Here is a 118775-nt window from a genome sequence, read left to right as displayed (position 1 = left end):
ATATGTGAAAAGGGAGGAAGATTAAATGTACAGGCAGAAGCAAGAGGGGGGACAAATAATCAGAGGAGGTAGTGTTAGCCTTTAACTGAAGGAAGAATACCTCACGTTCTGGTGCTAAAGGAGGTGAGATTAGATGTGGTGATAAACTCTGAGATTTGTCATGGATTTCAGTTTGATTAGAAAATGAATCTTTTGAACACTTGGTTTAAAAAACTGTCTCTTCACTTAGAATTTTCCTGAATATAAAAGAGTTAGAGCCAGAAGAAAGCAGAGAAATGAAATTTTATCATTAAATACCTGTTAATTCTCTATTTGGAAATAATAACATCAAATTAGTTTTTCTGTTTCATCCATCTTGCAGAAAGACTTGCTTTGTGTGGGTGTCAGCTGGCTGAAAACATTTTACTTTTTTTTTTTCTTACAAAGTTTTCAGGGCTTTAAAATCCTGTGTATACACAAGACAGGGGCATGCTTTATATCATCAAATATTTGATTTCCTGTGAGGTTAACATTTTTCATATTTTTATTTCCCTCTTTTATGGATTGTCAGTTTTGTCATCTGAAAGAAGGCTTTTTTTTATGAAACACCTTTAAGCTAGAGAGAAAAAAATGTCCGTATCAGGAGAATTCAAGATTCTCTGATCTAAGGTGAATGAGTGGTGGAAGCAAGAAAAAAAAAAAAAAAAAGCCAAGAGAGAAAAAGAAGCATGGAAATACAAATGCTCATATATGAAAGGAACTTTCGCTGCTCATGGTGCATTAATTCAAATAAATTAATCTGATGTGCAGCTTCCTTGTGGTGTACTTAGCCAGTATCTGTTTGATCACTTCTAGAGATAGGAATCTCAGGCTGGAGGTGTGACTCAAACAGTAGAGTGCCTGCCTAGCTAAGTGCCTGCCTATCAAGTGGGAAGCCCTGAGTTCCAACCCCAGTGTCACCAAAACAATTAATAATTATAGTAATAGATAGGAAACTTGCTGCCTTTTAAAACTGCCCATTCTATTTTAAGTCTTCCAAAATGTCTGTGTGAAGAGTTAAAAACAATGAATACACATGCTTAAGAGAGAGTTTCCTGTGTGCCATGCTTATTCCTAAGCACCTCACGTGTATTAAATCATTTAACGCGTAACGAAACCTCTTAAGAAGTTATCATTATCTCTGTTCTACAGATGAGGCAAATGATGCTTAGAGAGGCTAGATAAATTTATCAGTAGCACCCAGCTGGTCAAAACAGAGAAGGACATAGGACCCCACAATTCCAGTTCTGGATCCCATGCCATTGACCACATGAATGTTCTTCTTTCCACTGGATGTGTGTTCCAAATCTTTCCTCAACTTTCGATTAATCAGTGAGATTATTATTATCTCCCAGTTCCTGACTTGTCCTTCCTTTGACTTCTAAGGACACATCTGCTGCTGAGGATGTTGTCATGCAGAATCAGGAGTGGTAAAGGAAAGAATAAAAAGGAGATAGGCTGGGGAAGACATTTCTGTAAAACGTGACATGGAACCAACAAAGTGGGAAGATAGTGTTGGAGGGAAAAGGGAAATTTTAAGAAGTGCTACTGGAGACTGTACACTTTATGACCTTCAAGAAATGGAAGGGAGGAATAAGAACAATTGAATATTATTCTTATGTTACTTTTTATGTACTTGATTACCACACCAATCTAATGTTAGATCACATAGATCATGGATTTTGTGGGCTACATATAATTGTGTATGACCCTAAATGTTTTTATCCCATAATGTTTCCTAGAATTATCTGGTTCCTATACAGCCTTGAAAGTATTTGAAGATAGTCTTATTCCCCTGAAACTTTCTCTCTCTCTCTCTCTCTTTGGTTAAGTATTTCTAGTGCTATTAGCTATTTCTTTCTCTTCTGTTTAAAAAACAGCTTATCACATCTATTAAGTCACAAGGTTTTTCAGAGCACCTTATCAGAAGAAAATTTTGACATGTGAAAACTTTGACTACTTAGCAATAGCAAGTGCTAGACACAAAATAAATTGAGCATGTTAAAATGTACAATTGACTAAGTTGTGACATATGCGTGTATTCACAAAACCATTACCACAGTCAAGGTGATGAGCATCTGTCACCCAAGACTTTCCTTGTGACCCATGGGGCCTTGGCAGTGCTTTGTGATTTTTTTCCCTTCCTTCTCCCTTTTTATCCAGACCTCAGGGACCACTGACCTGCTATCTTTCATTATATATTCATTTTAATTTTCTATAATTTCATATAAATAGACTCACATAATAGATAGTATTTTTTTAATGCAGGCAAGGTCTGGTTTCTTTCATGCACAGTAATTATTTTGAGATCTATCCATACTGTTGAGTGCATTAGTGGTTTATTCTTTCATATTGTTTAATAATAATCCATATTATGGATATACCTCAATATTTATTTATAAATATACTGATAGATATGTACCTTTTACCTGCTTCTAGGTAAATCAAATAAGATTTGATCAAATAAGATTTGATTCTTTTTGGAAAAATAACTAGGATTATTGTAATTAGCTTATATGATGGGTGAAAGTTTAACTTAATATAAACCAAAACTGCCAAAGTATTTTGCAAAGTGGTCATAATATTTTAATCCCACCACAGTACATGAGAGTTCTACTTCCTCTCTATCTCATCAACACTTAGTAGGATCAGTCTTTTTCATTTTAGTCATTATAGTAGATGCTTAGTAATATTTCACTGTGGTTTCAACTTACATTTTTAGTGACTTTAAATGTGTTTGTGTGCTGTTTGCATGTCTTTTTTTTGGTGAAAATCTGTCTCAATCCTTTGCTCTTCTTTTAACTTTGCATTCCTTGCTTTGAGGGTTCTAATTCTCTAAGCAGCTCCGTTATTAGACATGATTTGAAAATATTTTCTCTCAGTTTGTAGCTTATCCTTTCATTCTCTTAACAGTCTTTCAACTTCCAATTTTTCTTTGTCAGTTTATGGAAGTGCAATTGATTTTTTATTTTATTTCTTGCAACCCTGATGATATGATCAAAATACTTGCATCCCCACTCAACCCCCCAACCCCAACTCATGTTTTGAAAACCCAAGGTGATGATATTAAGAGGTAAAGCCCTTGGATGGTGATTAGGTCATGAACAGAGTTAGTGTTCTTATGAAAGAAATCTGAGGAAGCTTGGCTGCCTCTTCCAACACATGAGGACGTGGTGAGAAGATACCATCCATGAAGAAGAAAGCAGGCTCTCCTATACACCAATCTATGGATTCCTTGATTTTGGACTTTGCAGGTTTCAGATGTGTGACAAATAAATTTTGTTGTTGATCAGCTATTCAGTTCTTAGTATTTTCTTATAGCTGCCTGAATAGACCAAGACACTTCATAAATCAATGATTAGTTTTTGCAAATTTTTTTTGTAAATATCATGGGGATTATTGTACAATCATGTTGCTTAAAAACAGAATTTTACCTCTTTCTTTCTAATCTGGATTTCTTTACTCTCATTTCTCTAGCTAAAACCTTTATTTCTGTTAGATAGATATAAGTTCAGTTACCATTGTATTTTAAGGGAAAAATGTCTAACCTTTCATCATTAAGTGTAACATTAGCTGTACATTTTCACCCATGCCTTTTATCAGGTTGAGAAAATTTCCCTCTATCTATGCTCATTTGCTGAGTTTTTTAGAAACATATGTTTAATTTGTCAAATGCCTTTTCTGCTCCTCTTGAGATGATCACGCTTTTCATTTTCCATGTGTTCATAAGATAAATTAAGTTGATTTTTAAATGTTGTATCAAATTTTCTTACAAACATTGCTTTTAAATGTGTATTAGTACTTTATATATTCTCATACTTTGTAAACTTTTTTGAATTTTTTCATTTTTGTTCATGATAGATATTAGTATGGAGTTCTCTTATCTCCTGTCTTTGACTGATTATAGTACTAGGGTAATGTTAACTTTATAGACAGATAGGGAGAATCCCTTCTCTTCAATTTTCTGTAACAGTCTGTGTAGACTTGTTATTATTCCCTGAAATTTTGGAAATTTTATTCAGCAAAGCCAGGTGGGAATGTGCTTTTCTTTATTAAGGTTTATAGTTACAAATTAATTTTCTTTACAAATAATTTTTCTTCAATAAATATAGCTTTCCTCAGATTTCCTATTTCTTCAGTGAGCTTTGATCATCTATTTTGCCTTTCAAGAAATTTGTGTATTTCATCTAAGTTGTCAAATTTATTATTATAAAGTTTATGCTGTTTTCTTATGTTCTTTTCATTATCTGTAGAATCTGGAGTATTGTCACCTATCATTTTTTGTATTGGCAATTCATGTTTTTCTGATATGTCTGGCTGAACATTAATCACAATTGTAGATTTTTTTCTTCAAACTACCATAGCTTTCTCTGTTTATTTTATGTTTTCTAAATTTCACTGAACTCTGATTCAATCCTTATTATTAAGGATTAATATTCCTACTTTGGGTTTAACTTGTTCTTTTCTCAGTTAAGGGGTGAACAAACTTTTTATACCAGTGACAAAATGGCAATATTGTAGACATCATGAGCCATACAATTTGTATTCTACTACTGAACTCTACCATCGTAGTGTGTTCTCTGCCATGGAATATAAGGGAATGAATGTGATTGTGTTCAAATCCAAATTTATAGAAACAAGTCTGGATTTGGCCCAAGGACCAGAGTTTGCCCAACCATGTTCTGATTTTTTTAATCATTGAAGCTGAATTCATTTATTTGAAATATTTTTCTAATATAGGTACTTAATGCTGTAAGTTTCCCTATTTAAGATTCTTTTTGTGGTACCTACAAATTTTGATATATTATCTTTTCATTTTCATTCAGCTTAAAATGCTTTCCTCGTTTTCATTTGTATTTTTCTTTGATCTTGGGTTATGAAAAAAATGTGTTATTTAGTTTCCAGAGATCTTGCTGCTGTTGACTTCTAATTTTGCTCATCTATGGTCAAAAACACACTTTATATGACTTAAATTTTTAAAAATTTACAGAGATTGGTTCTGTGGCTCACAATATGATCTGTTTTGAAAAATGTTCTAGGTCCACTTGAAAACGAATGTGTGTTTTCCTGTCATTGGGTTGATTATTCTATGGATGTCAATAGGTTAATTTTGTCTATGTGTTCTATCAAATATTGAGAGAGGTGAATTTAAATCTTCAAATGTATTTGTGGATTTCTCTGTTCTTTCTTACACTTCTGTTAGGTTTTGTTTTCCATATTCCAAAGCTCTATATTAGATGCTAAATGTTTAGCATTCTACGTTCTCTGAATGAACCTACCCCTATATCACTATGAACGGAATGCTTTTGTTTGTGAAAATAATGATTTATTTGATGTTGTCTTTGGTAATGATATAGTCACTTTGCTTTTCTGTTTGATTAGTGTTAGCATATTACACATTTTCCATCCTTATACTTATAAACTCTTTGTGCCTTTATATTTAAAGAGTTTTCTTATAAGAAACATATAATTAGATATTATCATTATTATTAGTATAATGTGAAAAGATTTGTCTTTAGTTGGGGTGTTTATGTCATTTACATTTAATATAATTATTAATATTCTTGGACTTACGACTATCTTGTTTTATATTTTCTATTTTGCCATTTTGTTCTTTGTTTCTGTTTTTCATTTTGTCCTTTTCACTTAGTATTTTGTATAATTCCATTTTTATCTACTTTGTTGCATTATTAATTAAAATTGTTTTGCCATTTAAGTGTTTGCTTGATGGCTTATAGTACATAATTTCCCTTATTGCAGGGCACCTTTAACTGATTTTATATCACTTACAAATAATATGCTTCCATTTCTCTCTTGATCTTTGTGTGATCATTGTCAGATATTTTACTTTTACAAAATATACTTTTTAACAAACAATCAATTGTATATATAAAAAAAACTAAATTAAAAGTCTTGTGTATTTGTTCATGTAGTAACTGTTTCTGGTGTTCTTAATTCCTTGGCATAGATCTGTGTTTCCATTTAGTCTCATTTTCTTTCTGCCTAGAAGACTCCCATTAACACATATTTTTTGTAATATGGGTTAGCTGGTATTGAATTCTTTCAATTTTTATATGTCTAAAAAACTCTTATTTCGTTATTTTTGTATTTTTCTTTTGTAATTAGCATGCTGGATTACCAGTTTTCCTCCCAGTACAGTAAAGATGTTGCTCTGTATTTTTGCTTATATTGTTTCTAGTGAGGAATGCCTCACCTTTACCTTTGTTGCTCTATTTATAGCATGAGTTTTCTCTCCATCTGCTTTTAAGATTTCCCTTTTGGAGCTGGTTTTGAGCAATATGATCTTGAAGTGCTTCAGTGTAATTTTCCTCATTCTTCTGCTAGGGGTTTGTTGAACTTCTTGGATCTGTGCGTTTTTTTTTTTTATCAAGTTTGAAATATTTTTGGCTTTCATTTCCTCACATTCTTTTTAGTCCCCTGCTTTGGGGACTTTAATTACAAACAAATAAGTTGGGTCAACTGAAATTGCCTCAAAGTGCACTGATGTGTTTTTTTTTTTTTTTTAATTCATTTTTCTTTCTATGCTCCATTTTGGAAACTTTACATTGCTATTTATACAACTTTGTCAGTCTTCTGTTCCGCAATATCTAGTCTGTTATTTTGTCAGACATTGCATTGTAATATATAAGACATCAGAGTTTTTATCTCCCAAAGTTTGATTGTGCCTTCATTTAATTTTAGAAATTTACTGAATGAAGTTATAATGAGTGTTGCTATGTTTATGTTTGTTACTTCTAACATATCTGTCAGTTTCTATTATTTTTTCCCTCATTTTGTGTCAGGGTTTTCTTCTTTGACTCTTTCTAATCTTTGCTAATCTTTATTAATCTTGTGACATTATGGGTTTTACTTGCTAGGTGCTGGGTATTTTTTGTATTCTTAAAAGACTCTTGAGCTTTCTTTTTTTCTGGGATATAGCTAAATAACTTGAAAAAACTGCATCCTTCTGATACTTAAGACATTAGTTATAGCAAGGGTGGCATTTACTCTGAGACTAATTATTTCTTCTACTGAACTTACCTATGAATTAAAGATTTTTTTCTGGCTCAAGCTTGTCTATCAGCTATCTGTATCTGTCTGTATTGCTAAGTACTATATGTTTTAGTGCTTTCAGGTGGGTTTCTCCTCAGCATTAAGTAATTTCCTCACATGTTTACTCTGCTGTGTACCTCAGCTCCTCTACAGGTCTCTAATGTGTTCTCTGTTTACTTCTCTCTTCTCCAGTGCTATGAGCTATGAACTCTAGCTTCCTGGGTCTTCTTGGACTCTCAGCTTGTTAACATCAACTTGGAGAGCCTACCAAGTCCCACCTGACTTCTTTCTTCTGGCAACTCTACCTAATACCTCTCTTAAGACAGTAACTGTAGTAATCACAGACTTTGCCTTGTTTATTTCTTGTCTTTCAGAAATTACTCCTTTGTTTCTCGATGTCCAATGCCTTAAAAATTATATTCAATATTTCATTCAGGTTTTTGTTTGTTTTTAGGCAGTGATGATAAATTTGTTCTTTCTTACTCTGTGTTGGCCAGAATAGAAGTTTATCAGTTTTTCTTATTGTTTAGTTCTCTGCTCTAGAAATTCTATAGTTTGTTTTTCAAAGTCAATATTTCAGTTAAATTCTAAAAACTACAGAGGAAAGTAGAACGTTTCCTGTATAATTTATTCTTGATATTCCTTTGTGTGCAACATAAGAATATATAGCTATTCCTTTCATTATCTTCATGCAGACAAGTACAGTGCCCAACTATTCTTTACTGGTGTAACTATAAGCTATCTCTCCTTCTGACCATTGTCTGCAGACAATGTCTTTATGAGAGCAAAAAGCATTTTGACAGGATGAAAGGGAAGAAAAAATAGTGAAATCATAATTGTGTAGTTGTTCATATTTTTCTTTCTAGTTGCAGGATTTAATGTTTTTTAACAACTAAATTTCACTTGGTTGTATTTCAACCAGGAGTTGCTAATTTACAGTAGGAGAACAAATTTTAGGAAGTTTTCAGAATCAAGGTATCATATTCTTAGGAATTGGGCTCAAGAAAGATTTATCTAGTTGATGATACAGAAGGAACATATGGTGGTTTTAACCAGAAAATGAGATAAAAAATTACCAAATGGAATGTACTGATCTACAGGACTTGGAACAAGGACCTAGAGAGGCCCACAGCTAAAAGTAAAATGATGAAAAAGAATTGTTAGAGTCATTGATATTCTGAACCTGTGCCAGAATGATTAATTTAATGTGAAGACTATATTTGCAGTTTCCTACATTTTATCTATGATGATTATCTCAGTTATTCAACTGAACTAAAATTTATTTATGTATTTGAGAGTACTGCTCGTGGTGGTTAGCAAGAGATAAGATTAGGGGAATATTACACTTGTGAAGAGGAAGTGAAGAAGGCACAGAACCCAAGTATGTGGTCCAAATGCAGTTCTTTCATCAACCTGTTCAGTATTCATGGAAAGATGGACTATGAATAAGTAGTATAAAGCAGAAACTTGTGTTAGATGAAGGTCTTTAGTCAGGGTACTTGGTCCTTTGGAGATAAGCAACTTACTTCTTTGGGGGAGAGATACCAGATTTTATTATAGCTACATTAGAGAAAGCCATGTTTAGACAGTAAAATGGAGGAAGACTGTAGATCCCAGCAGAGGCAAGAAGTACTATTCTAATGACAAAATTGGGAATCTTTCTTCTCCTAGATGTGTCTCATTCTTTTTTGTTGCATTTCACCACTTCTATGCTTTTTTGTTTCTTCATTTACTTGTCTAATATTTCAATATTTTATGATTTTTTTCTTTGATTTTTAATTTCATGAATATTTTATTACCTGTGCTGTCCACCTCCTTCTAATCACATTCTACTTGCCACCTTTGCAAACTATATTTTTATGGGGGCAATGAAGATTTTGTCCAGGGAGAAGGAGAAGAAAGAATTTTCTTCCCGTATTTTCTGCGACAAATGATGTTGCCCTGCATGGAATGAAGACACATTTCTCTAGTATTATTAGGCTTAGTCTTGATGGGACCTTGAAAAGAACAGTAAACAGGAGGAGGAAGAAAAAGACCATGCTCGTTGCCTCCTTTCTTACGCATGTAGCAGAAATATAAGACCACAGAGGATAACTTAGTGACCTTATGTTTTGTGGCATGGTCTTCCCAACTCTTGGGAGTATTCCTTCTCACATGGGCACAGAAAACTCCTCTCACACTTCTCTGGGTGCTAAAAAAGAAAAAAAGGTCACAGGTGGAAAACATGATATTCCTATCCAAATACAAAATCTAGTGGCTTTAAACTAAATTCATCAATCACCTGTTGAGTACCTACTGTGCACAAAGTACAGGAATGATTGAGTTTAAAGCTGCATAAGCAATTATCTTTAATTTTTAGGAACTATAATCCCAGGAAGCACAATATATACTGGAAAGAGCAAAGAATAAATAAAAAATAAAAATAAGGGTTGTGAGAGGGACAGTGGGAATTTATGAGAAATTATTTTTTTGTTATGAGGTTAAAGGAAGCTTGGTGGAGCCTTGAATTTCATCTGGTTTCTAAATGATGACAAAGAGTGAATGTTGTATAAAGGCATAGGGTTAAGAAAGTACAAAGGACATTTGTAAAGGGTGTGGCAGAAGGATAACAAGAATATGAAACATGCTGGGATTCAGCAGGTTGGACTTTATTCTACAGGGAAAAGGCAATCATTGATGGGTTCCAAATGGAGGGTGAGAACATGGGGAATTATGCACATGGATAATTGCATTAGTTGTGTAATGGGGAGTGGGACTCCCCATTGGGAGAGGATAGTGGGAAGTAGACCAATCAGGAAAGAAGAGTAGGAATATGAACCAGATCTTGGTGACAGTTACAGTTGAACACAGGTTATGAGTGAAACCACAGAGCTAGATGACTTCACTTAGAATGCTGGGCTTGCCATGGATCTGCCAGGACCTTGAGGGAAGTTACTTAACTTTTCTATGCCTTCAGTTTCCCTGTCTGTAAGTCAAGGGTCAGAGAGTAGTTATTTCATAGAAAGATTAAGGATTAATCTTAATGTGATTAATCTGAATTAAAAGGTATAAAGCACTTAGAACTACATCTAACAAATAGGAAGCACTCAATAAATGTTGTGTTTTATTAGTGAGACAGTGTTAAGAGGAGACAATAAAGAGTGGATTTGAAAGTTATCTTACTACATAATTATGTCATTATTTATTATGGAGTTATTTTCAGCTATTTGCCTATTAAACATAATTTTGTCATTTAGTAAGCAAAGCAACAAATCAAGTTGTTATCATAGTATTTATTACGTTTCATTTATTTCTTGTGAGTGATTTCTTCTTGAATATGTCTCAGACTTTGACATAATATGTTAGATTGCCCCTGACATATATTAATTTTAAAAAGGAGCTTGAAAATGTGGTAGGGCTGTTTGATTAGAGTTACCTACCATCTATCTATGTATCTATCATTTATCTATCTATATCTATCTATCTATCTATCTATCATCTATCTATCTATCATCTATCTAATAGATGTACAGATTTTTTTTAACCTTCCTATGTAGCACCTGACCAATGAGAAATGAAAGCTCTTTTGTAGATTCAATGATGTAACCTTCATAATATTGGGAGGTAAGAAAAGCTGTATAATTTGAAATTTATACTGGTAGTCCCAATGATCTCTGCTCACTTTTCTTTCTCTCTCGGTTCTACTTTACTGCTTAGGTTGTTGCTACAGTATTGAGGGGACTCACCCTCCAGAGATCAGAGATGTGCCCAGAAGCAGTGAGAGGGACTGGCGGCTTCCTCCAGTTGACCTACCTAGCCCTTTTAAGTTCCCTCCCATGGGACCTTGGGCAAAAAGGCATAAGTCAGAATGAGGCAGAACAAGAAAAAAAAAAAAATCAAGAAATGCTTTGTTTGTTAGAAACAAGGAAAAGAAGAAAATAGAGAGAGATAAGCAACTTTCCTTTACAGCTTCCTGTGCAGTCTGAGCTTGAAGTAGGCTTATCTGTAGTCTAGACCACATTGAAAATGTGAAGGTCATGATAACAAAGGCATCTGCATCAATATCTAACTGTAAAATGTTTATCTTGATTAACTGTGGGCTTTACAATTATGTAGGACCTAAGAAAGAAGCCATGGTAAGTGTTGGTGAAATGGCCAAGGCCATCTGTGGACAGCCAAAGCCCCTCTATGGGAAGATTTGAATGGGAGGTGGGGTGTGACCTTGTGATTCAGGGTACCTTTTGACTTTTCTCTTTTATGGGCCCTTCCTTGGTAATGGACATGAGGCTATCTTCCTTTCTCACCTCTGACAGAGGTTGAGGTAAAAAAGACCAGAGACCCTGAACACACTCTTGATTCAGGTTAATTAACAGCAGAGGCTAAAGCATTTATGGCATTTAAGACATCCCTTTGATGCTGTTCCTCAACTCTACTGAGGATGGGTTATCGGACATCAGGGAGAGATTAACTCACATTCAGCCGTTAAAAATAAATATAGATGAATAGTTACTGGCAGAGAAATTTGTTCATGAAATGCTCTTAAGTGTGAAAGGCTTGTAATCAACATTGTGCACAACATGATCTCTGTTTATGGGCCAAAACAAACTCACCACACACATCACACGAGTGCTGAGAAGATGGTTTAACCAAGTCTAATCATGGCTGCCTCTGGTGCGAGACAGTGTGAAATGTTTATGATCTGAGTGTGTGCCCCTCTAAATTCTCATGCTTGGATTATAGGGGTAGAGCCCTCATGGATGGGTTAATTTTGTCTCAGAGGAATGTGTGATCTCCCTCATGCAGGACTGGATTAGTTACTATAAGTGAGTTGTTATAAAGCAAGGCTGCCTCTCTTCCCCCTGTGCCCACCTGCCCTTCTGCTTTCTACCATGCATGGAAGCAGCCTTCATCAGAAGCTGGTCATATGTGGGTACCATGTTCTTAAACTTCTTTGCATCTAGAACCATGAGCCAAATAAACCTCTTTTCCTTGCAGTTTACTCAGTCTCAGGTATTCTGCAATAGCATCAGAAAATGGGCTAAGACATGAGGTTTGCTGTGTGTGTATGTGTTTATCTTTTTTTGTTCAATGAAAACCATTCTGAATTTTCATAATAAGAAAAGCATTAACCCATGACAGTACTAAGCAATGTAGCCCAACTCTCTAGAGAGCTGTGTGAATGAATGCAGTTCCTATTTCTCTTTGCCTTCTATTGTCCTCTCTCTCTCTCTCTCTCTTTCTGTCTTTCTCAGAAAGCCTAAAGTAGCAGCCTTCATCCCTAACAAAGATCCTAGAGTGTGGGAGACTGAACCAATGCAGAAAAGAAGAAGCTGAGGAGAGCTCTTCACTCTTGCTCCTTCCAGCCCAAATCATCCCTCTTCCATCTTCCTACCAACATCCCTTTAGCAGAAAGAGATAAGTGAGTTGAACTGCTAACACTGGGAGAAATACTTTCTTTCCCACAATGCTGCCTATTATTTCAGGCGAACTGTTGAATAGAGGTAAGGAAGAACTCGTTCTTAGTACATATGCTCCTCTATCCTGAACACTTTCAATACAGTTTCAGTGCTGGGCCAGCTTTAGGATCTCTCTCCTTGGCTTTCTATGACTAGTGACCTGTGAGAGCTTTCTCTTTGCAAAGCTGACTTTTAAACCGACACCCAAAGTAGCAGTTACACTTACACAAGAGAAGATGAGGAAACCTCAGGCTGGTTCCCTTGCTCATCAACTGCCATTATCTGGGCAACTTCTGAAGAAGGAGAAAAAACAACAGGCCGCATTATAATTTGGACAACAGTGACAAGGTGCTGGTCAAAGCAAGAAAATCCTAACTGTAGTGGAATGAAGTGTGGGAAACTCTAGAATTTCACTGATTATCCATTGATAAAATAACAGAAGTCTATTTTTTCCCTTCTCAGGGCCCCCTTTATTCACAACCTGAATGTGAAAAGTAAGAAACCCAACTTACTCAAACTTTACACTGCTCTAATTGTGTGTGGGATGCTGTCATTTGAGAGTGCTGCTTCAAATCTCTTTTCTGAAGGACTCCATACAGAGCAAGTGCCCTGTCACCTTCTCTATCCTTTGAGGAGGTGGTGAAGGAACAACAGTTGATTCTTTCATTGCCACTGTTTGTTTTTTAGGAGGTATGTAGCCTTTGTTTTTTGGTCTCATCTTCCTCAACTTCTGCAGCAGCAGGGCTCCTCTCCTTGCCATTGTCTTCAGAAAGCACATTTTCATGACAAAGCCTGCTCTGAAGTGAAAGCCTCTTTTTCTTCCTACCTGTCTTATTTGCACCCAACTCACCTTAACTCCATCCTTCCCAGCCCTGTTCCATAATATCAATAGCAAGACACAGAACCTGATTTGGAAATTGAAACCACAGCAAAAGCTGACTTTTTTTGTGCAGGATAAGAGCAGTTTAATTGTCCTTGAAAATATCAACTTGTTGGAAACAGGAGTGATTACTATTTCTTGCATTAAACACAGGAATAAGAATCATTCTTTGATGCAATTTTAGATTTTCCTAATGGCAAATGGAAATGCTGAGACCACTATCTACAGCTAGTTAAATGCATGACAGGCTAAGAGAAAGATTTATATTTGAGGAGTGAGCATAGTTTAACTTGTCTTGCATCTATAGATTGTCTCCTACATATTCAGCTAGCAGAACTAATAGGTAACTCAATTGGATAGGAAAAGGCTCTTCTGTTCCATGTTTCTACTCTTCTAGGGTTGGGGGGATCTTGAAAGCCATTACTTCTGGAGACCTCATGAACCTAATTCTATTTCCTATAATTTTTCAAAATTAGTAGGCTTCATTTGGGAGTTGTCTGGGCTTTTGATCTGTGTTGTTTTGACCTAGGGAAGATCTTTTCTTAAAGTTATCAAAAGCTCAAGAGAGCTTCTTACTGAGTGCCACCTTACCCCCACCCATCCTCCATGAGGAACTCAAGCTTACTAGGTATCAGAGTGGATGTCTATTGAGCTTTGGATGACTGTAGGCTTCTGAGTTCCTCATTGTAAAAAGTGGTTATAAAGCCAGAGGAAAAAGTCATAAATTCATAGTTGTTTGGTTCCTGTTTATTTCTCATATCTGAAGGTCTGCTCTACCCCCTTCTATGCTAGACTTGAGTCATTCTGAAATAATAGGAATTCTTGGACAGGCTTATTCTCTTCTTTCCCCAGATTCTTTCCACATTATTCCTTTATTTATTTATTTATTTTATTTATTTTATTCTATGTGCATACAATGTTTGGGTCATTTCTCCCCCCTTCCCCCCACCCCTTCCCTCTCTCCTTTTACCCCCTCGCTACCAGGCACAAACTGTTTTGCCCTTATCTCTAATTTTGTTGTAGAGAGAGTATAAGCAATAATAGGAAGGACCAAGGGTTTTTGCTGGTTGAGATAAGGATAGCTCTACAGGGAGTTGACTCATTAATTTCTTGTGCATGTGTGTTACCTTCTAAGTTAATTCTTTTCAAACTAACCTTTTCTCTAGTTCCTGGTCCCCTTCTCCTATTGACCTCTGTCGCTTTAAAGTTTCTGCATTAGTTCCTTTGCATTGAGGACATCAAATGCTATCTTGTTTTTTTTGAATTTCTTGCCTATCCTCTATACCTCCCTTGTGTGCTCTCACCTCATCATGTGATCAAAGTCCAATCCCCTTGTTGTGTTTGCCCTTGGTCTAAATTCCACATATGAGGGAGAACATATGATTTTTGGTCTTCTGGGGCTGGCTAACCTCGCTCAGGCTTATGTTCTCCAGTTCCATCCATTTCCTGCAAATGATAAGATTTCATTCTTCATGGCTGAATAGTATTCCATTGTGTATAAATACCACATTTTCTTAATTCATTTATCAATAGTGGGGCATCTTGGCTGTTTCCATAACTTGGCTATTGTGAATAATGCTGCAATAAACATGGGTGTGCAAGTGCCTTTGGAGTAACCTGTGTTGCATTCCTTTGGGTATATCCCCAAGAGTGGTATTGCTGGATCATTTGGCAGATCTATGTTTAGGTTTTTAAGAAGCCTCCAAATTTTTTTCCAGAGTGGTTGTACTAGTTTACATTCCCACCAACAGTGTAAGAGGGTTCCTTTTCCCCTGCATCCTCACCGACACCTGTTGTTTAGTGGTGTTGCTAATGATGGCTATTCTAACAGGGGTGAAGTGGAATCTTAGTGTGGTTTTAATTTGCATTTCCTTTATGGCCAGAGATGGTGAGCATTTTTTCATATGCTTTTTGGCCACTTGAATTTCTTCTTTTGAGAAAGTTCTGTTTAGTTCACTTGCCCATTTCTTTATTAGTTCATTGATTTTGGGAGAGTTTAGTTTTTTGAGTTCCCTATATATTTTGGTTATCAGTCCTTTGTTTGATGTGTAGCTGGCAAATATTTTCTCCTACTCTGTGGGTGGTCTCTTCACTTTAGAGACCATTTCTTTTGATGAACAGAAGCTTTTTAGTTTTATGAAGTCCCATTTATCTATGCTGTCTCTTAGTTGCTGAGCTGCTGGGGTTCCATTGAGAAAGTTGTTGCCTTTACCTTACCTATTAATTCTGAAGTATTTCCTACTCTTTCCTGTACCAACTTTAGAGTTTGGGGTCTGATATTAAGGTCCTTGATCCATTTTGAGTTAATACTGGTATAGAGTGATAAACATGGATCTGGTTTCAGTTTTTTGCAGACTGCTAACCAGTTTTCCCAGCAGTTTTTGTTGAAGAGGCTGCTATTTCTCCATCATATATTTTTAGCTCCTTTGTCAAAGACAAATTGGTTATAGTTGGTGGCTTCATAGCCAGGTCCTCTATTCTATTCCACTGGTCTTCATGTCTGTTTTTGTGCCAGTACCATGCTGTTTTTATTGTTATTGCTTTGTAGTATATTTGAAGTCAGGTATTGTGATACCTCCTGCATTGTTCTTTTGACTGAGTATTGCCTTGGCTATTTGTGGTCTCTTGTGTTTCCAAACAAATTTAACGGTAGATTTTTCAATCTCTTTGATGATTGTCATTAGGATTTTGATGGGAATTGCATTAAACATGTAGATTGCTTTTAGGAGTATAGCCATTTTTACTATGTTGATTCTACCAATCCATGAGCATGGGAGATCTCTCCACTTTCTATAGTCTTCCTCAATCTCTTTCTTCAGAAGTTTATAGTTTTCCTTGTAGAGGTCTTTCACATCTTTTGTTAGGTTTACAACTAGGTATTTGATTTTTTTTGAGGCTATTGTAAATGGAATTGTTTTCATACATTCTTTTTCAGTTTGCTCATTGTTAGTGTATAGAAATGCTAATGATTTTTCTATGTTGATTTTATATCCTGCTACTTGCTATAGCTATTGATGATGTCTAGAAGCTTCTGAGTAGAGTTTTTTGGGTCTTCAAGGTATAAGATCATGTCATCTGCAAATAGGGATATTTTGACAGTTTCTTTACCTATTTGTATTCCTTTTATTCCTTCTTCTTGCCTAATTGCTCAGGCTAGGAATTCCAGTACTATGTTGAATAGGAGTGGGGATAGTAGACATCCTTGTCTAGTTCCTGATTTTAGAGGGAATGGTTTCAGTTTTTCTCCGTTAAGTATAATGCTGGCTGTAGGTTTGTCATATATAGCTTTTATAATGTTGAGGTACTTTCCTTCTATTCCTAGTTTTCTTAGAGCTTTTATCATGAAATGGTGTTGGATCTTATCAAAGGCTTTTTCTGCATCTATTGAGATGATCAAGTGGTTTTTGTCTTTGCTTCTGTTAATGTGGTTTATTACATTTATTGATTTTTGTATGTTGAACCACCCCTGCATTCCTGGGATGAAGCCTACTTGGTTGTGGTGAATGATCTTTTTGATGTGTTGTTGAATTCGGTTTACCATTGTTTTGTTGAGGATTTTTGCGTCAATGTTCATTAAGGAGATTGGCCTATAGTTCTCCTTTTTGGAGGTGTCTTTGCCTGATTTTGGGATAAGTTTAATACTGGCTTCATAAAATGTGTTAGGCAGTTTTCCTTCCCTTTCTCTTTCATGGAACAGTTTAAGGAGGGTTGGTATCAAAATTCTTCTTTAAAGGTCTGATAGAATTCAGCAGAGAACCCATCAGGTCGTGGACTTTTCTTTTTGGGAGACTCTTGATTGCTGCTTCAATTTCATTTTGTGTTATAGATTTATTCAGGTGATTGATGTCCTCTTGGTTCAGTTTTGGATGATCATAAGTATCTGGAAATCTGTCCATTTCTTCAAGATTTTCAAATTTATTTGAATATAGGTTGTCAAAGTACTCTCTGATGATTTCCTGGACTTCCATGGTGTTTGTTGTTATCTCCCCTTTTGCATTCCTGATTTTGTTGATTTGAGTTTTTTCTCTCCTCATTTTAGTCAGGTTTGCCAGGGGTCTGTCGATCTTGTTTGTTTTTTCAAAGAGCCAACTTTTTGTTTCATTAATTCTTTGTATGGTTTTATTTGTTTCTATTTCATTGATTTCAGCTCTTATTTTTATTATTTCTCTCCTGTTTGTTTTGGGATTTGCTTGTTCTTGTTTTTCTAGGAGTTTGTGATGTAACATTAGGTCATTGATTTGAGATCTTTCTGTCTTTTTAATATATGCACTCATGGCTATAAACTTTCTTCTCAGGACTGCCTTTGCTATGTCCCATAGGTTGTGTTTGGAGTGCTCTTCCTTTCTTTGCTCCTGGTTAACTTCCATTTGTTTAACTCCTGAATTCTCAAAAATTCTGTTAGATGATCCTCCTATATAAGTTTACGATTGGCAAGATAAAACAACCATAAAAGGAAAGAAAAGTTTCAGAAAATCTTCCATTTAAAAAAAATCTCTGATCCCCTTTTCTGTTCTAAAACATGGAATTTAGAAGCCCAAATGACCTCTTGTCTTTGATTCTTAAAAAAATTGACCCATTGTTCTCTGAAACCAGAATAATAATCCAGGCCAAAAATTAATAAGTCTATACCACAGTAGGACTTATTTAAGTATTCCATAAACAAATAAGCCAATTAAGGAAACATAAGAAGTTTTCTTAGTGGAAAGGCCAACCTAAGACATTTATTTCTAAAGGTATTTGGGGATATACAGAGGTAATATAAAACCTTGATTTATAATAGTTTACCACTTAATTGGGATAAGGGACTTATATTAATTTTTTATTTCTATGTAATAAATTAACACAAATAATAGTGATTTTAAACAACACCTATCAGGTCACAGTTATGTAATTTACAAGTCTGACCATGGCTCAACTTTATTACTTGTGTGGGGTCTCACACTAAGGTATGGTTGAAGCTGAGTTCTCTTTTTTTTTTGTGGTACTGGGGTTTGGACTCAGGGCCTACACCTTGAGCACTCCACCAGCCCTTTTCCTGATGGGTGATTTTTAGATAAGGTGTTTGGAAGTATTTGCCTGAGTTGGCTTTGATCTCTGCCTCCTCAGTCACTAGGATTATAGGCATGAGCCACCGGTGCCCGGCAGAAGCTGAGTTCTTATCTGGAATTTGAATCCTCTTCCAAGCTAACTCAGTTTTCATGCAGTTGTAGTGCTGAAGTTGCTTTTTTCTTGCTGGCTGCAAGGGCTGCTCTCAGCTCCAAGATGCTACTCTCTGGTCCTCGCCGTGAGTGCCCTCCATCTTCAGAGCCAGTGTCAGAAAATCCTGGTTGCCTCAGATCCCTTTCATACTTCAAAACTGTTTCAACAAGAAGAACCCAGTTCCTTTTTAGGTCTCAGGGTGATTAGGCAAGGTTAGGTTAACTAAGACCTGACTTAAACATGGAAGTTCTTTTCCATAGTATTCACAGGTATTCCCACAGTCCAGGGAGGGGACTATACAAGAGGTGGGGGGTTGCTTCTGTCATCTTAGAATTTTGCCTTTTACAACACTTCATGGGTAAGACATCATAAGATAAATCCAACCTGAAGGGTATAAAGTGTTACGGGAATACAAAATAGGAATAGAACCTTTCTCTATGACAGTATGTGCTTAGCATCGAGCTCAATGAATAATTGATAGTATGTGGGGAATCTGTATGTACTAAGAGCACAACAATACATTGGACAGCATTAATCAGAATAAGCTTTTTATGTCAGAATTTTTTGAGGTGCAAATTAGATAGTTTTTCAAGTTTCTGAGCAAGGGAATGTGAAGTCTAGTAGACAACATTCTGGTCTGGGTAGAGTAGGTAAAGGGGTTCACACATCTAGGCATTGTGAGCCATTGTGAGGGGAAAACTGGAAGAATTTTGAGGGAAAGCCCAGTCAGGAATCCCAGCATATAGCTTGGTATCAAAGGCAGGGCATCTGGGATTAAGCATAGTTGCCTTTAGTGACACAATGCTTTTCTTATTTACTGAGGTGCCTGCAAAATATGCATTCACCTAGGTTATTAAATTCCCAGTCAATAGATCTCTTTGGAAGAATTTATGCATTTCCCTTAGTAATGCTCTGATAACCTGGCAACAAATGAGATAGATCTACCCAGACTAAGCTTCCATACCTGGGCAGTATTTTCTAGGTTCTAGCAGGAGATTAAATTGTAATCTTGTAAGTGCTTCTGTGGAGTCACCAAAGAAAAACAACGACCAAGTGCTTCCTGGTTATGTAACTCCTTCGTTTGAAGCAATTTGAGAGCTTTCTGGAGAGTTCTGTTTAGAGATGTTCTCCATTCCTGTTTCACAAATGAAAGTAAAGGTGTTCTAAAGGAAACTGACTTGCCCAAGGTCTTAGTAAATCAGTTGAAGCACAGGAAAGTTAATGCAATATCCCCAAATAGTGTAATATGGAGATAATGAAGCCAGGTAGATACTCTAAAGTGATATTTGGATTTCTAATTTGGATCTACACTTTATACATTTCATGAACAATTCTCTCATTGTCTCCAAATCTCTTCATGCAGAAAATCTGGGTAGTTTATAAAGCAACATATTTGTTGAAGACTCAGACAAACTGACTGACTAAAGATGTGTGTTTGGAATTTTGAGGTTTAAAGAATTTATTTGGTAAATACAAAATTGAGTCATTCAAAGTGATAGGCTAATTATAATAATGCTTTGCAACAGCATTGGGAACTTCCTCTGAAATTCTCAGGAAGGAATATTCAAGACGTTGTTACTTCTTATTTAAGGTCCAGTTCTAAGAACTCCACAGTAGGTCAGAAAGCCTTGACCACTACATACCACAACTCTCAGCTGGTAAAGGAGAAGTCAGAGAGACACGTAAGTAGGAAAGGATGACATATTTAGCTGAAGGGAAACAAATATAAGCATAAGCCTATTAAAATTTCACTTCACTGTGGTTGAAGTTCCAATGAAGAGTAAACAAAGTTACAACTTGTTATGTAAGAGTAAAGGAAGAGTCTACAGAAGGACTTGGAAGTTTGTGGCTTATATCTGGTAACACAGTTTTAGAATGTGTTTGCTCATTTTAATAATGGTGGCGAATTCCCACTGGGATATTACTTATATGGGCACTTGGAGAGGTTTGGGTACAGTGAATTCCATCATACATTAATATAACAAGAACAATGTCCTAAAATGAACTACAAGTGACATGGATGTTGGATGTTTGTGAGGTAAGCTCCTGAACTATGAGTTTGCATGCTTTTTGTAACAATTTGCTGTTAAAGTAGAACACCAGACATTTTCTGACATTAAGTAGGAAAACACAGAGTATTTTAAAATGGTGAGTTTTAAATTAGGAAACAACAGCAAAGTATCTGGAGGGACAAAATACACCAAAGGAAACCCACAAACCACAAGCTAAGACATTGTTACTCTGTGGACTAACCAAGACAAAATACTCCCAAGAGCTGCTTTTAGCTCAATACTGAATACTCAGGGCACTAAAATGCATCTGCTCTGTTTTTCTAGTTTTTGTTTTCTTCTTTGCCTACTGTCATTCTGTGTCAGAAATGAGAATGAAATGTGACTCCAATTATTGAAAACCAGAGGCTAGAGTCCAGTAAAGACTACCTACTAAAGGAAAGCACCAAGACCTAATAGCTTTGCTGCTTTTTGATGCTTTCATGATGAGTAAGACTTAATGGAAGACCAAAAATCGAATCAAGCAAGTCTCTCTTCATTTAGAGAATTGAAGGCATATATGAGAGAATCAAAAGTCAATATTGTCACTTTGGTATAGGCATTAGAACCAGGCTGGCAATACACAGACTTTCAAGATTGTTGGGGAGGGAGGGAGGAGTTTAATTAGAGGAAAACAGTTAAAGCATGTGCAGTCTGTTTTGTCGTCCAAATCATCTACCACATATATTAATGGTTGGGTAAATAAAGTGAGAAAGTTGTTCTGTCTGACATTTACAAGTTCCAGAAATGGTATATTAGAAAATACCTTAAATTGAGGCTCTATTTCCTCCATGTTCTAGAGCATATCTATAATGCAATTGCTGCCTGTTGAAATTTTTGTGAAATTCACAAGTGAGAGATGTTTACCATGCTTAGATGGTTAGGCAGATGTCTAATAAAAGTGAGATGTATGACTTGTACTAGATATACCCTTTGTGTGCAATGTTATTTGTCATGATTTACATATATGTATGTCCTTCTTAATAAGTGATTGGTTTATGGTTATACCTGATTGCCTTAGAGAGGGCTTTTCTGGCCACCTTACCCAGGCACTCCACAATATGTTTTATTTTTTTAGAGCACTTGCCACTCACTACTTGCTATTTACTTTTATTTTGCTGTTTGTGATCTGTTTCCTGCCTCTCACTTAAATTAAAGGCTCATGGAAGCTGGTTGATGCCTGTTTCCTTGAGTCTAGAACGTGTCTAGCCAATTTTAGGTTCTTAATAGACCCTGGTGGAATGAAAGAATGAATAAATGAATGAACAAAAATATATATAGTCTGCCAATACTGATTCTTGGCTTAGGGAAAGCTGTTTGGTCTTAATATTCTGCTTTTCATATTTTCTTTGTTCACCAATGATACTAAAATGCATACTGTTGCCAATGTTTGGGAGTTTACCTGAGGCTTTTTCTGTGTCATAGAAAGGCTCTAAGAGGAAATAAGATTATCAGAGAATTTACTTTTAAGATAAACAAATGATAGATAAAAGCTGGGAAGTTACCTTAAAAAGACAAAGTAAGTCTTAAGTCTACAACACTTCATTGAAATCGGATAAAATGTATTATCATATCTAAAGGGAGGGGAGGGAAAGTTCTGGTTAGCCGTGAAAGCATTAATAAGAAAAGAATTTTGATGCAACCTTGCTAATGCCTATCCACACATCCACAAAGTATGCATCCTGGGAAGAGACACCTGAGCCAACAGACCATCTTCGGCAGGATGGTTGCAACTGGATGTCTCAACTTGAAGCAATTATGTATTTGTTTCCTTAACTCCCTTTGTTCTGATTTCCAGGCCACCAGACATTCTTTGCAATGTGATTTGGCACTCATGAAAGTGTTCTCTCCACAAGAAATGCACTAGCAGTATGAACTTGAAACTCTTCAGTTCCTGTGATAGTCACTGCTCTTCACACATAATAAATTGGCAATAGGTTTATATTTCTACCCTACGAGCTTGGTAAATGTGAGTTGTTCCTGAAAGAGATGTGCTGACAATACATATATCTTAGCTGGCTAAGTTCCCAGCAATGCCCTGGACCTTGATAAATTCACCAGAATGATGAATGAAGACCTTGTGAGAGAGACATAAGCACTGAGCCAAAAATTTTTATTTGAACTTCTGAATTAATGTCCATGTACTATCTATTAAACAGGTTGGTTACTTAACTGTAGGCAATGATTTGACTTTTTTTAACCTTAAAGGATAGTTGCATGTGAAATCCAGATCACTATCCTCATCTCTCAGAGAGAGAGAGAAAGGGAGAGAAATTTGGGAATAAGTATTTAGAGTATTTTCTTCTCTCTTCTCTGGGAACCTCCCTTTGTCCTCAGGTTGATTTGGAAGTCTCACTGTGTACTCTCTGTTGAAAGCCCAGCCTCCTAGGAGGGTTAGGAGTCCAGATGGAGCATGAAGAGTTCATGGATCCAGCTTCCATTTGCAGGTCTTTGGCTACATGTAAATAAGACAAGACTTGGTAAAATGGTCAGCTCAGTGACTTGTGTCTTTGGCATCATCAATCTGCTTTCTGACTCTTTTTCATCAGAGGTAGCCTTGTAGTTTCAATGACTTCCTCCTCCTCATTTATATTTGCATCAATTCTCATTTACATTGATCTTACTTCTCTGCAATTCCTTCTATTAAAAAATTTTGTTTTTAATTTTTTAATAAGAAGCAGAAAGAAACTGATAAGAAAAGAGAGGAGGTGTCATTCCTTCATCTCTAAAAACATGGTAAAATTTGGTGCATGTTTAAGGGACATAGTGAATCTGGTTGTCTTTCATGAAGGCAATAAAGTGGAACAGTTAAGACTATAGGCTTGAATTCAGGAAGACTGGTTACAAAACCTTATTGTGCCACTCACAATATTTTTTTTTCACTCACAAATTTTTTTTTCAGTGTTAGTTTTCTCATATGCTACATAGCAGAAATAAATACTTCAGATGGTGGCTGTGAAGATGAAACAAAAGAATGAACAATGAATGTGGGGCTTAGTGTGGCTCCCATCTTATAGCAACTCCTAACATACTGTTATTTGTCTTATGACTCTTTCCCTCACCTGAGATTCTCTTCAGTCCTGCTCAGAAGAAAGAGCTGTACTTGTTCCTGCCCATTGAAAATAACTCCTGGGTTCAGAGGGACTTGAATGTCCGTGCCTATGGGGCAAACCGACCCTATCCTGTCCTTGCTCTTTGCTGTTCTGTTATCCCTGCCCCGTCTCCCCCTGGACTTTTCACCTGTAATGATTTGTAAGCCTTTTCCGCTCTTGTGTGTGCATGCACACATGCTCTATTCAGAAGCCACACAGAAATAATTATGTTGACGCTCTACTTTATTGAACAGATGATGTCTGGGGATAGGGACCAGAGCTTCTGTGGACTTGAAACCTTAGGCCAGATTTTGGGGACAGGGACCAGGGGGTGCTGTGGAGGAGCTCTCTAAGTTTGACAGAAGATGAGAGGGTAGGAGTGGAATCCAAGAGTCATCAGTTCCAGATGGTGTGAGCTAGGAGTGAGAATTAGGGAACTCAGGTTGCTTGATGATGGAGCCTACACAGTCGCTTTCCCTGTGTCTACACCACCTGGCACAGCGCTTGTCATAAAGTGCTCAAATGTAGTTGCATAATAATTAATGGGGAGTAAAATCTAGGAACGTTGTTATTTAAATTGTGTGTGGTTGGGGAACTGTTGGTTTGCCTGATATTAATTATAGCCCTTCTAAAAAGAGCTCAAAAACTACATGTTTATATTGTCTATGTAAAAATTAAGTATTACATGGCATTTATTTGAGCTGCTTATGGTTTATGAGCACACAGCAACATAATATTCATTATACATGTTGTTACATTTACATCAGATTGCCTTTGTTGTAAGTTTTGATTGCAACAGTAAACTCTACATATGCTTAAGATACATTTACAGAATACGAGGCTTAATCCACATGTAACAGAAGCCTTGTCAATGCTTTGTAGTCTTACTTTGTGATATCAGGCTCCATGGAGTGTAGCACATGTCCCACATTATTCACTCTCAAGTTTAAAAAAAGAAGAGAGAAAGCATTGCTTAGAACAGTAAGGCAGGGGTGGCCAGAATGACAGCAATTTGTGCAGGACCCTGTGCTGAACCCAGTGAAGGGGTTGAGACATTTATAGACCTACTGATCATGAGGAAGAGGAGAAATAATAAGAAGAAGGGGCACGGGATCCAGAACCATTCTCAGGTACTTGATACAAATGCAATTACATTAAAATCCTACTAAAGAAAGATTTGTGACACTTTCTTTGTGTCCTAAGTTTGGGGTAACAAAGCTTGATGACTCTAATCATAAAAAGCCTATTTTTTCTCCAAAGAGTCGAAGAAAGAATAAAAGTCTGACTTAGCAAATTAACTAAAGTTCATATGTTGAAGTCCTGTCCTGACTTTTAGTATCTCTGAATATAACTTTTTTTTTCTTTTGGAAAGAGGATCTTTGTAGTTGTAATTAGTTGAGATGAGGTAATGTTGAAATGAAGTAGGCCCCTAATCCATTGGCATCCTTATAAAAGGAATACCACATGAAGAGACAGATACACATGGGGAGAATGCCATATGAGCATGAAGGCAGAGATCGGGGTGATGCCTCTACAAGCCAAAAAATACCCCAGATTGCCAGAGAACCACCAAAAGCTGAGAGAGGAGAAACACCCTTTCTCACAGCCCTCAAAAGAACCATCCTTGTTAACAGCTTGATTTCAGACTCAAAGTCTCCAGAAATGTGAGAAATACATTTCTGATATTTAACAACTTATGGATTCTATAATTTATTACAACAGCCTTAGTAAATTAATATACTAATCTAGTCAGCTAAAAACCAGACATAAAGAATAGAATGATACAGTGTGTTGAGACTAACAGTAGAGATGAATGCAAAGTGCTGATGAAGCACAGAGAAAGGGGTTTGCTGTGAGTTTTGTGAAACAGATGTGTACAGTGGGGGTGCAGGCTAAAAGGAGCTGGCAAAGAGAAGTTGCTAAAGCCAGGTTTTTTTTTTCTGCTCTTCAGGTACTTTTACTTATTTATTTATTTTTACTTTTTTTTTAAATTATTCATTTATTCACATGCATTGTTTGGGTCATTTCTCCCCCCTGCCCCTCTCCCCCACCTTCCTTCCCCCCACCTTCCTCCCCCCCACCTTCCTCCCCCTCCCCACTTCCCTCCCTCCCACCAGTTCCAGGCAGGTCCTGTTCTGCCCTTATCACTAATTTTGTTGAAGAAACACATAAGCATAATAAGGAAGACAAAGCGTTTTTGCTAGTTGAGTTAAGGATAGCTATACAGAAATATTCCTAGCATTACTTTTTTGTACACGTGTTACAACCTAAGTTGATTCATCTTTAACTGATCTTTACACTGGTTACTGATCCCCTTCTCATGTTGACCTCTGTTGTAAAGCCAGGTTTTGAAAGGCGAAAATAATTGAGTCTGATCCTTTTCTATAGTGGGTATAGCATTCCTATATAAAGCCAACTACTGTCCAACATTACCTTTGTTTCCTTTTCATAATTTTGTGGGAACTTAAGCAGACAGGGAAGCAAGCAGGTAGATTTGGGGCCCAAGTAATATGTGGTAAACAGCCTGTGATCTTGCTCCACTGGGTGTCATTCTGCCCCCCCTCCACTCCAACCTCTGATGAAAAACACTCTTTGTTCTTCCCTTTCTTTTCTCCTTTGAGCAAATTTGTTTACTATTGAGAAAAAACAGGGAAGGAATAGGCCAGTTGCCTGGGGCAGATGGTTGCAACTTTCACAAATGACACATGACACACAGAAAGCAGAACTTCTCATCTCTTGTTTTCCTTTTCCAGTTCTCTAGCAAGGTTCTTCAAACTAAAAAGCATGAAAAGGAACATCATTAGGAAGAAATTGAAAAACAAGTCAATGAAAGAGATAGTAAGGGAATCCTTGGTTGATTTAAGCAATTTCATGTTTCAGATCCAAGTGAATTACACTCAAAGAATGAAAGAACTTCCAGAAAAGGCCAATGAATCACTGGGAAGAAATTATTTTCAGTAATTATTGGAAAGAAATCCTGTATAATATAAAATGTGCTTGAAGCCTAGAGAAAAACAAATACTGCTCTCATATTTGAAGAAATATTAAAGATAAACTCACAGAAAATACAGGTTCATATTGATTCCTAAGAATTTTTTTGTTACTTTAATTTTCCTATCCACATACAAAGAGGAAAGGAGGGAGGAAGGGGGATAGATAAAGAAAGAAAGAGAGGAGAGAAAGAGAGAGATTAGGAGATAAAGAGGGAAATAGAACAGAGCAGAAAAGACGGAGAAAGGGGAATGAGAACTTTAATAGATTCATGAAAATGATCTGAAGTTTACAGAGCACACACAGCTCAATTTGCCTGTCGTGACTTCAGTAATCCTGCAAATTTTCAGAATGGGCTATTAAATAAAGATGATGTGTGCCTTGAGAAAATAATGGAGATGATTAATAGGAACCCAAGAAGGTTGATTAAGGAAAGAGATGCTAAATTTAGTACTTTCTTCTTTCCCAGCTTCCTTTTCTCATTTCCCTGGAGTGTAATCCAGTCTTCCTTGACCCAAAGACACAGCACCTCTAACATCAAACAGAATGTGGCTGTCTCCAACTTCTATGCAATATTCCTCAGGAGCTGAACAAACCAGGAGAACAGGTAGTGCTGGTCAGGGTGCTCGCCAGTCAGCACCCAAGTTGTATTTTATATTCTCAAGTCCCTCTTCCTGGGGGTTCCCTTCTTTCCTTCCTCCCCTTCAGTACCCACAAGTGTGTTTTTGCTTTATCTACCTTTCCTGTGTTCCTTTTCTCACATTAGGTTGCTTGATACATTTGCCCATCTAAATGTTGCTTTGCTTTACTCAACTGACTTTTCTTAGGGTCTGAAACCTATGAGCAACCACCCCTCTTTCTCTAATGGGCCACATTCTCTTTGGATTCCAGCTCTTATCTCATCTAGTGGGCTCACTTCTGCCTCTTGAACTATGCCCTTGTTATTCTTTCATTCTGTCCTAATTGGACACAACTATTTGAAACACATTGTTGCCCTAGGGTGAAGAGCATAGGCTTTGGAGTAACACTGAGATTTTTATCTGTAAAAAATATAAATCCAATCATATTTCTCTCTTGCTTCAGATATTCCATAAGTGTTCATCACACTTAGAATAAAATACCAACTCTTTATATATATGGCCTTCAGTGATCAGCCTAAACTGCCTACCTCTATTATCCCTGTGTACCATTCTTGACATTAAAAAAAAATATGCTCTGAAAACAGTTGCCTTATTTTCCTTTTTCAAACATGGTTAAGTCTGTCCCTGCCTCAGGGTCCTTGTATGTGCTTCTTCTCTTCCATTAGATCTTCATTTTTCTAGATCTTTCTCTTCATGTGAATGTCAGATGAAATCTTCTTGGAGGAAGTCTTCCTGAATACCCTGTCTAAATAAATGTCCCCAGACCTCCAGCTGGGAGGAGGTCCCCAGAACATTCTAATAAATGTTAGAACATTATTGTGCTGTTTTAACTTTGCTGCACACTTTCTAGAAAGACCTTGTATATTTGTTTGATAGTTTTGTTTTTTTCCTCCTTACTTTGACCTCCAGAATGAGATACTTTGTGAATGCAGGGACTCTGTCTTCACTATCCAGACAGTTTCTGGCATATAGTGAGTACTTGACAAATGTTTGAACAAATGAATGAATCTTTTCTCCATACTCACTGAACTCATTGATTCTGTGGTCTTAAATTTATTATTATTTTTTATCCTTACAATGTAGTTAGCAACTTCTATCTCACTGGGATTTGTGAGTTGAATGGAATTGCATAGATTTAATTGGGGTTAGTATGAGTCAGCTTTCCATTGCTATGACAAAATACTTGAAAAAAATCAACTTATACAGAGTAAAAATTTATTTTGGCTCCAGTTTCAGAGGTTTTAGTCCATGGTCACTTGACCCTGTTATTTTTTGGCCCTGTGGAATGGCAGAAGCTCATGGCAAAAGCATGTGGCAGAGGAAAACTGTTTACCTCATGGTGGCCAAGAAGCAAACAGAGGGAGAACATGGTCAGACAGGTTCCCAATATCCTCTTGAAGAGCACACCTCCAGTAGCCTAACTTCTTTCCACGAGGTCCCACCTCCTGAAGGTTCTACCATCTCCCAAGAGCACCCAGCCTGGTGGCACTAGGGCAATTGAACTCCAAACCATAACACAGTTATTATGATATTCCAATCCCTGACAAAGGCCATGGGAACACAGAGGTAATTCTAACACAGATCTTCCCCTGAAGGGCTTAGTTGTTTTGTCATAGCAGGGATTAGAGAGGCTGAGGTCTTGACCGGCACACCTCATCTGCCCTGCTGAGCTTGGAGCCAGACTAGCTCCAATACCTCTCATGCCTGGTTGCTGGATTGCATTCTTGGACCTGCTGATCCACATTGCCTTGTCTTATTGTGAGTAAACAGCTAAGATGTACTGATAATCCCCAAGATTACAAAACTAACCTAATTCCCTTTTATGGATGTAGCTATTAGACAAGTTTTTCTAGGTATATCACAGAGACTTAGCGTCTCTGTTTTTTGGTAGAGCACATGATAACTTTGTGATTATTATAGGTTACTTTTGACCTTAATGACTATTGAATTAGATAAATCTAAACAACTCCCAATATTTTTTAAGATCCAAAAGCATTCTTATGGTTACAAATGATAATGAAGATTCATAGTTCGAGACTGAATGACCAGATTAACAGTGTGTATAGACATATTTAATTATACAGGAGTTGTCTAATTCATTGACTTTTCTACTCATCAGTCTGTCACATCATTGTGGAGGGCGATAAGCCCCTGAGCTCTATTATCTCTATCTTCTAGTTAATTGAACATAATAAAGAGACTACATAATGACATCTTTAGCATGATACTGTTTTGATTAAAAACATGTATTTGTGCAGGGAAGAAAAATAGCAGAAGGACATATACCAATATGTTAATACTTGGATTGAAATTTTAGATTGTTTTCCTTCTACATTTTTCAAATTTGTTTTCCTTTACTATGTATAGCTTTTGCAAGTATGTACAGCTTTTGCAAGTAGAAAGCAAACTTACAAATTAACTCTAATTAAAGCATAGGAGCGGGAGAGTCTGTGATCTTTTTCTTGCTAGGAAAGATTCAGGGACTGGGTGGATTGTCAGCGAGTTCCACAGTAATGGCCTAATTGTAATGACACACGGCAGGCAGGATTGGTCTCCAAAGGTGCATCATGCACAAGTTTCAGTCCCTCTTTTTAAGAGACTTATTTTGAAGTCTCTTAAAAATTTAATGTTGATTTAATTTTCAGAATAGATTTCTAATAAATATAGCTAAAGAGAGAATAATGGCTATCTTGTAGGATTGCAAGTTCCAGCAGGTGGTCTTTCTGTGTCAGAGAAGCCAAGAGTGGATTCTTACACTGGGTGGGGAGTTGGACAATGTTGCTTTCTAGGCCACAAGACAGTTATCCAACCTAAAGCTTTTTTACTTTTTTTGGGCTTACAATATTTTCATAAGATGAGTGCTATTTGCATCAATGAAGAAAATTAATATTCAGAGACAGGTTAAGTAATGTGCTGAATAACACAGATTTTGTCAGTTTCTAAGCTGGGATTTGATGTTAGGTCTGCTTGGTCTCAAAGCCCAAAACTTTGTGCTGTGTCCTGCTACTTTCTTATGGCAGAAGAGGTATTAGGTTACAATTTTAAAACTTCCAGTGATGAGTGTCTAAAAAGAATTTAAGATTAAGTATTTAAACATCATTCTCTTTAATTTTGAATTTATAATACGAGACTTTTCAGCAAGAATGTAACAGGAGACAATTGAACAACAAATTGGGAGTAAAAATATCTGATCCAATGATTTTGTAAACCAGCTTTCTTCAAATTCCCTTTATTTGCAATGTGCAAATTGTGTGCAATGTGTGAAATTCTCAGTTCTTTTGCCTGGATTAATCCCACGCAGGAGATTTCCTGTGCATTGTTCATCAAGAGATAGCTCTTAATTGGGATGCTTTGGTACTATGGCTTGGTACAACTCTATATGTACAGGTAGAGCCCATCCCACACATGCTTCAGCTCTCCTGTTAAAATCTTTGTAGTTGGGACTCCTCCACATTCCAACTATGTTGCTGCAGCAATGAGCTTATGAAGGTCCACTGTGTGGTAACAGAGTCCAGGAGATGTAAAGGCTCAGGTGAACTGACTCCTTCAAAGCTTAACATGGAGGCTTTTATCTGTGAATTTAGTGCATTTGTCAAGTTGACAAGAAACTGGGGCTGCAGATTCCTGCCCTCTTGAGACTGAAGAAAGAGCCCAGGCATGGGATTCAGACGGGATTAAGGTGGGGTATATATTTGCCATGCAACTTATCTCATTTCTTCTAACTAGAATTTTACCATCTATAAGATGGAATTGTAATAACTATTCACAGAATTTTTGAGAAGATTAAGCAGTTGATACAGAAACAAGGATGTAAAAATAAACAGGAAATTGGAGCAAAACACTGGGTAAAAATCCTCCAGATAAAGACCCTGCTTCATAAATCTTTATGCCTGATTTTTACCCTGGTCAAACATTTCAGAACTATTATGACAATGTATTCCTGGGCTCAGTAACTTGATATTCTCAAAAGAATTGTCTTTCAAACTGAGCATCCTGATGCAATTCCCAAAAAAACCCAAAAGTAAGCAAATAAAACACAGTGGGTTTAAACATGGAAATTAGTGTCAATGAAAATAAAGCTGATTAACCAACAGTAATCAGTAGTCACAATTGGGAAACATTTTTGCATCTTGTTACAGCCATTCTATCCTTTAAGCTAGTGTGTTTCATCAAAAGAACATACACCAGGTCAGTGTCAGAATGGTAATGAAAGTAGTTATTAAAAACCTTAGCTGTGCTTTCAAGTAAGAAATGAAGTAAACATAAATTACTCTCATGAAATGAAATGATTAACAACAATTAATGGTCAATAGTATGTGTCATTTATTCTACCATGGAGCAAGGGGCAAAGATGCTTGAAAATGACTTGTTAAATATCAGTCTGTTTTATTTAATAAGTGATAGTTATATCCCACATTAAACAAAACTCAGTCTATTCATCCAGAACTCGCATCTAAGTCTCAAATTCAGCTTTGGCTGAGTAATCAGAAGCCATCATTGTGGGCCAAAGCCAGTTGATTTTTGGTAAGAATTCTGTGACATGGCTATATAGAAGACCAAAAGGATTTGGTTAAGGTTGAATTACTTACACAAAGTCCAAAGATAAATTTAGTTGAAAATTGGTCACAGGTAGCCTTGCAGTCTCAAAGGGCATTTCTGACTAGACAGACAGTGTCTCCCAACATCCCTATCCACTAAAATAAACAGCTGAGTGTTCCCTTGCCACAGGCTGGGTAAATACTAACTACACCGTCTGCCTGTGTGCCAGTCGTAGCAACACTCCCTATTTTTTAGCAAAATATTTTTCCACTCTAGCCATCCAAGAAAGTTTCCAAATCTGATACATGTCAATGGACTTTTAAAGCTTCTCTATTTTTCTCTCTATTTATAGCTTTCAGATGTTGACAGGTAAAGGACTGCCTTTCCTCCAGAATGAAATTATGAAGGACAGTAATGCACCTTCATTATATGCTACATGGTATTGAAACAATACTTCTTCCTTATGAACGTAAACATTGACAAAGGCTAGGAAACAAACAAAATAAATGCTTCACAGATATCATATCGATGGCTGTATTTTTATTATGGAGAGTTCTGTTAAGTGAAGACTCTGGCACTGGGTCCAGAGGGAAAGCCCAGACTGGTCAGGGTACCATGTGGCAATAGTTGTTGTGAAGGTAAGAGATGAAAGTCCAGGATGTGAGGATCTTCCCTTTCCTTAAAACTGAGTCTGAGAAAGGAGAAAAGAAACATTGCCTCAGTATGGGTGCCTTCCTGGTCCTTATAACAACCTTAGGCAACAGAAGAAGTGACTATTCATCCCATTTTATGGATGAGGAGATTCAGATGAAGAGAAATAACTGAGCATATCTGGCTAGCACATGGCAGAGCTGGAACTAGAAACTCAATTTTCTTTTCTTTTTTTATTATCATATTATTGTTACAGTGGGGGTACATTTGGCCATTTATAATAGTTCTTACAATATATCATAGTTGAATTGACTACCACTATTATTCTCCCCCATTCCTGAAATAGCTTCAACAGGTCTCATTTTTCCATTTTCATACACAAGTATATAATATTCGCTATCCACTACATTCAGCCTCTTTCACCCTTTCCTTATATCTTCCTCCCTCCCACTGGTACCAATACCCAGGCAAGACCTGTTTTACCCTCCTGTTCTCCACTTTTGAAAAAAAGACATTTTGTTTGTTTAAGATAGCTCTATAGGGAGTTTCCTTGTGACATCATCTCCTCTATTTTTCTCCTTTCCACTTTAGTCCCATTCTTATAGTGATTTCAAAGAAATTCCACATTCATTCTTGTATAAAAAGTATATCAACCATATTCACCTTCTTAGCGTCTTTTTTTTCCTCCACCTCCTGTTAGTGACCTCCCCTCAGTGTGACCTATTTTTCATAATATTGCTTGTATTTGTATTGTGTCTATATTTCACGTATGAGAGAAAATGTACAGCCTTTGGCTCTCTGGTTAACTTCACTTTAGGTGACATTCTCTGACTCCATCCATTTACCTGCAAACCACAAAACTTCATTCCGTTTTATGACTGAGTAAAACTCCATTGTATATAATAAATACCACATTCTCTCAATGCATTCATCAGTTGTGGGGCATCTTGACTGTTTCCATAGCTTATCTACTATAAAAAGTGCTGCAATAAACAGAGGTGTGCAGGGCCTTTATTGTAACCTGACTTACATTTCTTCAGGCATATCCCTAGGAATGGTTTTGCTGGATCATAAGCAGTTCCACTTTTAGTTTTTGAGTAGCTTCCATGCTGCTTTCCATAGTGGTTGTACTAATTTACATTCCTATCAACAGTATATGATGGTTCCTTTTTCTCCCACATCCTTGCCAATATTTGTTGTTTGTGTTCTTAATGGTAGCCATCCTACCAGGAGTAAGGTAGAATCTTAGTGTAATTTTGATTTGCATTTCTTCCATGAGCAAGAATGTTGAGCATTTCTTCATGTGATTTTTGGCCATTTGAACGTCTTTCTTTGAGAAAGCTCTGTTCATGTGATTTTTGGCCATTTGAACGTCTTTCTTTGAGAAAGCTCTGTTCAGATCATTGGCCCATTTCTTCATTGGGTCACTGATTTTTTGGGAGTTTAGTTTTTCCAGCTCCCTATACATTCTGGTTGTCAATCCCTTGTCAGATGTATAGCTGGCAAAGATTCTCTCCTATTCTGTGGGCCACCTCCCCAGTCTGGCAACCATTTCCTTCACCGTATAGAAGCTCCTTAGTTTCATGTAATCCCATTTGCAAATCCCTTCTAGTTTCTGAGCCCTGTGGGTTCCATTTAGGAAGTTATTGCCCATGCCTATCATTCCTTGCTCTCTCATGTACTAGCAGAAGCTTAATTTTCTGACAGCTCTGGTTTTCCTGAGCACCACACTTCTCCAAGGATTCAGCCTTGGACAATCTGTTCAAATGGAATAAAGTGAAAGAGAAATTAAAAGGATCTGTTAGAGATAACCCAGCATTCCATTTGCCACTAAAGAGTTATACTGGGCTGATTAGGAGGCAGTAGTCTGGCAAACTGAAACAGAGAAAACTTGAGTTTAGGCAGGTACTCTCCACTTGAGCCATGCTCCTAGCACTGAGAAAAGTTGGATTTAAATCCCAAGTTCTATACTAATCAGCTAGGTTACCTTCCCTGTTCTGTTCTAGTGAGCTTTAAGGCCTTCCTGGAAATTGCAAAATCATAGGGTTGATGCCCCTCTTGTGTCACTTGAGACAACCTTTAGGATTTTCCCCTAAGTGCCCATGCCCACATTCAAGGAGGCAGGACTTCAGTAGGAAGGCTGTAGCTAGGTAGAAGGGAAGTACAAGGGAAATAGCAACAAGGAAATAGCCTGAGCAAAGTTACGGTGGCAGGGGTGAGTGTGCTGCTTGCATAGGACTGGAAAGAGGCATTTGATGGACAGGGAAAAATATATACAAAGCTCAACAATTGTTAATCAGTTTTGTCCATGTTGTTAATCATTGTGTACATTTCAGGTCAACATTTGCTTCTTTATCTTTTAACCAATTACCAACATAGTTGTCTTAAGTGTGTCTTATTCTTTCCCTCCTTTTCTCTCTCCCTCTCACTCTCTCTCCCTCCCTCCCTCCTTCCTTTCTTCCCTTCCTTCCTTCCACCTTGGCTGGTTATAGACACAGACTACCTTGGAGTATATTTCAGGAGGTGTATATTTGTTTGTCTAGGGAAGGGTTGTCAAGTACAAGTCATGCATGCTGCCATACCCCTGCCATGACAGACAGTGCTAATCAATCATTGCTCTCTAGCCATGATTTCAGAATTCCTTTTAAGGTAGGTGGGTTGGTCAGAGTTGGCTTAAGTGATGAGAGGTATTTGCCAATACAAACCTAGAACATAAATGGATCAGATGAGACCTTTCCTTTTAAAAAGGAAAAGTATACAAGAAAATGCACTGCCCTTCTCCTGCTGTTTTAATCTCAGCAAAAGCCTCAAGCAAAAATAGACAAATGTTATTTGAAGTCATAATCTAGTGAATTGATATCTAGCAAATATTTTTTTGGAAGCTCGAATATGTTTCATGAATGGGTAGCTTTTTAAAAAAATTTTTTGTCAAACAAATTGACTTCTGGATATTCTGATGTTTGCCCATATAAATATGAATTTCCTTCATCCTAAAATTTTGTTTCTCAGCTTTATTGCAAATATATATATGTACATATATGTAGAGGTTATGAGCTCAGTTTCTGATGTCTCATTTGGAACCCCACCTTTGCTTCTTTCTGGCTGAGTACCCTTGAACAAGTTAACTTGAAATTATTTGCTTCAATTTTCACACATTGAGAATGGAAGTAATAATCGTTGCCATTTCATAGGGTTAGGGTGAAGAGTAAATGAAGTAATTCTTGTATAACATTTAGCACAGTATCTTACGTATAGTAATACTCAATAAACCTGAGTTTCTCTGTGCTGTGTGCAGCTGACCCTGTTTGGGGTGAATTAAGGACTTTGATGCTTACTGAATTGTTTGGCTAACTAGTACCTTTCTTTGCTCTTGTGGGTTAAGTCAGAATTTTTAGGTTACTTGAATTCTGTTTTGTGGTTCCATCACAATATTTTGTGTGTGTGTTTGGACTCCAAGAAAAATGTCCTTTTCTTTGGTAGCTGATATATTCAAACCACTAGTGCTGGAAGAAAAATAATCTGTCATTGAAGTAGATGAGAGTTGACGTGACAGACTGTGCACTCTATCTTAAACATCATAACATGCATAATAGTACCCCTTGTGGAATGAAATGACGCCTTCAGTGGAGCCATTGTAACTCCAGCCTTGCCTGTTTGGGGAATAAAGCATCAAGGAAAAGAGGCACTTCACATACATAACAACTGTTATTTATGTGTTATTTAGAAGTGTGTGCATATGTGTACAGTCATGTGGATGAGACACATAGGTGTGTATGCCTTAAAATATCACATTTGGCATATTATAACTTACTAGAAGAAAGTTATTTGGAATCTGAAACTCTTTGTTGTGTGATTTTGGACAAGCTCCCTGCTAAATCTTAGGTAACTCATATTTAAAATGTGGATAAGCATACCTTCATAATCTTTCATAGGAGAGATCAACTATGTGAGATAGTGAGTGTAAAACATGAAATGAATAATAAAATGTTGGGTACATATCAATCTCTTATTTATAGACCCATTAATAATAATAAGTAAATAAATAAAACAAGTAATTAAAATAATGTCTGTAGCAAGGAAAACTGGTTTTCAGCTTCATTATTCAATGTCTTTATTTGATTTTTATTTTATAGAATAATCATTTGCTGGCTAAAGCAATTTATCATTCCTTAATTATAGCTGTCAAGTGAAAACTTTATTAATCCATGTCTCTTTTGAGAAATGTAAGCACTTGAGCAAATAACTAACTTCCTGACCCCGAGTTTCCTAATCCAAGAAGAAAGTCTACCTTTGTGACTACATTCTGTCACGGTCATTCCTCTTGAAAGGATGAAATAAAATAATGGATTTTGCAGATCTTTGCAAAGCAAAAACTTGCCATGCAATTGGAAAAGAGATATAAAATTGTATAAATTTATGAAACCTCACATATTGATAAGCAGTGTATCTAAAGATTAGAACATAAGGGGAAACAAACAACCCAGTAGCAAGCTGTGATTACTAAATTTGTTAATTATTTGGAAGAGTTAACTTGTATTTGTTTTTAATAAGAAAGTATAACTGGGCATGGTGGTACATGCCTGTAATCCAAGCACTCGGGAGACTGAGGTACAAGGATGGAGAATTCAAGGACAGCCTGAGACTCTATCTCATGCTTCCCCACCCCAAACAAAAAGTACAGTAACGCTAAGTTTCACCCTCAAAATTCACTGGAGATAGGTGACATCCCAAAGTCCCTTTGTATTTATAAAAGTGCTGAATTTCCATGTTAGAAAAGAAATGTTCACAGACATACCAACTTGACAACATTTGGTCAACATGTCCTATGGGAGTGACCAGATACTCTGGGTCTCTGTTGATCATGCTACTATTCATTTGGGACCGCAAGCAGGTTTTATCATATGTTCCAACATAAAAAGCCTTTCCAATGTCAGTCCTTGGAGCTGAAGTGTAGAAAAGGGACACTATAATTATCTTTATTACTTACTCTTTATTTCAATGAGAATAATTATGTCAGTTCAGTGACCAAGTTTGAAAAAGAATGAATTTGAAGTTAGGACACAAATCTACTATCTACTTCCAGGTATCTTTGGATGATAAGTTAAAAACTACCCCTGTCACCTGTGTAACTGGGCTAATTATAGTCACTTTACAGGACTCTGATGAAAAATTAATAAATTTACAGGAGAAATTTCTTTATAAACAGCAAAATATTATGAATATATAAATTAGTGAGATATTATCCTAGTCTTTCTTAATTCTCACTGATGTTGAGCTTAGTTTGTGGTGTTTGGAGATCTACTTGAATCACTAACTAAGGGTAAAATTTGGTGTCTGGAACAACAGTAACTACAGAAGCCTTCTATATTTGAATTAAATTGTATTTAAAAGCAAGAGCATTGGAGGCATTTCTAGGTATTGATGCTGCATAATTATGGGTTTGGGAATAAAACAGAAGGGAAATAACACATTTCCCTTGTGTTGTGGGAGCAGACAGTGGGACCACAGTGAAACATGGGAAGGAGGAAGCACTGGTGTATAGGAGACAGACAAGATTTTGGTTAAGGGCAAAAAGAATGTGGCGAAATACACTTGACTTTCATTATAATTTCTGTGTTCACTACCAGGGTTACTGTTTGTAATTAGATTAGATATATGCAGTTTAAGAACCTTATCAAGTCTGTGATGAGATGATAGCACCTTACAAATATCAGGAACACATGAAAAATAACAATACTTGGCACTCAGGTAGTAGAGGAATACCATTTTTGCTTTGTAAAAGAGATACCCCAACTTTAAAGTGGATCAGCTAACGAGAAATGAAGGAATACAGTGAGTGTTACTTCTATGTTCTTTTAAGGGGCTTGAGACACCGAATTTCTTTGATATATCTTGAAATGAGGTGAAAACAGAAATGCTAATGGTAAATTACAATATATATGGAAATACAATATATATGGAAATACAATATATATACCTATAGGGGTATAATTGAACATATCACTTAACCACTCTAAATGCCATTTATTCATTATAAATATAATTTGGTAAGTTTTAGAAAGTTTGTAAATTACGTAATCATCACAACAATCTAGTTTAAAACACTTTCTACCACTACAGGAAGCTTCCATAGGCTCCTTTTGTAGTCAATCTCATTCCCAAATTTAGCCCCAGGCAACTAGCTTCTGCTTTATGTTGCTATAGTTTTTCCTTTTCTATGAAATTTCATACAAAAGGAATATTACAATATATGTTTTTGTGTATATGGTTTCTTTCAGCTATCATAATGCTTTGAATTCATTCACATTACAGATATATCAATAGTTTATTAATTTTTGTTGCTGTGTAGTATTCCCTTATGTAGACATATCACATCTTGTTTACCCATTGAACATATTTGTATTGCTTTCAATTTGGGGACATTATCAAACGCTGACCTTCACACATAAGTTTAAGTATGGGCATATATATTTAATTCTCTTGGCTAGGTATCTAGGAGTAGAACTGCTAGATTATATATTAAGAAATTATTTAACTATTTTCCAAAGTGGCTGTGCCATTTTACATCACCACAAGCAATGTATGAGGGTTCCTGTTTTACAACATCTTCATCAATGTGTGGTATTATTAGTCTGTTGGATTATAGCCATTCCAGTAGATGTGTAGTTTATTTCGTTGTGGTTTAATTTGTATTTCTCTAATGACTAATGGTGTTGAGAATCTTTTCATGAGCTAATTAGCTATTTCAATGTTTTCTTTGTTAAGCTATCTATGCAAATTTTTTTTCATTCTTATACTATTGAGTTGGAAGAATTTGCTACATGTTCAGAATATATATGCATATAAACCTTTTATAAGATACATGACTTGCAAATATTTTCTCTAAGTTTGTGGCTTGTCTTTTCACCTTCTCGATGATGTTTTCATTTTTAAATTTTTTATTGGTGATGTAATTCATTATGTTTTTCTTTTATGGATTGTGCTTTAGTAGCATACCTAAGGAAGCTTTGTCTAAACAAAGATTGCTAAAATTATCTTCCAGATTTTATTCTAGATTTATAGTTTTAGTTCTTACATTTTGAGTTAATTTTTGAATATGATTTAAAGGTCTAAGTTTATTTTTTAACCCATAGACATATGATTCTTTCAACATCATTGGCTGAAAAGAGACTATTTTTTATTTGCTGAATTGTCTGTGTATCTTTGTTAAAATCAATTGACTATGAAAGCAAGCATTTAATTCTGGACCACATATTCACTTGCACTAATTGGTATGTGTATCCCGGGCCAACCCTCTCTTAATTATCATAGATATATTGTAATTTTAAAAAAATCAGTTACTGTAAGTCCCTCATCTTTGCTTTTTTAAAAACATGGACCTGGCTTTTCTAGATCATTTAGATTTCCATATAATTTTAAGGATCAGCTTATCAATTTCTTTTTTTTAGTATAAAAAGCCAACATTTACTGCTGTTAAAATTGTGTCTTCTTCATGCCAGCATTATTCTACACATTTTAATATTCATTTATTTTTAAATAAATTTTTATTAGGATATATTCATTTTACAGGGGGGAATTCATAGTGACAATTCTGATTAGACTTACATTGTGCATTAATTACATTGTCCCCATCATCTCTCCTCCTTAACTGCTCTCCCCACCACATTTAAAGCAATTGCAAGAGGTTTTTTAATTCTGTTTCATATACGTATATGAAGTCCATCAACCATACACCATCACCTTAATCTCCTTCATTCATCCTCCCCCCACTAGTACCCCCCCCACACACTGTGCCTATTCTATAGTCCTGTTTTTCATTATTAATATTTAAGTTGATGTTCAAAGGGGTGTCTCAATGTATGCCCACTGTGAGTTATTTTATTTTGGTCTGTTCAACCCCTTCCATTACTCTCCCTTATCCCTTTACCTTCCTGCCCCCGTTTTCTCATAGCTTTCAACATACATCCTTATATCCTCTACTTTCACATCTTATGTTATGCAGTATTACTGATGCTCTATCATTCTCTTTTCCTTTTCTTTTCCTCTTTCCCCAAGTTACATAGAGTAGTTCCACTGTTACAAACATGTTCTGCAACTGAATTTGTATATGATCATGCTTGTTTTTGTATAAATGTTTATCTTTGGATCTATCTCCCATGTATGAGAGAAAACATGTGGCTTTTGTGTTTCTGAGCCAGGCTTACTTCACTTAACATGATGTCCTCCAATTGCATCCATTTACCTTCAAATCACATGTCATTATTCCTTATGGCTGAGTAATATTCCATTGTGTATATAAACCACATTTTCTTGATCCATTCATCAGTTGTTGTTTCCAAGCTTCATTATTGTGAATTGTGCTGCAATGAACATCAGTGTACAGGTATTTCTATTGTGCTCTGTCTTACGTTCCTTTGTGTACATGCCCAGGAGCAGTACCACTGGGTCATATGGTAGTTTTGTCTTCAGCTTTTTGAGGAATTTTGTTTTCCATATTGGTTATAATAATTTGCATTCCCATCGCAATGTATGGGGGTTAGTGTTCCTCTGCATCCTCGCCAGCATTTGTTGTTGTTATTACCCTTGATTTTGGCCATTCTAACTGGGATAAGATGAAATCTAATTGTTGTTTTGATTTGCATCTCTTTTGTAACCAGGGAAGTTGAACACTTCTTCATGTATTTACTGACCATTTGCACCTCTTCCTTTGAGACGTCCCTGTTTAATTCATGTGCCCGTTTCTTTATTGGCAATTTCTTTAACAAACTTGCTGGGATATTGATAGGAATCTTTGCTTTTTTTTCTTTTCTGTGTTCATGAATCCCTTTATACGAATGCTGTTATGTTTGGCCTTACTTACCAGTCTGAGTTGATGTTTGTCTTCAGTGTTTTTTTTCCTCTATTTTTTTAGATTAGCCAATCTTCTCATTCATTGATTCTTCTATCTATTGTCTCTAATTTGCTTTTGAACCTATCTTAGGAATCTTTCATTATTATATATTAATTCTAGAGTTTCCAGTTGCCTCTTTTTATACTGCATATTTATTGAGATTCTCTATTTGCTGGGTCGCTTTTGTGATATTTTGTTTTAATTCATTGAACATGAGATAAACTTACTGTGCCTGCTCAGAGTTATTTTCTATTGACTACTACTTTTTCCTCTTGTGTATGGGTCATGGGTTTTGGATTTTCATATAAATTTTGGTTGAAAACTGGACATTTTATGTACTGTGATAGATAATCTCTTGTACCAACACTGGATTTTGATTTTTCTTTTTGTACCTTGTCTGGACTTTAAAATACAAAAATTTCTCTTACATGGGCTGCTGCTGACATTTCTGCTTAGTTGTTTTTACTTTTAAGTTTACTTTTTGCCTGACTTGTTAGTGATTGTCTCTATATTTGTGTAACTTAGGGATTAGCTAATGATGTGAGTAAAAGTTGTACACTAACAACTCCAGCTAATAAACCTTCCATCTTATAGCAATCAATATGCAAGTAGTTTAAGGATCATGTTTAAAATTCAACTGGTTCTTATGTCTCTGTTGGTCTTAACTTCTAACTGGACTCTCACAGGTCTCCTCTATGCATACCTGGCATTTCCTAGCCAACCATGGGGAGACAGAACACTTATGTAGTCTATCAATGATGTTGTCTTTTCCAGGGTTTCCTTGTAGAATTTCTGTTTGTGTACTACTTGCCCCAAGCAGGACTTCAACCTCAAATAGTAACGATGTGGATTTTCTAATTTATTATCTGTGTTACCAAAGCAGTGTTTTTTTGTTATTGTTTTGTTTTGCATTTTTATTTTGTCACCATCTCAAAGCAGGTCTTTTCTCTGTGGCAGCAGAACTTTTGATTTGCTGCCCTGCCTTGCTTTGGTTACCACATGGCTGGGAGAAGAGTCATGGATAGGAAAATTCATAGTCAAGGTCACAGAACTTCCGTTGTTTTTATCTTGAACTTTAACAATTTTCAAGAATAAAAGCTTCTGAATTTGTGGTTGCCTTTTGGAAACTTTTCAGATCTTTAACATGGTTATTTGTGACAGTTTTGTCTAGTTTTATGCTAGCTTTGTGAAGAGAAGATTTTCTAACTTTTTCATGTCACCATAGCTAGATGTTTCTTCTAGGCCAGAAGGTATATTTTTAATTTATAAAATATGTGCATTTTAAGATGTGTCCTCTACTTTCCTTCTCTTCTGCATATGTATGTGCATATTTATTTATGTATATAAACCTAGTCTTTAAAAATCATCTGTGGATTATCTACTTTGTGCATGGCCCACAGAGACTCCATTTGTGGTATTGCCTAATTCAGTCCTGTAACAAAAGGATCCTAAAAACAGTTCATTGCAGTGGAAGACAGAATTTAGTGTGCATAAATTTACATATGTCTATAATTTAAGAGCAAATAAAATTTGGTTAATTTGATTTGTGTAATCTGTTATACCCATGCTATAATTCATTTTTTTTTTTACTATTAGAAAGTAAAATTTTCTGCTTTATTTCCTCACTTGGAAAAGCATTTCTGGCAAAGTAAACTTGGTGATACTTCCTCAGGAAATATTTTCTAGTTAAAGGAAATATTTTCTAAGCATTGCTGAAAAGCTATCACCTGGTAAAATAAATAATCATTACCACCTCTCACTTTTATTCAAAGTAATAGTTTGCATATAAGGCATTTTATATCAGGTATGTAGAAAATTGTTCATATTTACTCAAAGTAGTGTGATAATTACAACTTTTCTACTAATTAGATATGTAAAAATTTTTTAAGATAAAATTCTGATGATAAGGTCATAATACAAATAGTCTCACATACTGACAGTGGAGAATAATGGTCTTAAGAACCTATGGAGGTATGCCAACAAATTGAATAATCTAAAAGAAATGCATATATTTTTAGAAACATGTGATGTACCAAGACTGAATCACAAAGAAATAAAAAACATGAAGAGACCTATAACTAGCAGGGACATCAAATAATCAAAGCCTCCCAGCAAAAAAAAAAAAAACAAAATTCAGGACCATATGGCTTCACTGAGGAATTCTACCAAAAAGGTAAAGAAGAATTAACACCAATCCCTCTCAAACTCCTATAAAAATCTCGAGGGGTCAGGGAGTGGGACACTTCTAGATTTTTTTCTATGGGGTCATCATTCCTCTGGTACCACAATCAGACAAAGATAATACAAAGAAAAAAAAAAACTACAGACCACTTGATGCAAAAAATCCTCCACGATATCCTAGTAAACAAAATTCAGCAACACATTAAAAGAATTATACATCATGACAAACTTTAGTTTATCCTGGAATAGAGTAAGAATGGTTCAACATATGAAAATTAATCAATATAGTATATTACATTAACAGAAATAAGAACAAAAACTACATGGTTATGTAAATTACAGAACAATATTTGATAAATTTAATGTGTTTTTATAATAAAAATACTTAACACAATGGTAGTTGAAGAAAATTAACTGAACATTATTATGGCTATTAAGGTTATATTTGAAAATTCCACAGCTAATATCAGATTCCATGATGAATGGCTGAATAATTGAAAGCTTTTTCTTTATGCTCAGGAACAAGGAAAGGGTGCTTATTATCACCATTTCTAGTCAACATATTACTAAAAATTTTAGCCAGACCAATCAAGAAGAAAAAAAAATGGCACACAAATTGTAAAGGGAGAAGTAAAATCATCTCTGTATACAAATGATATGACCTTATATGTAGAAACTCTAAGGACTCCATTAAAACTAGTACAATGAATGAATTTAGTAAAATTGCGGGATACAAAAAATGTCATGAAAAATCAGTTATGTCTTTATACACTACTAATGAACAATCAGAAATAAAATTTAGGAAAACAATCCCACTTACGATAGCATCAAACAGCATAAAATACTTATCCATGATCTTAACCAACGAGATGAAAGACTTGTATATAATAACTTCAAAACTTCACTCAAAGAAATTTAGTAAAACATAATGAAGAAACGTCCTATGTTTGTGTAGATTGGAAGATAAAATTGTTAAATGCTCCTATTACCCAAAGTGTTCTACCAGTTAAATGCAATCACTATCAAGATGCCTGTGACAGTTTTTGCAGAAACAGAAAAAGAAACATCTCAGAATTCGTATAGAATTTCAAAGGACTCCTCATAGTCAAAAAAGAAGGGCTGAGATGTAGCTCATTGGTAGAGCACTTGCTTAGTATGCATGAGGCCCTAGTTTCAATCCTTACCACCAAAAAAGAAAACAAACAAAAAACTCGAGGGGGGAAAAAGCTGGAGGCCTCATACTTCCTGATTTAAAAACATGTTACGAAGTTGCAGTGATCTAAGCAGTATGTTAGTGGCATAAAGACAGACATTTGGGCCAATGGAATGTAATAAAAGTTCTTAAATAACCCCTCTTATATATAACCAAATGATATCTGACAAGGGTGCCAAGACCACACAATGGGGAAAGGATGGTTTCTTCAATAAACGGTGTTGGGAAAACTGAATATTGACATACAAAAGAATGAAGTTGGACCCTTCCCTTACAACATACGAAAATTAACTCAAAATGGATGAACAACTAAATGTAAAGCAGCCACTATAAAACTCATAGAAGAAAACATACAGGAAAATGTCATGGCATTGGATTTTGTTATTGTTTATACATTTATTCATTTGTGTATACATTGTTTGGGCCACCTCTCCTTGCTGCACGACACTGGATATGGTAATAATTTTTCATATATAACACCAAAAGCTCAGGCAACAAGAGCAAGAATAGAAAAACAAGGCTATGTCAAACTGAAAAATTTCTGCTCAGCAAAAGAAGAACTCAATGAGTGAAAACTCAGTCTATGGAATGGAAAAAAATATTTGCAAATCATACATCTAATAAGGGGTTAATATCTATAAAATATAAAAAACTCCTACAAGTCAACAACAAAACGCAATAAATCTAATTAAGAAAATGAGTCAATTTATTAAATTGACATTTCTCCAAAGAAGATATACAGATAGCCAACAAGCATATGGAAAGATGCTCAACAGTGCGAGCCATTGGGGAAATCCAAATGAAAACCGTAAGACATCACCTTATATCTGTTTGGGTGACTATTATAAAAAAACCCAGAAAATAAAATGTGTTGGGGAGGATGTGAAGAAATTGTTGGTGGTGCTGTCAAATGGTGAACAGTATGGAGTTTCCCCAAAACATTAAAAATAAAACTACTAAGATGATCCAGCAATCTCACTTCTGGGTATATATCCAAAAGAATCTTGAAATGATGTTATCACATCCATGTTCACTGCAGTATTACTCACAATGGCCAAAAAGTAGAAGCAACCTAAATGTTCAAAAACAAATGAAGGCTAAAACAAATGTGGTACATACATATAATAAATATTATTCAACTTTAAAAAATAAAGAGGAAATTAATCGTATACTAGGACATGCATGAACCTTGAGAACATTGTGCTAAGTCAAATAAGCTATTCCCAAGAAGACAAACACTGCATGACTCTGCTTACATGAAACATCTATAGTACTCAAACTGTACAGTGAAAGTTCCCGGGGACTAGTGAGAAGGGAGAAAAAAGAGGCTGTTCAACGGATATAGTTTTAGTTTTGCAAGATGACAAAGTTTTAGAGAATTGTTACATAACAATGTGTATGCAGTTAAAACTATTATATTGCTATGCTTTAAAATGATTAAGATTCTGAATTTTGTTTTATGTCTTTTTTTAAAATCAGAATTAAAAGAAAAAACCAAATGACTTGTGGTTTTAGCTCTGATATATAAAGTAGCCGGTGGTTGTCATTTCCATCCTTAAAACAGAAAAATACTGAGCAAATGAAAATCACTGATTTTTTTTTTTCTTGGATTGACCAGGGAACTGAGGTTGTAGGGCAAATGGCCACACTGAAATCTGGAGCCACAGTGTATCCAAAGAGAAATACTGATTCAGATCTGCTGACCTGGAATGGAAGTGATGGGAGCCAGGAACTGGTGGGAAATTTGCATAGTCAATTTGTGAAATTGCTGGAAGCTAGATGTGGACTAGCTTGAGAGTATAAACCTTTGGTGGGGAGGGGATGTCTTGGGGGGAAGCACATTTCTGAAGGCTTTTCCATGTAGGATCTTATTATGGTCTGAATGTTTATCTCCAAAGTTCATATGTTTAATCCATCATCTTGAAGATGATAGTCTAAGGTGGTGAGGTGTTTGGTTGGTGATTAGATTATGGGGACTGAGACTTCATGAATGAGATAGAGCCTTTTGAAAGGGTCCTGAGAATAAGCCTTTGCACCTCCCAACACAAGAAGGTACAGAAAGAAGGTGCCTCCTATGAACCAGGAAACTATACACTTAATCTGCTGGTGCTTTGATATTAGCCTTCTCAGCCTTTAGAACTGTGAAAAATAGTTCAGGACATTTTGTTATAGCAGCCCAAATGTACTAAGACAAAATCCCACCATGGTCTCTAGAAGCGATCCAAGAAAGATCCCCTTATGGCAGTGTCAGGAGGAGGACATGAGTAATCATTGTAAAACACTCAGGGTCTTCTCTACACCAAAGGCCTACTCTCTAGGTAAAAAGAACTTGCAGAGTGCAATTCTGAAACTTCACCCAAGCTGGAGGAAAAAATTTCTTTCCACTCTTACCAGCCAAATTTCCTGTATCACCCAAGGGGGAAAAGCAAACATGGTCAAGAACGGACTGTACTTCAAAGAAATGGATCGGAAATACTACAGCTTAGGGGGCAGTAGGGGATTGGATGAAAAAAGACTGCATCACTGCTGGCAGGGGGTGAGGGAGTAGGGTGGGGAGGGGTGACGACAATACTTATGAAGGCTACAGCCCAAGAGGGAAGCCCATGAAAGCTTGAGACAGATCATGGATGGCGCCTCCTCCCACACACCCTGCAATAACAGATGGATAATATAAGCAGAGACATGGAAATTTTAAAAAAGAATCACATAAAAGTACAAGGTGTGGCTAAGGCAAAAACAGGTAAACTTGAAGAGAGATTAATAGAATCTTCCCAAATTCAAATGCAAGAGAAGAAATGGTGGATAAATAAACCAAAACAGAAAAACCAGAATTCTCAAGAACTGTGAAATAACATCAAAAGAATGCAACAGAAGCATAACTGTAATGTTCAAAAGAAGAGAGAATGGGACAGAAAAATGAATGACAGCCACCAACTCACAGATAATTGAAAGAATTCCCAATGGACAAACACGGAATAATTTGAGCAAAATGAAGAAATAATTTAGTATAGTCTACTTGCTACATAATAACATTTTGGTCAATGATGGTTTGTCTCATAAGATTGTGACAAAACTGAAAGATTCTTATCCCTGGTCTAAACAAAACTATTGTTTCCAGTTGTATAAAAGCACACCACACATAATTATGTACAGTACATAATAGTAAATAATGATATTACATGACTGTTACTAGTTTATGTATTTCCTCAATTATACATTTTGTTGTTTTAGACTACATTCCTTGTACTTATTAAAAATGTTTATTGTAAAACAGCTTGCTGTGTTACACAGGCAGCAACCTTACACAGCTCATATTTTCTTAATGATGCATTTCTCCAACTATGTCCCCATCACTAAGCAATACACGACAATGTTATGCTGTCTCCTGAAGTATAAAATCAAATATCCATGAACACATACTGATAGAAATAAATATTAAATAAATACACAAAAGGAGGAAGTGGGCATACCTTCTATGCAGAATTCTAAATAGGGTAGGTGTGGTGTTACATGCCTATAATCCCTGCTACTAGGGAAGCAGAGGTAGAAGGATTGTAGCCCGAGACTGGTCCAAGGAGAAGCATGAGACCTTTTCTGAAAAACAAGCTATAAACAAAAGGACTGAAGGTGTGGCTCAAGAGGCAGAGCACTTACATAGAAAGAATAATGTGCGCAGTCCAATTCTCAGTACCAAAAAATAAAATCCAAATAATTTTTGTATACAGTTCTCCATCAGGTAGGTGGAGCATCAGAGTGGGCTGCACTTAATGATTTTCTTCCAGTAAGTACAGTATGCAAAGCAGGAAAACTTTTACAATTGATAAAACTGAGAAAAAGTAGTTCAGCTAGATGACCACAGTTTGGTAAGTCACATTGAGGGTATGCGTACCCGAGGTGGTGTAGAAACGACTCTGTCTCTGTGATCTTCCTCCCCACGCCCCACAACCCCAGATTAATGGTGTCAAATACACTATACCAACCCAGAATGAGGGACATTCTACAGAATGTCCTTCCAACACTTGTGAAAACTTGACAGGTCCACCAAAACCAGGAAAGGTCATAGTTTAAAGGAGCCCAAGCAGACATGACAGTCCAGGAGCATCCTGGATCCACGGCATTCTGGGACAGGAAAAGGATAAAGGTAGAATAAATTTTTCTGAATAAGATATGAATGTTGGTTCACCATAAATGTCAATATACACAAAATTGTGACAAAAGTCCCTGTTAATTGAAGATTTGAATAATAGAAGAGTAATGACTGACCAATAGCAGCCCACTACATGAGAGTATATACTATCTTTGCAGCCTCCTTATAAATTTAAAATTATTGTGGACTAAAATTTTATTTTAAAAAATACTGTAGATTCTTTCACATCAGATAAAACTCAACTGCAGGTGGGCAATGTCTTACATGTAAAAGTAATTAATAACTTTGGATAGGTAACAATTTAAACAGTATACAAAGGATGCAGACAGTGAAAATACACAAATGATAAATTTTACTTTATAAAAAGTGGAAGCCACTAAGGCCTAGTGGCTCATGCTGTAATCCTAGCTACTTGGGAAGCTGAGATCAGGAGGATTATGATTCAAGGCCAGCTCAGACAAACAGTTTGTAGGACCCCATCTCCAAAATAACCAGAGCAAAATGGATTGGAGGCATGGCTCATGCAGTAGAGAACCTGCTTTGCAAGTATGAAGTCCTGAGTTCTAACCCTGGTCCCACAAAAAAAAAAAAAAAGTGAAAACTTCTGTTGAGAACTACCAGCATTAATGTGAAAAGATAAGCCATAATTTATAAGAACAATATAGATTACCAAGGATCAATATGCAGTATATTCAAGAGTTCCTTTGAATCAATAAAAGTGAGTTCAAGTACTCAATATAAAAGTACATAAAACACATAAAGGGGCATATCACACACAAAAAGAAAAGGGATAATATGTACTGAACGTGAAAAGATGTGCAAACTCATTAATTACCTGAAAAGTAAAACTTCAAACACAATGAAGGTCTATGCCATCACTAGATTGATAAAATTAAAAACTGGATACTTACAAAAATGTTAAGAAGGGAGTTGGAGAACTCAACTGCTGATATGAGTGCAAACTTGTAGTCCAGTTAGTAAGTCAGTTTGATTGTACCTGGTAAAGCTGACGGTTTGTGCGCCCTCCAGCCCACCCACACCCCTCTGATAGATAAACCCTAGAGAACCTGTAGCACTGTGTGGGGTGCTGGTAGCACATCTACACAGCCTATGCTCATGGAGTCATGGTTATGACGGTATAGACCTGGGAATACTCTATAAGCACACTGGTACCTGAATGGACAAGTTTTGGCCTATTCATAAGAGAAGTTAACAAACTCTATACGCGAAAGTGGGTGAACCTCTAATGTAATTTTGAATTGTATAAGTTGGTCTCAGGAGCCATCATCCAATATTATTCCATTTACAAAATATTCAGAACACATTTAATTAATATATGTATATATATAGATATATATTTATATATATTTTGTTTGGACATGCAAGCACATAATAAAATTGCTAGGACATTGAGGTACTCAAAAGTGTATTAAGTTAATATACGTTTTTTGTTTTGGAAGACTTGTAACCAACTTTCGCAGTTTTCCTTTCTCTGGTTATAGGATGTCAGTTTTCATTTTGTTGAGTGTGCTTGCTTCTGGCAATACTCCCTCATGCCCCAGTAATTTGCTGCTTTTTATTTTTGGTGGCTTAGGAAATAAGATAACTAGGCTTGTTGACTATTGCATAAGACAAGCAGTCTCCAGATCTGGACCTAGGGCACTCTCCTAGGAACAAATTGTATGACCTTTTGTGCATAGGCAATATAACACTCATTTGTTTAACAAATATTTAGCAATTTCCTACCACAGACCAGACTCTATTCTGGGTTATAGAAATATAGCAATGAACAGTAAGACAAAATCTCTGCACTTTGGTAACTTATAGTCTGGTGGCATCTACTTTGGCTCTTTACTATGCTAAATAGACAAGTCTACTTCTTAACAACAATTTGGGCAAGTGAAGAATTTCTGTATAGGACATAGAACACATTCCAATGTGTATATGTGGAAATATAAGTTCAATATCCTAGATCATGTTTGCTTCAGCCCAACCAAACAACGGCTGGAGGTAAAGCAAAATATTTAAACTGTCTCTTTTTACTTTTCTTTTTTTGCCTGTGCTGGGGACAGAACTCAAGGGCTTATACATGCTAGGCAAGTGCTCTACCACTGAGCTACATCTCCAAACTTAAACTCTGTTTTCTTTATGGCATGCAGTTTCCTTCCAAGTATACCAAAGGAATATATTTATTATCAGTATGCAAACTAGGTGATAATTCTAAAGAGGACTTATAAATCTATGAAGAGTGATAGTTAGCCCTTTAGGTCATAAACTGGCCATGTGGGGTCTATGACATTATGTTGTTAGGGCAGTGTAAGATTCTGTAAACATACTGCTCATTAGTCACCAGTATTGGGATAAGTTATGTATGTAGGACCTTGAACTTCTGAATCTTAATTCTGTTCTAGTTCTTTATTTATGAAAAAAGATGTTTTTCTTTACCTCTGCAGGCTTAGAATCAGTAGAAAGAAACAAAGAAATAATACACACCCATTCATCCAGGATGATATATTATAATCTATAGTTGTGATGCTTAACTGTTTAATAAGTATTATCAACTTTTCCTGCATTTAAATTCAAAGTGCACCTCATGGACTGTCATTCCAGTGCTGTCATCCGGACATGATCTGACTTGCAATGCCCATTTCAGTTGTCATTTGAAAACAACTCTTTTTCACAATGTCCTGACATTAATAGTAGTCAGGGAAGCATTTGAGAGCAAGAGGACACTTGAATTTTCTCAGAGTACAAAAGTGCCTGGCCTCTGGACCCATATTCTCATTTCACTGTGTGAAAATAATGACTAATCAATATGAGGGGCTAGGCGACATAGGAGGTTAATTCAGTAGGAGTTAGCATCTCTACCTGGAGTTTACGTAAACATCTTGTCACAAAAGGAGTCCAGTGGATCATATGTTTGTGGTTGGCTGATTTTCTGCTGTCCTCTCTGGTTTTAAACAACACAATTTTAAAATAGTTTGATTCAAGTTACATGATGGTTGTTTCTCCTAAGGAGTCTCAGCACGGGGTCAGCAGGTAGGTTTCAGATTAGTGACAGTGGGGACTTGCTGACAGCTGTACATGAGGTTTCCTCCGTCTCCCTTCACACAGTCGCTTGGGGCTTGTCAGTCACTGTCGGCCATTGCTGATGTAATTTAGCTAATTCACTCAGACCGTAGTTTTGAAAGGCAGTAAAACAAAGAGTCAACACCCATGTAGAAAGTACGTTTAATGCATAAGACCAGACACATCTATGCTATGGATAAAAAGGGTCTTATGTTTTATTGTTCTAAGTGATTAGTTTTATGTTGCTTTGCAAAGTAAACTCGGTGTAGAGGTCATAATGAATGAATCCCTAGATGTTTACCCAACCCCAAATTAAATTGCGTTCTTAATTGTTTCACAAATACATTGGCTTACCTAATTAAATACAAATGACTATGTTGCTATAGAGGATAGAATATTGAAACCTTTAGGACTCATTTCAAATTAGTTCTTTTGCTTGATTAACAAATTTGCCCCATTCAGATTTTTTGGTACTGAGAAATAATGTCATACTCTAAGGGCATACTGAAACCAAATGTTTTTAAAATTTTGCATAATAGTATTATTTTTGAGAGATATAATTGAATAATTTATTTGGAGTTTCAAATTTTGAAATTTTAAAAATCAACCTTTTTCTTATACATTTTGAAGAAATAATAAAAGTATGTTTAAAAATACTTTTTTTAATATAGAAAAAATAAGAAAAAGTGATTCATTTAGATCTAAAGTACCACCATAAAATGTTAGCAGAAGCATGTAAAAGCTTCTCAATAATCTTAAAATTTGCAAGAAAACTTGGGAACCTACGCAAATATTCCATTGTAAAATTCTATCCTACAAGAAGATAAAGTACAAACAGATCTTATTTTGACCTCCATATATTGTTAATATTTGTTTATTTTTACTTATAATCTCATATTTGAAAATGTTTTGGAAAAGAGTGGTGTAAAATAGGACATGTAAGTTTTACCCAGCTTCTCCAACTCCATTGAGATCTGTCCTTTTCTTTTGAAAATGGCGATTCTGATGATACTATTTGCAACTTGTGAAGGGAGTTCCTGAGATATCTTTGGTTTTGATGAAAATGTTTTATAATTTTAAAATTTCTCAAGGGAGAAATAAGAATCAATAATTTTTCTAAAATTTCTAAATTTTTGTAGATATCAAATGTTTTGTTCACTATTCTAGTCCTATTAGCACTTCTGAGAGTGGGTATCATTTGTTTATAGGATGTTATTTTTTTCCCCTCAGAGTTTCATGGGAACTTTCTGATGGCTTACTAGTGGTAAGAGTTTGGGCATCTGGTAGTCACCTAGCAATAGGATGAAAGTAGCTGGTTTTTGTGCCAATTAACAAAGACAGATATAAGATCACTGGATAAGCAGGTCATTATCATTTTATTAAGGGAATAACATGTTAAAGGAATGAAAAACAAATCTTTTTTGTATTCCAGACACTGTGTGTCTCCACTTTCAACTTTTATGACTATTTAAAGACTAAAGTTTCTGAAGGAAAGGTTGTTGCTTTTTATATATTTCAGTTATGTGGCTCAATGAATTTTTTCCCCCAATGGCCACTAATTGCAAGGAATTGAAAGACCTGGAAAAAATTAGAGATATTTCTTAAAATTCCTCTTTTGAAAAATTTAAAAATTTTCACTAAAAACAAGAATACTTTAGAAAAATCTTTCATGACAATAAAATATCCTAGGAAGCATTAACTCAGGCCATTATTAAAAAGTTTTCTTTCGCTGCTAAATAGGATGGGGAAAATTTCAATCCCTAGAATTCCTCTAGGGGAAAATTATGTATTTTGGGGAAAAAACAAAACAAAAACTCAACCCTAAAATGAAAACCCAAAGCAAGCCACATGTACACAAGTAAGAAAGAAAGTCAGTCCTATTAACCAAGAGTCCTTTTGTTTTGTGAAATTCCTTATGATTTGGATATAGGAGATAACAGCTAGGACATAGATACATTGCTCAGAAAAAATAGGGGATGAGTGGGTAGGAAAGTAATGAGACATTTCTAAGGAAGGGAACATTTGAAATGGGGGAGAAGAGAAACAAGTTTGTATACTTTACAGAGAGAAAGGAAAAATCAAAACCTTTGATGCAGCACTAGCAGGGATTTAGCGATACCTGATAGAGTATTGAAATTGTTTGCTGGGATTATTGGGGATTAATGACACTTTCTTCCTTCCTTCCTTCTCTTCAGTAAGGCTACATTGCTTAGTAACATTTGAGTGAGTGCATTCTTTTGGGAGAAATCAAATAGGTATGGAATTCTGGATGTGGGTGAAAACAGCAGATACAGGAACTGACCTTGGCAAGTCCTACAGATGAACTTGGGGTCACACTAGAACTTCCCCTTTTCATACTGGGAGAACATTTTCATTTAAGGTGGAAGTCTTATTTTTGAGAAAGTAACTTATATAAATGACCTTGAAGTATCTTTCTTCTTCATGTATAAAATTACATGCAGAGCTAGTTTCTAAATATAGACAGGCATTAAATAACAAAGATGAGTGTTCATCTATATAGAATTTCAGCCTTACAACCTGGAAACTATTTATATTCCAACTGGCTCTATAATGGTGGCTCTAATATGGTCAGAACCTTCAGTTTTGATAGGTTGCAATAGATTTGATACAAATAGTTTTAGAGAGGTTGAATAAAAATAGATACAGGCTTTGTTTTAGATGCATGACCTTATGGAAGTACAGGCTTAGTTTTATCTTATACGATATAAAGAATGTGAATAAATGACCTCTATATATAGTACAATCCACGTCTAGTGTGATGAGTTTATCATTTATATCCTTAAGTGGATATAAATATTGCTTTCATCTTTCTCAAGGTCTTAATTTTCCAAATGGGTTGTACCTCCTGGAAATAATAATAAAGCAAATCCATAGGCCACCCTTCATTTTAAAATTACCCTCTAGCCACAGTACAATATTTCTGGAGTATGAGTATATTTTCTTTTCAGTGGGATTTGGCTCTCACAAAGGACATTTTATAAGTAAGGAGTGTATACAATCTAATTAATGAATATTATAGTTATAAAATGCTGAGTTATGAAAGCAATAATATGGACAATAAACCAGTTTGGCAATGATGATCATTATAGCAATAATCTTCATAACAGCAAATCTTTATATTAAAGGTACTCTTCATTCATGATAAAAAAAACTTTAAAACATTCTGACTATTTGAAAAGTGATTAAATTGAGAAGTTTCTTAATTTTTCAGTTATAGAAAAGTGTTGAGTAATGAGCTGATTAATTTATTCATTAATTCATTTAGCAAAGGAATACACTGGTAAAAAACTGATACATAGGTTCTATATTCATGAAACTTGCAGTCTGTTGGAGGGGTCTGATATTTATCAAATAAATACCCACACAAATGCTAAATTGCCACTTTGATGTCTGAAACATTTGTCTCTTCAAGGAGGATAGGGACAGATAGCTCCTCCAACCAAGAGTTAACCAGCTGTTATCTTACAGAAGAGTAGAGGCTAGTAAAGAAAAGAGAAGAGGAAGTGTAACTAGCAGAGGGACATGTGGCAGGTGGAAGCACCATGAATCAGAGGGACTGATTAAGGGTTTCTGCACCCTGGGTAGACCAGGAAGATTAGGATGGCATGAGGATGGCCCAGGGTAATCCATTCATGGACTTCTATATTATATCATGGTGATCTGTCTTTATCTTAACAGGCATACAAAATTATTGAATTTTCTAAGAAATGATTCTTACTGGATGGTGTTGGGAGCTGATATTTTATTATTTATTTATTTGCCAGTATTGGTGTTTAAATTCAGGGCCTTGCACTTGCCAGGTAGACATTCTACCACTTAAGTCACACCTCGAGCCCTGACATTGTATAATTATCCTTAAAATTTGGAAAGATCACACTGGCTACACTTTGGCAAACCAGTGGGAAGGAGGCCAGTTTGGATGATGGTAAAAGATGATTATAGACCTCCAGGAAAAAGTTCAGACTAAAAAGGACATGGCAGAAGTCAAAAGAAGTGGTGAAAGTCTCAGGACTGAGAAAGTTACAGGATTTTTCTCTTCAAATATGTGGCAAGGTTTAGGGATTTTTCATAAAGGCAACATGTATTACTCCTAGATTTGAGTGGAACCATTCCCTTGTACCATACTGGAACTGCTGATAGTGTAGAAAATAGAAGGAGTTTCATAACTTTCCTTTTTAAACATTTTTGCCTCTTCACATTGGTTCTGGACAGGTAGAGTGTAGAACCAATGGATCCAGGGGTGCATAGGCTTCAAGGAGTTGCATGGCAAAGGAAGACGCAGTATTCTGGCAGACATTTGCTGGCTCTTGCCATTTTCTGGGATCTATGTCCATTCTAACCAATGCTGCCTAGGTTGATCTTAGATTGTGAGCTCTTTGAAATGTGTTGGAGTATTGGAAAGTGATAGAACACCTTTGAAAACATTCTCTGTGCAAAACCAAAGCTAATGAAAGGATTTACCTACAACCTTCTATTACACCTTCTTGCCAGTGATGTTTTCCATTGGCAGAGACACCTGATTTATAGTGGGATAATAGGACACTATATTACCCTAAATTCTATGAAATAGAAGTTTGAGCTACTTGTTGACAAAGAGGATTCTCCTTATGGAAAACTGTCTCCCACTCTGAAAATACCTTAATGATTCTGCTATCATGAAAAGTAATCCAAATACCCTATTGTCAGTCTAGATTGGGAAGCATGAAAAAGAGACACAAGCTCTACAATATGACAGGAATTTAGAGCTTCTCTGCTGTTAGCTCTGGAAAAGAGGAGAGGAGAGTCTAAGAAGAGTTAGGAAGAAAGGGTCTCAGCAACCAGGCTGCAGTATAGAATCCAACTTTTTATAGTTTGTAGGAAAAGTCTATGCACTGAAGGGGACACATTTCTAGGAAAACAAACAGCTGAAATTCAATATACACAAGTTTCTAGCTCTGTATTGTTATTGTTCCTATTAGCCCCTAGCTTTTAGTAAAGTCAATTGTGCAAAACAGCTTTGAAGACATCATTCCTCAAAGCAAAATGGGGAAAAAAGACCAGATTGGAGGAGGAAAGAGCAGCTTCAAGAAGACATGGGGAGTGGAGAACAAGGAATTAAAGTGGAAGAAAAATGATCAGTGAGCAGCAGTGGAAACTACGAATGCACCCTTCATCTCATGCTGCAGGAATTTTTAGACACAAAATGGAGCACAGGATTTCCGCAGTACCAGGAATAGGGGCTGAAATCATTGAATTTGGACATTATACACCAGAAGGCTGGAGAAATTGGAATTTCCTTAGTTGTAATTGGGTCAGAGCTATGTCTAAGGACGGAATTAGCAAGATGGTGCCCTTTGAACCCCATGCTGCTTTGGTTCTGATGTAAGGCATTGGCTCACAAGGGGACTGGGTGCAGACATGGAACTTGGTAGCCAGGAACTTGGATGTATATATTTAACCATTAAGTTGACTCTTTCCCAATCCCATTACTATAAACTGTCACAAAATCCTGCAAATTGCTGTCACTTTTCTCTGTCTCTATTATTAAAGTAGTGGTACTTTTTAAAACAAAGTAAAAAAAAATAAGACTAACAACAATACTCAAGAAACATTGAGAACCCTTCTTGCTAGGTATATTATACACACTAATTTGAAAGTTATTGCAATAAATTTTTAGTATTGTTAGCAAAACCTTTATTTTACAGATGAAGAAAATGTTATGAAGTCAAAACCTCAAGCCAAGATCTTTGACCCCAAATCTAGTATTCATTTTTCCATGCTATTTTCCCTGAATTTACTGTAATTCAAAAGCATGAATTAAAGGGGTTTTCTTAACTCCATTGCAGGCAGCCATGGGTAGAGAAGAATGCTATGTGTCTGTCTTGATTACAGTTCTGTGGTTTATACTAATTTCTTTACAACAATAGAGTAACAAATGATCAGCTACAAAACTAAGAATCAGTTGGAGTTCTTTAATTTGGAATCTATTCTCACGTCCAGTTAATTTTTCCCCAGTAAGTAAATAATACATCATTTTAAAGAACGGCATGAATATTCTCATCATAAGTAGTACTTAGGATTTACAAGAGGTTAGGGGAACAGCTTTTCAAGCTGGTAATTGTTTTTATGTGTATTCACTTCCTGTTACTCCAGGAACTCAGTGAAATGCTATTTGTTCTCTGAAGACATTATTTCAGATCTTTACATTGATAAGACCACACATATATATGCAGGTTTTTGTATTATTTAACATAATAATTTCAGGGAGATGTGGACAAAACTCTAGGGGATTTCATTAAAACTTGGCTTTATTCCTAGTTTCATGGGCTAGTGAATGACCCTAAAAGATCACCTCCTCAGTTCCCTGCCTCTAGTGTGTATGATGTTTAAATAATTCAAGAAAGAGCATTTTCACTATTCTTAAAACTCTACAATTTACCTTGGTAGCCTAAATCTCCTTAAGACCATAGTTTTACCTCAGAATACATCTTTCTATCCAAATTAAATCAACCTTTTCCATCTCTATTTGATAACTTCAGTCTAGAACTCTGTGTTCTGCTTTCAGTGGAAACAAGGTTCAGATGGTGAACTGCTTCCACGCATGCATGACTTTTAAATTCCTAGGACAGCTCTGAACTAGTCTACGCAATCTCATTTAGAAAAAAATCCAAACAAACAAAACAAAAAGCTTGTTTTCTGTGTCTGATTTTCCATTCTTATAGCCTCATTAGAGCCTCTTTTAGAATTCTGTTGTCTAGCCATTCTTACTTAAACTGTGAAGTCTAAGATTATGAGTTGATCTGAACACTGTTGGGCCAAATGTATAATGTGTGGTGTGTTCTAATTCTAGTATGAGCCAGAAAGATAGATTTTTTTAATTTTTTATGAGTTCATTTGGGTGCGATCACATTTGGTCACTGGTACTGCCTTTTACCTACTGGTATGAAAAAGGCAGAAGCTGCTAGCGAGGTCCATAAAGTATTAGTTTTTTTTACTTACATGTGGTCATTAAGTGTCTACTATGAGCCAGGTGCTGTTTTAGGGGTTTAGAACACATCAGTGACACCAACAAGGATGCCTGCCTTCTCAGAGGTTACAGGGTTTTGTGTCACATGCTTCATGTCCTGAGTACCTATAGCCTTTATTAGCATGAATTTATGATCTGTGATATAGCTGCTGCATATACAAATCCTGAAAAGGTCGTTATCCTCACATCCTTATCCACCTGGGAGGATAGGTGATGGGAAACCTAGCATCTGGCTCAGAAGATGCTGGAATGTATGTTCAAACATGACATTGCATTATAGTGGCTGCTTGTGTTGTGACACTAATTGTGTTCAAGGGTATTGAATGGGCACGTGTGATGTCTTACCTTCCCCAAATGACATTGTTTCTGTAGGAAAAATATTTTCTCAGTAAGAGAAATGCACAGTAGCTAGGGTGAGAGAGACTGTTTCCAAACTTGACTTTTAGGCTAAGAATAGTAACTAGTTGTATAATCTTAGGTACAATATTTAGCTTTTTAAGCTTTAATATCCTCATCTGCATATTTGAACAATAGTGTCTAAGTTTACAGTGTTGGCTGTTGTTAAATAAAATGATAATGAAATAACATATGTGAATTAGACCAGTCTTAATAAATGTCTATTTAAAAAAAAATTAGATACAGATTTTACCCTAAAGGAAAAATAGAATGCATGCATCTGTTACTGCACTAAGAGGCAGAAAGAGATGGGGAAGAGGCATTTGAGTAGGATGGCATTTACACAAGAGGAAATGAGCAAGGTTAATCTAAACAGAAGTCAGATCATGAGTGAAGTGAGACCTTATGTAAACATACAGTTTAGTTTAGCCATCCAGGTATGCATATTCTTGATGTTGAGGATATTACAAACATGCTATTGTCTATGCTTTCTTAGTGTGTGCTGTGTGATTGAAGAAGATAATATTGTTTGATCTGAGAATGCCACCAGTCCACCCAGACTCTTAAAGGAAGTGATTTTTTAATCTCACTTTCTACCTTCTAGAAAGTCATTTGAAACTTTAAACTCAGAAGTGTTACCTGACTTCTATCAGTTATTCCCTGTCTTTGCTTTTCATACAAGTGGTGTAATTTCACACACACACACACACACACACACACACACACACACAACTAGTTTTACTATAAAATGTATTCAGTAATATTTATTAGATTGATAGAGACTCAACAGTAACCCAGTTTCTTAAAAGGTCATGTAAAATATGCAGAAATTTACGTGGTAGCACATGGGCTATTTCCAGGCCCAATTCATCTTAGATATATGGAATACTCCTGTTTTTGTTGCCCGCTTCATGTCACAATTCTACCCCTACTTCCCAACAAACATGTGGACACACACACATTCCACTGGCTGGAGGCCAGGCTAGTTAAGGGCTCCTGGGACTCCTCTGGCTAGTTGGTGCTTCTATGCCTTACACAGATTTTCTCTCTGTCTGGAATGCAACTCCTCCCTCTGCTTGCTTAAGGCACTGACTCCTTCCTGACCAACTCAAATGCAATTTTTTCTGTGAAGCATTCCCAGATGCCTACAAGGAAAATAGCTCTTTAAGCCACTTCTGTACCTCTGTTTCCACACTTGTCACCCAGTACTGTAATTAATTTTGTTTCTGACCATCTTCCCTATTGTGCTGTGAGATCCCTCAAGGACTTATGCTTTAATAAATTCTTATAAAACCTAGACTTGTGCAGTAGGTATTCAGAAAATATTAATTGGTTGAATAAGTAAGTGACAAAAAGTTGAAATGATGTGGGACCTGACTTTTTTTCTCCCAGAGTGATTGAATTCATTTAAGCACACTGTGGAATAAACCAACCGAAGAGGAAAAATGAGGAGTGAGGGTGAGAGGAAACATTGGGGACTTTCAGTCTGTCCTCTTCAGACTATTTTGCAGAAAATTGTTCCAACTTCCAAAACAGTGGGTGTTAGTCGTGGCTGCATATTGGATTCACCTGGGGGATTTTATAAAACTGTTACCTGGGTCTCAGTTGTAAAGTCTTTAATTGTGGCCTAAGTGTTAGCTCTCCAGGTGATCCTAACGTTCAGTCAAGAAAAGCTCATATTTCCACACATTGAAGATTTGTGTTAGCACTTCTGTGTGTGTGTGTGTGTGTGTGTGTGTGTGTGCATTTGTATATGTGCAAAGTAACATACCTCCTAGGAAATTCTTGGTCAAAGAAGTGTATTAGTGATAGGCAAGATAGGAAGGTGCTTTTGAATTTAATATTTTGAAGTTTTGAAATGCAATTCTAAAGTAAATAAAACCAGTGTTTATTAAATGTATTTACAAAGAGCCCACCCAAAGAGGTCATTTTAAAGTCAAACTCTCCTGCAAGTGAGATTTCAAAGTCTTCTATCTTTCTCTTGAAAGTTGATGCATTTTTAAGCTTCTAATTTCAGACTAAATAAACACACAAGTAGATTATCTAGATAATTGAAGCCAAACCTATTTTAGGCTCTAATTATCTCCACTACTTCAGGTGAAAGGGAGTCTTTATTTTGAATTATTTAGCTAATTGAGGACAAAGCACAGTTTTTGTCTATTTTCTCTGGATAATTTAAAAGTATCATTGTAGCTTTAATGTCTTCACGTTCAGTGGAAAATATAGGCAGCATAGTGTTGTGATGGGAATTTCAGCTGGTAGCTAACTAGCCAGTACTTACACTGCCTGATTTGGAGTTTGTCTGAAATACATGAAGGGAATTTATAGATTCAATTTTTAAAGGTTGCATTTAAGCAGAAATATTGGCCAAATAATCCTAAATTTCAACCTTAGATCAAACTGAATACTTTGAACTTTGTCCAAGTCATCCTGATTGTCCAGAACCAGATAGGCTCTGAGCCTCTGCCATTCCACTGGAGCCTGAAATCTCTTGGCACCAAGACTGGGTTTAAACTGAACCAAAGGCTGGAGACTCTGAAATGCCCTGACAGGATAGAATTATTTTTATTTCTATTGTTGTGTCAATGTGGAATGTATGAGAACATTTTTTTTTCTTTATTTAAACTTTCACAAAATAGGAAAAGCCCTCTGGAGCAACAGTCTTCATTTCAAAGGGCACTAGAGTAAAAACAGTATCTCCTTTCTTTTCTTTATACTCCAATAAAGGGGCAAAAAGCCATGAGAACTCATTATAATATATGTCTTGCTTTCCTTAGAATATAGTACAGAGGAGACTCATCTTGGCCCTTGATGGCAAAAAACACTAAGAGATCTTTATTACCATAATTGTGAGGTTCTTAAGAATATGACAGTCTCTGGAGAGTTAAAAAAAAAGTAGAAGAAATATGTATTTGTGGGAATAACTCACTTCACAGCACAAAATGCTAAATGTGAATTTAGTTCTGATGATATCTTAATAAATGACTAATAATACCACCTGAATTTTATTTTTAAACATGATTTTTTTATTTAAATAACAAACATCCATATGTCTTCTGTAAAGTCAATACAAAAATATGAAGTGATACAGATTCTTTGCTCTTGCATGGAGTAATCTTCAAAATAAGCTATTTTAATCCCCATTTCCTAAAAATTAATGAATCACCAAGAACTGTGTAATCCATAGCAACAAAAATTGAAATTGAATTCTTTCTACAGATTGTACTCAGCTTATTGATATCACAGATTATATTAACAGATTCTCCAAAACAGATCATATTTTAGGACATAAAGCGAGTTTTAGCAAATACAAGACAATTAAAATAACTTCCTGTATTCTATCAGGCCATAATGAAATAAAACTAGAACTCAACAGCAAAAGAAAGTCCAAAAAAAATTCAAACATGTGAATACTGAACAACACATTGTTGAAGAGTCAGTGTGTTATTGAAGAAATAAGGAGGCTTTCCCTCCTTATTAGTTCCTAGAATCTAATGGAAATGAAAGCACAACTTATCAGAACCTTTGGGATACAAAAAAGGCACTGCTAGGAGGAAAGTTTATAGATATGAGCCCCTACAACAAAACAAACAAATAAACAAGCAAAAAAACCATAGAGATCTCAAATAAATAGTCTAATGATATACCTCAAGATCCCAGAAAAACAAGAATAAGCCAAACCCCAAATTAGCAGATGGAAAGAAATAATGAAGATTAGGGCAGCCATTAATAAAATAGAGATAAAAAAATTAAAGAATCAATGAAACAAATAGTTGGCTCTTTGAAAAGATAAATAAGATTGATAAACCCTTTGCCAATCTGATTAAAAAGAGGAGAAATACCCAAATTAATAAAATGAGAGATGTAAAAGGAGATGTCACAACAAATACCAAATTAAATCCAGAGAATCATGAGGGAATACTTTGAAAACTTATATTCGAATAGACTGGAGAATTTTAAAGAAAGATGAATTTCTAGATGCATTTGACCAACCAAAATTGAACCAAGAGGGTTATAAACAACATAATAGAGCTATGAAGAATAATGCTATTAAAGCAGTGACAAAGAGTCTCCCTATAAAGAAGACCCAGGATCCAATGGATTCACTGGCTAATTCTACCAGACCTTTAAGGAAAAACTAATATGAATACTCCTCAAACTTTTCTATGAAATAGAAATAGAAGGAATATTACCAAAGTCATCCTGTGAAGGCAGTACTCATTCTGAAATTGGACAAAGACACAACAATAACAAAAGAAGAGAATTATCAGTCAATCCCTTTAATAAATGTAGATGCAAAAATTCTCAATAAAATATTTGCAAACTGAATGCAAGAACACATTAATAATATCATACACCATTATCAAGCTTGTTTCATTCCAGGAATGCAAGGATGGTTCAACATATATAAATCAATAAATGTGACAAAGCACATAAACGGAATAAATGATAAAAATCACTTGATTATCTGAACAGATTCAGAAAAAACTTTTGACAAATGCAATATCCTTTTATTATAAAAGCTCTGAAGAAACTAGGAATAGAAGGAATGTGCCTCAATATACTAAAGGCTGTATATGACAAACCTACAGCCAACATCATACTAAATGAGAACAAACTGAAATAATTTCTCTGAAGTTGAGAACCAGACAAGGAAGTCCACTCTCTCCTCTTTTATTAAATACATACTGAAATTCCTAGCCAGAGCAATAAGGCAAGAGAAAGAAATAAAAGGATTCAAATAGGGAAGGAAGAAGTCAAATTATTCCTATTTGCAGATGATATGATTCTATACTTAAAGAGCTTAAAGATTCCACCCAAAAACTCTTAGATCTGGCAAGCAATTTTGGCAATATAGCAGGATATAAAATCAACACACAAAAATCAGTGGCTTTTCTATATACCAACAATCAACAGGCTGAGAAAGAAATCAGAATAATTCCATTCACAATAGTCTTGAAAAATAAACCACTTAAGTATAAACATGATGGATATGAAAGACCTCTGGAATGAAGAGTTTAAAACATTGAAAAGAGAAGTTGAAGAAGACACCAGAAAATGGAAGGACCTTCCATGCACATGGATTGGTAGAATTAATATCGTAAAAGCACCTATACTATTGAAAGCAATCTACATATTCAATGCAATGCCCATAAAAATCCCAATGACAATCCTTGCAGAAGTAGAAAAATCTATCCTAAATTCATAAGGAAGCATAAAATGCCCCGAATAGCAAATCCTGAGCAATGCTGGAAGTATCCCAGTACCAGACTTCAAATTATACTGCCAAACCATAGTAACAAAAGAGCATGGTACTGGCATAAAAACAGACACAAATACCAATGTATCAGAATAGAAGACCTAGAAATAAAACCACATAGCTACAGCCATTTGATCTTTGACAAAGGAACCAAAAACAAACACTGCAGAAAAGACATTCTCTTCAACAAATGGTATTGGGAAAACTGGTTCTCTATATACAAAAGAACGAAATCAGACCCCTATTTCTCACTCTGTATAAAAATAACACCAGATGAATCAAAGACCTTAATGGTAACACCTATGATTTTGAAACTACTACAGGAAGACATAGGGAAAACTCTGGGAGATATAGGCATAGGTAATTATTTTCTGAGTAGGACACCAATTGCTCAGGAAATAAGAACAAGAATTGACAAACGGGAATCCATCAAATTGAAAAGTTTCTGTACATGAAAAGAAACAGTTATCAAAATCAAGAGACAGCCCACGCGGATCCAAGATGGCAACTAGACTACAGAAACAGACAGCGTGAGCTCCATAAATCAAAAATCTTGCTGAGATGCTGGAGCCACACTTGGCAAAAAAAAAAAAGCACCAAGAAGAATGAAAACTTCAATACCCAGAACCTCCCAGACAATACAAAGCTTCTCCACACCACGTTTCATTGAGAAAACAGGAGGGTTCCCGTGCTTCGAGATGCCAGCTCTAAACCTGCTTGGGAGACATCTGGCAGACCAGCAGGTGAGCACCAAGCATCATGTGGTATTCCCACAACCACCCCTGGGATAAAAAAGCATAGCCCCTGGACAGATTAACCTCTTGCCCTGCAAAACAACAACAACAACAACAACAAAAACCAAACAATAAACAAGGAACTGAAAAGGAACATGCAACAGAGGGGGTGGGGTGCTGTAAGTGCACTGGAGGAGGGGGAAGAGCAAGGAGCTGATCTCCATGGGAACGCTTAATAAACAAAGACTGGAAAGGCAGAAGGGCTGACAGTGGGTGGGTGATAAGCTGCTGCCTGAAATAGGGCACATAGCAGTCCACAAAGCTCATCTCCTGAGCCAGTGAGCAACATCCAAGGTCAAACGACACTGCAAAATTGACAATCAGCAAACCATCACAACACAATGACAGGAGGGAGCCAGCTGACGGATCTCTGACCTTGCCCCAGAGAAAGGGGGCGAGACAAAGCAACAAGCTCCCAGTAAACCAACATAGAGAAAACCAACTTCAAAGCAGGATGGCTGGTGGGCTACAGAGCTCACCAGCTCTGGAACCTGAGCACAATATACAAACTCAAACATTTCATTGAGGGAGGATCTGACTAAGTAGCTGCTGCTGAAAGTAAAAAAAACAGCGAGACTCCCCAACCACCTGGTGAGACTAAGACAGAGCCTCTGCTTAAATACTAACACCAGGACTGGATGCTGGAGGAGTAACACCAGAATTACTAAGACTGAAATTCTGTTGTTCCTGAACCTGGAATTTTTGTGTGTGTTTGTTTGTTTATTTTATTTCCTGTTTGTTTGTCCATGTGTGTTTGTCCATTTCTCCCTGTTGATTTCTTTGGTTTTCTTTTTTTTTTGTTTGTTTTATTAGTTTTACTATTTTGAGTTAGCTAATATTAAATTACACATACACCAGGGACATAAATAGCATACATACACTAACTTAAAACCCAACACACCTACAAAACAAAAGTAAACCAAGAGAAAGAAAGCAGGTGACTGAAACCACCAATAGCCTATCAACAACATAGTTACACAGTACCAAGTGGAGCAATGGGAAGATGAAAAAGGGATAGACACCATTCTCCCCACAAAAATAATTTAATACAGGTTTCAGAGGGAAATGAAGAAAACAGATACCCAGTTCCAGACTCCAACAAAACAAAGATAAACAATGTCAAGGAGCCCAACGAAGCCCACAAGAACATCTGAAAGAAGAAATCCTGCAAATAATCACTGAAAATTTCACAGAGATGTTACTAGACATGGTCAACCAAAATATACAAGAGGCACTCAAGAAATTCCAAGACACCAAAAATAAAAAATATGAGAAGACACAAAAACAAATAAATTAACTCACAGGAGCCCTAAATAAACACCAAAGTGAAACAGAGAACACTATAAATAGATAAATGAATTAAAGATGAAAATTGACATTATTAAAGAGGAAGTGACCCATGATATGAAAAACCTCAGAAAAAAAAATGAAACAGAAATACAAAACCCAATGGAAGGCCACTGCAGCAGACTAGAATAAGCAGAAGACAGAATCTCAGAACTTGAAGATAAAATGGAATTAAAGGAAAAACTGAAGAGTTATTAGTCAGACAACTCAAGGCCTGTGAAAGGAATATGCAAGAACTCACCAACTCCATCAAAAGACCAAACCTGAGAATCATGGGCATTGAAGAAGGAGACGAGGTGCAAGCAAAAGGAATTTGTAATATATTCAACAAAATAATATCAGAAAATTTCCCAAATCTAGAGAAAGCTATGCCCATTCAGGTACAGAAAGCCTCCAGGACACCAAACAGACTTGACCAAAATAGAACTACCCCACGAAATACTATCATTAAAACAACAGCACAGAGAATAGAGAAAGAATATTGAAGGCTGTAAGAGAGAAAAAACAAGTAACATACAAAGGTAAACCTGTCAAAATCACAGCAGATTTCTCAACAGCAACGTTAAAAGCAAAAAGAGCATGGAGTGAGGTATTCCAGGTACTAAATGAAAATAACTTCAACCCAGGATACTCTCCTCAGCAAAACTATCAGTCAAAATAGATGGAGCAATAAAAGTCTTGCAGAAACTGAAACAATATGTGACTACCATGCCAGCACTACAAAAGATTCTTCAAGGAATTCTGCACACAGAAAATGAAAGCAAACAAAATCATGAAAGGGCAGGCAGTACCAAACCACAAGAGAAGAAAAGACAAGGAATCAGAGAGTAACATTGATTCAGCTGCACACAATCAAACCCTTAAACATCAAAAACAACTAAATGACAGGAATCACCACATACCTATCAGTACTAACAGTGAATGTTAATGGACTCAACTTCCCCATCAAATGACACTGTTTGGCAAACTGGATTAAAAAGGAAGATCCAACAATCTGTTGCTTACAGGAGACCCATCAATCCCACTCCTAGGGATATAACCAAAGGAATGCGACTTAGGTTACTCCAGAGACACCTGCACACCCATGTTTATTGTGCTATTCACAATAGCCAAGTTATAGAAACAGCCAAGATGCCCCACTACTGACGAATGGATTAAGAAAATGTGGTATTTATACACAATGGAATTTTACTCAGCCATGAAGAAGAATGAAATCTTATCATTCTCAAGTAAATGGATGGAACTGGAGAACATCATTCTGAGCAAGGTTAACCAGGCTCAGAAGACCAAAAATCATATGTTCTTCCTCATATATGGATTTTAGATCTAGGGCAAAACCAGCAATGTTGTTGGACTTGGGTCACACACTAAGGGGAGAGCACATATGTGGAGGAATGGGGATAGGTAGGAAACCAAAACTTGAAAGTGTTTAATGTCCCTACTGCAGAGGAGCTAATACAGAAACCTTAAAGTGACAGAGGTCAATATGGGAAAGTGATCAGGAACTAGTGAGAAGAACAGGTAGAGATGAATCAATTTGAGTTGTAACACACTTGTTCATGGAAGCAATGCTAGGAGTCTGTATAGCTATCCTTATCTCAACTAGCAAAAATGCTTTGTCTTTCTTATTATTGCTTATGTCTTCTCTTCAACAAAATTGGAGAAAAAGGCAGAATAGGTTCTGCCTGGAAGTGAGGGGAGTGGAGAGGGGAGAGGGAAGGGACAGGAGAAATGGCCCAAACAATGTATGCACACATGAATGAATTAATAGAAAAAAAAAAAGAGAGACAACCCACAGAATGGGAGAAAATATTCACAGTAGTCACTGGGTAAAGTGCTAATATCCAAAATATATAAAGACCTCAAAAAAACTAAAGACCAAAAGAACAAATGATCCAATTAATAAATGGGCAAATTAATTGAATGACAACTCTCAGAAGAAATAAAAATGACTAATAAATACATGAAGAAATGTTCAACAGCCTAAGGCATAAAGATACGCAAATCAAAACTACATTAAGATGCCATCTCACCCCAGTCAGATTGGCCATCATAAAGAAAACAAAAACAAATCCTGCTAGGATGTGGGGAAAAAGGAACTCTCATCCACTATTGATAGGAATGTGAACTCTGCAACCATTATGAAAATCAGTATGGAAGTTCCCTTCTAAAATAAAAATAAGCCTGCTTTATGATTCTGCCATACCACCCCTGGACACATATCTAAAGGAGTATAAATCATTATATAAGAGAGAGGAGATACATGGGTATCTGCATACCCATGTGTTTTGTAGCTCTATTCATAATAGCCAAATTGTTGAATCAGCCAAAGTACCCAACAACTGATAAATGGATAAAGAAAATATGGTATATGAGTGAATCATGGAATATTACTAGCTGTAAAGAAAAATGAAATTACTTCATTTGAAGGAAAATGGATGGAACTGGAAATCATCATGTTGAGGAAGATAAGCTAAGTTCAAAAAGCCAAATATCAATGTTCTTGTTCTTTTGTGGAACCGAGACCTCAAATGATGATGATGATGATGATGATGATGGTGATGATGGTGGGATATGAATGCAAAATGAGAGGTGTTTAGAGGGGGGAATCAGTGGGAGGGGGTTGGGGGAAAAGAAGGGATCCTGAGGGATGAAAGAACCAAACTTCACTATATATATTCATATCTATACATTCATAATTTTCATATATATGTGAGGACAGCATTGAAGAAAGGGGAGAGGAGAAGGGAATGGGAATATAATGGAGGAGGTAAACTTGTTTAAAGTATACTGTACACATGTATGGAGTGACCACACAAACCCCCCCTGCATATTATTAATGCATTCTAATTCAAAAATAAAAGAAAAATTAAAAAAGAACCTGTACCACAAGAAGACTTTTACTTTATTGGATGTAAATTGATAAATAAGGGGTTCACAATCTTCATGTAACTGTTGATTTGCTATAAATCATAAAAACATGAGATTGAAACTGAGCAATAGCAAATAGGACCAGTTAGAGAATAAACTTGGGGTTGAATTGCAGATGCTTATGTTTTTATTTTATTTTATTTAAGAAACGATACCTTCTTCAGAAGAAAAATCCTGTTAAGATAATACATTTTTGAGCACAAAAGTCCAGACTGATATATTTTGCTCAAAGGCAAGAGCACTGAATTTATTCAGCCATAAAATCAAAAAGCAGAGAGTTCAACTAAAAATGCGGTATTATGATAAATAACTAGATTGTAAAGGAGAGAAAATATAATCTGACAGCAGGTATTTTAAAGCTTATTTTTTTTTTTTTTGCATTATAGAGTTTTGCAAGAGCTTTGGAAAAACTTGTAAGATATTTGGAAAAATATCAGGAATGATTCTAAATCCTAGCTAACAAATCTGTGTGTTCTATTTTCCAAACAAATTCTGCATTTTAACATCCGTGAAATCGATGAGCTATATTTACAATAGTTAAAACACTTTAATTTTGGAATGACTTTTTTGTGGGTTTTTTTTTTACTTTTTCATGTCTTTGACTTAAAAGGTTTTGTTTTCAGGCCCTCCCAAGATGGGTGATATCCATTTGAGCTGCTATTATATTTTGATTATGACATACAGTTGTTAGAAAATTAGATTCTTTGTGATTTGATTGATGTTAAAATGTTCTGTTGCTTAGTTATCTTGCTTTCTTTTGTTTTGATCTATTCTTTTTTTCAATTAGGCAGTTGCTCTGGAAAGATCTAACTTAGATAACAACTTAAACTGGTAGAAATACATGAGCTGAAGTTTTCTATGTGTTCAACAAGTTGAGGGATGCAACTTTGAAATATAAAATTTTGTTGCTCTTCAACCTTGAAGAAATAAAGGCATAAAACCTTTCTCTGCTTCCACTTAGACAAGCATATTTCCCAGTTTTGAGTCATTACCATAGCACTCACATGCATTTTTTCAGTCTACCACCTACATTATTTATTTACTTAATATCTTAAAAATTGACTTATTTTTATACTAAATCAATCTTAAGCAACAACATCCATGAAATCGCAGGTTTGATGTACTCATTTTGTATTTTGCCATTACTTACTAAAATAAATACCTAAAATTTGAAATGTTCTACCCAGTTACCACCTAACATCAACTGAAGTTATTAATGTTGAAGTAAAAACTTTACTTGTAAAACAATTGGGTATTTAGAGTAAAATGTTTTAATTTGCTCTTTTCTCATTTCTTTAGACTCCTTTAGAGTCCAGAATGACTTGTAAAGTTACCAGTTGAATAAAATTTCTCAGTCTCTTTGCCCACCTATAGAAATAGTGGATCTCTTTCTGTCCAGGGTGAATGTCAGAGCCAGCTCAGGCTTTTGGTTATTCTAGGCAGACTTGTCATACTTTCTCTCCTGTTGAAGAAAGTATAACAGAATGCAATTGAGGTAACCTTGATTTTCTGTATTTTTAAGAGTAAATCATTTACAAGCTTAGTCCTTTAATTATGAGTAGTAAAAAACAATTTCCTTGCAACACGCCCCTCTACTGATTGCAACACCATGCTTGAGAGCTCTGCTCCTACAAATTAAAAGGCACTGCCAGCATTTTTGTTTCTGTTTTGAATTTGCATTCAACCAAGATTGTGGTTGAGATTATTTTTTTAAACTGTGAATGATTGTTGGGATTCTGCTCTCTTCTTCAATGCGCTCTTTTTTTCTTTCAAAACTTATTTTATTTTTTTAAAAAGAGCTATGCTGAGAGTTGTATGTAACCTAGTTGGTCATTGTGGAGATTATACTGGGTAAGTATAATTGGTAAAGGTGATCAAGTTTGCCTGGGACTTTTCTTATTTTAGCACTAAAGTCCTGTATTGTAGGAAATACCTCAGTTTTGGGCACATGAGATAGTTGGTTGCCTTTGAGTAGGCTGACAAAAATTAAGAACGTATCTGGATATGGTTTTAGCTGAGTATAATCTCTCTACTTAAATATGCTGAACTCGTGGACTTCAACCTAATGCTGACTGCTGAAAATGGGCAGAAAGATCTCTCCATTGCTCAACTTGTCCGTTCTGTAAATTGCTATCACAACAAGCTATCAAAAACACACATCTTAATCATATCACTGCATTGCATAATGTGACTTCCCATTCACTGTAGGAGTAAGTCCAAGCTCTTAAAATTGGCTAATCTGGCTTTGCTTGATTTAGTTCAATGGTTCTCAAATTTATTCTGGTAAGAACCACCTCCATCTAGCAAATTCGGTTCAATTGGAATGAGTCTGGAGAGTTGCTAAAAGCACATAGTGTACATATTTTTAAACATTACTGTGGATCATTATGTTTCGGGTGGTGCTTTGATTAAGTTTTGAGGGAAACCAACCTAGTTCATATTTTCTTATCAGTGTTTAATCTCTTGCACTCTTGCCTTTACTGTAATTTATTTAGACTTGTCAGCATTCTGGGCCTTTACTCACATATGTTGAAACTTCTTGAATCCCTCTTTTACAACATTATAGGTCAACCAGATTCCTACCTAGACATACATTCCCCAGGAAGCCATTGCTGAACCTCTTGATAGGGTTTTCTCCTCCACTGCCTTCCATTAGGAATTTCTCCTCTATCCTAGTAAGTATATTGCCTGATATTGTAGTTGCCTATTCCTGTGTGCATCTCACACTAGACTAAGTTTAGTGTCCACAGACACCTCTCATTTATGATTGTTTCTCAAGTCACTAGTTCCTTGTTCAACTCTCTATATTAAGAGTTGAGGATTACTTATTGAAGAGTTAAATTACTTTATTAATGGGTAGATACAAGGTCCTAGCTGGGCCAGAATACAGTCTGAGATACTCTGGGTCACCTCTTAGCCAGTGCTATTGAATATATCTATTGATATGTTTTGGGCTTTTGGTCTTTGGCTAAAAAAGTAGTGAGTTGATAGGGAGCAGTGTAAGGCTACCTTTAAGGGAGGCAAGGGAATGGGAATCAACAGAATTAGAAAAATGTCACCTCAGTCCTCTCCAGCTGGACCCAAAGACATGCTGTGCAATATGAGTAGAAATAGGGGCAGTGATGGTTTCGTCCAAGTTACAGGGCTCAAGGTACAAATGTGATACTGGTCGAAGAATTGGGGAGGTCTCTCACCATAAAACTCTCTCTCTTTCACACACACACACACACACACACACACAAACCATATACCAGATCTCACATACTACACATGCACATAGACATACACATCACATGTACACTCTACTACACACAATATACATCATACACATATCACACATATGGTACATGCACACATGCCACACATCCACGCACCACATGCAAACATCCAAACACACATATCACTCACACACGCCACACACCATACATACAGCTTTCCCCTCTCACCATCATCAAGGATGTAGCTGTGCCCCTGAGGGCTCATAACTGCCACTGTCAAGGGCTGGTTGTACTTTCTTAGTGATGTTACACTAAGCACAATGTCCTGAGCACAATGTCCTGAGCACTCATGAATGCTTGGCCTCACTGGAAATCCCATGAAAAAAATCCAAATGAGATTTGGGGTAGTATTGAAAGGAAGGTTGTGAACTAAGACCTTTCATTAAGAAAGGAGGACTGAGCACTCTGGCAATTTCAACTTCATTTGTGAAAACTGGACATTTCAATGAGATTGAGAAAAACTCCAGTCCAGCATTTAGGCAAAGCCATCATTGAACTTCAGCCTCAGATTGGTAAGAGGAAACTTTCTCATCAGAATGGACTGGGTGAAATAGGCTAGCTGCATTTTAACATTTTATTGCTTTATGAGCCTTTTATGAAGGTCATTTAACATAAAGGACAACACCATTCTTAACAACTGGTAGTGCTGGGGAGTTGTTTTCCAGTCCTTGGGAGATTTCCACTGGTGAATGTATAGCAGGTCCCAAATCAAATCCTTTGTTTTTCCCTTATGGTACTGGGGATTGAATTCAGGACCTTGTGCTTGCCAGACAGACATCTACCACTGCCTCTACTACTTGAACCATACTCCCAGTCTTTTTTTTGCTTTAGTTTGTTTCTACAGATAGGGTCTCAGACTAGAGTTGCAGCTCAAACAGTAGAGTGCCTGATTTGCAAACACAAAACTATAAATAAATTTAGATGGGGTCTCACACTAACCTTGTCCAACCTAGCTTTCGATTTCAATTCTCCTGTCTCTACTTCCTGAGTAGTTGGGATCACAGGTGTATACCACCATGCCCGGTACTCAAATATGTTTTTGAACCACCAGCGTTGACTTTGCTGGTTGTGATACTAGTGAGGTGCTATGTATTAGTTTGTGCCAGGCCATTTTAGCAGCTTAGGAAATGGTGAGGTGTGAACACACAGCTTATTTCTGTCTGGGAGTGTGTGGCGGTTGTGTGAATGCTGACTGGACAGAGCTTCATTGGGAATGTCACACATTTACTTAAAACAGTAGTAACATCTCCTGGTGAGTGATCTTATTTTGCTGCCTGGTAATTAGCAGCTGTTCTCCCCGAGTAGTTCCTTGGGTTAAACACCTAACCCTGGTAGGTAGAGAAGAATTTAGTGTTTCCATAGAGGTACTTTGAAATACACCTTAAAATTATTAAGAAAAAAATACATACATAAATACGTAACTGGAATGGGCATTTCCTAAAATGAAACAATACCCAGTAGTCTAAAACACTGAGTTTCATATTAATAGATGTTAGGCCAACTTGTATAACTTTCATAGGAGTTTTTGGTGCCCTTGATGGTTATATAGTAGTAAATTGTTATTTTTGTTGCTATTCAGGATAGGAGAGTATTATGTCAAAGAATAAAATCAATGTAATTGGAAAGACAGAATGGCCAACAGGAGATAGAGTTAAGTGTATATTTATTTTAAAGATCACACATTTAAAATTTTTTTTAAAGAGAAAAACAGGAAAATGTTAAGGTAAAGTTACTGCAATTTCACAATTTTAACACCAATTATATTGAATGTTTGAAAGATACCAGAACTCTCATAAATGTGTAAGGCCGGAGAAACCTTACTCTTGACATTCAATTGGGAAGCAGAAAGAGATGCCAAGTGTGATGAATGGAAACTTCAGAAAATGTGGAGAATTAGATGGTTGCAAATTCTGGTTAGAAACTGGAGAAAGGACTGCCTGTGGCTGGTCTGGTTTCTAGCAGAAAAGGTGCAGCAAAATGATGCAGTTCTCAAAACCACAATGAAGGTGAGTTACACATGGGAAGAGCAAACTCACAAAAGGTTCCTGGGCTTAAGTGGCTATGTGTAAGTCAGTCAGTGAAATAGAAACGAAGGTTCTGAGGCAGGGCGAATCAGATACTTTCTGTCTCTCAAGCAAGTATACCCAACTGTTATGTAACTCAGTACAATGGAACAAAATACATGCTTTGATCCAAGCTCAAGCTAAACATTGGGATGCATAGGCAGGATTTAGAGCTAAATTGATGTACCTTAAAACTTAAAACTTGAACGTAGGAAAATAACTGAGAGTTAAGCACACTTAATGAATCACTCCAGAAATTTACCTAAAACTCTAATTCTTGACATGGTAGCGGAAGTGGGTTTTTCTCCTAAGTAAGACTATGATATAATCATCTTGAATTTTTTAATCACTCTCCCTCATCCCTACTTAGATTCACTACTGTTCTTTATCCCAATATTGGTGGTAATTTGTCATTCTTCACAGGTGGGTTGGGGTGAGAAAACAGCATAAAACAAACAAAAAAATTTGTGCATACTCCTGTCTTTCAGTGATTGAATAACTACTATAGATTTGTCAATAATATGATGAAAGGTAGTAAATATAAAGAAAGAAAATAATGGAAGTTGGCCAGCAATGGAAATATGAAAAAGTTGAGAAATAGGAGAAAGCACCAATGGTCTTTACCCAAGTTCAGTGTAGGGCATCCTGACCTGGGAATTTTTTACAGGCCTGTTCCCATAAGTAGAGTTGAAATTATAGAGATCTGAGATCTTGCTGACAGTCAGTGCAACAAATTCCCTTGCCATGTGCGATTCCATGCCCCCAAATCTAACAATTCCTCAAGTAATACCTTCACTTTCCATGCAGATGTATCTACGGAGTGGACAGTAACCAGCACACCCTCTGCTACAGGTTTAGGCCTCATTTTAAATAAACAAATTAGTTTTATGGCTTTTATACATCAGTCTGTGAAAGCTTGGTTAATACAAATCTATGCTTGAAAGGTGAATTGCTTCTTAGTAGGCCATCAAGTTTAATTTCTGTACATTAGGGATAATAATCAGACCTCAAATTCAGATGAATTCTCAAGTTAATGTCAGTCTTGTGGCTCCTGTTTTGTGGCCTGCCTCCCTGGGGATGTGGACTTTGTAGCCTACCTTTTGTCTAACTCTCTCATATTATATTTGACTCGGGACAAAGATTCTTTTTCTGGGATAAAGTTCTTAGAAGTTCTCAGAAGTTGTATATGGAAATATAATTTAACAGGCCTATTTATATTATAAAATATAAGTGTATAGTTATAATTCAATTTAGGGAAAAGGCTTAATAAATTCTCTCTTTTGGGAAGAGAAAGTGGTAGCCATCTTCTGGCAATCCTCAGTATTCATGCTTTTCTGTAGTCCCTTTTAAGTGAATGAGAATTGGCCTGTGTGACTAATGAAACACGGTAGAAATGATCACATGTGGTTTTCAGGACAAACTCATAAAATGCCCTGTTTTATGTACCCTTGAGTTAAGTCTTGCCAGTCAATCTGTTCTAGAATTCTAATAAATACTGTTCTTTTAAGAGATCACATTATTGAGGAATTTGTTATGCAGTAATAGATAACTAATACAGAATTTGGTACCTTGAAGTGGAGGAGATGCTATAACAAAATCAGAGTCCAGAGGGAGAAGCCAAGAACTATGGAAAATTATTCCCAGTCAGAAGTAGGGCTGAGCCCTAATCAAGCTGCTAGCAAGATGTGCCCAGCTGTATTTCAGAACTTCTATGGGTCAGTAATGTCTGTGTACCTCTTGTTTTATCCCATCAGAATGAGAGTGACTATAGTGGTTATCTCATGCCTACTTCATGGTTTTATCTTGGTGTGTATGACAGAAAATGTGCCTCTAGTTCAGAGGCCCTTAGACTAAAAGGACCTCTACTTGGGGGGATTATTTGAAGAACTTCACCTTATGAGTTTCATCTGACCTCATCTAGACATTGAGATTTTAGACTTTGAGCCTGAGATGAGAGCTTTGGTGACCTCGGCCTAAGTAAATGTTTGTGTGTGTATCATTGGGAGTCAGAGACTGGGCTATGGTAGCTAGACTCTAAAGGGATTTCTAATGATCTTTGTCTTCTAGTATTCAGTCCCCAATACCGAATTGGGGTTGGTCTGTGTGCACAAAATTTATGGCAGAAATGATAGTGTGTATCTTCTGAGGCTAGGTCATAAAATGCATTCTAGCTTTGTGGAAGTCACTTGGTGTTATGTAAGGGCACTCACTCAAGCAGTCCTGTGGAGAGGTTCATATCCAGAAGGCTCCACTTAACAAAGTTGCTAACCATGTGGACCACATCAGAGAATGGTTCCTGCATTTCCTTTAAGTGACTGCAGCCCTAGCTGACCTCTGAGTCAAAACTTATGAGAAACCTCAGTCCATAACTGTGCAACTCAGATACTCCTGAAACCCTGACCATGAGGAACTATGAAACATAATTAAATGAATGTTGTTGCTTTAAACTACTTAAGTATTGAGGGGATTTGTTACACACAAATAGATAAGCAATATAGGGTACAGAGATGAATAAATGGTATCTATATATTTCTTCTTCATTTACTTCAAACAAACTCAAAATAATATTCTGTGTCAGTACTTTATGATGCCAAGAAACACTAGCATTGCAATATGGAAATGGAATGTCCTTTCCATTAAAGAGCCAGCTAATTTGACATCACCAAAGAATGGGAAGTTCATTCATTCCTCTTCCTCTTCCTCTTCATTGTCACCATCACAAAGAAAATGAATCATAATAATAACAAATATCGAGAGTTTGTCATATTAGACATTTTGCATACTTTGTGTCATTTATTCTTTAAAACAACACTGATGTGGATAGTATAATTATCCCCAATTTTTAGATGAGGAAGTTGAGGTTCAAAAAGTTAAATGGAATGAATGACTCAAGATCTTCAGGAGCACACAGCTATTAAAGGCCATGTCTTTCTGACTGTAAAACATGCACTTCTAACATGTTAAATGTCCTTATGTACATTTTTTTCTCGGGAAATCCTTAAATTAAAAATATTAAAGGTTCTGGCTGTCCTGCATCTACAGTAAGAATGCTGGGGAGATTTAAGCTAACAATATAAGACCTGTTTTATTCCATGAGCAATTCTTATTTCAGAATTGCCATTGTTAGTTTATATAATAGGAATCACATGGATCACACTCTGATAGTTATATAGGAAGATAAATGAGATGAGTCCATGCTACAACTAATGACTTCTGGGCCTTGATTTCCTGCTTGCATTTCCTAACTGAAGACACTTACTGGGATTGCGACTGTCACTGAAGTTAAACAAAACAGATCATGGGTTGTAAAATTAAAAACAATAACCTGATTTTATGGCTGTTTTACTCAGACTGTAGGAGCATTGAGGATAACAGTCACAGCAGAACCCAGCTTAGATATTGCTAAGGCCAATTTTATGCCTTGTCATGCTTTTCATATTCCTTTGCTTCAAGCTAATGGCAAAACAATGGGAAGATTGCTTTGAATCAAGCATACCACAGGAGAAACTTTAAAGCAGAGAATATATTAGTTTAATAGCCCAATAAAGCAAAATTCAAATGTTCCTTTTGGCAAAAGTTACACTTAATTTCAGCTCCAATTTTCTAGGATATTCTTCAAAAGGTAATGAATTGGCAAATTATTTGGCATTTCTAGTTGCATATTTAAGTGAAGATAAATCTCTATGGGTTTCATATTCACGTTATGAGTAACTTTTCCCTTTTATTGGAAATTAAAAATCCTTTTATCAAGCAGAATGGTATGGCTATCTCTTGTGTGACTGTGTGTATGGGATTTAGGAAGGTAGGGGAGTTGGGGTAGGGTCAGGAAGGCAAAAGCAATATGAAAAAATGAGTCCAGAGCAGAGACAGAATAGCACTGAAGTTAAAATTATTAGAGCTGGAAGGAACTCAAGTGTGAGAGCTCTAAATCAAACTAAATCTCAATCCAATTTGACAAGAGGTTTTATCTCAGTCATTTTGGGACTCTACAGTTATCAAAAAACTAAAATGTTTCCTTAAAAATTGGAGAAGCATTATGGTTACTGCTGAGATTCCACTGCCCATTCCTGCTGGTCTTTGTGTGTGGATGGGTCTCATATCCCAAGTAGGCAATGGTAGAGTTTGTCTGGGCCTGGAGCTCTACTTCCTAGAATCTAGCCTTCTAGATCCTTCCAGAAGCCATTTGATGTGGAGGTTTTGCTACCTTTCAAAGTATATTGTCCCTCAGTATCTGTAGGGGTGAGGAGGCTAGTTCCAGGGCCTCTGTGGATAACATAATCCAGGGATGTTCAAGTCCCTATGTAAAATGCTGTAGAATTTCATATGACCTATATACATCTACCATGTACTTTAAATCCCTTCTAGATTGCCTGCAATATCTAATATAATGTAAGTGTTTTATAATTAATTGTTATATTATATTGTTTAAGGAATAATGACAAGAAAAAAGTACCCATATTCAGTACAGATGTGATGTTTCTTTCTGAATATTTTGATCCTTAGTTAAAGTCACAGATGCAGAACCTGTGGATACAGAGGGCCGATTGTACTGTCAAAGTGAGGTGTGTAGCCTCACCACCAGTGGGTCCCTCCATCCTGTCTCTTTTCCAGAGCAACATATAGCTTCCCACCTTTCCCATCGAAAACACTTGCTTCTTTCTTTGCCCCTCCTTTAACCTAAGCTTAATCTTCTTAAGAAATCTAGTTGTTCTGGGTGCAAAAGTTAGGAAGGGGAAAAGGCCATTTTTAGAAAATGTCAAAACAAAAATTTTCTCTGAAGCCATCAGTGTGGAAGACTTGGCTGCCTTTTTGGAATGGGAGGAAGAGGAAAAACAACAAAAAATGCAGGGATAAACAAAGCCTAAGTTAATGTCTCAATATATTAACCCACCATGCTGTTAAAGTAAACACTGTTGGTAATGAAATGCCAGAATGGGTAAATGCTCACTAACCATATTCAGTTTAACTCCAGTCCAGTGGAAGTTCAGTTGTTAAGGAATGTGCATAAATTCTTCATAAATATTGTTTGACCACACCCATTCATTATTCTGGGCAAAGTTCCTTTAGGAGTATCAACCAATGCTGTCCTTACTTTATATTAATAGTCAGAGAGGGTAAGAGTTTGTTGAGGCACATCAGAGGATTCCCCAATGGGTTTGGAGGGAGTCCAGGGGCAATTGTGTATCCTAACCTTCTTGAAGAACTTCCTGGGAAATAGCCTACATTTAACATTTATCCCAGAACAGCGCATACCTTTTAACTCTTCAATGTTTGGTCTCTGGGTCTTTTGCTAGAAAATTTCCCTTGCCCACATGAACTGACTAAATTCTAGAGAAAGCTGCTTCTAAAATTAATAAGAGCCCTCTGTCAAACAACCCAATTTGAACTTTATGCTAGTGACCTTAAGAAGCTGGGTCTGTACATTTATAATCCAAGAGTTCAACACAGTCTTGCACAGTTGGGTAACATTTGACCTTGAAATGTTGTTCTAAAAGTCATGTTTTCCCCTTGCTGGTTTTGCTGTTATCTGTGCATCAGTGAACACTTTATCATGGTAACACTTCAGGAATGTGCAGAATGGTTGAGGAGCTTAATGCCACAGCAGTTTCAAGTCTGCTGGGCTCTTGTTACCAGCTCATTGTGTCAGTTGCCAGAAGATTGTTATGCCACACATGCTGAAAGACTGACATTCATGATCAGGTCACTTTCAAAGGCAGTTCCAGGTGTTGGCTAACAAGGGCTCTATAGCTCATTCACCTCTTGGAGTAAATTCTCCATTGCTACTGGGCTATGCCACACAAATTGCCTATATTCTTATTTTGGTTTCAGGAAAGGTAGTGTAAGTGTGTAAAGAAGTTCCTCTATTTGACTTTTTAAAATAGAGTGAAGGATATGGTCTTTGGTGTCACAGTCCTGAGGTTAAATCCAAGCCTCTCCCTTGCTTGGTGTGTACATGTGGAGTCAGTATCTTCATCTTTCTACTGTGTGAAATAGGTAGAATACCTTTCTACACTGTTGCATGTTATGTTGAAAGAGATAATACCTGCCATTCTCTTAGTACACTAAGAAGTAGGAAGAACTTAATAATTTTATATGGCTTTATTCATCCTGTTTGCACTGGCTGTCCAAATAACTGTAAAGTTGTTGAAAGCAGAAATCATAGCTCAACTTGCTTTACATTCCTCATGCCAAAGAGAATGTCAAGGACAAAGCAGGTAGTAAATAAAACCATTGCAAAGGCCTGCTTTTCTTTTGGAAATATTCCATTCTCAGCCCTGTTTACACTGATCACTTCTTTGGTGATGATCAGGCTATGACCCTGCTTTTCTTTATGTTTAGTGGAAAGTCATAGAATATAGTACAATACTGCTATGAGCTTTTGAAAGTCTGTATCTTGCAGATTTTTCTAAAAATCTGATTCTGTGTATCATATGAACGTTGGTAGTATTCCAAAAAAGTGAGGAATTTAAATTCGGGTAGACTTAGAGTTCTCTAACTAATTGTCTTTGTCCTTATCTTCCTAGTTAATATGAGAACTTAACATATTTTAATAATTTGCCCAAGGGACAATAATGCACTTCTGAGATACCTTTGTTTCTTGTAACTTCATAGCTATTAATATGGTCTTGTATCCACATAACTAACATTTTGGTGGTAGTATTTATGGTGTGGAGTGGAAGCAAAGAAGGAGTTGAAGAGAGCAGTCATCTAGCCAAATTACCTATGGGAGAATGGCAGCTCTGTGGTTGCCACAAAGCAGGTGTTTCTTTTTTGTTATCACTCTAAGTACATAGGACAAAGACTGTATGAAATTCCAAGTCCAATTTTAATATGTTTGGAGGGACAAAAGATGGCTCCTTAATTAAATGAATGCTCACTATCAGTTTCTTCCTGTTTCTTACCATAATAGGAGAAAAAGCAGAGATCCTTCAGTCTTTCTGCGGAGGAATATACAGCATATTTACTTTGTATAATTCAATTAAATGTACATATGTAGCATTACCAGCGACTTTAAAGAAAATTTAGCCTTTAAGGGGTTAACATATGCAAGAAATAGAAAATGGATAAATATTAAGTTTTTGTTTTTAGAAGAGACTGAAATTTAGAAATATGTTGCAGAGACCTCTGGAGAGTTCCCATGGACCTTGCATTTGGTTTTTCTTATTATTAACATCTTACAGTAATATCATATTTGTCAGAATCAATGAGCTAGTATTAATATATTATTACTAACTGAAGTCTATATTTTAATTTCCTTAGGTTTTACCTCGTGTTCTTTTTCTGTTTCAGGATCCTCTCAACCTATCATATTGATATTAACATTTAAGAGCCAGTTTGTATCAGATGCATTCATGTTAGGATTTCATTTAATTTTTTTATATAGTACTTAGGTAGCCATCATATTCTCATTTTAAGATGAGGCGGCCTATATCAGAGAAGGTAATTAACTTTTTCAGAGTAACCAAGGAAGAAGTAAAGCAGTGATTCACATCCTGTCCTGCAATCTTATTTTTTTCCTTATAAAATCAAGTTATTTTTCTTACTTGCAATACAAAAATGAAATTTATATTTGAAACATGTACTGTACAGATAGAGTTACATCCACATTTTGGAAAATAGTTGTAAAAGAACTCCTTTACTTGCTCCAGCACAAGTAGAATTGCTTGTATGACTTTTCATTTGATTTCTCAAAGCCAGAGAGGCTTATTTGAGCCACAGAAGTCTAAATTAGAGCTGCCAAAGTATAATTGGTTGTTGAATGATAGATGACTTATTGCTGTAATATGTTTAATAATGCCTTGTTTTCTTATTGAAGGTTCTATGTCACGGAAGATGCATTTCAAATTCTATTTTACTCAGAGGTGATATAAAAAAGAGTGTGAGTCACATTTTGGGTTGAGTCATGCTTTATTGGAGCTTTTCTATTTTTTCTAAGTTAACAAAGTTACAAGTAATTCACATTAGAAGCAAAACATATCATTGGAAAGTGAATTCAGGATAACATTCACAATCTTTAGTTATTCACATCATACTTCATTGCAATTCGGTTATATAAAATCCCCATATTAAAGTTTCATCTCTTCTCAACACACAATACCAGTTGTGCTGTGGTTGAAAAGAATATTGACCCTCAAAATTTTAATGTGTTGGAGAAAAATGTAAAAATAAAACCAAAACAACAACAACAAAAAAAACCCCACCAAGCAGTAGGATAAATAGTCATTATTTTAAGCAGGTTCCTTTTCTTTTGCACTGCATTTCACCTGCTTAAGAATAATCATTAAAAGGATCTAAAAATAGTCCTTTAGAAGTCAAAGTTTCAATAACAGATTAGAATCACTGGATGGCCATTTCTTGTGGTTAATAACAGGTCTACTGTGTTGACTTAAAACATAAAAGGGTGATTATTCCCAACAGATATTTTCTTCTTCACATAAAACAAGGAGTGTATAAAGAAGAAAAAAATACTGAGTGTTCTTGGTAAGTAGATTTTAATTTGTATCTACACTGTGTTCTTCTCACTTCATTAGGCTTAGAATTTGTGACTGCACAGCCCTCTTTGGGGCCCTGCCTAGCTGAAGATGTCAGAAGCAATTGCTTTCACAGATTTAAGATTTTATTATCACGCATATCCTGTCCTTAGCTATCTGAGTGGACAGCCCATTCAAAGACGATATGCATTTCATCATATCTTTCTTGTTGTGCAATTTTAATAACAGCTGTAGTCTCATCTAGCTTTGCACAAGGTGTATCAACCTGATTAACAATTAAATGGAGACTCTAAAGTTAGAATATTTCTTTTTCTTCTTTCAAATTCTTTCAATAGAGGAAATGATCTCCTTTAGACTTAGTAATAAACCAAATCTCCAATTAAAAACCCACACTTATTTTCATTGTTTTGAAAATTCTCCAAAAGTATCTGATGGGTAGGTTATAGAATAACAATGACACTTGATATCAGTAAAAAGTTCCCACTTTCTCATAGTTTTGGAAGAATGACTTTACCTGGTTCCTTTACTTTGGACTTGTGGTCCCTAGATGAAGGGGATTGGTACATTTTTTTTTAACGTTATGAGAGAAACCTTGACATCATCACAGTCCTTAGCTCAGCCTTCTTCATTCAATCAGAGATCAAGTGTTGCAGACTTTTCTCTTTGATGGATATCATTTCACTACCTCTTCCCCCAGTTAAGTTTTTTCAATTATAAAGCATTTTTATGGTTTTGTTTAGTTCTTTCTTTCATATGGTCATCACAAAGGCTTTAGTCTTGAATAAAAGTACAAAATCCCCAGTTGGCCTCACTTCTATAGTGTCATCTGAGGTCTTGTGGTAGATACACCCAGTCACACTTGTCTTCTGAATCTAATTCAACTTGGGGACTTTCTGGGTCTTACTCTCTTGAAGAACAGATAGATGCATGTGTTTTAGAACTCACAACAATTGTCATATGGTCTCTGAAGACATTCCTCACCCAACAGGAAGACATAACAACCCTCTTACTAGGCTCCCTGTGCATGTCTTTCATGTATCTTGTTATATTCCTCATTTGTTCCTTATTATGGAAAAAATTGTTTGCAAATTTGCAGACTTTCTACAGATTAAACTCTTCATATTTGATACATAGATCAGTGTTTTGGTTTTTTTTCTCATTTTTAGGGTCTTATGTTTGAGGATCACTGATAGTTTCGGAGACCGATGAATACCTGAACTGCTTTCATTGTGGCTGATCACGTACTTGGTTTAGGGCAATAATACTCAAATTTAAGATTTACTTAGGTGTTGGATAATATCTGAATTCTTGGAACTTATTCCCAGAAACCCCTTATTGAAAAGTAATGAGAACGATCCAGAAACCTGCTGTTTCTATGGTCATTCTAGGTAATTGGGACACAGGTGCATAGGAGTAAACACTGAAGGAACCAACTCTTCCAGTTATCTATTGTTGCATAACCAACTATCCGCAGGGGTATAAATAAACCACTTAGAGGCATAAAAGCAACTGTTTATTATGCCTGTGAGTTCCGAAGGTCAGGAATGAGTAAAACTCACAGCAGGAATAACTTGGCTAGGTTCTCGGATATTTAGGAGGAGACTCATATGTTTGGGGTGACTTAGATGGTTAAGAACTGAATTTGTGGGCTGTAGGATGTCTTCTGTTGTGGTGTGGCTTTCTCACTCATATGCATGACTTCTGGGCGGGGGTGACTTAAAGGCTGGATTAATAATAGCATGTCTCACAGCTTGGCGTTTTGAGGGAGAGCACTCAAGAGAGCAAGTATTCCAAAAGACCTGGGCAGAAACTGCATGGCTAGTTATGGTCTTCCTTCACTTTCCTCAGACTCCAACTGCTGAGGCAGTCACAAGGTGTGGAACCTTGACCCAAGGTATGGGACATAGACCTCACTCCTCCATGAGAGAAGTGCCAAAAACCCAGGAGGCAATGCTTAAAAACTGCCAGTTATTTTGAAGTTTTATTTATCTTTATATATATATATATATATATATATATATATATGTTTTCTGTACTGGATCTGTGAGCTATTTGAAGATAAAGATGGTATTTTATTTAGTTTTGAACTCTCAGGATCTAGTAGAAGCCTTCATTCTTAATATAAATCCAGTAAATACTTGTTGCTTTTAACTTATCCAAAGGTCAACAACCATAACTCTTCAATTACTGGGTATTATGGAGTATTGATCTAGAGACACTTCTTCAAAAAGCAGAGCTTTGCTCAAGACAAAGGACTTGCCTCATAAACGTCAGCTGAATGACTTTCATTCCTACACAAATTCTAGTTTCATCATTTCATGACTGTGATTTTGGGCAATTATCCATCCATTTAGATACAATTTCATGTCCGTCAGTAATGTTTTTCTATTTTTAATGCAAAAATGTAAAATGTAAAAAAAGATTTCCCATATTTTGATAGATTAATTTTAAGTACTTGATATTTTTATGCCATCTGGCAAATAGTATTAATTTAAAATTTCATTTTGTAATTATTTTTGTTTGCATATACAAATGTTCTCTTTGTATGACATCCAGCATGTTTGCTACATTCATAGAATAATTTTAATAGTTTAGCTTCTTTTGGGTGTTGTAAGTATTCAATTGTATCATCATGAATGGTAATAGTTTTTTTTCTTTTCAGTCTTTATACATTTTGTTTCTTTTCTCACTTTATTCTGTTGGTTAGAAACCACAGTTACATAATTTACACAAGTAGTAGCAGGCCTCCTTTTTCTTGTACCAAATGGAAAAAAATGTAGCTTTCAATATTTAGCTAAGTACGATTTTTGTTGTAGGAGTTTTGAAAATAGACTATAAATTAAGAGATTTTTCTTCTATTTTTGATTTGCTATACATTGTTGTCATAAAAATACCAATTTTATCAACTGAATTGAGTCATCTGTGATGGTCATATTCTTTTTCTCCTTTATTCTGTTAATGTGTGAACATTGATTTTTGAAAATTAAAAATGTTGCACTCTGGACATGAGAGTGATTTATAGCTCTTTTTTTTTCTTTTATTCATATGTGCATACAATGTTTGGGTCATTTCTCCCGCTTCCCCCACCTCCTCCCTCACCCCCCCACCCCCTCTCTCTCCCCCTCCAACCCCTCGCTATCTGGCAGAAACTATTTTGCCCTTATCTCTATATAACTTTTTTTGAGTAGGACTTTTCCACTCATAGTCATGAGAGAAACTGGCTTATAGTTTTCATTTTCTTTAATATCCTTGGCCAGGTGTTGATGTTAAGGTCATGGAGGTCTAATAAGACAAAATGGCAAATGTTCTTCTTGTCTGTTCTCTATATGTGTTGCTTTTTTTTTTTTTTCTTAAATGGGGTAAATAGTTCAATAGTGAAGATACTGTATCTTGAATTTTCTTTTCAGGGAGATTTTAAATTATTGATTTTTACTTAATGGACTGTTAAGATTTTTTTCTTTTTTCCTGTGACAGATTTTGTAAACTGTGCTTTTTAAAGGATTGTTTTCTCTTTACTAATTATTTAAATGTACTGACACTACAGTGTTCATAATATCATTCTCATTATTTTTAATATCTTCAGGCTATGTAGTGATATTTTCCTTGCAATTTGGTAATTTGTATTACCTCTTTTTTCTTGTTCAGTCTTGCTAATGTTTATCTTTACAACAAAGTGACTTTGGTTTTCATTGATTATTTCTATTGCATATTTATTTTCTATTTTATTAACAATGTGAATGCCTAACTGAAAAAAAAAAAAACTAAACCAAAAAAGTCTTGGGAGCATCACTCAAGCAGTAGGGCACCTGCCTAGCAAGAATGAGGCTCTGAGTTTAAACTTGAGTACCATTAAAAACCCAAACCATAAACCCCCCATAACAAAAAACTACTTTATCTGTATCTCATAAGTTTTTATACATATTGCTTTTTTTTTTTACTAACTAGTTAATTCAAAATATTTTCTAATTTCTTTTTAAGTGTTTTCCTTATTTTAGACAAGTATTGGTGAAATTTCCAACATTTGATAATGTTTTAGTTGCTTATTCTGGTCAATAAATATACTCTGTGTAATTTATACACCCTGAAATGTTTAGAGAATTGCTTTTTATGTCCCAGCATATGGTCCTGTCTGGCAAATGTTTTATACGAATTTTAAAAACAAAGATGCATTCTAGATTTGTTGGGAGTAGTATTCTATATAGGTCAATTAGGTTGAGTTTGTCCTTGAAATCTTCTTTGTCTTTTTTTCCCATGTGTGTTTCTCTTGTTATATCGTATTCTTAAAGTGAGATATTGAATTGTCCAAATATTTTGTGGTTCATTTTTACTTTTTCTCTCAATATTATTAGCATTTGCATTATATATTTTGGATCTTTCTGCATACATTTTTAGAATTATTATGTTTCTGGTAGACTTAACATGTTATTTTCTTGGCATGTTTTCTTTTATCTCTAACAATTTTTGCTTCAAAGTATACTTTGGTTGATAATGGTAAAATTATGTCAATTTTATTTTGGTTATTGTGTTTGTGGATTGAAGTTCTTCATCTTTTTTATATACAAAGTTTTGGGTCCTTGTGTTTAAAGCAAGTCTCTTGTAAGTAGTGTACATAGTAGAGTTTTTAAAGAAAATCTAGTTTGATAATCTTTGCCTTTTAATTGATATTTTAGTTTAGTTACATTTAAATTGGACATTTTTACTATCCTTATTCATTTGTCCTGTTTGTGTTTGTATTCCCCAACACACTTTTCTTATGTCTTCATATTAATCAAAAATCTTTCTGATTGTACTTCCCTCTTTATTTGCTATACATATCTTAGCTATACTTTTTCAAAAATAATTTTAGTGGTTACCTTGGTGAGTACACATGCTTCCTTTAATTATTGTAGTCTACTATAAATTAGTACTTTTGCCATTTCCCATAAAAAACATGTTCCTTAAATCATTTTTCATGTCACTTACTTCCTCCTACTTGTGTGCTGTTTTTCAAGTATGTGACTTAATATGTTTTAAACTCCATAAAGCATTAATATTATTTTATACTATCAATATTTATACTTTCCTGCTTACTACCTTTCTTCATTGGTTTTTCATTTCTGTCTAACATTTTTCTGCTTTTAACTGGGATTTTTAATTTTTTTTTTTTTGGCCAGGAAAATGTTCTTTTCTTATGGTTTTGCCAGAGATTAATTCTCTGGTTTTCTTTTTTAGTCTGAAAATATGGTCTTCATTTTTGCTAGCATAGAATTCTAGGTTAGCAGTTATTTTATTTCAGAATTTTCAATTTGTAAATTTTCCCCCCTCCCCTATTCACTTAGTTTCTGTTAAAAGGTCAACTGTCATTTTTATTCGTGCTCCTTTCAAGTGATATATCTTTTTCTCTGGCTGCTTTGAAGATTTTTATTTTTACCTCAGTGTTAATAGTTTATCTATAATGTACTTTTTCTTTGCCTATTTCCCATGTGGGGATTTCTGAATCTCTAACTTGAGAACATATTTTGTAATTTTGGTAAATATTTGTTCAAATATTGTTTCTTTCCCATTCTTTCTATGATCTACTTCTGGGATTCTAATTACAGATGTGTTGTCATAAACATATTAGTTTTATCAACTGAATTGAGTCATTTGTGATGATCATATTCTTTTTCTCCTTTATTATGTTAATGTGTGAACATTGATTTTTGAAAATTAAAGATATTGCCCTCTGGAACATAATAGTGATTTATAATTCTTCCTACATATAGCTGGATTTTTTTTTTTGGACTAGGACTTTTCTATTCATAGTCATGAGAGAAACTGGCTTATAGTTTTCATTTTCTTTAATATCCTTGGCCAGATGTTGATGTCAAGGTCATGGAAGTCTAATAAGACAAAATGGCAAATGTTCTCTTTTTTCTCTGTTCTCTATATGTGTTTGTACAGATTGCTTTTTTTTCTTAAATAGGATAAACTATTCAATAGTGAAGATAACTGTATCTTGAAGCTTCATCATGCTTTCTATGCTTTTTTTGCATTTTTCATCCTTTTCATTACTTCATATATTTTAACATTCCATTTTCCAGTTTACTATGTCTCATTTCTGTTGTTTCTAATTTGTTATGGAATCTATGTAATTATCAATTTTGGTTATTTTATTTTTTGCTTCTAAAACTTCTGTTTATTTTTATAGGTTACACATCTTGGTGTGTTCATCTTCTTATCTATTTTCTTATATCCCGTAACTATGATTATTTTAAAACCCAGTATCTTATTAATCCGACTTTATCTTTATTAGCAATGTGATACTTTCTACTGTGAGTTTTTACATTAGATTTTGGCTTTGGGCCTATCTTCTGGTATGGCTAGTAATTTTATATTAAATTAAAATTAAATGGCAATTTTAGATTATTTTCTTTCTTTCGCAGAAGACTGGCTTTACATTTGCCAGGTAGTTCGGGGAGAGGAAGATCACCCTGGCCCAATCAAGGTTTGAGATAATTCCAGGCCATGTTTTGAGTCCTTTTGTACTAGTGTATTTCTGGCTTGTTCTTGGTTTTACATCTAGTCCATTATCTCAACTGAAAGTCTGGGGAAATTTTTCAGACTTCTTTTCCTAGCCTGCACTGTTTTTTCAGTTTTTAACTCTCTAGGATGATGTTATTACAGAAATCTCCAGTTACCTTTTCAACTGCTTAGCTAAGGATTTCTACTTGGCTTGTCTGATTCCTACCTTTGCAGCTTAGTATTTTTAAATGCTGAGATAAAGTATGTAGAATGCTGAAATGTTGAACTTGCTTCTCTGTGATTTTCTTTTCTCCAGAATGTCAGCCCATCATTTTGACCAACTAAGTAGCCTCACAATCCATTTTTGTTTCTATGGTTTAATGAATTTGCTCAAAATCCATTTTTTCCTTCTTTTCCTAACCTCATGTCTCTCACAAACAGAGAAATGGTTTAAGAAGAAAAGTGACAGAGAAAAATCAGGCCCAATGTCATGCATCACTTTTCTCTCTGGAACATTGGCCTATTAGTCCCTGTGTCTGGGTGAATCTCTATGCCTTCTGAGCATTTTAGTTTGTAATTTTATTGTTTTAGAGAATAGAATTAGCCTAAAAATGTTCCCTGTCACAGTTGGAACTGAATTTTCTCAGATGGATCACTTTCAAGGACTGTTTGTGATTCTGTCTTCATGATCTTAAATATGAGTTTGCCTGAGTGTATCTTTTCCTTTTTTTCCTTTTTTTAGTTCTTGTCAATTGGCAATAATTAAGCATTTTATTATATTATTTGGTTTTTATGGGCAAACATTGAGACATTTTATGTAGGACTGTGGCATATCTGAATGTAAGACATTTTGGGACTAGATTAAGAAATCAGTTGCTTTGAAATTTCAGAATTAGGGTTTTTATGGAGTCCTTTTTGGTTTCTAAACTCTTGATACAGTTTTCACAGGATTGGTGTCTGAAAAATGACTCTCAAGATCTCATTGCTCCTTTTTTACAGAGAGCAAAATAAGTAGGAATGGTTAGGAGACACACACACAAATGCATATATATGACATGAGCTGTGGATGACAGAGCAGGGTGATATTCTAGCCTGTGTTCAAGTTCTGGCTCCCTTTTTCCTAACAGTTGTGTGATCTTAGAAAAAGTTCTCAGTTGATCAGATTTCTGTTTTTCACATTTGTCAGCGGCCATCCTTCATAGAACTTGTGTGAGGATTAAATGAGAGACCATAAAGAGACATGAGAGCACAGGGCAGGTATCTGATAAACATGATTTCTGTATCTCTTCCCATTCTATAAGTGTAAATGTGATAGGGAAAGGTGAGTCTGGAAAAGTACCGTGTCCCTGAAGGCTGTTGGTGTCTAGTAGTTGGTTTGGTTGATTAGAACCATGTGATATGAGACCAAGGGTGAAAAATTTGCATGAAACAAGTACACACCTCCATCTCTGTCTCTATCTATCTATCTAGTCTTTCCATAATAGTTATGAGGTAAAATAGCAAAAATGTGTGCCAGGACCATTGAACCCAGTTTACTCCAGGAAAATAACTGTGCTTGAAAGATGGATCAGTAACTTTACTAGCTTCATTTTTACATATGAAATATAATGCATAACATATTTACAAGATGTTTAAATCTTCTTTTCACCCTCATTGTACCTGATGGCCTTAAGAAAGAAGACAGAAAGCCCATGGCACATTTGAAAAGGCACAGAAGTGACCTTGTTGTTCCAAACCACATTAACTCTACTGTATTTTTAAAGCCTAGTCTTCAAGCTAAGGGCTGAGCAAACTCTTGCTGAGCAGTTAATGTCTCTGCATTTGCCTCCCAAATCTGTGTACTTCTGGTGCATGACTCACTGCTTTCGGGTGCAATAACTTGAACTACATAAAACCAATTTTAATTCTAAATATATTTCTGACTCTTAGGGAAATAATATATAGCATGCAACACTTGAATTACAAGGTAGATAAAAATAGTTGGAATTAGGTTATCATCTGTACAGCAAAAAGGGTGATTTCTCAGCTGCATTTTGAATTGTGGCATATAGCAATTTTACAAGTAAAGCTTATTTAAATATGGCACAGAGGTACTCCATCCTCTCTAAGGTATTCAGCTAATAGGAGAATGATGCCATTTTGTTCTAAGAGTTCACTATCACTCTTTTGCTCTTTGATTTTAATACTACTTTAGTTCTTAAGAGCAATGTATTTGCTATCCTCTGGTATCTTATGTGATTTAAGTTGTTACTTTAAATTGGCAGTGTTCACATTGTTAAGAAGAAGAGTGACTGTTGTTTGATGGATCATTAGATTTGGTTTTAGGGTTTTCCTCTTCAGTTTACATTAATCAGTTTTATGTACCTTGTGCCTCATTTCTTTTTCCCAGTTCACATAAATATTGATGTCATCTTCAATTGGAAGTTTCAGAAAAGAAATTAGAATGAGAAAGCTGGCTCCAATAGCCATCAGTTGTAAAACCGATTCCAGGCATATTTATCAAAATTAGCTACTTTTTTCAGTACATAAAATCCATTTATGCAAAAGGAAAATCAAATAAGCTCTCATTAAAAAATCTGTAATTTTTTTCTTGCATTTCCATCATTAAAAATGACTTTCACCACTACTGGCCCAATTATAGTATTCTTTCTAATAACTCATATGTGTAATCCATCAGTTTGTAAAATAAATAATCTTACTATGAAATTATTTAACTGTTTACTTTTTCTATTCATTTTGAATTTCTTTTAGTTTTGTAGGACTAAAATGATTTCATAAGAAAACTGTTGAGCTAACCAAATATCAATTTAGTAAAGAAATAGTTGGTAGGGCTCTTACAGGAGGGTGAATGGGAATAAAATCATTTCCTGATATGTGAATACCCTGGGGTCCTGGAGCTCAGCAGCTCAAATGGCCAAAACACCCAGCCTGAACAGCCTGAATAAGTGGGCAGAACTGGAAGACAGTCACCTTTTTCTGCCTAGGATTTTCTGACTCCCCACCCTCCCTACCTGTTCTCTATCCTGTCTTGCAAGCTTTAGAACTGTACTGTCCTCTATAGTAGCCAATCTGTGTCTATTTAAATTTAAATCAATTAAAATAAAATTTAATTTCAATTCCTCCATAGCATTAGTCATGTTTCAGGGGCTTCGTAATCTTTACATGGGTAGTGGGTACCATGTTGGGCTATGCAGATGTAAAAATCTGCATACGAAATATAATGCATAACATATTTACAAGATGTTTAAATCTTCTTTTCACCCTCATTGTACCTGATGGCCTCTTCTTCTTCCCATAGAAAGGCATGCTTGAGATTAGGGGAAAAAAAGTAAAAAAAAAAAAAAAAAAAAAAAGTCTACGTTCAAAGCATTGTCTTCATTCTGCATGTAATTCTGACTTCTTGAGAGCTCAGGATTGGGCTAGACCTGCACAATTGATCTGGCTTCCAATTTTAATATTTTATTAATAATGGAAGTATTCATGTTTTCCCCCATTTCCTTCCCTTTCTTCTTCCCCAAAAGATAAAAGTTTGCCTGCAGCCTTTAACCTGCTTATTGAGTGATTGCTAACATTGTGTGGATTGTTTTTACACTCCCATTTGTGACGTATTGTGGCTTATCAGTACACCAAAATTTTAGAGTGCTTTTCGACTATTATTCTGTTGCAATTTCTTTTCGTTTTTTTCAACTTGACAAGAGGGTACTTTCTAGCTCAGCTGATTATCAGTCTCAACTTGAACTTGAGGTATTAAATTGAGTTAGGACCTGAAATGAAATCAAGGACCATAATTCCTCTGTAACTTTCTCCCAGGTGACTCTTTTCTCACCTTAGTACCATTGGACTCTGAAGAGGGAGAGGTGTTCTCCTTGCTCCTCACTTCAGCTTCCAAGTTATTAACCATTTCCTCCTTAAATCACATCTTTGAATCTCCAGTTCTTTGAACTTTCTATCTGCTTAATGCAATCTTGTTGCAATCATCCTTAGAATCCCAGTTTGCAATTTCTTCAGTGGTTTTAGCTCACTCTGACAAGTCTCGCTATCAGTGTTCCCATCATAACTCTTTGTGATTTCCAAACAACCTAGATGATTCTTCAATTCCAGAACTGTTGGCTCCTTGCTCACCTTTCAACTTGCATAACTGACTTTATGGTCATATGAGAATATGTCTAAGCCATGCCACGATCACTTTTTCAAGCATCCTATTCTCCAAATTCTGCTTCTTATCTTCCTTCTCACTTTCTTCTATATTTTTATTTCAACAGTACTACATGGATCTTGTAGAAGCTGTAATCCACTCCTTTCACAGTGCATTATTCTCTCATATTCACTTCTCACCTTTTCCCATCTCACTTGCCTTTCTCTCCCTTGTGCTCCTCTGGTAAAATCAATCCAGTTACCATCCAACTCTCAATTCAGCATACACATTACTCAGGCTTGAGAAAATCACCCCATCATTTTACTTTAAATTCAACTCTGATGACTTCAAGTGATCCTTAAGTTCTGCCAGGCAACCAGGGTACATTTCCTTAGAACATCCATTTTCTCTCTCCTAGATAATTGTTTCAGCCTAGGACTTGCAAACTTTTTTTCCTCATCTTCATTCTCCTTGTTGATCCAGCTTCCTACTTTACATGTAAAATAGCAATTAGAAGAGAACTTCTACATACTCTGCTGTGCCATGCACCCAACAACTGTGTGTGCTTATTTCTTCTTCTTTGTCTTCTGTTGCCATGGATGGTGTGTCTGAACATCACTCAAAGGGCATTCTTGTTCCTTCTGTAATTGATTGACCCATCTCTTCTTGCCTAGCCAAAGACATTATTCAAGCATCTCTCCCTTCTCTGTCTCATGTTGTTAGTATTATTTTCTTTACTGGATTATTTTTATCGTTATGCAAACATGATATTATTTCTCCAGTTTTTGAAAAAGCCCTTTCTTTCCCCCTGTTTCTTTCTATAAACTCTTATCCTATTTTTCTTCTATATCCACACCACCAATTCATCTTCTCTCATTCACTCTTGAACTCAATTCAGTCAGGCCTTTGACCCCACCATTCCATTAAAATGGTGGAAGCCATCAATGATTGTCATGCTGCTAAATGACATGGTCAATTTTTTGTCCCCATTTCATTGGATCTATTGGCAGTGTTTGACCCACTTGGTTATTCATTCTTTTTGAAAGACTTGTTCCACTCAGTTACCAGTAGACTTCACTCTCCCATTTTCACTTGATGGCACTAATCTCTGCTTAGTCTCTGTGCTGGTTCTTCTTCATCTTTAAAATATGAACTGCTATAGTTTTAGTCTTTGGATCTCTCCTCTTTTCTCCTACACTCACTTCTATGGAGAGTTCATCAAATTTGCTGCTTTAAATACCATCAAATGCTGATCAGTCCTCAATTTATATCTCTAGCTCAGGTTATTTTTAAAGAAGTTTGGACAGATCCATTTAACCTGTCAATGACAAATAATAACCTGATGTTGTCCTGTGCAAAACTCAACTCCTGAAGGTCTCATCCTCCTCTGACTTCTAGACCTCTATTTTATCTTGACTTGCTGAAGGGAAAATTTCTCTATAACAGGCTTACATAGCACCATGTTCCTATCATTCCTAGCACTAATTCCATGTGTAATTCTGAATTTGTGTGACTGACTGATGTCTGTATCACAGATAGATTGTCATTCCTTTAAGGCCCAGTATATCAGAACTTAGCACTGAGCATGAAAGAGATCAAAAAAGAAATATATAAGGACATAATAAATAGATACAGGAATTTTAAGTGACAGATGATGGAATGTTTACTGACAATATTTAATTGAAATAGCCTATGATTTTGAAGATGTCATTGATCTCTTCTAGGTACTAAAACACTAAAGTTAAGGGCATAAACAGAGTTAAAAACCCATAGCATTGTGATTGAAGGCACAGGATTTGGGACCAGAATATTTAAAATCTTCCTTGAGTGCTAGTTCTTCATCTTTTAAGTGAGGATAATGACAGTATCTGATTCATAGGGTTTCAATGAGGATTTAATAATATGGTAAATGTATTAGAGAATGAAGCATTAATAAATATTTGATATGTTGTTATGGTGATGATGATGCCTTGTGTTAGCAGAACAGTCTGGAGCACAGAGGCAGACGACTAATCAGGAAAGTTAAAAAGAGCTTCATAGAAGAAATCACATTTTAGTTGGATCCAAAGGATGAGCAGTGGTTCATCATGAAGAGAAAGGAAGGAAAGAGTAAATAAGCATGTTCAGAAAATATTTTGTAAGCAAAATCTGGTTAGAGTGGGAAGGGAAATTAACTAAGTTGGAAATTTTAAAAATATACTCTTCGTGTTAAATTTGAAGTCCAAATACTTGAATCCAGATATTTCTTTAAGTGAGTATAGGGTAACTTTATTCCTATAAAGAAGTGAATACAATGTAGAAATAAAATCTCAAAAAGTCTAGAAAAGCATATACACACATATACTTTATAGATTTTCTCTTTGGAGATAATTGCTATTGTCCCTTTGAAATTTTAATATATCCTTCTGGTCTTTTTCCTATATTCACATTCATTTTTCCCCAGGTCTACTGCATTATATAAATGGTTTTGCATTCTCTTCTTTCCTCCTAAATATTCTGTAGTAACTATACTTGAAATGCACTAACACCTGTGCTACCTGCTATGTGTTATTTCTAAATTACTATATCTTTATGACTATCAGTATAAATTTAAAAGCTGAAATTAGTTTTACAAAGTTAAATAAAGCATTAGAATCAAGATTCAAACTCAAGTCTGGCTTCAAAATGCATCCTTACAACTTTTAAAACCTTCATGATGATATTTACTTGCTGTGTAATAATTTTTCATTGCACAAATATACCATAACTTGCATAGATATTCCCTTATTGTTGGATAATTTGACTGTTTTCAACTTGTCACTCATATAAATACTGTCTTTATGAACATCTTTAGAAGATATGTCACTGTCTATGTTTAGTGATACTATATCACAAGAGATTCCTAGAATGCATTTTTGGGTCAAAAGGCATAAATTCACAGCATATTGACATTTTGCTATTTTTCTTTCCAGAAATACCGAGGACCTTTCTGGCATTCTGTGAACAGTTTATTTTATTGAGAAGATTTCTTACATTTGATTGGTGGGCCACAGATATAGTACTTAATTGATCGCCTGTAACGAATTCACTACCATAAATGATTCAGAGCAAAAAATTCTTCATCCAACCTGTAATCCACAAAACAGTTACTTCCATAAAAATAATAATTTAAAAACTTGTATAATTCTGAGTTTAGGTAAAACCTTAGGAAAATACAAAATTTTAAAAAACATAATAAAATAACAAAAACTATAAAATGACAACAAAAGAAAAAGATTGTCTTTCCTACCAATCTAAAACTATTATGACTTTTGAACGAAGAATATATTGTCATTTCTCAACAAAGCAATGTTTGCCCTTGCACATTTTATCAGTGACAAATGTTATGGGGAGGTGAGACTTTGGTCACCCTTTCTGTTTCTGAGACATACTTTCTCATTGGCAGTCACTGAAATGTATCCAAATAGACTTTCAAAGCTCCCAAGTGTTCTAAATTTATCTCACTCAATTTCTTTGGTTTAGGAACTAGTTTGGAAATCTCACAAGGCCAACTTGTCTTCAGTAATTTCTAGTGCTTCTTGTTTGGAGCAGGCTAGAAAAAACTCAGAAGCTGCTAAATTTGAGGCTGGGCAGAAACTGTAACACACAGGGAGAAATACATGAGGTGTAAAACAGAAAATATTAAAACTGTTTGACATTTCAAACTAATTTCAAATGTACACAAAATATAAATAGGATATAATATAAATAGCCTATATTAATGAAATCAAAAAATGTATTAATGGGGTAATAGATTTCTTTTAGTTATAGCATTGATTTTATATATCTCACGTCTATATGTGAATGGGGTGATTTAGTCTAAGGAAAAAAAAAACTGTATGTTTCTTTACTACTGATTAAAATGGTGTTAAATTTTGCTCAAAATGAACATGAATGCATGAACCTGCAAAGAAAGACTAATAGTGTAATAAGAGCTAGAAATTGTTACTGGAGATCTGGCTTTAAATCCTGGCTCCACACATGCTTGGCACATAATCTAGGAATAATTCACTCAAATAGCCTACATCTTAATTTCTTCATCTGCAGAATGGAAATAACAATATCCATCACCCTAAATAGACCTGAAGATCAAAATGAGATAGCACTCATGAAAGCACTGTGAAAAATCTTAAGGCCTATAAAATATGAGATGCTATTTTTATTTTTGCTAATTGCAAATTAAGCTAAGAATTCCTGAGATGAGCTGAGTGGGAAGTTCTCATGGAGTTTAAAGAAAACTTTATCATTTAATTTTGGTAATGAGACATTATTAATTAGATTAGGGTGGTATATATGATTATCTCTTAGGTGTAAAAGCTTAGGCAGCTAGCTGTTAATGATCTTTTCCCCTACCCCAGCACCACTTCCTCTTCCAGCTAGTCACAGAGCAAATGCCGAAGTTTTATTATCTGAGTGCTGTTTCCAAGTAATAGAGAAAGGGACAGTGGAAAATGAATTTTTATCAACAGCATAGATCTAATCATGGATTTAAGTATCAAAATGATATATAAATAGATAAGAAAATGGCTGGGTTTTAGGGACATAATTAGATATTCTATTCTTTTCCCCAACCCAGTAAAGTGATATCACTGTGAATACAGAGAGTTTGGTGGAGATGATGTAATAAGAAAATGACTGTTTGGGGAAATTCCAGGCAAATTGGGTACTGAGGGAAACTCCATAGATAGGTATTTAAATCTAGGCTGTTGCTGGTCCTTCCTCCCCCGACCAAGTTCCTTGGAAGGATTAGTCAACAGTGTCCTCTGGCATGTAGCTTTCCTTTCAGAGGCTATGTATGCATGACTGAGAGGAGAGTTTGACTGGGGTTCTGCTGCAGAGCTCAAGTTAATTCTAGCAATAGGCTTTTATTTAAATATCTGTCTATGAGTAGAGTCGATGGAAATTGCTAGTGAGTAACAGGAAGATGGATTTAGCATTGCATTTCGAAGAATGAACAACTGCTTAGTTTTTTTTTTTTTTTTGCCTGTAAATATATCATTCAAACAGTTTTTAGATATCCAATAACTTCTAGTTGGTAGATATATTTATGAAATCAATGTTTAAAAACTTGCTTACTTTTTCTTCCATGATTTTGACCAGTCTTATTAAAGTATTTATTTCAGGATTGGATTTTCCATGCAAATATAAATTAAATGCTATCTTTGTCACTTTATGAATGCAAGATTGTTCCTTTTGTATTTTTTATTATAAGAATATACTCTAATTATAACCATACAAGAGTTAATGGAGCAGTTATTATTTAATGGATATAGATTTTCAGTTTTGCAAGATGAAAAGTGTCCTGGATATTGGTTGTATAACAGTACGAATATGCTTAATACTATTGAACTGCACACTTAAAAATGGTTGATGGTAAATTTTATGTTATGTGTTTTTTAAAACCATGATTAAATAATGTTTTAAAGGTAATGGAATCAAAATCAAAATCTCCTTCTTATCATGTCCTACTCTTACTGTCCTCCCTATGTAAGTTTGCTCTTTAATGTTAGAATTTAGTAGAGTCAAGTCAGCACTCTCACCTTGGATGAAATTGTAGCTTTCTTGGCTGAAAACTAAGGAAGCCCCATCTTGGCTGAAATTAAGCTTGTTGGGCTCAGGTTAAAGCCCAGTGGTTGAACACTTGCTTAATATACACAAGACCCTGAGTTCTGTCCCTAGCACTGCAAAATAAAAACACAAACAGCAAAATCTTCTTAACAAAAGAATCCCACTTGTGTAGTGACTAAACTCTCCATTTTTAATGGTGCATTTTCCCAGGTGATCCAAAACTGAACACATTTTCATGTTTACATTATTTTGTTGTCCAATTCATTTTTCTTAAATGGGAACATATTAGGATCTTCTGAAAGACAGAGCCGTAGACAGCATTCACTAGGGTTTTCCCCTTCTCTAACTACTCACTCATTGGCTTAAACTTATTTTAGCTCATCATATAATTAGTGCATATTTCGTTTTAGATCACTGCATCATCTTCGTGGACTTGTTTGTTCCACATTACTGACAAACTAGAGACTTGGGTGCTCGTTTGCTTGCCTGGGTGGATTTGCCCATGAATAACTGTTGCATGTCCTGTTCCTTGTTCTCTGAGTCATGCCTTCCCCAGCTGTGTGTTTTTGCCAAGACGGTGCACAAACAAGTTGTTCATTGTTTAATATGTCAGTGGGGCCAGGACTTGAAACTTCTACAAGCTTCAGGTATTATTTAATTCTACTGTCTTTCTCATTCTTGCCATTTAAGTCTTTTTGACCTCAGAGAAGATTTCTTTCATATAATTTTCTAAAAAGAAACTGTGTGTGTAAAGTTTCCTTTAAAATAGAATATGCATTTTCAGGTCTCTTCATTTGTCACTAGAGTGAATAAATATTAATTGGAGTTGCAGTTCATACCTGCTTCTCAGCAGTGTGCTTATTAGACGCTCAGTGTGAATGAGAAGTACGATGTGGCAGCTAGGGGTGTCATTTGAATTTAGAGACATTAGAGAGCTGCAGGAAGAATGAGGAAGGGGGAGGAGAAAGAGGGATGGCATAACTAGCCCATGTCTGCAGCATGGTGGTCATTTCTGGGCAGTCCTTGATTTCAGAATGGGGAACTTGAACTTCCAGTAGCTGATTAAGGAAACTTGAAACCACTTTCTTCATTAAGTTAAACACATGTATTAAATTCCTAATCTGTGTCTTTTCTAGGCAAGAGTATTATAGCACTAGCAGTAGAAATAAAGACAAACCAGAAAAGGCTAGAGTCTGTATGTAACTTATATTCTGGTTGAAGTGACAGGCCATAACAATTAGACAAATAAGAACTGGTTGTGTAGTAATACGTGCTAGGAAGAGGCATAAAGCAGGACAAGGAGATTAAGACTCCTAAGGATGCTAGCTATGGACAGTGTTTAAGGAAAACCAATCTGAGGAGGGGGAAATTGAGTGTATACCTAGATGGGGGAAGGGAGCGCACCATAGAGGTTGAGGCCAAAGTAGACTGAAAGATTAACAGTGGTAGGAAATAGAAGCAGAGAGCCATGCGGATCCTAAGGTGGACCCCACTTTTGCTCTAAGTGTGATGATGGGAAGCCAGGAAAGACTTCGAGCAGGAAAATGGTTGGTCTGTCCATAGGGTTCCTCTAGGTGCTGTGCAGAGGATGTCTGATTGACTGGAAGAATTTGGAGAATTCAAATTCAACTTTTAAGAGAAGTCACTGGGAAGACAGAGGGCACATTATTTGTAAAGAAATTTTATAAGTAAGAAGGATTATTTTCTTTCATATCTTCAAGTGCAAATATACTGAATTTCTTTAAAAATAAGAGAAATTTCAGTTCAAGAAAGGACTTACACTAAACTTACTTTTTCTCTGATTTTCTTTTAGACAGTCTGTAAGAGTATAAAGTTTAAAGAAAACACACTACTAATTATCCCACTGCTGAGAAATAACAATATTTTTCTACTTTTTTCTTTGCATGTAAACATGCATTTTTAAAAAAGACTATTTCCTGTGATGCAGATTTTATTATGCTGTTCTATAACTTGATTTTTTTCACTTACAAATATTCCATGAATACCTCCTTGTTTCATGAAATAGTATAGAAGAATTTTTTTATGATTACATTGTTCCATTATATATGTGAATCATCATTTAATGAAATCATTTAATATAGTTGGGTAATCTTGTGATTTTCAGTTTTCTTTCTTTTTATTATTATAAACAACACTGTAAAGAACATCCTTGAGCATGCATGCATCTTGGTATGCCTCTCTGGTAATTTCCTCTGCACAGATTTTTAGGATTATGTGCTGAAAATGCATGTATACTGTAAAGATTCATGATTTATATTATTTAGTTTGTACCTACTCATACTTCTGCCAAACTAAGAATTCTATTTGTTTCCAGTTTCTATTTAAAGAAGTCTAAATTTAAAACAAGGTCCATCAAGAATAGGATCATTCCCTGGCACTGGAGACATTTTAGTAGGTGCTAGAAATTCACTTGGATGGGATATTATTGGGTGAAATTTTTTAAGGGTCAGTAAGGTTTAATTCCACTCTGATTTAAGACTGGAGATAGAGGGTGATAAAGATGGAGTGATGTTGAAAAGTCCTCTTACCTTTAGTCTGTTCTATAGAGATAAATTAGTTTTGGTGATAGTTCACATAAAGCAATAAAAAAAGTAAAAAGTAAAACTAACATAGGTTCTGTGATTTTAATGTGTCCCCAAAAGTTCATGGTTTGGAAACTTAATCTCCAAATTAATATATTGATAAGCAATTGGAGGTAGAGCCTTTGGGAGGTTATTAAAGTTAGATGAAATTATATGGTTGAAGGTCCCCTGATGGCATTTATTTTATAAGAAAAGGAAGAGATCAGAGCAGCTATACTCCAGCTCTCTTGTCATGTGATGTCTTCTACTCTACATTGTTCTGATGTAGCAAGAAGGACTTTATCAGCTATGGACACTTGATCTTCAACTTCTCAGCTTCTAGAACTGTAAGTTACCCACTCTGAGCTATCCTGTTATGGCAACACAAAATGGATGAATAAAGTAGGAAACTCAGCAATTTTCTATAATTTGTTGGAGGGTGGAATTAGTCAAGGTCAAGTAAGGTAACAGAGGTTGGCTATATGCCTTAATTTTTTTAATACACAATTGCAATAAATTTTACATAGGTGGAGAAAAGTGAACTATAAGTTAGGTAACTAAGTTTGAACTTCTCTGTGTGCAAAATATGTTAGCATATAACCCAAATATATCACTACTGACATCAATTTACTGAGTGTCTTATTGATTTGATTACACATTAATTAAAAATAATATTGAACACCTACTAATTCTAGGCAGTCTGCCAGGCTCTGGAAATACAATGAAGTAGGACATGATTTCTGCCCTCAATGGACTCACCTTCAGGGACAGACAGGCAAGCAACCTGTTCATGTGTTTCAGCCTGGTGAACATTACGATAAATAGTCCAGAGCATATACAGCACGTTAGGGCTACAGTGTGTGTGCGGCGGTGGGGGGGCGGGGGTGGCAGGGGAGTATCCCAACTCAAAAACACATGGGGACAAGCCAAATCTAGATACAGAAAAAGTGCTTGGATTGAAAATTAGGTGATCTTTGTTTACATTCTGGCTTGAATACTGCCTGGCCTGATAAGGTTGTATAAGTCATTAAACCACATCTAAAAATAAATGGGGAAAATAATATTTACCTAACATGGTTTTCTTAAAAATTGAATATAACAGCGAATGAGAGATACTAGCACAGTGAGGGATGCACAAAGCTAAATAAATATTCATATGACTAGCTTTCTATACTAGCTCTTCCCAAGAGGTAATTTCATGAGCAGTCCTTCAGAAAAACAGAGTTGGACAGCATTTATTGAAACTAGAAATAGACTTTTGCTACAACCAATGCCCTTTCCCCAAGTAACATATTCTGGGTAAGCCTGAGATCAAAATCATGTACTGTATATGAATTTTCATGAAGTTAGGCTAAAAACTGTGTCACAATTGGACAAAACCCAGAAGTCCAATGAAAGCTTTCTATGCATAGCAGATCCTGGCAGGAGGAATTTTTCTTTCCTAATTATCCCATGTCTTGAACAGCAGCAGAAAGATGATTGCTTTGTACCTATGATTAGGAGGGTCAAGTAAAATTTGCAGATAAATACAGATGAGCATTCGGTGTGCCAAAATACCTCATCAAGGAAGGGCAAGAGTACTCCCAAGCTGTGGAAATATAATAGAAGCTATTGTAGGGTATGGCTGTGGGGGGAGGCAGAATTCAGGATTTTTCTCTTTCTAGAGATACTTTTCTCTGTCACTTCATCAATATTACACAAGTCTGATGAACAGAGAAAGGAGGTGCTGTCTCCCAGTCTCTGCAGTGTGTAATGGAAACACAACTGTGAACAGGGCTGCCAAGCTCTGGCCTTCATGGAGGATGGAGTCTAGGAGAAAATATATCCTTTAAAACATAAGCACAAAGAGATGACTTTTACAGATACATAAAAACAGAAAACTATGAAGGCTTTAGGGCAAAAGGATCCAAGGTCTGTGATACCTGTCTCAGAGTTCTTCTGAAATATGATGTAGGTTCTGAGAAGGATTCTTACTGCAAAATTTGTAGTCAAAGAGATTATTTTAGTTGTCACATAAAGCAAAGATGTAGGAATCATTGGAAACTCAGAAGTCTTCAGAGTATTCTATATGTAGACAGTCTGACTTATTTTGAACTAATGTCAGTTCAGCCTTAGACACTCAAAATAAATACGGCCACATGACAAAGGGGAAAATACTCAACTTTGCTGTGGTCAAATAAATGCACACTTGAATAATTTTTTAAATAAACAAGTTAACAAAGATTTTGTGATAATATTAAGTGCTAATAACAGTCAAAAACCATTCTCGTGGTTGGGAGCAGGAATGAACATTGGTACAATATCTTTGAAAAGCAATTTGGCAATATGTACTATGAAGCTTGAAAATGTTACATTTTTTATTCATTCATTCTAATTCTGAGCCTTGATGCTAAAATGAATGTAGAATAAAAGGGGGAAAAATCATTGTATATAAACAAGCTCACTGCAGAATTATTAAGAACACTGAAATTTTGGAAATTACCTAAATGTCCACCAGCAGAATGATTGATTAAATTATGTGCATCTTATAAAATTTCCATGGGCTACGTTGCCAATAAAACTGATGGTTATAATGATGTTTTGTTATAATTTTAGTATAAAAGCTTACTTTTGATTTCCTATGAAAGAAGCAACTCCTAAAGCATTAATAAAGTGGTCCCATTTAATTAACAATTCAGCACATTGTGCCATATGACATCTAGTACTGTGGGTTTTAGCTTTAAATATGCACTGTTAATTAATACCATTGCAACTATGTAAAAATAATAAATCCAAAACTTTGCAAAATAAAAAAGACTGGAAAGAAATGCAGCATTTTTTTAACAATGGCTATCAGTGATGGGATGTGTGATTATTTTCTTCCTTTTCTTTCCTTCATCTTTAAACTATGCCCAAATTAGTGTTTATTACTTTTAGAATAGACATATGGACATCAAGCCTGAGGGGTTTTTTTTCTTTTTCTTAAAAAGCAGTCCTTTTTTCTGTTCTACTAGTGAAGAGAAACACTCTTTGGTGAAAAGAAAGCCTGAAGCATTAACTTAATAAATAGGTCTTTAATGGCTTAAAAAACTCAGAGACCCATAGATTCTGAGGGCTGAAAGGTCACTGATTTCAAGTCATTACCTCTTATTTTAGAACAAGTGGTCAGCTACTTATTGAGTGCCTACTACGTGTAAAGACCTCTGCCTTCCACTGGTATATATCACCCCCTTTGCACAGAGTTCTTGGCTTTCCTCCATCTTCCTCCTACTCTGCTCCAGTCAGCCTGAACTATGCACCTCTGTCTGTTTCAAAGATCACTTATTTTGAACTTTCTAAGGGAGAAGCTATAGCCTCAACTCCTGACATGCAATGAACATGAAGACTGTAAAATAAATAAGTGCATTGAAGGCAGTATTTTTGGTGCTCTGCAAATACAGAAAGTAATATTAGAAATGGTATTTGCCCTTAAAGATCTTAGGAATAATTGTAATGCAAAAAGCTAATTAACAGTGCATATTTATAAACTAAAAAAAAGATGGCAATAGATGACATGTGGTTTTATGGGTAAATAGATGGTAACATGTGATTAAGGAGTAGTTTCTTTCATTGAAAATAAAAAAAATGGAAAAATAAGATGAAATGGTTTGGATTTACATTTTCATGTAATTAAATGAGTTGCTTTTATTGTGTAATTTTTAATGAGCGAAACAATAAATGGTTTAATAATTATATCTTGTACATATACAAATATAAGAAATTATTAAGGAGGCATTTTTATGTTTTTATCATGTAATCTCATTGCTGATCTATAGTTGAATAAGGGTCAGAATATTTAATATCTTGTTTTAAAAATGTGTTTCTTTGGGCAGAATTTTGTGGTTTCTAGTCCTTGTTAATTATTGGCTTATTTACCAAATAAGTTAATTAAAATTATTTTTAAAATTGGCTTTTGAATGTATCATGAATAATAGAAAAGAACTCATCAGATTAGTAAGCATGTTTCCTTTATTACATCTTGGAATTGTATGTGTGCTTGAGTGGGGAGAATGGCTTCCTTCTCTCTTCTTTTCTGGGAAGAAGTTACCATATTAGTGCAATGAGGAACCAAGGGGATTCTCTCAAGGAGTTTTCCTTCATTGAGTGGATAGGTTTGTAAGTTTTCCAGGTTATGTTAATTTACCTTCCTTTTTCCTATACCACACAAGCAAGGACACCAGGGATATACATCTTAACCTTTATATTGTTTCTCAATATAAATTATGTCAAAATTTCAAATCATATTAAAACTTTAACAGACAAAATATACTATACTTGAATGTGCCACTTAATCTATACTCAGAGACCACCATCTTTTAGAGACCTAAGAAAATGGTAGTGGAGTTCAGATATGTGGGGTCTGTATATCTGGAGCTGGGTTCCATACTGTAATGGATAGGGCATCATTTTGGCTGAATATCTGTCTATAAATATCCCTGAGTAGCCTAGATGTGGACATATTTCATTATGCAGAAAAGGTATTTATTACACTGTCTATCTGAAGCTTAGATGCTAACTCGAAACCAAGAGGAATATAATAATTATTTCAATGCTGTCTAAGAAAATGTGTCATGCAGTTCAAGCAATTAGGAAGAGGCATTAACAAAGAGAAATCACTTCCAGTAAAAAATTATAAATAATGAATTTTATTCAAATAAGCAAGACCCTGAATTACTATAAAGTAAGTATCAATTATAGATACAGTTTAATATTTTATCATAACATTTACAATAGGAAAGTAGTAAGCTGGGATCCAGAGAATTAATTTATGTGCCCTATTGGGCTTTGGGGAATTTGCTTATCTTCTCAGTGCCTCTGAAGGGTGATCCTGAGATGGTGTCTGTTGTCAAACCTTAGGAAAATGAGGAAACATCAAAGTGTGTATGAATCCTAGAAGCTCAGGAAAGCACCATGGTCTGGTATGAATTATTTTTAGTAGAAATCAGAGAACATCTTAGAGTGGCATTGACATCCCAGAGAATGAAGGCTAGGTTGGTGAGGAATATCTTCAGATATCTGAAGTCAATATTAAGATTCAGTGGATTCCTTGATAGATGTTTTCTAAATCCTTGAGGAACTATTATGTGGAAGTAAGAGTAGCCCACAAAGATATTATTTTGTTTTTTCAGGAGACAGAAATCAAATCAGTGTATAGAAAATTTAGAGGGCAGATTTTGATTTCGTATTTATGTAGCCAATGTTTTTCCATGCTATTCCATGAGATGGTATGATGTAGGGAAGGAGAACTATTTTCAAATCTTAGTTTCACATCTAACTAGCCATGAATTTGTGGTCTGTTATTTTATCCCTCTGAAACCTGTTTTTCCCAAATGTTAACTAACAACGCTAACACCAATGTCACAGTGTTGTGACCTGGTATTGCGATTATAGATGCTCATATTTTATGGCTGTTTTTCTTATTACTATTTGGCCTCATAAAGAAATAGGACTTTAGTAGCATTAGTGAACCGTTTTCTTTCTTCAGCTCCCTCTTGCTCTTTAGGATGCCTTGTCTTCTTAGATTCTTCTTATTTCTGAGACTCTTTTAGGACAAAGACATGTGAACAAGGCTTCTCAGCTACTGGATGGCTCCTGCCATTTGTGAGTCACCATATATCTTCTTTCTAATTCTGATTCACTCTGGCAAAATCTACTGTTGAGGACCCCTAATGACCATATTTTCTTCTTTCCTGTGGGTTAGTCCTGTTCTTTGCTCAACAAAGAATCCCAGTGTAGATGTGCTGCTGATAGCTGATTTGTGTTCTAACTCCTGGATTCAGTTAGGATTAACCTGTGACCCCAGTGTCTTATATCCTCTTAGTATTACTCAGTGACTCTAAGTCTTATGCAGAATTTGTTTTATTTTTTCCTTCTCTTCAGAGTTTTTGCTGCTTCAAATGACTCAATAGTGAGCCCATGGGAGCTAGTAGGAAATGTGGGAGACTGACAACGTGGTGTGTCCAAAATGGCCTCACACCCTGATGCCATGTTATTATCTTTGTGTTAAATCTGTTTCTTAAATCTCTCTTTTGTTGGTTTGCCTGACTCCACTACCTCCACTGGCTTGAAAGATACATCGTTCTAAAGTTTAGAGTCCTGATACTTAAACAGAACATTTTATTAATTAAGGTTGCTTTCTCAATGAGGTAGCTCAAGAGGGAATAACCTCCTTCCAACATAATATACAGAGGCTCAAAACCCCTGCAAGGGATGCTAGAGAAATTATTGCACATGAAAGAAGGGCAGAACTGTGAGCTCAGTAGCCTATAAGGTCCTTCTCAACTATGATGTTTTAATAATTTAGTTCACAGTTCAACTACTGTGTTATTATCTTTGACAGGGTAAATAAAATAAATAAGAACAGTAAGAGTGAAAAGAAGAAACAAATGAAGACATGTGCATACACAGATCCTGGGAACACAATCTAATGTTCCTTTATAAAAAAAAAGATGGTATGCTGTTTTTTCTTCAGTTTTGTCTTAGGGGTTGTTTACCATTGTTAAAAGATGTTTAGAAGCCATTGTTACACTCACTAACTTAAATATAGAAAATAATACATATACAAATGGGTAAGTGAATCCAGAGAATTGCCACTTTCCACTCATTTACTACCTTATACTACAAGATACATTTTAGAGAGTTAATGTTCTTCCTTCACCAGATGGAGAGCAGAGCTCATGACTTACCTTGTCTTGTGGCCCTCAGAGATCCCAGCTCTTTGCCTAACCATAGAAGATGCTCAGTTAGTGACTGAAGTCTACTGTTTCATCCAGGACAGATAGTGATACTCACTGTGCTATATCTGAAATGGCTCTACTATGATCATTAAAATTTGGGAGAACATTTTTAATGTGTATGAGATAGGATTGTGAGTCATGTAGGTTTTTCTGTACCATGCAGCTTGAAGTAAAATGGTTTAGATCAAAATAACTTGACCTAAACAATTAGTCCTACTAATTTCTATGCATATTGTCTTGGACAAATCAACTTCTTTTGAATTCCTGTTTCTTCATCTGTAAACACCATTTAAATTAAAGCACAGTAGCATTATTTACTTAGTGAAGGACAAAGATGTTTATGTACTGTACTGAAAAGGTCACACAGATGGGAACTTTTTAGACTGGAGGCACATGTGTGGGAGTCATGCCTTTTGTGAGCCACACATATTCCCAGGGGGTCTGGTAACTTGCTGTGGACCCAGCAGGGACCCAGAAAGTCTTGTCATGGTGATAAATAAGACACCATTAAATAAGGCCACATTGAACACAAAGAGAAAAACTCAGGAAAGAAAAACAAAAATTTCAACCTCAATTCTAGGTATTTTGTGTGACTTTGGGTAGGTCACTTTACTATTGTTAACTGTTAAATTGATTCATAAAAGAATCAAATGCTAACAAAGGGGAGACATAAAGTGAGAATAGTGTAAGAGATGATTGGGCCCATGAAGTCAGAAGTGTAGTCCTCTGAAGTATATAATAACCAGAAATTCCTGGCTTCCTGCATATATAACTCTCAAAGGGAAAAAATGATCAAAATTACTTCTGGACAATGTTGAGCAAGGTATTTATGGGAGTCAGGGATTTATGTGTCAGACATGTTATGTTTGAATTAGGAAGGAGCTTAGAGATATTTCAGTTTAATCTTTTTTATAGATAGGAAAAGAAAGTCTTAAACAACTGATGTGAACTCTTCAAGATTACATAATTTGCAAGAGAGCTAGAATGAGATTTGCAAAGCTTCAAGCCATAGGACAATTCAAGACTGTTTTGACCTGTTTTGCTTATTTTTGCATTTCAGTGACAGAAGATACTCTTATTTTCTTAGTGTCTTAGTTTCAGAAGGGTCTCATCAATACCTCCTCATTTCTTGTCTTTAGGAACAAAATAAATCAAAACAGGAATCAGTTTCTTAAATGTACTATATGCCAACCAGGCACTGCCCATGGATGGGCATTGGTATAATGAACTTGATACAAGGTACACGTTGCCCATTCTTCATTTCTTCACATTGTCAATGTTAAAGAATCTGCTTAGCTAGGAAAATAAACATGTTGTAAAGATATAAACATATATAAAAATAGAAGTTCAATTTATGATTCATTCCTACCGTGGCCTTGATATAGCACAGTCCAAAGAACAATTTCCTCCAGTAGACATTAACTACCATGAATTTCTTGTCTTGTGAATTAAACAGACTGCATTTTGAAATAGTTATTTTCTCTGCTAGTGGACCTTTTTCTCCTTGGGAGAATTCTGTTTAACTCTGAGTCTAGAGGATAGGAGAAGCTTCACAGGGAGGAAGAAATGGAAAAGACATTAGACCTTACTACCTCTCCACCTGTGCAAGGCTATGGGAGAGAGCTTATGAAAATGGCAGTGCTGGCAACAGCACAGTCCAGGGAACTGGGTGGTAAAGTCAATGCCTGTGTTAGGGGAGCTGCCCACAGTCCTTGTGCTCTTAATCCTTTTGCAAGTACTTGCTGTGTTGCAGGCCAAAACCATGCAGAGCTGATGTTGTATCAGCTGAGAAACATGTGGCTGCTTAGATACTGTATAGCCAAGAGAACTGTCTCTTAATCGTAAGTTTAAAAAGGTTTTCATTTAGATCTGTATTAGGAAATATGCCCTTTTAAAACTCTTATTGTTTACTTCTTCACTAAAAGTAAAGTGTACAAAAGAAAAAAGACTAACAGAGTCCTATACCACACAGGAAGACGAAGGATAGGCAAATGACAGTGTTCCTAGGGGAGCAAATAATCTTTCCGGCCCTGCAAATGATTTGCTTCTACTCTATCATTTGACTCCTCAAAATCTGATTTCCAAAACAAATTAGTCCACCCATGAGAAAAAATAATAACAACTTTCTATCTGACAATTAAAAAGCACCCCTGTCTGTGTGCATCTGATGAGTGAGTATCTAGGTTATGGAAACAGAGATACCCTTTTCCCACTGTAATGTTTGCGTTGATAGGCTCTGTTTGGAAGATTAATTCTCAGTGTCATCATTCATGAATAACAGGGAATGAAAAACAGGAGAAAGGAAAGCAAAGAAGGATGTGCTAGCACGTTATGATGTTTTGGTAATATTTTCCAACCCCAAGTACTTCTACCAATCAGACCATGACATTTAAATTTAAGACTGTAATAACATTGGCTTACAGAAATATTTTCACTTGTGTGACTTCATTCATCCCTGATGCCAGAGTTCAAGAGTGTGAAGTAGATGGCAGGAAGAACACACCATGACTGATCAATAGCAGCCACATCCACAAAAGAAGCTCAGGACTGTTAACAGGGCTAATGCTGACGCTGACATTTGACCAAAACCAAACACACAACACAACATAACACAATGCAACACAACAAAAACCCAACACCTAATTAAGACATAATGACTTTAAAATAAAAAATCAGAGAAAAAAGAGTAATGGAGACCTTAACCCAGACATGTCACAGACAAAGTGTAACTACTGACGCTGATCCTATTGTAGCTTCTCCATCAAGGGTTTTCACGTAGAAAGGAGCAAACAAATAGGGTGTGGTGGTACTTGCTTATAATCTCAGTTACTCAGGAGGTGGAGGCAGGAGGATCATGAGTTTGAGGCCAGCCTGCATAAAATTAGCAAGACTTTCTCTTAAAAGCAGCATAAAAACAAAAGGGCTGAGGGGAGGAGCTCAAGTGGTAGATGCTTGCCAGGCAAGCAAGAGGTTCTAGGTTTAATATCCAGAAACACACACACACACACACACACACACACACATATACACACAGATACATAATAGGAGCAAATAAGCATCACCAGTATGATGGAGCTGAAGCCCAATGTTAGAGAAGTGATGATGAAGGAACATCCTTTTGCTTTCAATTATATGAAACATCTAAGCTCAAAATTTTTCATTTTTGTACATTTGGTTACAAAAACCTGTCTTCTGTGAAAAATCCTGTCTCCCATTTACCCTGTGAAAAATAGATACCCACTGATATTGGGCCAGGTTTTTGGTATTTCTGTTGTTGTTGTTTGTTTTTTATAAGTAGACCCTGACCAGGCATGGTGGCTCAGGCCTGCAATCCCAAGTACTTGGAGGTAGAATCAGGAGGATCATGGTTAGAGGCCAGCCTGGGCAAACATGTGATGTGCTCCTGAAAAATAGCTAGAGGAAAAATGAGCTGAAGGTGTGGCTCAAGTGGTAGAGTGCGTGGTTAGCAAGTGCAAGGCCCAGTATAGCCAAAATGAATGGAGGAATGAATGAATGAATGAATGAATGAATAAATAAATAAATAAGTGTGGACTATGGGAAAAGAAGGATAAGCTAATGATCTTAAACGTTCTGAAAACTTTCTAGAAAATTGTGTGAAGATTATTATCTTGTTTTTAAACCTGTAAATATTGAGCATAAAAATCAGTGATAATTAGAAAGCAAATATTGATTCATTAAAATAATTCATGCTGAGTGGTATAGGGTGATACATTCTTGTAATTCCAGCAGTTAGGAGGCTGAAGAGGATCATGAGTTTGAGGTTAACAGAGCCACATAGCTAGCCAAAGGGCAGTCTGAGCTATATAACAAGACCGTGTCTGAAAAAATATAAATAAATAAATAAATTCATTACATCTTCTAGTTTTTAATGGGGTACTAGGCTACATATGTAGAAATGTAGGAATAAAGTTAGAGGACAAGTTTGTGTCCTAAATGAGAACTAAAGAGCTGTGTTCAAGAAAGTGCCATAAAATTATTTCTGTCCTAGTAAGGAGTGTCTCTACTATGTGCAACAAGACTGTATTGGGATGGGACCATTGGATGTCCTTATCAATAAATTTAATGATGAAATAAAAGTCATGCTTATTCATTCCATGTCAGCTACCAAACTGAGCCATACACAAATTCTACACTGTATAATTGGAAGAAAACAGAACTCAGAACTTGGTAAAACTGAATTTCACCTCCACACTTACTAGCTGGCTGACCCTTCACCTACAGTTTTATTATTTGCAAAATTGTAACTGCCAAGCAAAACTGAGAAGACTCTGGAGTTTATGTATATAAAGTACTTACCTAGGTGCCTAGCACATCTGTTTCCTTCTCTTTGCCCTCCTCTTCTCTTTGTAAATGGGTTTTTAAATGAATTTATGTGAACCTCCTACTGGTTTGGTTCAGACACAATTACAGTCTCAAACAATAAGGTACCCCAGTTTTCAAGTATCCACATGACTTTTATGCATGGTTGAAGATGACCTTATTCTTTAGGAAGGCTGAACACAGAAACACTAGCAGTTTCTGGTCTATTCTTTCAGTGTTTCCATTTAGCAGAAATACATGCATATACTTTTTATATGCTATGATTTTCTGAGGGGCCAACATGCATTGTTTTCTCACTTAACAGTCTAGCATGCAGATGAAGACATCAGTACAGTGAGAAGTCCCTCATTCTCTGAGAGGAACACAGTCACCAGACCAGTAGTTCACCAGGCAGGCAGTGGGAATGGCTTTCCAAATGAGGAAACTAGCCCATTAATTCAATTTGTTCCACAAATGTTTGTTAAGTACTTGAGTAGCCATGCCATAGGCTAAATATTGTTTACTTTTTATGTCACATAATGATCACCACAACCTTATGAGGTAAGTAATATTTCTACCCTCATTTTACAGATGAGGAAGTCGGGGTTACAAAGACAAATGAGTTTTCCAACATCAAAAAGATACTTGATAGAGAAAGTCAGTTTGGGAGGCAGCATATTTTGTTCAGAGTGAGGCTCTTAATCACATTCTCAGCTTCTATATTAAGGGGGAGGGTGGAGCAGTGCAGATGTCTGAGGATGAAGGAGCACAGGGCACAAAGGAGCTGAAACTTTTCTCTGCTGAAGGAAGTGTGAGAACTCTAGTGTTGTAGGAGCAAAGATGAAAAAGTTGAGGCAACAGGTGGGGCCGAGGATTCAGGCAGCCAGGCAAGGGTTTGCAAGTCCCCACCTTGTGGCTTCTGTCCTGTTGCTTGTGCATGGGACATGAGGGCATGTCCTTGGCCCTCATTTGTGACTCCATGGAGATCCTGCTTTGTTAGGCTCTGAGGCTGGACCGCAGAGGAAACTAGGCTGCTGGTGGCATGGGTCGATTTGCCACAGGAAACCTACAGACTTAATTGTGCTTTGTGGGTAACTCAGAGTGACACCTGGGAATCCCTGGGTAGTTTAGGGGTGATTGGAATTTCCGAGGCTCTTTCAAGCCATGTTTGTGGCACTCACCTGATTAGGTTGGGAGAGTATACCTTGGGTGTATCTGTAGTTTCTGCTAATGTCAATTGTGATTGTAATGGTATCACAGTGTATCTATATTTTTGTCCCTCAGTATGCTTTTAAGTTGATTTGGTGGAAGAAGCTCTTCCCTTTATGGAGATTGGCAGCCCCATGAATTTCTTCAGTCACCTTTAGAGAACAAAGAGGCTTACCGTTTACTTTTGCTCCCCAAACAGTGTCACATTTGAACCATCACTGAATGTTGAAGATGTTCCAAAGAAAATTCTTTCCCTGTTACTAAGAAAGGAAAATAAAAGAATGAAATTTTGTCATTTGCAGGTAAATGGATGGAACTGGAGAACAGCATCTTAAGTGAAGTTAGCCAAGTTCAGAAAGACAAAGGCTGCATATTTTTTTCTCATATGTGAAATATAGACCCAATATGAATACAGCAATATTATGAAAACCAGGTCACACTAAGGAGAGGCCACATATGACAGAAGGAGGGTAAAAGAAAGAAGTAAAGAAGGTGACTATGGTTGATGTACTTTCTATACAAGAATGAATATAGAATTTTTAAACCTGTTGAGATCACAGTACAACCCAAAAAGCAATTTGGGTTATAATACATATATACATGGAAATGTCACAAGAAACTTCCAGTGAAGCTATCTTTAACAAACAAAAATGTCTTTTTTTTCATAACCGGAGAACAGGAAGGTAAAACAGTTCCTACTTCTGGGATTGGCACCAGTGGGAAGGGCAGGTTATAAGGAAAGAGTGTAAGACAGTGAATGTGGTACAAATATTATGTACCCATGTATGTAAATGGAAAAATGAGACCTGCTGAAACTAGTCTAGAAATGGGGGCAGGAAAGATGAAAGAGAATGATGGAGGGGGCGAATTCAACTATGATGCAGTGTAAGAACTTCTGTAAATGTCACAATGTACCCCCAGTACAAAAATAAAGTGATAATAAAAAAAATGAAAGGAGAGTAAGTTTGGTTTCTTCTCTCTTTTCTCACAAGACTTGTACTCTTCCTCTTCCCTCCTTTGGCTACCTTTGGGATTTTGAATCCTCCACAAGCTAGAGATGAGGGAAGAGAGAGGAGAAAAGGTGGCTGGGAAGACCTCACTCACCTGACATTCTTCTTACCAGAAGAATGGTAACAGATGGGTGAAGCAGGCTTATTATACCATGGATGTTTTCTTGGCTCTTAGAAGACCATTCTTCCCATGCCCAACCTTAAATCAGTGAGTGTCTTTCGGCAGCACTTTTCTGCTCAGGCTGAGCTCTTCTTTCATCTCTGCGCAGCCTGCTGAAGCTTCAGTGTCTCTCCAAGTATAATCCCCTAAGCTCCCTCTCAGAAGAACCTCAGCAGCCCTGCTCACCTCTGTGTGGGCTTTTCCTGCACGGCCACCCCCAGGCTTTTGACCCACATTCACATATTCTGGGTTCCAAGGACTCTAGGCTGGTTTTCCCATTTAAGCACAGCCACCCTTCTTTGTACCCTGTCAGTAAAGCTAGTCAGTCCATCTGCTGACCTCCGATTTTCAGGTGGGAGTCAGTTATCAATTTAAACTGGGGAGGACAAATAGTAGGTCTTCCAAGAGGTCCTATTGAATGTTCTTTACTCAGACATAATTTGAGAGCCAGTACCTGCGATCATTCTAAAAAGTTCCTAAGATCAAGTTTAAGGGTGATCTTCCACATCTTTGGAGCAGAGATGGGAATGGTAGTGACTTAGAGCAAAAATATCTTCAAATAAACCATTTCCTCTCCGAAAATTTTCTTTTAACCTCCGATTCTATACCTTTTATATATTTGATGTGGCTCAGGTATTTAAGAATCATTTAAAATCTATTTCAGTCACCTGCTTTTAAACATTTCTGTTTCTTGGTCTGTCTGGCCACTTTACATCCATTTACTCTGGTCTGTGTTCTTTCTAGAGTATAAATCTGACTACTTGACTCTCATGTTTATAACCTTCAATGAGTTCTCAGAGTCCTGGCCCATGCAATGCTTGTGGTATCATGGGAAACAGACAGTGCTCCAGGACACCCATAAACAAGTCCCTGAAAAACTGTACGCACAGAATGTTGAGCATAGAATACTCAGGCTCTGAAGTCTCCCAATAGAAATCTGACCCTAGTGTGCCTGGGTTCAAATCCCATGCTGCCAGCTATTTGCCCTTTGACCTATGAAGTTACTTATCCTCTTATGCCTTGGCTTCCTGGTCTGCAAAATGGGGATGGTAATAGCTCCCTCTTAAGGGTGCTATGCTAAAGGAGTCACTATCTTTAAAGTGCTTTAGAAGAATGCCTGGGATATTATAGTACTAGACAAAGTTTCTTAAATAAATACAAAATGCTACTACCTTTGTCTACAAGTCAGCAAGGCCTGTGTTCTGACTGATTCCGAATTACCCTTGATGTTGCCTCTTCTCAGAAGCCTCAAATGATCCACAGCATTCATTCAGGTGATGCTCTTACATACTATCAATTAATTCAATGCACCGTAATTATCTGCAGTATTGTAAGTGATCTTCTCTTTGTAGACAAAAAACACTGTTGTTGAAAGCAGTGTTACTCCTAGTTGTATAAACAGTGACTTGGAATGTTTGACACCCATTAAATTTATGATGAATAGATACATAAATGAATGAACAACAAACAAATACTAATGCATAAGAATAAAACCACATAACTTGTGACTTGATGTTTTTTTTTCTTTCAGGATTAAAAACAAACCTTATCTGATTTAATAATTAGGTTTTTCACAGATTCTACATGAAACCAGTCTTCCATGTCATTGAGAAGGAAGGAAGTTTGGGGATTTATCTAAAATTCAGATTTATAAAAAGCTAAACTGAGTTTGATTGATTGCTCCTGTTAAGTATTCTCCACTCTCATCTTATATATTGAAAACAGGATTTAATTCAATATACATTTATTGAGTACCTTTCTGGGCAAAGCACTATGAAGAATATAAACATGAGTAAAATATGGCCCCTGCCATACGGGAGCTTACAGTCTAGAGGAAAAGTCACATGCTTAGGAGCCAAAAAAAAAAAGGTGAAATGTAACAAAAGTGAAAGACTGGAGATGGAGAGTAGAGGGATTTAGTTCAGTGCCATTTCTTTTTACAAATCTGCTTTTTAAAGCAAATTCCTTATTCCTAATTAGTTTGTCTCATTTTGATTTTTTCAGTAACATCTTTTTACCTTTCAAAGTTGTTGTACTCACTGTGCTGAAAGGACAATTTCTTGATTATATAATACACACAAAAATCAAAAGGTTATTTTGCAACAAACTTTTCTTTTTTGCAAATTCTGTTTTCTTTTCTTTTGAAAAGCCTAGATTAATTTGTGTTGTGTTTGGCAGTGTTCCTTGTATAGGATAGCAATGTTAGTATAGAATTTTAGAGATTAAAATAAATTCAGAGATTATCCAGCATATGCTTTCATTATTTCATTTCATTTATGTTTTATAAAATCAGGAGGTAAAACAACTTAATAGCAAAGCTAGTTGCCAGAACAGCCCAAAGACACCCTTATATCCTGATGTCCATTATACCATGCTGGTTTTAGAATAATTTTAGACTATAGGAAATGTAGTCCTGGGGAAGATATTTATAACCAGTCTCTGGCTCATTTAGCATGCTGTTGTTTGGGATATCCAGCTGCACACTTTGTTCTTGTCAGTAATAAATTATTTCCTGACAATTTGGTTGACAAACGTGATCCCAACCTCAGTGATTCGCACACATCTTTTAAAAAATGATCAAGTTAACTGTTCTCAATAGTCTTTTTGTCCTTCACTTATCTTCCAGCACAGAGAGAAGGAAGATTCAAGATCATCAATAAGGTGTAAATCACACACAGAGATAGAACACTGTTTATATAACATTTAGGGTGAAGGTAGACTTTTATGAGCTTTTGTAATCCAATGGAGATTCTCTGAAAGCCACAAAATCTCTCCTTGCCCTGAAACTACCTAAGTTTGCTTTTCTAACTTCCCAGTGGGCTAGGATACAAAGTACGTGGACATTCAAATGCTGGAAAAGCAAAACAGAATCAGGAGGTGGGGTAGAGAGGGGAATGCAG

General features: G+C 35.9%; 1 long non-coding RNA gene across 1 annotated transcript; it reads left to right on the top strand.

Annotated features, from left to right (window-relative positions):
* Positions 1-20207: 20207 nt before the first annotated feature.
* On the top strand, positions 20208-99771 carry LOC141423253 (uncharacterized). The gene is made up of 3 exons (XR_012447973.1): positions 20208-20267; positions 27186-27323; positions 97205-99771. It is a non-coding gene; the product is annotated as an uncharacterized lncRNA (long non-coding RNA).
* The last annotated feature ends 19004 nt before the right edge of the window (positions 99772-118775 follow it).

This window comes from Castor canadensis, chromosome 1, assembly GCF_047511655.1.
Source record: "Castor canadensis chromosome 1, mCasCan1.hap1v2, whole genome shotgun sequence".
In the NCBI taxonomy this organism is placed as follows: Eukaryota; Metazoa; Chordata; class Mammalia; order Rodentia; family Castoridae; genus Castor; species Castor canadensis.
The sequence above is the reverse complement of the archived record's forward strand: the minus strand, read 5'-3'. Positions and strand labels throughout refer to the sequence as shown.